Source organism: Salarias fasciatus, chromosome 5 (assembly GCF_902148845.1).
Source record: "Salarias fasciatus chromosome 5, fSalaFa1.1, whole genome shotgun sequence".
Lineage (NCBI taxonomy): Eukaryota > Metazoa > Chordata > Actinopteri > Blenniiformes > Blenniidae > Salarias > Salarias fasciatus.
Genome location: NC_043749.1, coordinates 10,209,838 through 10,354,016, shown reverse-complemented (window position 1 = coordinate 10,354,016; position 144,179 = coordinate 10,209,838). Strand labels below are relative to the sequence as shown.

The 144,179-nt window shown below is 42.2% G+C and overlaps 2 protein-coding genes across 8 annotated transcripts in view; both read right to left on the bottom strand.

Moving 5' to 3' along the window:
- cpne5b (copine Vb) overlaps nucleotides 1–58,357 on the bottom strand; it is a 133,087-nt gene extending 74,730 nt beyond the window's left edge. Inside the window, exons 1-8 of one of the 6 annotated variants that reach the window (XM_030091269.1) lie at nucleotides 58,218–58,357; nucleotides 57,751–58,050; nucleotides 26,514–26,554; nucleotides 26,104–26,150; nucleotides 20,595–20,698; nucleotides 18,673–18,712; nucleotides 17,540–17,554; nucleotides 15,633–15,709 (exon numbers count right to left, since the gene is read on the bottom strand). In XM_030091269.1, coding sequence (XP_029947129.1) covers nucleotides 15,633–15,709; nucleotides 17,540–17,554; nucleotides 18,673–18,712; nucleotides 20,595–20,698; nucleotides 26,104–26,150; nucleotides 26,514–26,554; nucleotides 57,751–58,050; nucleotides 58,218–58,246 — 653 coding nt within the window. In that variant the 5' untranslated portion in view covers nucleotides 58,247–58,357. Of the gene's footprint in view, nucleotides 1–15,632; nucleotides 15,710–17,539; nucleotides 17,555–18,672; nucleotides 18,713–20,594; nucleotides 20,699–26,103; nucleotides 26,151–26,513; nucleotides 26,555–57,750; nucleotides 58,051–58,217 lie in introns of those variants that run through there. The other 5 variants (XM_030091271.1, XM_030091273.1, XM_030091272.1 and 2 more) reach the window with 5 other exon arrangements.
- A 13,674-nt stretch (nucleotides 58,358–72,031) lies between these two features.
- kif21b (kinesin family member 21B) lies at nucleotides 72,032–135,623 on the bottom strand. Of its 2 annotated transcripts, XM_030090814.1 has the most exons (35): nucleotides 135,217–135,623; nucleotides 110,965–111,187; nucleotides 109,014–109,196; nucleotides 107,992–108,141; nucleotides 106,221–106,355; nucleotides 105,673–105,858; nucleotides 105,336–105,451; nucleotides 103,837–104,032; nucleotides 102,703–102,892; nucleotides 101,845–101,908; nucleotides 101,467–101,697; nucleotides 100,295–100,418; nucleotides 100,078–100,213; nucleotides 99,057–99,245; nucleotides 98,781–98,980; nucleotides 98,593–98,700; nucleotides 96,848–97,164; nucleotides 96,580–96,763; nucleotides 95,897–96,100; nucleotides 95,689–95,790; nucleotides 95,020–95,185; nucleotides 93,763–93,823; nucleotides 93,584–93,632; nucleotides 92,823–93,067; nucleotides 91,656–91,724; nucleotides 91,382–91,492; nucleotides 88,275–88,313; nucleotides 84,908–85,044; nucleotides 83,512–83,692; nucleotides 83,077–83,241; nucleotides 82,239–82,356; nucleotides 81,968–82,138; nucleotides 77,137–77,336; nucleotides 76,210–76,346; nucleotides 72,032–75,316 (listed from the first exon to the last, which is right to left on the bottom strand). In XM_030090814.1, exons 1-34 carry the CDS (start codon nucleotides 135,255–135,257, stop codon nucleotides 76,247–76,249), a joined length of 5,091 nt encoding a protein of 1,696 aa, XP_029946674.1. In that variant the 5' UTR covers nucleotides 135,258–135,623; the 3' UTR covers nucleotides 72,032–75,316; nucleotides 76,210–76,246. The 2 variants fall into 2 exon arrangements, with proteins under 2 accessions (XP_029946674.1, XP_029946675.1); XM_030090815.1 differs by lacking the exon at nucleotides 76,210–76,346.
- Nucleotides 135,624–144,179: the final 8,556 nt, after the last annotated feature.

The following is a 144,179-nucleotide window of genomic DNA, read 5'->3' as shown; positions in this document are numbered from 1 at the left end:
AACCAGGCTCATCATTTATAGCAATGGGCACTCATTTTTTTTCCTAAATCCACTTCTGAATAACTGCCTTGAGCTCCATGACATTGTATTTATAGTTGTGCAGAAGCTGACTCTGCAATGTTGGAGCTCAAAGAGACTTCAAGGCCGGGGATTTCGGAGTGTGGGAGGATGAGCACCTCCTCAAAAAGCCAGCAGCACAACGCGCCCTGACAACTCCTCCAAATCTCATGCCAAACATCGTTTGTCTCACCCCAAGCAGTCATTTTTGTTTGAATACTGATATGTTTTTTTTTAATTATAAGATATCATTTTTATCGGCTGTTGGGAACCCTAGGCAATAAAACAGCTAACCCTCCTTGTGATAGTTGGAAATATCATGCTTTCTGACCAAGAAGAGGCATTCCTTTCACCCCTACAATCTCTTGGTGAGGCAAATTCATATTTCAGAATTATTCTTCCTCAAACTTAAACTGAGCTTAATGTGTCTAACTACGCTCCGGCGACATGCGTCTTAATTTATCACATATATATCTTCCTGACCTGGCTGTAAAGAGCCATCTGTAACCACTTTGCCTCCATGAAAGATGTGCTCCAGTCATATTTAATGCACACCTCCCAAAAGACATGAAGCAGCTGTAGTCTTACAGCAGAAATAAAGCACCAGCTTCCCATCAGGCCAGGTCTTAAAAAAAAAAAAAGAGACAGGGAGGAAGACGTTAGGTACTCATGTGGAAAAGAAGCCCTGTAGTAGTAATTACACTCCTAGCCATTACTCTTTCCTGACCACTCAAACCAAGCCCCTCAGGAAATAAGTCTTCTACCTTATATTTACTGTAAGATCTTTGTCTCGGAGGAAACCCACATCTGCAGTGCAGTTATTCCCAGCACGGGCATTACTCATGTGACAGTGAGCCAGACCACCGATGGAGGGTTCCCCAGAGAGGCGGTGAAGCACAGCCGATCCAGAGGAATGAAGTCAAATCCATGCAGGAGGACACAACACAACACAACACAACCTGCATGTGTCTGTGCAAGAGGGAGGGGAAATAAAAGATACATGGCACAGAGAGAGATAGGTGGGGAGGCTGTGTTCAGAGGCTATGAATAGCAGCCTCTCATAGCCTGAGATGAGGAGCATGGATACTAATGGATTTGTCTGCGATGAGCGTGTGCATGCGCATCTGTTCGCCGACACTAGAGAGACTTGATTTATCACTCTGTGTTAGAGAGGAGGAAAAAAAAATCAAGAGAGGGAGTCTATGACAGGTTTATCAGTCCACAAAACCAGACCTCCATTAGGATATTGTGCCAGAGGAGCAAGACACAGACGTGTGTGTGTGTGTGTGTGTGTCTGTCCTTGGACAATTTGGGGGATTAATCCTGAGCTCGGATGCTATCGCTGTAATTATTTGGCATTTCTCTTCTTTGAATGTTTTATTTACTCTGCTAACAGGAAGCCAGAGGAGTGCGAACATGCAGATTTCTGTTGTCCACACTGGAACATAAATGACACCTAAAAGGGAAGCCATTCGTCTCCAGCTCCTTATTGGTGTAGAAATCACCGTCGATGGACACGGCAGCAGACTCTCTGCTGAAAGAGATCGTAGTTTGACTTTTCCTTTATTGTTCTACGAAGCAACAAGCGACGCCTCAGCTTGGTCTACTGCACTTTCCATCAATGTCGCTAATATTGCAGAGCATTGCAGTATTGTAGAAACAGATCAGTAGGGTTTGTGTAGAATCTAAGAAATGTCAGAGCAGCCTGGATAACGGTGTTGAGGAACTGTTTCTGCTCGATGCACTTGACTGAACACAGGTTACGAGGCATGGAAAATAAACTACCAGGCGTTCACTGTGAACTATCCAACAGCTATACACACTAAAGATTAAATTCTCTTAAGCAAAACTAAATGTTCTTTTTTCTTTCAAGTCAAGTCAAAAATATGAGAGCCTTCCTCCAAAACTACCACCCAGAGAAGATTTCAACTGGAGCTCCTAAAGCTACATTTTTATTTTCTTCCGTGGCAGGCATTCATCTACATATGCATATCCCAGATAGGTAATGACGAGGCTCAGCGGAGCACAGCTCACTGGAAGCGTGGGTTAGGAATAGCTGGTAGCCATACCAACAGAGAGCGATGTGGTTTTATGACAGGAGAGGTGAGCGTGGAGCCGCAGAAAAAAAAAAAAAAAAAAGAACTATGTTGAAAAACAGGAAATGTAAAAAGAAAAGTAAGAAGGAAGAGAGTCGGTCAGAGAGACACCTGGCCTGCAGAGAGAATCAAACTGCTCAATTTATTCTGCTGGAGAAGCCAGGACAGATAAGCTGAATGGAAATCCTCCTCCCCAGCAGCCATCGCTCAGCTGCTCCTGAACAATCCACTGAAGTCCCGGCCGGCCGGCAGGGCCGCTCAGCAGCTCACAGGTACAGGAGGAGATTGAGATCAGCCTCTCGCAGGTGCCAGGATGTATTATTGCATCTGTATGAATAATGAAGCATGAAGAGTATTTTGCTGACATGACATCTAAAGAAAAAAAAAAAAAGCTTAAGAGCTCACAGCTTCCACTGCATCAGTGTGAACTAAACCTTGGAGTACAGAGTCTTCAGTGCTCCATGAGGCATAAATCAATTCTTTTTGAGCAGTGAGGAAACTTAATCGAATCCATTTTTTTTTCTGGTGAAAGTGGATCTTAGAAAGTTAAAATTAGCTCTGAGATGTTAAAGGGGCAGAGAGGAGATGGTCAAACCTTGACTGCGATGATGGCAAGTATTAGAGGTGTAAACACATTCAGTGAGGATCAGGCAGAAGCGGCGGCACAGTGCAAAAAATAAAACTCACTTCGTGTGCTGACCTAAAAAAAAGAAGTGTAGATATTGCCAGAACCAAGCTTATTTATCTACCATTTTAATATCAAAGGCTTTACTCTGATGCAGATCTTCTAACGCGTCTGACTAATAATGTGTTTGTGCTCGTGTGAATCTGCATTTCTCCTAATTTTGCTATTTGACAACATGAGATCAAGAGCACCTGCAACATGCAGCGACTCAGCGCTGGAGGAGAGACGCACAGTTTAATGTCCTCCTCTCTCAGCCTCCACGCCCATCGGCTGTGTGTGGCTCATCGGCAGGATTAATGTGTTGCACGGAGCACAACTGTATCAGCAGCTACTGTCTATTTAGAATGTGTTATTGTTCCACTTTGTGGTTCTCACTGTCTGTGTACAGTGAAAATTCCTAAAGTTTGACCAGTGTTTTGAAAACTTCAAATCCACCATAATGCATGCTTTGCTAAGGGCTTGTAGACCTGAATAATCTTCAAGAGTCTAAGCTCAGCCCTGATATCCAGCAACAACTTGAACATCAGCCGATGAAGAATAAAAGAGAACGTCTCCACTGTCTTCGGTGTTATCAGAAGATAAAAGCTACATTTCAACTTTTCAGTGTCATGTTTCAAACTACAGTCTAGCAAAGATTTAATCAAATACACACAAAAAAAAACTTTGACAAGCTGGAACAGAAAGATCGGGACAGAGTTTTAGAGTGTTAGCAGAGTCGGGCCACTTCCCAGCCTGGAGATGTTGGGGGTTCCAGCTCTGTCTTCATTCTGGCAGCAGCCGCTTACGACCCTGATCGACTCAAGTTCTTCACGTAAGAAAACAGAAGCTGATCTTATCAAATGCACACATTAAGGATCGAGTCTGAAAGACATGTGAAATATAAGACACATGACATGACACGTGTGTGTGTGTGTGTTTACACATACAACACATCGACTTAGCGCGATTGCCTTCATAAATATGGAATATTGAAGATATGCTAAATATTATGCAAAATTCTGAGAGGCGTATAACTAACTGATTTATGGACAATGTGAAAAGTGATGTACAACATCTGAAACCATTTGAGTTGTTTATGATCAGACATGACAGAGTGGGGTCAGTGTAGCGAGCGGCGATCTGTGAAACGCTGTTGTCCTTATTTACTTCTGATCTCAACACCGTCCCCAACAACTCCCAGTAGTCCTGCAGCGTTTGACTCTGATTGGCTGTCTGCATGTCTGTATGCATAATACAGAGCCTGAACAAAATATCGGTTCAGTTTTATCGTGAATTTCGAGAATCGAGTTGTTCATGTACGTTTCATCATGAGGGGAAAAATCAGATCTTGTGGCTGCAAATATTCTACAGCAGGATGTCACCTCACCCAGGAGAGCCTGCAGCAAACGGTGGGAGACAGGGAGGTGGTGTTGTCATGCTCAGCTTGCCACTGTGTGCAGCTCCCCGTCCTGCCCCTTGCACACATGCCTCTTTTGACATTCACACATAATTTCCCCCCATTTCCCTTCTCTGCTCCAGGAATCTACACTGACTTTCAGAGAATATCGAAACAATAAAAAGCCACGCTCACTTAAACATACCTCCTCTTTGTTGATCCCTCTCAACATTTTTTTTGCTGTTTTTCGTCTTTTTTTTTTTTTTTTTTTTCATCATAAGTGCTACAGGTCTGAGAAATGTCCGCACATCCAGACTTTCAACGCTGGACCATCAGATCTTTAAATAACTGCTGATCTGGAGAGTAGCGTTTTAATATCTTCATATGTTTACAGTTATCCATCACGTTGATGTAAATACACAACGGTATTACTAGAATACCAGCAACAGGTTGTGTTCTCATGCACACCGTCTCAGTTCAACATGCTGATATTTGCTGAACAGTTTCAAACACAAAGTACAAATGAGGCCCATGTAAATGTGATTAGTTTTTCAAGACATGCGGTCATAAACCAAAGTACGAGACAAATTAAAACTCTGGCCTAATGATTGCAATGGATGGAACGTGAATGATCACCGGAGTGACGGCAATTCATCATACATGTCTTCACCAAATGCCAGAGTAATTCATTAAAGCTCTTTCTGAGATTTTCCTCACTGGCTGGAAGGCCCGGGGTTGATCAGAGACAATAAAATTCAACCTCTCAGGAATACCTGTTCAAATGTTTGGTGCCAGTTTGTGCTATAGATGTTAAAAGAATATACCTGTTAGATGAAATATTTCAAACTTCTGATCATTTACTAAGTTTAAATCAATGTTTGTGCTGGAAACCTAAACAGATTCTAATGAGCTCTGTGAAACATCTGCTTGTCGCCAGATGCATTTGATTTAAAAGTGTAAAGGACAATCTGCTCATCTGCGATCATTTACAGAAAAAACAAATATCCGTTTTCCCTCAGATCTATTTACCTTCATCATCTCTGCTTTTCTATACCGACACCGTCAAAAGCATCTTTTCTATGATTACAAAAGCACCACTTTTGTCTAATCACTGTTTTTCTTACATTTTTCCAGAGAACAATACAGTCTTTATACGATGCTCTTTAAACACTGAAAAAACACTAAACTTTAAACACTAAAAGCGGTCAGAGCCCTTTGGGACCTTTTGACATGTAACCTCCCAACACCAAAACCTCCAGGTCAGCGAGTGAATCTGTTCAGCATTTCAACAGATCGTCTCCCCATAAGTTGCACCTCCAGCATCCGTTGACACTGCAGGGATGGTTTTATCATATAAACCTGTGGCTAATGAGGTCATGGCCTGTGGATAACAAATGATTTGTGCATTACTGCTAAAAACCTCAGATTTAAAAAAAAAAAAAATTGTAAATTGTTCCAAAAACACACACAAAAAAAGATCTTGAACCAGGAAATTAGCTGGTCGTCAAACGATTTGCTTTCATCTTATTTTTTCATTTCTCGAAAGTGAGTAACTGACATAAACTCCAGACATAAACCACAAGACAGAAAACAGCTCATAGAAAGATTTTTTTTTTTTATTTTCACGTGTCTCGAAAACTTTTTGCAGGCTGGTGGTGGTGAACACTGAAGCCTTTTCAGAGAGCAGGACAGAGAGACAGCAGCTTTCCAAGTGCATTCAAATTCGAGCCATATGAAATCCGTGTTAACGGAATCGCAGACGGAATCGCGGAAATGACCAATAAAAACGGAATTGGAATAAAACGCGGAATATTGCGGAATTCGTCCTAATCTGGTCTGAAATTCAGTTTTCGGGAGAAAATGGAACCTTATAGTGCAAAGCAAACATGCCGGGGGGACCGCCCGAGCTGCTGCAACGTGTACGTCACTTCCACAGCGCTGCTGACATCAATGACGTATAGAATTACAATAATAGTAATTCTAGTAATTCTATACGTTGGCTGACATGCTAAAGCTGCGTTCACACCGCCAAATGCTTTCCGCGATTTTGCGTCAAAATTCAATTAAAAACAAATGTGAACGCGCGTTCCAGCCGCGACGAGACGCGACGCAACAACACGATGTCCAAGCGAGCTGTTCCCTCCCCTCTCACACATTCAAAAAAGTTATGAAACTCCACGCTAAGCGCTAAATACAGAGCAGAACAGAACACGGACTTTTATGCCTCAGGGGAAAAGCTTTTTTGTAAATACTGTTAACGTACTGTGGACTGGACTCGCAAAGACACATGCGACTAATTGAAAAGTATTTCTTTGTTGCAGGACTTTAAACATTAAATGGACTGTTATATCCTATCAAATTGTGGACATTTATTCATTTCCACTTACCAGACACCTTTTTTATGGTAAAAATGAGCATAAAAAACAAAATACCAAATTCAGAAATATTAAAACGGAAAAAACGGAATTTGGGAAAAAATAAAACGGATTTCATATACCTCTAATTCAAATGTACACGTGACTAATTTTGCAATCACTTACTTCATTAACACGTTCATAATGCAGTATTCAGGCAAAGAAGCAGCAGAATTATCCTGTGGGATGTTTGAATAACTTAAGTACTTCTGGTGGAAGAGTCAGGTTTTCCTCTCACAGCGAGGAGGTGTTTGCACTAACTGCAGGAAAATGGCTTCAGTCATTTTCAAGACACACACATACAAACACACACCTTCTAAAGGTAATCATGGCCCACAGTGGAAAAAAAAAAAAGTCTTTAAAAAGCTTCAAACAAGATTTTGCCTCGTCGGTACAATGAAAGTGCCGGGGGCTTGCAGCGATACAGAGACATGAACACACGTTAGATCAAACATTTCCCGTCAGCCCTGTTTGTACTTCGGTTTGTTAATTTTTAAAGGCGCTTCTCCAGCTAGCTATGTTGCACTGGCTGACTGTAAGAGCGGGGCAGGAAGGTCAGCAACACTGTGGAGCCACTGAGACACTCTGTAGCTTCTTTGAACGGTTATCTTCATGCAAATCTCAAAATACAAGTTCAGTTAAAAAAAAAAAAAAAAAAGATTCATTTTCATCATGTTTTAAAATTTGATCCCTGGAGTAGTAATTGACAAATTAATTTTACACTGATTGCTCCAAGTGCATCTCCAGTATGTGAAAAGATTAATAATACCAGCAGAGTTTTTCAGTAAAACTTGTCTCAGTTTATGTATGGAGGGGAAATGCTGCATCCATACATTAATGCTTCCATACTGCTGAATATAAATCGGTGACACTGTAATAAAAAAAGCCTATTCTGAATCATATAACACATGGTGCCTTCTCTTTTTATGCAGTTGGGGCCAGTGGCAAGAGAGCGCTGGCGAATCTGAGGCAATCATGAAAGAGCAGAGTGCGTTTGATGTTCAGATGAAACAAATGTCTTGTTTGGCGGAGGGGGCTCTGTGGGCTTTATCCCCCACCTCGCTTTCCCTCTGTCACACATGCAAACAATGAATTAAATAGTTCCATTAACATTTAAGGAAATCTGTCGTCGCCTCTGCATCCTCTCGTAAACACACCAGTGGATATTTAGGAAAAGTGCATCTCTCGTAAAGTGAAGCTGCCTTCTATAGAAAGTGTGGTAAGTTTTGTTTAACATATGATTTCATTGGAAAACCAATTGATAGGCATTAATGGCATCTTCCCCAGTAAAAACCGCTTTGACACACTTGACTGTGTTCAATAGAAAACCTTGGAAGAAGCTGGAATAGTTTTTACAGTGAGGCAAAAAAGTATTTATCCAGCCACCGATTGTTCAAGTTCTCTTGTCTAAAATGAGGACAGAGGTCTGAAATCTTCATCACACCGGTAAAAACATTTCAACTGTGAGAGACAGAATGTGAGAAAAAAATACAGGAAATCACATTGTAGGACTTTTAAGGAATTTATTTGCAAATTGTGGTGGAAAATAAGTATTTGGCCAATAACAAAAGTCTCATTCAACACTTTCTAATATAACTGTTATTGGCAATGATGGAGGTCAAAGGTTAACTGTAGGTCTTCACCAGGTTAGCGCAGACTAGCTGGTATTTTGGTCCATTCCTCCAGCAGATCTCTAGAGCAGGGATATTTTGGGGCTGTCATTGGGGAGTTCAACTTAAGAATTAAGATTAAGAGAGGTTGGTTTTATATGTCTTCCATTTGCTCATAATTGCTCCCACAGTTGATTTATTCTCACCAAGCTGCTGAATGTAGATTCACTCTTCCCAGCCTGCAGCAGGTCTACACTTTAGTTCCTGGTGTCTTTGGACAGCTCTTTGGCCTTGGCCATGGTGAAGTTTGGAGTCTGACTGTTTGAGGCTGGGAACAGGTGACTCTTACACCGATAACCAGTTCAAACAGGCGCCGTTAATACAGCTAACGATAGGAAGACAGAAGAGCTTACTAAAGTCACAGGCCTGTGAGAGCCAGAGATCTTGCTTGTTTGTACGTGACCAAATACTTATTTTCCACTATAATTTACAAATTAATTCTTTAAAAATCCTTACAATGTGATTTCCTGAATGTTTTTCTTTTCCACATTCTGTGTTTCACAGTTGAAGTTTACCTATGATGAAAACTATAGACCTCTGTCATCATTTTAAGCAAAACAGTGGCTGACGAAAGACTTTCTTGCCCCACTGTACATCTGCGCTTTTCGTGAATTTGCACGATATGAAGTTGTGACTGCAGTTATGACTGTCTTTAGCTTATATTAGGAAAATTCACTTAAAATGATATAAAACTTTCTTTTTTCTCCCTCAACTCTGAAATCCTTCACAGTCGACTCTTTCCTTCAGTCAAACCCTCAGCATGAAATTAATGGATGCTAATCATGATCGATTTACATGATACCTGCTGGGGGAATGAGATGTTGCCACGGAAACTGACCCCCTCACTGCTGTTATTCACGGGCTGCACAGGGACCACCAAGACAGACTTTAAGTATCAAAGCCACAGAAATACACCAGACTGAATACAACAGTTAGAGTTGCTGAGAGGCTTTAAATCCTTCACATATGGTCAATGCCATGAGGTGAAATGCACACTGACTTCTTTGTGCCCGCTCTTGATCAAATCAATCTAGTTCAGTCAAAAACCAATAAGTTAATCTGTACTTTTATTTTACTATGAAAACATAATCAATCACCCTCGCAGAGAGTTAAAATTACTTCCACATAACAAATGTTGATATTGTATTTCTGCAGGAATCTAACTCTAAAAGGTCATTATATATAAGTCTTATAGCAGCCAATAATAAGGTCATTATATATTCAAATGATTTTTCCAATGCTCCTCTATGTCTGTAATTACAGACAATAGTGTAACAGCCTATTTAATTATTTACCTTTTATAATGGAGACTTGAATATTTTATTCCACTATTGGCAAGTTATTACTTCATACAGGAAGTGGTATTTCCTTATCGTCTTCATTATTTTACTATTATTGTAATACTGGTTGCAACAGGCCTGCAATTGTCATATCTGTTTTAATTATAGTTACCCACTATCTCATATTTTATTTTGTCTTTTACATTTACATGAGCTCTAAAAATATGTGTTATAATTTTGAAATATTTTACTCACATGATTTGTTCCATTTAAAGGTGCTTTACGGAGTTTACACGTTTCATGCGAAACAACGGCCCCTGCAGGCCTTGGGCGTAACTGCAGCTTAGTGAAACGCTCGTGCCTGTGGCTTGTGCCCATGTACGTGCACGGAAGAGGGGAACTCCTTCCTCGCTCTTTTAGTAGCGCTCGAGTAAAATGTAAGTTTCTTTTGCCTGGTGGGGTCTGTGCTGGAGTTGTGGCAGTGCTAGAAGCCGGTCTTTTCTTACTTTCTGGAAGATCCATTCTCAATACTGCTCAGTTGTTGCTCGCTAAGCATCTGGCGGAGTAATGGCGGACAAAACGAAACCTAAGGAAGTCAGGCCAGCAGGAGTGCGCATTACGTCACATCCTCTCAAATTCTCCAAGAAATACAAATTGCCGGACCGACACTGCAAATTTCAAGTGACAATTGAGCGCTGTTAGCGGTACTTGCAATGAATATGTCAGGGTACATTGTACACGTTATTGAATATTTGTAACATATTTATGGTGGAAAATAAGTATTTTTAAAGTTGATAAACTCCTTAAAGGTGCTGTAGGCAGGATTCCGCATCTCCGCCATCTTGCTTAGGTTTACCTAAGCAAGATGGCGATTTGACCCATCTAAGATGGCGATTTGAAACCCAGCACAGCCAATCCTGTCCTGTTTTCTTTGACATCACGCCCTTATGCAAGTTAAGCCCCTCCCACAAGAACGCGCGACGAACGCCCCTCGACCAATCATGGTTAGAGCCTCATGGGCTCTTCTGATTGGTCAAAGATACCTGGAGCTGTCGAGATTCCTTTTCAGCTCAGAACAGAGACAGATGGAAACTACCTCACGGTAGTGCAATTATGCTACACTCCTAAAGGATTATCAATGGAACTCTAACATTTAATCCAAAGAAAACACAGAAAAATTAGCATTGACTAGCAAAATCCTGCCTACAGCACCTTTAACGCACCTTTAAAAAAGAGGAGATGATATTCAGCGTGCAGAAGTGAGGACAATATAAAGAATTTTCTTTGACCAAAGCATTTTTAGACACTTCTTCACAAAATCTTTGCCTCCTGCTGTTTGGAGATGAAAGCATCTGAACTGGGTAAAACTTGTTACACTGCTACTAAACTATTATTACATTAAGGGTTTTTTTTCTTGCATCTGGGTTTCTTCTGGAATGAATTGTGCAGATTGAATTGAAGTGGTTGTTTGATCAGTTGTGCTTTCAGTTCGACTAAAAATCACTTGGGGCTTTGAAGAACAGGTGACGTACGGTGACATTCAGAAACTGGGTCACCTGAACGAAGCTCAGCCGATGCCGCTGCTTTGGGTTTCATTGATCTAAAACATGTCATCTGGTTTGGCTTACTTTATCAAAAGCAAACATAAAAAAATAAAAAAATAAAATAAAAAAAGCTGATAACAGGAAATAGACAGTGTTTTCCTGTGCTTTTATCGTCGTGGGCACATATTCTGGCAGGTCTCCTGAATTAATCAGAGACGTTTCTGCTGGCTGTTTCTGTGTCGCTATTTTTTATGTATCATGTGTTCCAGTGGCCTCAAAGGAAATCTGTAAATAAAACAGTGCAGTGAACAGAGACTGGCACTGATGTTGAGTGTGCTTAATATAATATAATTTGTTTTAATGTAGTCAAATCCTCTTTCTGCTTTACACCAAGAAGAAGAGCTGGATTTTTTTTCCAATTTTGGAAAAATTAGACTTAAAGTCCGACATATACAAATAGATTGACTTGTTTTCACAGATAAAAGTAAACTGGGCTTAACAGAACTTGTCATTTGAAAATCAACTCAGTGTTCGTTGGTGTTAACCAGACAGATAAATAAGAGGCACAAAGTCCAAGCAGCATCTCCTGAAACCACGGTCAGCTTTACACTGAAACCTTTGGGTTGAAGTTATCATAAGAACAGTAATGTAGATAAGCACTGGATGATGGGGGAAAAGGGGAAAAGTCCTGTTTGGGAATCAAGCCAAAAGTTGAAAAAATGAAGATTGTGCTTGAATCCTAATGCAGCATTGTACCTTAGTTTCTTAATACGAATAGGAAATATTGTTTTTTTCTCAACACAGTCTACAAAATTCACTCTATATTTTTACTAAAGCAACAGATAGCACTTATGTTATCTGCAAACGTATCATCTCAGGTTTTCATCTTTTCTAAAATTCAACTAAAAAGCTCCTATGTTTTATTGTCAGCATGGTACCAATTTATTTTGTTGATCATACACAACCGTTTCATGTCAGTGGGGGAGTATTGTAATATTAAATATTGTTCAATATTCAAGAGATTGATGCTGCTGAAGGTGTTTGGACATCCTAAATTATAATGGAATCATTTATATAAAAAAGTAAGGTTGTATTGTGTTTCTGAATAAAAAAGGAAATAATTCTACTGCAGCATAACACGACAGTCGCCCTGTTCAGTGGTTTTGAAAATGGAACTTGGGGTCCTCAGAGCTGCTCTCTCCAAAAGAGCCACCGTCAGATTATTATATCCTAAAGTTACATAAATTACTTCCACTTCAAATGCAAAAAAACCCCCCCAAAAAAACCTTTGAATAATGTAGTGTGAGGAGATTATAAAGCAGCAGGATAGCAGTATTTCCTTTGTGCAGCTGGGAATAGATGCCATGTTTGAACACCATGTGAAAAATACGGACATTAACTGGAGTTAATGCTGCTTTTTGCACTACAGTCTAATGTCTAATTTTTCTGAATGATCAGAGCTGGCTGGATTCAGACGAGCGATCACGGAGCGGTGAGCGTGTTCGCTGCTGCCAGATTTAATGTCCCCCTCTCACTGATCATTTATGTAGGCTCTTCTCTCGCTTTCTCTGCAGCATCAGGAGCCCTTTCTCCATAATGAAGATCACAATTGCTGCCATCTAATTGGACATGCAATAATTTCAGGAAGATTAAAGTCATTACAATTAGCAAGAGAAAAGAGGGAACAAAGAGAAGAAAATACACTGTAATCAATTCATGGCAGGATAAAACAAGATCTATGAAATCAATAAATAAAACATTTATATCCCTGAGTGGATGAGTGTGTGTGTGTGTGTGTGTGTGTGTGTGTGCATTTGAATATGCAGGAAAGGATAGAAGAGAAAAAGACGGGGCTCAAACCAGATTTCATTTCTCATACATTTCATTTCTATCTTTATTGGTGTGTTGTTGACAAAGCTGTGAATTTGTGATGTTGTCACCTCTGTTTAGAAAAATAAAGTTCATTTCACTTTTTGTTTTGTATGCGCAAGAGAAACAGAAAAGAAGAAGCAGAGCACTGATTGACACATGAAACAAGAACAAGTGTTCTATAATGCTCTCCCAGCAGATTAAAGCAGCTCAGACAAATGCTTTGACATTTCCCCGGCGCTGGAATATAAATCACTCTTCATTACCTCACATATGCCGAATCTCAACTGGGGATTGCATTCGCCTCGAGAATACAAAAACAAGTCCTGGTAGGGGAACGCCTTAAATGTTACGGTGACGACATGCTTTAAGTGTAAAACTCGGAACGGTGAGAGACGAGCAGCAGTTATGATGGAGTTCAGAGCAAATCTGCAGGAGAGGAATGAAATCAATAAACGTCTAAATGAATAATGAAATGTCACAACAGAGAGGTTTTTTTTTTTTTGATATGAAAATGACCATTGTTGGAGCCAGTTGTCTCGACAGGCTACAATAAGAGGCGTTGCGTCAGTGTGAAGCCAGCTGACCATTTCCCCCACATACACCACGGAGGGGGGAAATAACACTTTTGTTTTAAACGTTGGTTGCGGAGGTTTTCACCACAGGGAAAGCTTTATTACGAGGCCTTCAAAGAAAGATTAAAGACTGTCATAAGAATACATTTTGGCAAGCGGTTGTGTTATCGCTCCTCTGCAGAGTGTCTCCAATTAAAAATGAATAATTTGGCAAGCGTTCCATTTCCTTTTCAAGCCGTGCCACATAAATTCACAATTCGGGAAGGAATGGCTCGATATTAAAAAGTAATAACATCATTAAGGGCCATGCTCTCGATTTAGAGGCTCAACGCACACTTATTTTTGTACAGCTGGAGTCCCCTTAAGTACATGATATCATTAGCACATAAGAACCGAGACGCACTGCGAGAAATGTTTGTGTAAAGTTTTTCAACTCTGCCATCGCCGTGGCCTTCCTGCCTGAATGTGTGTCGAGATGAAACTCGTTCACCCCCGCTGCATATGAACGCAACAATGAACGGTATTTACTGCTCACTCTGGAGTAGGTTTTGAAATTTACACAAGACCACTGCTTTTTAAGATCCTTAAAAAGCAAAGTGTAGGTTTAGAATTTTGATTACGTAACAAACTGAAGGTTTTCAGACTCGGCCTGGGGATTTCTAAATTGCAGGTTTCCACACAGGTGCCTGCCAGGTGGACACAGCAGGGGTTGAATGTAGATTGTGTCAAAGCTAAGGAACATTTCTGAAGAGATCCTTGATAAAATAACATCTGCTGCTGCACAATCAACTAAACATACACAAATCACAATACTATGCTTCTATTTCCTCCCAAACAGCTCTGCTCCTGTATCGCCTCTCATAATCATGATGTGCATGAACCACATCAGGGCTTTTGAATGCATGCACACCAGGCCACTTGCACAACGTAATGTGATCCAGTAAAGCAGCCGTTGAGTAAAGTGGTCGAGTTGGATTCCACTGTGTTGGTTTCACCATGTATTTAATAGAACATGTACAATAAAATAAATTGCCATCTGACCTCTGGAGGTTAACGTCAAATGAGAGCTTCACAGTATGTCCAAGTTATTATTTCAGCATCCAGATGTTTCCAAGTGATTCTCTTAAAGGGGACACATTCAGAGACTCAACAAAATGTGGCAGATTCGCCACCTGAAGTACTTTATGTGAAATACACAACAGCCCAGAAGACCAGTGATTATGACGATGGCTGATAGATGTATAGAGCCAGATTACAGGATATCCCATTAACACCACATTTTCCTCAGCCTGTGAGAGAGCACAAGCTGAGAAGATGAGCGGTAATTTGTGTAATTTTGCTCTTTGCTTCTCCCATTTCTTTAATGACAATAATTATCGCTGGAAAACATCTGTAGGATCTGTTGTCTCCCCTGATCTTGTCCTCGCCGTCTTTGTCTGATCTATGTCTTTACCTCGCATCTCTTTCTAAATCACACATCCTTCCCATTCCTTGTCCTCCTACCAGCTCGCTTTTCCTCTCAAACTCCGTCTTCCTCTGGAGCAGCATCTTTTTCTCCATTACAGATTTCTCAGATCAGACGACGCCAGGCCGACACGACTTCGTGCCTTTCGCAAATCGCATTTTTAATATAAAGCATCAAAAGTGAATCTGAATGAAGTTCAGCCAGAGAGCTGATCATATGTCACACATTCATTTGTTGTACCTTACAAGTCAATAAAATCGTTGTAGACATGTGGTTTTGTCTTTAAAACATTGCAAGATGCTCATGTGTTATTTCCTGAAAAAGGTGAACTGTGTGTTTCTGCTGCACTAAGTACAGAGATATTAACAAAATGGGCTTTAGAATTTCAGTTTAAAAGTGTATTTTTTCACTACTTGGGTTCTGTTTATCATTTCTAAATCAGAGGTGCAGGTACAAAAGTGTTTAAAAGTATTGACCAAGCATTTGCAACTTAGTAAAGAACAGATTTCCTCTGTTTTAACTCTCTTCTGAGCAGAGTCCGTCACTCCTCGGTCACTTTTCCAGTCAGCCGTCACAGAAAATTGTCTGAAGCTCTTACTCACCCCAGCGGTTTCTCCAGTCGACTGGCTGGTGATCCAACAATCTCCCCGAGAGTACAGAACATCTGACCCAAAAAGTCCTGGAGGGGAGGAGGTGGAGGAGAAAACAACAGAGAAAAAGAAAGAAAGGAAGGAAGGAAGGAGGGAGGGCAGGGTTGTGGAAGTGAAGTAGAAAGGTTATAATCAGACCAGGAGAGTAATGTTCCTCGCATTCTACTACCGCTGGAAACCATGCATGTCAAGAATTGAAGACTTTAGTTTCTTCCAGAGAAGCTTGTTCACTCATGCTCGTTCACATTTACAGGTCAGAGATTAAAACGTGTCCTGCCCATTCACATTTTTAACAAACATTTTACTTTGGTTCAATGTCTTTCAGTAGTTGCAATAAAAAAGCATTTTACCGGAGTGATGTGGATGGAATATACATTATACCTCACTAACTATAATACCTGATGGCTTGTGAAATTAAACCAGCGCTCTTTAACCCTCTGATCTGCTCAGCGGCGTGGCATTAAGCTGGGAGAAATGTAAGAAAACACTGACGCCACAGCGCGAATGGCTGCGGGCGCATGGCGGGTATGATTCAACACCGCGGTTCCCAACTCATCCACACACAGGGTCCAATATTTACATTTAAATCAGATCATGCTAAACACACCAAATGAAATCCACGAGTTCCAGGGTGTGCGAAGACGGACGGCCAAATAATGGGCAACTGTTAAAACTTTAGAAATGGCTGCCAGAGCTTAGAGCATAATGAAATATGCAACAGTTTTGGGTCTATTATAAGATATTATAAATATTTCAGGTACCGTACAGGTTGTTTTTTAGGATAGCATTTACTGTAACAGTTGTGACCCTGTGATCTGTTGGGAACCACTGGTTTCGTGAATATGTGGAGGATAACAGGGAGACAGAAAGACTCACACCAACATAGACCAAGATGTAAAACATGATCTAGAAGGCTGAGAGGGATTCAGCCAGTTTACGTGACCTTTAAATGTGACAACTGTGAATAATCAGATAATTGTAATTGTGAATTGATCTGATGCATTTCCATGCAATTCAAAAATATGATCCTTGAAAAACCCTAGAATCTGTGTATGTAGTAACATAAGACTGAAACTTAATTTCATAATGTCTGGCCTTGGAAGTGTGAATCCCTTCCATTTGATTCACACAAGCCAAGACTTCAAAGAAGAAGAATAAATCAGATAAACAGGTATTGAGAATTGAGAAGAAATCTAGATGTGTGAATTTGATTTCTCAAGTAGTTATATCTGAAAAAGAAAATGGAATAATGTGGTTTACAAGATCACTCATTAATCTGATAACTCTAGAAATCAGATTGGATCTTGTGGACATAATGAGAGTTTCATCATCTATAACTATTTCCTCATCTAGGTGAAGTCTCACATTGCTAACCAGCACTGATCAGAATCATGAAACTCAGTTTTTTTGCCTGAAAAAGTGCAAAAAAACACAAACTTTTTTCTGCTCACAGTAAAAGATGAGGGACAGTCCAAACCTAGAGTCCTCAAATTTGGAATTTGGCCTTGGCAGAGAGGGAGTACTAAATAATTCATTGCCGTGCTGTAGTGTGTGTCTCCACTCCGCCGTGCTCACTGACAACACTCACTGCAGCCCATAAGAGGCCAGAAATCCTCATCATCCTGATTGCGTTAAAAATATAATGGCTGAAAATTTCCGTCCTCTTTGTGGAGCGCTTTTGAGATCACAACAGTTCCGAGTGGCACAGATGGTTCAACTTGGCTCTCAACTGCGTTTCTTTTTTTTTTTTCTTTCTTTTTTCTGATCAGTGACACCGTCTCTCCCCCCGTGAGAGAAGGATCATTAATGTGAGACGGCACCCATGCAGTGTCAGAAGTGAGAGAGATGCCGGGACCTACGTTGAATTCTGCGGGCTTCCAGAAAAGTTGGGCGGCAGCAGCAAACGACGACAACAACGACAACAGAACCGACAACAACAGAGCACATCATATACCAAGACACGAGACTGTAGCAAGTACTGAGGACTCCTGAGCACTGTTAAACATGGCGAGAAGTGAGCAGAAGGAAAGCAGCGTGCCGCGTCAGAACGAAAACCCAGAGCAAAACCTCAGGACCAGTCTACCAGTGATGGAGCAAAGGAAAACCCCTGTGATCCAAATACATCAAATAATCATACAAACTGATTATTTTGGCAGATTTTGCCCAATGCTTCTGTTGCAATAGTTTCCATGGTTATAAACATGAACAAATTATTTTACAATTTAATAGAAACTCAACATGTGATGCATCTCTTATTATTAGAATACTATGGAAATGTTTGTTTTTGTGTGAAAGTTTAACTTAAAGTGAAATATTCTGAACATTTTTTTCTTTAATCTTGACGAGTCAAAAAAGTCAAACACAATACAGTAAAATATGTCAAAATTTGAGTAATTTTTTTATTTAAATTGCAAAAAGTTTCAGAAAATTTTATAATTTTTGTAAAAGGTGTCTTTTCAATGATATTCCAATTTTAGGCGAAAACTTTTTCGATATGGAAACTATTAGTTCAAAGCATTTATTCATCAAAATTTATGTATCACTACAACAAATGAATAAAACTAAAGAAGCGTTTTCAAAACTAGATCCTACACAAGAGACACTGTTTTCAAAGCACAGCTCGAGCACACAACCTGTCTAACAACAACAATACAGAGTAGAAAGACTGACTTCTGTATTTGGATCCGTCTGATCAGGCAGGTCAAAAGGGGTTAGCTTTATTCCATCATGAAAAAGAAACATGCAACAAGCAACACAGAATATAATCACAAAGAAACTGGAAATACAGATATTTCCAACATTAAACCACTGATAAAAAAAAGAGGTTGGAGTGGTTCAAGTTCTGTTGAACATCATGACTCAATCAGTATGTGGATTTGCTGGTTTCTTTCTTTCTTTTTTCAAAGCAATACAAGTCGATTTTTGCAGTCATTCTCCCAAAACTTCCCTCTTTTTATCTGTGGTTCAAGGTTAAAAATATATTTGCACTCACGTGTTTGGACAGGTCTGGGCTCTTGGAGTCGACATCGTACCTGAAAGGAAATAAAATGAAAAGCAAAAACGTCATTTCTTTTTTTCTTTCTTCAGAACTATGGAGGAAAATCTTTTTATAAATGGACACGGATTGATTGATAGGCTCTTAAGAGGAAAAGCAGCCTGAATGTGCTCTAAGCACACTGTATTTACTTGTATTTGTTGTTGTTGTTTTTTTATTTTTTTCTGGAGTGTCAGACTTTCTACATCTTAGCAGGAGAAAGAGCAACGTGATAATTGGAGAAAAAGGACACATTAAAAGTCGCACAGAGAGGAGTAGCAGACAAAAAGCTGAGAGGATTATATTTTGATGTGCTAAATTGAAAACTGCAGTGCGTAATGAGGTGGGTGGACATCAGAGGGAGAGAGACTGAGGTAATCGTATGTGTAAATTCAAAATGAGGCCAGATAAAAGAGCCCAGATCTTCATATCTTTTCAGATGTTATTATTTGTGGCGCAGAGTAACTGGGGAGCAGCGTTTTCTCCTCTTCCTCTCAGTAAAGGGAGGAGGACCAAAACTGATTTGCATGTGAATGTAAGGCAATGAAAGTGATGCGGCAATAGATCCGTTTCGCCTGCAGATTAATCAGGCAGATTTTCCAGCTAATATTCACAGTGAAGCGAAACGCCATCGTTCGCGCATGTACAGTGTTTGTTTTTCTTCAAATTAGTGAAAAAGAAATATCACAGCTCCAGCGCATGAACCCACAGCTCCAGAGGATATAGAAGCAGGTTACACTGAGGGTCACTGCACTCAAAGAGATTTCATGACTTGTTTGCTTTTGGGGTTTTGAATTTAAATGAACTACATTCTCTAAACGAGCTGAGAAAACTACAGTACAAGCTGAAACGATATTTTTTGTGCAATTATTCCTACAAGCTGTCCGACATCACATTCGGTGGACTGCTAAAAGAGGTATTTATTTGTTTAGGGTATTCAGCTCGTCTTCATGCTATATATATTGTGGAATGATCTGAAGTCCAACACTGCAGAGAGATACAAATTAAACAAGCTGTGTGTGAAAATACATTTTTAGACTTCCATAATTACCAAAACAGTCACGTGTGTGTCCAGCTCAGACCAATGTCTGCTGTTTTTCCTGAACAAATTTAAAGTGTAACATTAAAAAGTAAGAAATCTACACACCGAATCAACAGATTTTTTTCCACTTTGTTGCTATCCAGAAGCTGAACTGTCACACTGAGCCTCCTGTGGGCTGCACTTTTCAGGCAGCAGTAGAAAAGAGTGAGTTAAATTGGCTCTTGTGCGCATTGGTTGAATAATGTGACGAGAAAACAAGCCAACCTAATCGGCTGTGCCATAGTATAAAGAGTAGGCATGAGAACGGAAGCAGTTGGCAGTATTTCAGTTAGTAAAAAAAAAATTGCTTTCACAAATCAAAATCACAGACCACGTGTTTCCCGCAAAGCGAGGAAACCGATGTTCAAGCATGTTGTTGAAAGTTAAGTTTTCCTGCTTCAGTCTCGATTCATTTCTAGATCTGAAGACAAAGCTAGCTGCTGACTCTCTTACCTCTCAACCTTTGGCACAGACAGACAGAGCACATGCCAAATTCCTTTGGAAAAGGCATAAGCTTACAACTCTGGGCATGTTACTGACAGGTTATTTATCTTTAAACTATCTGTTCATTGCTGTTCATAAACCCGTTGAAACACCGTTTGGCAGACGGTGAAAATCCGGAGCTCTTCAGACTGGGTGTAGGTGTCTGACATGCTCAGGTGAAACAGAAAGCAGCTGCTTTCTTGTGCTCTTGCTGACTGTAGCAGTGAGGTGAGGGCTCTCCGTCATGACCAAGCAGAGAAAGAGAAAAAAAAAATGACTTCAGAAGGCCGACGAGAATTGACAATAAAACACTCACAAGTCAAAACGAAGGTTCTGCTTCTCTTCAAAAAAGTAGTCCAAGATGTACTTTCTAACAAAGTCGGGGTTTAGAGTGTTGTCGATCACCTCCGTTCTGCCAAACTGGAGAGAGAGAGAGAGAGATAGAGAGAGAGAGAGAGAGAGAGAGAGAGAGGTCGGTACTGGAGAATAATGAGAGGACGCAACAGAGTGCAGGTCAAAAAGCAAAAACAGTTTGCTAAATCGTTTGCTTGCAGTCCAATTCTTTAAAAGGCATTATTACCACTTTCCGATACACAAATTCACAAAGGGCCCTGATAAATGAAGCTGCTTTCTCTAACTGCGGCTACGGAGAGCAACCTGGAGGTGTTCTCCTGGTTCCTTGATCCCCACCCCTCTTCTCCTGCACTAATTACAGCTCCATCATCAACCCCACAGAGAGACGCAGCTCAAGTAAGAAATGTGTGGACAGAGTGGAAAGCGAAAAAAAAAAAAGCAGTAAGGAATTAAAAGAGCTGATGGTTGCAGAACAGGCTGGAAAAAAGGGGGTTAAAACAGGAGTGGGGGGGCTTTGGACAGCGTAAAGAGGGGAAGAGTGGGAAGAGAGGAGGAGGAGGAAAGCAGTGATTAAGGGTTCTTAATTAGCGGCATTCTTGCTCCCAAAGTCTCAAGTGCAGAGAAATATGCTAGAAACCCTGGCAGACCCCCAAAAAACACCACATGCAGATAATGTACAAAAGCCCAACGAGGAGTTTCACATATGAGATAAAGCACATACATAAATCATTTAACCCCCTCTTGGGTTTACACTTAATCAAATACTCCATCACAGCGAAGAATTAACATTCTGTTGTGTGAGAAAAAAAAGTCTTTGTTATCTTATAAAGTACTTTTTGGTGCTTGAACTTTTAATGTTTCCTTTGAATCAATACGTTTGATAACTTCCTCCACCAACACATCCAGGTCCATGGTATCACATGTCATTTTGTGGCGGTCGGGGCTCAACGCTCCACGGTGAATTCAGGCAAACAAGCAGGGAAAATATTCTATTTTAGCAGATGTGGTATTTCTATACTCCTGTTTGTGTGTGGTGTCATGCTGCCATGTTGTTCTGCTCAGTTTATTTATGCTGAACATGCAATTTAGCATGTTTTAAACAGAATTTCAATGAATCAGGTCCTTAGTGATCAGTGCTGCTTCACATGTAAAACAATAGATACACGGTTTAAGAAAATGCGTCACGTCTCACGCAATGAAAATGAAACTCATGCTCTAAACTCTAAACTCACACTGCACACAGTGTCTTATATGACTTGCACACTTAGATCCAGTATGAAACATTTAAAATAGGAATATCCTGTATTATCCTAAAAAAAAAAAAAGGTACTGTTGGTGAAGGAAACGTTTGAAAAATGGAGAAGCCAGAGTAAATTTCTGCAGCTTGTCTACTCTTATATTTTTATGCTAAAGGTCTCTATTTCTATAAAATCAAAATGTTGTTATTCGACTTCCTGTCCCTGCCTTTGTTTCATGACAAATTGCACCCTGACTGTAGTTTAACGTTGTTATAGATGCAGCTGAAAAACACTGCGTGTAATCAGTGCATTTGTCTTTGTCATCTCTCTTCTCATTCATTTAGAACAAAGACAAAGAACAGACCCTGGATCTGTGGAACGGGCCAAATCCAAATGATCTCTGTAATTATTAATTAAGTCGTTGCTCATTTTAATTCCCCGTGAAGTTCATATTATTTCATGAAGACTTCACATTTTGCTCAAAAGGGAGAGTCAATAATGTAAAGATTTTCTTGGAAAATTGCCAAAATCGACACTAGTTTCGAAGTGAAGGAAGTCAAAGCAGTTTTTCCATAATGTGGCAGGCGGTATGTAGGCTGATGTGTGGGTAAAGCCATGACCTTTCAATCAATAAAACAAATACAGTGCAATACGGGCAATTAGGTCAATGCAACAAATGTGAAGTTACACACTGCAGTATTGTCAAATCATTGTTTGAACTCTCTTCAAGTTGAGTATCTAAATTTAACGCAGCAGGAAAGTAGAACAGCTGCTTTAAAGGACGGTGATATTTAATCTGTACGCTGGCCGGACCGCGCGAGAGAGACCTGGAGGTGTTGATGAGGCTGTGAGCACATGTTAGCAAAGAGGGCGGCGATGGCAAAGATGAGGTCCATAATGTAATTTCCCCACTGAGTGGAGGAGACAATGCCACGCCGCAGAGTTCATTAGATACTGCTGGGCTGCTGCAGCAAGCTAATGAGAGTCTGCTGTGGAGCTGCTGACCTGCACCCTCAACATAGACACACACACACACACACACACACACACACACACACACACACACGTGCGCACGAACATGCACACAGCTGCTCACATGGATGTACATATGGCAACCCCAGCAAGGGGAGAAACCTGTTGACATGTTTGGAGTTTGAGTTTAAAATAAAGGCTCGATGAGAGCGGTAACAGGACGGGACCACCGTCTTCGGTTCTTCTGCTCCACACCTCAGAGATTTCATTAACCTCCCCCCTGGAGCACGCACAGAGCACATCTGGGAACTCCTGTCATCTGAATGTGTTGTAGTTCTGTGGCCAACATGGGTTTTTACCCTCCTTGTGGCGCGTTCAGTCGACAATAACATGGGACTCATATAATGAGCCCGACGGCGTCTTGAGTGTTAACAGAGAGAGCTAAGCGGCAGCCGTGTGAATTAGTAGTGTGAGACTATGTTTGGTTTGTTTTGGTCTCCAGTAAAAAGGCACTGGGGTCTGTTTGATAAATCCCCAAAGAACGTAAAAACACAAAGTGCTTCGCAACTACTAAGAAATGACAGAAAGTAAAGAGGCTTTTTTTTTTTTGCCTTTTTCCCCACTAACCAGCTCAACAACCAGCTGAGGACCAGACTATCCTCGTACATTTGAGAAATGTGAGCCTTCAAATGGAGATTTACTGAAGCATTGAGCAAAGCAATGCGCACTCAGAAAATAAATTAGTAAAGGCTCGCCGTCATTGACACACATTTAAAATGTCATAATTCATGAAGAGCGAGGTGAAAAACATATCAGACAGGGCGAGATTCTCCTTGAAGCCACTGTAAATAAAAACTATCAGCATTTACAGGCAAAAAAAAAAAAAAAAAGAGATTTCAGAGCTTTGCATCATTTCTGTCTGTAGCTTGGTGGGTTTTTCTTCTTTCTTCATCTAAGCACGCTCATTATATATTAAGATAACTGACACTGAAGATAAGAGGACTCTGATTTCAGGTTTCACTCGTTTATGTTTTGTGTCTTTTTGGCTTGTAAAAACACTTTCACTGCATAAGAACCACACATTTTGGTTACTCGTCTGAAGATTGGGTCCTTTTCAGGCTCTGCTGTCAATATTCCACTGACATAACATGAGACTCTACAGGATACTTGGTGTTGGTGAACAGTGTGTTTGTGGCAACAGAAAGGCTTTACATTGTGCTCAGCAAAATCTCCTGTGACCCTTTTAAATTTGGCGCTGGATAGTTGTCCCTCCACTTTTGTCAGCAGGATTACGGAAAAACTTCCAGGCTGATATTTATGAAGCATGTTGAGAGGGCGTAGCACTGACCAGGGAGGCCAGCTACATTTGGAAGAATTCAAGAGCATCAAATGCAGTGACGCTTTTCAACAAGAATTAACTGCAAAATACATAGGAAGACTGTGCAGGAAACACCCAGGGAGCTGGAAATTCCCATTAAAAAGGCCCCCTGTGTGAACGGTTCGACTTGTCACGAAATGCCGGTGAGTCGGCCGCTCAGTCTGAGGTGTTCAGTGTTAACACAGTGTTCACACGCCTTCAAAACGCGGCCGTACAGGTGATGCTTCATTTCTGCGAGCACGAATCTCATTTAATTTTGTCTGTGAACAGGACAGAGTGAAGTATAATCTAACTTGAAAATAAGCTGAAGTGACAAGCTCATTATATCGATTATGCTTTGTGTTCTAAATTAGACCAACATGTTGTCTTACAGTCAAACTGGGAATACAGTATGGTTTTTGTGAGATGTCTTGCAGAAAGCTTTAACGGCATATGCTTATGCATTAAGCAAATACCCATATGTGATACACACACACACTTGGGGAACAGTGAAGCCAGCTACATTTGAGTAAAAGCCCACACAGCCATCTGCTGCAAGAGGAAAAACATAGAAATGGATGAGGGTCGTCTGACTGCATTAATACATGCACAGTATATAAATATATATGATAGCCATGTAGCTTTACTCTGTTCAGATAACCACAATAGTTGAGATAACTGTATTTTTCCAAAAATTAACACTAAAAAGATGTGTGTGTTTTGATAAGTGGGTGATTTACCCGACGCTCCGGGCTGGTATTAGCGTCAGCGAGGAAATGCAGAAGTGTGTATTTATTAATAATAAAAAAAAGTTAAAGTACACGCATTTCAATATGGTTTGCATAGAATGTCATTCATGGTTTAACACAACGCAACAACATAAAGGACAATTTATTTGCATGCAATTTAGCAACATTTATGCAGGATCCAAGAGTGGTAAGTAAACATTTTATTTGGATTTTCGTCTAAGTAGCAATGACATGAGAACAGACACTTGCCATGATTAAACTAAAAAGTCTTTACTGAACTGGAGAATTAGGTGCATGTAAGTGTTGCTTGTTGTGTTCTAATATGTTTTGAAGAATGGAGGCCCGTCAAGGCATCCGATTATGAGCAACATCAGTTTTATCTGAAACATTTGTATCAGTTCACAGATGTATTAACTACAAGACAGATTTAGAATATTACAATTTATTGTCCTTGAAAATAATTATATTGTCTATCACTTTGAAGTCTGCAAAAACAAAACAAAACAGCAATTTGACTATTTTTTTTTTATGATCAATGTGGTACCAATTAAAACTAAAATAATTTATTGCAAGAAGAATTATAACAACAAAGAAATTATTTAACAAACACATTTCCACATTTTTTAGGAACAGGAAATGATTTCTTTTCTTTGCAGTGTAACCACATCTAGCATTAGCAGAGTGAGTGTGTCGGCTGGAGTTGAGCTGGTTGGTCTGGTTAAAGGACTGCGAAGCGCTGATCCCAGATACTGGCTGGACTGAAGAAAAGCATGACATGAAGAGAGAACTGACGCCGACGCTTCACCGACTGCTTGAAGCAAACAGGGTACAGTAAGAGCTGAATTAATGTTTCCCCCCGTGTGCTTTTCACTTCCCAAAATGTCAGCGTATTGATCATTACAACTGTGAGGGGATTTCTTTGTTTTGTGGAATCTCCAATTAGTGAATATTTCCCCGACATTTTCAGTCAGCTGCGCGGCTTTAATGAATTGTTAAGCCAAACGCACACTCGCAGAGAAAAACAAAGAATTGAAATGTCTTAACTGGAGCGCCACAGGCCTCTATCATACATACACAAACACACCGAGACCACAGCAGGAGTTTAATTGGACAAAAGTCCTCTCCTGTTTTTTTTATGTGCTCATGCAGGCTTACCTCTCTCCACTGTTTGGTTTCAACACCTTGTGTATAGAGCACGCACACTGTGGAAGAGCAGCAGATGGAGACGTTAAAAGACAAAATGTCTTGAAGGGAGCAGAAAATGAGAGTTTGGAAGAGGGAAAAGAAGAAAGACAGAAAAAGAGAGAATCAGAAAAATACAGGCATATTCCAAATGGGAAATCAATGTGAGGGTTTTAGCTCCAGCGCAGTGAACAAACACCCATGGCACTCTAAGTAAAACAAATATTTCCCAAATCGCTGGGCACCATATCCACAGGATTGAACAAAAACACACACTGAAGATCAGAGAGAAAGAGACAACTATAGCTGGAGAGAAGCGGTATTTCAAAAAAAAAAAAAGAAGTGAAGTGTAAAGATAACAGACACAACGGCTTCATACTCACATGGGTCTGACTTTGAGAAAGTGTCTTTATCCAACAGATTTCTGGAAAATGAGAGAGAAAAGAAAAACAGTTGTTACTTGCTGGAAATCTACTGTCTGAGGTGATGAACTCAAATGGGTTTGTCCACATCAGTCCATTTACTGCTGTGCAGACAGTGATACTTCCGTGTTTCAGACTCAAAATGTTGATTAGTTATTACCCAAAGCTGCTACAGTCTTGACTTTCCTCTCAGTGTTGTCCTCTCTGTACTTCTGATTCTGCAGGGATCTAGTTGAAGCTACATTAACTTTTTAAACTCTCTGGGAACAACTTTTTCCCTGTTTCCACTTCTCCACCCTCACCTGATTGCAGATCTTACACTTCTTTCACGATCGAGTTACTTTCCCTGAATCTCAAAGCCTTTTTTCTTTAAAATTTCTAACCAGCTTGCATCCTGTGAAAGCTTGTCCCTGACACCTTGCATAAAAGTTCAGCAAAATCGGAAAAGACAAATAATGGCACAAAGCAGTGCTGCTTTAGATTGCATGTGTCCGACATTACCCTGCAGAAAGGAGAAGAATGGGCAGGCTCAACGTGGAGCTGTCATCTCTAAATCTCTTCTATAACAGGGGAGTCATGGCCACAGCTCTGTGCTTGGTTTCTCCATGTTATTCCTCTTTCTCCTTCTTGTCTCTCCGCCTTGTGTGCTCCTCTCTGATTACTCCTCCAGTGTTTCCACCTGCGCGTCAGCAGCTCTTCCTCCCATTGTCTGTATTTCAGCTCTCAGGCTGTCAGCACCTTGTTGGTTCGTCTACGTTCCTTCTGTGGAGTTCTGCTTTGTTCTTCGGAGTCGCGCTCATTCTGAGTTTAAAGTACCTACAGCTAAGCTAATTTCTGAACATGAGGTTAGCACTGAAGTGATTAGTACAGTTAATATGACATGCATACCTTTAGTTAATGGATCTAAAATGTGGTGAAGAGCAGATCTGAGGATCTTTTTGTGTAGAATTTGCATGTTCTCCCTGTGTATGCATGGGTGATGTCTTGGTATACTTTAGTTTTCTTCACAAAAGGAAGAAAAGCATGTCTGATCGGCTGATTTGATGCAAATAAATTTTTGGTTTGTGTGATTGCCTCTTTGCGTTTGTTCTGTGCTGCCCACAGTCAGGTTTAGCCCTCAGTGGGCCAGGTGGTAAAATGATACGAAGATACAAGTAAAGACCTGTGTTCATTGTCAGAGCTCATTCAGAAGACGTCTCAGAATGGCTTGAAGTGATAGTGTGAATCGAGTTCTGTACGTGAGGCAAAAGAGCACTTAAGCATAAAACCGCAGCCATGAGTGGCGAGGCTGCTGGCTGTTTTCCACAAGCAGGCGTGATTGCATGTGAAGTCTGTAACATGCACAGACAAACACTGCCATTTATACATTCAGAGACTATGAAATCAACTCACAAGCAGTTAGAACGGCACAGAAAATTATTGGCTTGGGGATGTTGTACAATGGCAGCCTGATTACTAGAGTGACCACGTGTTCACTCATCTCATTTGCTCATGGCTAAACACTGACGACACCTGGAAGGCTGCAATCTTCTACCTCAAACCTGCACACTTATAGGTGAAATGCAAATCTTTGTATGATAGGGATTTTATTTCCTCATGATTTCACTGTTGAGTTATTCTGCTGTGTAAATTTATTTGATAATGAACAGCAAAATAAAAAAAAGGGTGATTAATGAATAACAATTGTTTATACCTCTGTCACTTTGATTCAGCAGTAATTAGTCCCATTAATTCCTCACTTTATTTATTAGACGCTGCTAATTATGACACAAATTCACAGAAGTTGTAATTTCAGCATTTGTGCCGTTGCAGGTTATTTTAAGGAATCCTCTGAGCTGGAGGTCTGATTAATGCTTGCAGCACTGATTAATGGCAAAGATGTCAGACACAAAATTATAGGCTTGACTCTGGGAGGAGAAAGCACAATAAGGCCACTGATAAGGGTCTCTTTAATGCTATGTGTGCCTTCTTGCGTTGCTGTTCCACTCCACTGACTGCTCTCCTGCCCTTTGAAGCACTTTCTCAGTGCAGTTCGGATAATCCATGCAATGTTTCAAAGTCAAATTATCAAAGTTAAATGTGTCTTGTTCGCAGATGATACTCTATTTTATTCTCTGGAGAATCTATAGCAGGAAGATATGATCACTACAGAAATGAACAGATGAAAAATGTGGTTTGACAGAAACAACTTCACTAAATTTGGTTAAAAATACAGATCATGCTGTTTTTAGAATTGAATAGAATAGAATTAATCCAAGAGGGAAATACTTTGACAGCATTGCTCCATCCAGAAAATGAAGACCTAATGATCAATAACAAATGGAAAGAGTTTATGCGAACAGGTTTCTCTGGGTGATCCCTCACCACAAAATATGCTGGACCACAGAGACCGAGAGCAAAAACCGGCAAAGGCCACTGCAGTTTTGAGCAAATCAAGACACATACTGGATTCAGAATCATAAGACTCTTTGTGCTGCTCGTTATTCTTCCTGGATCTGTCGTGCTGTGTGGAAGTCTGGGGAAATAACTACAAAGGACCTCACAGCCAGTATGTACATTGCAGAAATGAGCAATATGGACAATGAACAATGCGGGCCGTGAAGGACCCACAGACAGTGTTCCTAAAGTCAAACTCCTTAAATGCATGCATTCAGTACAATATAAGGAATGACGGATTATGCACAAAACCAGAAATAACCAGTTGCCCTGAAACCAAATGTTCATGGAAAGAGAAGGTGGCTTTAATGTGAGAGGAGACACAAACTTTAAAAACCCAGAGTTCAAACCATAATGAGAAAATGTCTGTGGGGAGGATTTGTGAAACAATCTGGAACTGAAGCTGAAAAGCAAACATAACTCATTATAAAGAAACGTACAGCAATAGTTCTAAAATACATGGAAGAGGAAGAGAAATGATCATGGATTTATATTATCGCAGTGACGTAGAGGAGCAAGACACAGATGGGTGTGTGCATGTGTGTGTGTGTGTGTACATGTACATACTTGTAATGAATTGTACGGTGATTTATCGTTCATAGATCAATTTAATTATAGTGGTGCAGAGAAGAATAGATTTCTTCGTCCACATTTTTCAGACATGGCTGCTTGTTTGTATTTTCTTTTTTGTTGCATACTTGATTTTAATTTTCTTTTCAAAAAGGTTCAATCATATAACTCATAATCAAACAGCAACAATCAAGTTTTACAGATTCAAGTAATTATTAAAAAGACTGACTCACCATCAGCCATGTTAAAAATGTCAATGAATTGTTTCCACAAATTTCTATGAATGATGAATTGTTTCCAAAAATTTCTGTAGTCAATTTCATATAACATGAGGAGAAACACAGACATCTGTCCGCAATCCTCTATAAACAGCAAACAGTACTAATCACAGTAATTATGATGAAAGCTCAAAAGGGACTCAAGTGATGGATACACAGAGTTGCTAAGTGTACGTAACGAGAAGCTCAGCTGGGTGGACGAATGAATCAAACTCGAAAACGTTGACCCAAGAACTCCTATTTGAGTCCTGGGTGACAAAGTCAGCACCAACATATCAAACCAAGATGTTTTCCCAAAAACTACATTTCCCATAAAAAAAAAAGGAAGGTTTTGCTTGAAGCTTCATCCATTCATTAATTTTGTGAACTGCTTCATCCAGCTGAGGGTTGCAGGGTTCTGGGTGAAGGTAGAGTAAACTCTCCGCCGGTTATCAGAACACGGGCCAAACTCAGGGAGGCACAAACACTCACACCAACGCTCTGTGAGTCACCAATTACCTTCAGATCCATGGTTTAGGTCTGTGGGAAGAAGCTGGTGTACTCAGAAAAAAAAACATGCACAGGGAAAGCATGCAAACACCAAACAGAAAGGCTCAGCAGCCTTGACTCAGACCACAAGATTTATTTTTTCCTTTTTACTTCCCTGAATCCAAAACTCAAAAAAATCTTTTTCGGCCATTGTGGCCAACATTCCTCAAACCAAACGATAAAAACAGAGAAGTTAAATGTTGTATCTCTGCTTTCTTTGTTGGAATTAAAGGGGCTGTAGGCAGGATTTTGCTAGTCAATGCTAATTTTTCTGTGTTTTCTTTGGATTAAATGTTAGAGTATCCATTGATAATCCTTTAGGAGTGTAGCATAATTGCACTACGGCGAGGGCGCAGCTTTTCCATCTGTCTCTGTTCTGAGCTGAAAAGGAATCTCGACAGCTCCAGGTATCTTTGACCAATCAGAAGAGCCCCTGAGGCTCTAACCGTGATTGGTCGAAGGGCGTTCGTCACACGTTCTTGTGGGAGGGGCTTAACTTGCGTAAGGGCGTGATGTCAGAGAAAACAGGACAGGATTGGCTGTGCTGGGTTTCAAATCACCATATTAGATGGGTCAAATCGCCATCTTGCTTAGGTAAACCTAAGCAAGATGGCGGAGATGTCGAATCCTGCCTACAGCACCTTTAACCAAACCTCAATCAACTATGCTAATGTCTTCAATACTTGCTGCCTAAGCTCTAATCAGATGAACACTGCCGTGGACCCAGGCTGCTACACTTCACCAACATCTGATGCCTACACTTCAACCTGCAATTATTTTACCGGTATTTATGTCAGTTGTCAAATCTCTTTTCATTACCTGCCATTCACCATTTTGTAAGGCCCTACAATTTTTACAATGAGGAAAACAATATTTACTTTTAAAAGAGGAATCATGCGGAACTGGCAGATGTGTTGGATTTTAACCCAGCAATTTATTTTTTCATACTTAATGATTGTTCAGATTTGGAAGTCTGTATTTACAGAGTGTTTAAAACATGAATCATTATTTTCATAAAAAAATCAATACTAAGAACTGTTAAACTAATATCATACCAGGCAGCTGAGTATGCCATATATTGCCTTATCAATATTTTTCTCACGCCTAGTCAAAAAAAGAATATTGTAAGGGTAATGAAACAAAATTCAGGGAAGGTGAGTTTGTTCAAGTGTGGTATTTTTCTTGTTTTTTTTGTTTGTTTGTTTTTTTGCCTGAAATGTTATATAAATGTCCTTTGGTGTCAAATACACTCACAACAGACATAGCCAGGAAGGAACTTAGCCACAATGGAGCTCATAAGGAGTTAAAAGTTATCATAAATAAGAGGAATCTGACAATTTAAAAATAAGATTTAAAATCAAATCTTAAACTCACAGGAAGCAGGCGGATCAAGGTGCGATGCCTTCATCTCTTCGTCTGCACATTGGGAGCCTGCAGGCAGCATTTTGGATGAGCTGTGGCCTTTTGTATATTGTGTTTACTGATACTGGAGTAAAGGGAATTGCAGTAATCTAATCTGGACGATATGAAACCAAGAAAGGCTTTTCCAAATCGGCAGAGCCAAGAGCTGATGAAATCTTTCATAACAGCTTCAGCTGTGCAAGACCTTGGTGACCAGATGATTGAGAGAAAGCTCAGCTTTAAGAATCATACCAAGTTTGCGGAGGTCCATACAGATGTTTCTGGGTGCAGGGACAGGAAGGTTTAAATATGATGCTTTCGGATTTGGAGTTGTTAATCTGCCAAAGATTGTTGGTAATACCCTTTGAGCCGGCTCCCAGCGGGACATACAGCGGTGTATCATCTGCATAATAATGAATTTTAAAACCTCACAACAGATTTCAAATGGCTCTGAAAGCTGTAGAGACAGAAAGCCACAAGCATCTTGTTTTCGCAGTTTGTTTATTGAGTCTTAAAGTTTTTTGATACATTAAATTCCTCTCAAAGACTCCTGAGCTCAGAGACAAACAAGTTGAAGAATTCAATAAGTATTTGACTCCTGGAAGTCTTTTCTCAGGTAAGTGAACAAAGATCATTTTAAGACATCCATGTGGGATTTTGTTTTCATGGTATTCCTTCTATTTCTCACCTGCAATCCAGGAAGAACTGTATCAAGCCATCAGTGTCTGTTTTCACTCTTACAGCTGTGTCTTGTCGTGCCTGCTGATGGCTTAAAGAGACCTTCGCTGTGGGTTGCTTCACAGCAGTCCCATCTGCTGACTGATGGATGGACTGAAAGCAAGTTGCAGCTTTTCACACACTTTCCCGTGTTTTTTTTTTTTTCCCCCCATTCTGCCTCTCTTCATATCCTCCAGCTTGATTTTAATGCATTTTTTAAAATTCTTCTTTCTCTCTCTGACATCGTATCTGCCCATGTTTGGAGTGTCCGTGTCACACCTCCATCAGGCGCTCTTGACCTTTTCATAATGCCTGCCAGAGGCAAGTGTGTACCCGGCGCGATTACCCTTCTTGTTTTCTTTTGCTTGCCTGGTCACTCCACTGACACGAGAGCCCAAACACCAAGTGCTGAAGCCTGCTGGCACTGTTTTGATTCTAGTTTCTGTTTCCGTCCTCTTTCATTTTCTCCTGCAGTATCTGCTGCCATAAACCTTCAGCTGTGCTCTTTCATCAGCCTCAATCTGTTTTGATCTTTCGTCTGTTCCCGTGTTTCCTCTCCACTCGTTTATAGCTTTCGAGAGTCGACCTTGGAGGCAGTTATTGACACACACATACACACACAAAAAGAAACCAGGTTTTGTAAAGAAAGTCTCTGTCTATACGTCTAAATAACAAGAAAAGGATTTGTTACTACTAATAGGCAAAAAAAAAAAGTCAGACCTCAGACTGTATTCATAATCTCAGTATTTTCATCTTATTTAGGCGTACATCTACAGCAGGCAATATGCAAAACAACCTGTTTTATTCAAATCATTATGTTTGTATGCAAAAATATCTCAGGACTCCATTGTTTCCAATAATTGGATGCTTTGTTCAGTTTAATGTATTCATTTCTTTTTCAAATTTGTATTTAGTTCCATTTGGAGCCTCTCCTTCCACCAGCCCACCAACAGCCCTCTAAGGTTCATTATCACACAATGTGAGCATCGCTTGCTTTTTATTCGTGCTCCACTGTTGTTTGAATGACCACAATTAAATTATTCTGAAAGTAATGCCAATTCTAAATATGAGTGCAACTATAAACTGTGGGACTAAATAAAAAAGTTTTTAGGGGATGTTTTAAAACTGGCCTCCCTGTTACGACACCACCAGCTGAAAGTGTGTGTTCTGTTTGGCACGCCTCACTCCTCTCCCCAGGTTTATCCACTGGGCCCAGACACCACTCGGATCATGGCCACGAGGCCACACCAACTTGTTTGTGTGCTTTAACTGATCGTGTTATTGATTTGGTAGTCTGAAGCTTGATGTGAAACTGAAAGCCTGAACTGTATAAAGTCGCGTGGAGGAAAGGAAGATTTGAACTAATTGCAGTCAAACTACACTAAAGTGTTTGCATGTGTTCATGTGTGTATTTTTATATAATTTCAGCTTTTAGGTATCTGAAAGTGCATGATGCCCACGTGTCCGCTGATGATATCTGTCTAGCTTGCAGACTACTTGGTGGAAGAATGAAAACCAATAAAACTGAAAATCCAAAGACCCAAGTCATGGTCACGTTTCTTTTCATTAACATCTCAATAGGACAATTGTGAGGACAATGTCACTGATGATCCAGATTGTCAATTTTCCTACAAGGAGGAGGATTCAGAGGATGAGTGTACTGTTGTCTCTCCGTAAGATCATCTAAAGACGGTGTTACAAAGTGATCAACATCGCCACACCAAAGCCGAGGCAGACTGAGGCAGGCACGTATTTCAAGAGAAATGTAAGCTACGAGATCAGACACATGGGAATTCTGGTATTATCTGGAGCGCACTGGTTGAAGAGAGACACAACTGCAAGTCGATGAAATGAAGAGAATGGACGGCCAATCTTTCCAGGAACAATGTCTTTGGAGACATTTCAAAAGATTGCTCATGATATTCGATTTGACAACCGAGACTCCAGAGCAGGTCGACAGGAAAGAAGCAAACTAGCTGCGGTCAGAGATGTATGGGATAAATGGGTCAAAATTCTACCTTTGTTTTATAATCCTGGTCCTCGTGTTACTGTAGATGAGCACCGTGTTCCGTCCAGGGGATGATGGGATTTCTGACAGTACATGTTCAACAAGCCTGCCAAGTATGGAATCGAGCTATGCGTGGAATATGCAAGTGGACACTGGAAAGCTACATGAAGAACAACAATCAGTGGGTCCAGGTGTAAAGAAACAGACAAGACGCCAGGTCTGTCCCTCCCAGGAGGACAGTAAAACAAGTGCATTGTATGTGAAATACAAGAATTCCATCTGCAGAAAGCCCACAGTTACATTCTGTTCATCACGGGGAGAACACTGAAAATATTTAACACAGAAAACCTGAGAAAATGGGGAAAGCTACATTAAAAAAAAAATGACCAAACTTTACTTTTTAAATATAGCGTCTTTTCTTAGGTTTCTTTTTTCTTTTTTTTTTTTTTTTTTTTACAATCTATGGGTTTAACATGTTTTTTTAATGTTCGGAGTAGATTTACACATACAAAATGACATAATGTTCTTAGGACGGTTAGGCATAGACGTTTTCTACTCTGGAGTGTAATATAAATGTTCTGGAAAATGTTAAAATGTTAATAACCAAACATTTCCCGACGTAATATAAAATAATAGAATTTGTACTGCCTTATGGGCATTGTAGAAAAAGGGAAGGTCTTCAGCCTAATATGCAAAACTCACAGCATATGGCTTATAAGCTTTTAATTGTTCAACCTGTCACACTGATGAACCTATACTTATAAAACCTACGTCATACGAACTGAAAAGTTGGATGAACTGACTGTCCAGACTTCTTCCAAGTGTTAAAACTTTGATACTTAAAAAGAAATGTAAGCTGAGACTATGCTCTGATGAGAATTATTCACTTTTTGGCTTTTATGTGTCAGTGAATTCCAGAGCTGTCATATAATGTGACAAATTAGAAAGTTTCACCAAAAATCAGTGAGCATAGAGAACTCATTCTCTCCTTTCTTTTGTGGAGAGATGATATGCAGAGGCGGCAGAGGCGCTTGTAATTATTCTAACCTCATCTGTAAATGATACTTTTGTCTTAATGAGGACAGTGTGGGAGTCTACCTGACCTTTCTTTTCTGCAGCTTTTATTTTTGAAGCTGTGCGTCACACCTTGAATTGCTGAAGCTTATTGTGACACAACTCAGATGAAGCTCAGCGTGTAAAGGTTTAAGTTCACAAGCTTTAAAAATAAATACACAAAGAAAATAAAGTTCTTGCTTTATCAATATACAAGAATGAATCTGATGTCAGCCACTGAAAATTCTTCATTCAGCCAAACATGTTTGCTCCTTGACTCTCGCTCAGTCCATGTTTTTTCTCCGTGGTCCAAACCGAATCAGCCCATATGTCGTTCACTGCTGCATCCTCTCTATCACTGTTATTTCCACGTCCTGTTTATCTGTCAGCCGTGTGTTATCCTTCTAATGGTGTCTCCATTATCTCGTCTATGTTAAATATAGCCTTGTCGCCACTATGTTTTTTTTTCCCCTACATTCAGGCAGCAGCATTTATTTTTAGCCATGGCCAGCACTCAGCGTAAATCAATCTATCCTACTCTCATACTTGGCAATTAGGTGGCACTGGGCACAGGCTCAAATTTAAAAAAAAAAAACTGTCGGTTGGTGGAACATTGTGTGAATGTTTGAGGAAAAGCGCTGTGAATGAATGAAGCAAATTCTTTGCTGATTGACTAATGCAGCTCTGTTACATTTTCTAAAATACTTTTTAGGTTCAAAGTTGTCGTCATTCACATTATGTGTATAACAGTGAACTTCATCCAGAACTGATTTATTTCATTTTAATGTACACAAGGAGTTTCAGCATTAAAGTCTCTGCAGTACATACAGTACCGAGGATACAGTATATCTGTTATCTATTAGTGCTCACATCTGCAAGAGAGTCAGCTCTTTGGCATTTCCTTTTGAAAGATGAGTCAATAGAGAAGGAATCATTAAAATGTCAGAAATTGTCAAATAAATCATGGATGCTGATTATCTATTCATGTAGTTCCAGTATTTTGTGCATAACACAGTGAATCCTAAACCCCTCCTTTGTAGAACAAACCTATTTATTGCAAGGCCGTCAGTTATATTGTATATCTGATATATATAAAAGATACTTGAACTTAATATAAAGTACCATAAAATCAATGATAATCCTGAACATTTGTCATACAGTAAAGCTCAAATCAATGAAAAATTACTAAAATTGAGTGCATCAATAGGTAATGCGTTTTTTTTTTTTAATTGCCCTTTATTCAGTGGTGGAAAAGTCATGTTAATGAAACCCACTAGTCCAAAAAGAATGAGGCGAAATAAGGCAATCTAAATTAAAGCACTGGATCTTCTCACAGAGGTGAGCGTGCAAACCAATTCACTCTATTTTTCTTTGGTGGAGTTTAAATTGTTTGTGTCTTCATTGTGTACAAATGTCTGACTGCAGTGTCTTTGTTCATAAGGCTGCCAGCTACTGAGACACACTCACTCATTAACAAACATACACTCACCAATTTCATCTTCACACCAGCCGTGTCACTTATGGTACAAGAAAAGCATTTGTTCATTTATCAGCTGTACGTGCCGAGATGCAGCCATAAGCACACAATCAAAAAAACCCAATCACATAAGGAACAAAAGCAGAATGAGCATAATGCGTTCACTCAAACTTCAAACACAAACACTGAGCCAGGACGTATTTAAAAGTAGGTCTGCTGGAACAAAACCTCATCAAAGCACTTTTTTTTTTTTTTTTTTTTTAACCACAAGAACTGCAACCCCCAAAAGCATATTCCTTCCTACCCATCGGCCTCAAGAAAACAGCAGCCCTGCCCTGACTCTGAAAGTAAATATCACAAAAGTTGTGTTCGGATGAGGTACTCGCCTCTAACAATGCCGACAAAGCTCCAGGGCTTTACTGCAGGAGCGGACGGGGAGTTCTCAAGCCGGCCCAGAGAAGTCCAGCTGATGCTAACCATCTTAAAAGAAGCAGAGACGTTGAGACTGTGGTCTTAAAGGGTATCTGTCTGCAGGCTTTCAGATGGTGGTAATTGCTGAAAAATAAAGCGCTCTCACACTAATGAAATCTTATGATCCTCTTCCATAAGTAAACATTCTCGGTGTTTTGAGGTCACTGCAATTTTGCAGAGCAAAGCAAAAGAAAAAACAAAACAAAAAAAACAGAAAGAAGGAAATGGAAAATGTTAAGCAGAAATTGCTCCAGGATTTCAGCAGCATGACGAAAACAGTGTCTCTATTTCAGTTAGTGGCGTTTCGTTGAGTTACTGTATCTTTAAATACGGTTAAGAGCGAGAGTGAAATTTTCACACCGGCATCAACAACCACTGCAAGGATATAAAATATTTAAAATGTGTCACCAGATTTGCATTAGGTGTTACATAATGAATTTCAAAGGAATTGGCAATACTGAAGGGGTTTCAAACTAACTTCCTGAAACAGAACTTCCTTATGTAAATGAGGCTATGAAAAGATGTGAGACGCAGGCAGGCAGTGGGGGCAGGATTTGGGTATGTGTCTCTGTGCACAAGGGAATTTGTGAAATCAAGAGAGCAGGAATGTAGGGGGAAAAAAATCAAATATAAGAAGAACAGATGGAGGAGAAGGAAAATGTGTGTCAGAGTTTGAGGGAGAGAGAGAGAGAGACGAAAAGACAGAGGCTGAAGGAGGGAAATGAAGCCCTCAGAGATGATATCAGAAATAGACAGACTATAACGGAGTTCCTCTCGCACACCGAGAAGAAACACACGCCTGTTTTAGAGACACACAGACGCTGCAGATTTTATTTACAGAGATCTGACACAAACCATAATAATTAGACGGCTCCTCTTCCTCTAACCTGCGGGAGGCTCCTCAGCTCTCAGAGCAGGCTGAGAAGATGATGATAAACATCCAGAGAGGAGTGGATCTTTCTGAAGAGGTGTTTCGACACATGCAAATTGCGCTGATGAGATTCTTGACTTAGAGCACAAGTCAGGGTAAATAAACTGCCGCTGGTTAATAAGTATAAGTCAGTGAGCTTCAAATACACAACTGTTGAAGGATTTTGAACATGTGTTAATTCACACAATTGTCGTACATTATTGGGCAGGTTAACCAGGATTGTGAGAGAACACGAATATATGGATACAATTCGTTGCCGCTGAGCCACGGTTTGGCGCAGAGACTGAATGCAAGTCTCCCAGAAGCCAATGTGCCTGTGGCCAGCATATCTCAGCTCCTGCGTTGAGCACATTTGAATATTGTTTCCAGCACAGTATTCCCTGGAAATTTGCATCCAAGAAAAGACAGTGAAACGCAAGAGTGTATGGAGGTTGAAAGGTTGACACCGAGGGTGTATTTTTACTGGTGCATGGAGGACAGTTTGTGGGAGTCGAGTGAGTCTATATTGAATACATAGAGCCCAGGCTCCGTGCTTGACCTTTCACTTGTGCACAGTGCAACACAGCTCAAGATGAGAGGGAAGGTGTGTTTGTGCATCAGTGTTTCTATCAGAAAGAAGGAATCAGAACTCGATATCCATCTCTGAACGGCAGTGGATTATCCATGCGTGTGTTGTAAACAGGACTATTGAAATTCTCTCGCATCCAAATAACTCTCCAAAGTGATTCAAAATCTGAGAGAAACTGGCATGAGAAATCATGTCACTCCAATATTAGCTTCTATACACCAGATTCCTGTTAAATCGAGAATAGAATTTAAAATCCTTCTTTTAACTTATAAATTTCTAAGTAACAAGGCTTCATTATACCTTGCAGAGCTGTTAGTTCTATATTGGCCCAGCAGAACACTTGGTTTTCAGAGTCCTGGCTCGTCGGAGGTTCCTCGGTTTTCTCTCTCTCTCTTTCTCTCGCTCTCCTATCTTGCAGGATCTCTGACAGTGGAAATCGAAGTTTGTGTTCTGAGGCCCCTGCCCCCATCAAGTCTGCAGTAAGTGGCTTAGCTTGCCTTCTTATGACAACCTGTTTGCTTGTTGCTCTCTGTTTATTCTTTTCTGTCTTTCTAGCCTCTAACCCCAATCATAACAACAGAAAGTTGCCACCTCTGAGTCTGACTCTGCAGGTTTCTTCCTGTTACAAAGGATTCTTTTTCCCCCTTCCCACTGTCGGCTGCACTTGATCAGGTGGATTTTTTAAGCGTTTGTCGTCTGTAAAAGTGCGTTGAGATAACTGTTTTGTCATTGGGACTATATGAATAAAACTGAACTTAAATGTGACAGAACCAAAAGAGTTTCATTAATAATTCAAGGTTTTCATTAATTTACATCTGTTGTAGGACATAAATTAACTATGCTATATTATGTTAGGTCAGGTTGAATTCAGTACATTTCTCTCGTCGCTCATCATGCAGGGTTTGTTTGTTTCTGCCTGTTGAGAAGACGGAAAGCTTCCCTCCCAGATGTTGGCTGAACCTCATCACGGCTGTGAACGCTTGCCGTGGCCTCTGAAAGGCTTGTCCTGCTCTCCAGGTGTAGCACCGGCAGGCTGGGCTACACCTCCAGAGCCGTCACACTGGCAGAGACGCTCAAAAATGAAATCGTCTGATTCCCTGAGCATAAGCTATCTTCAGATCTCATCCAAGCGTAGAGTTAGGGCACTACTGTCTGCTCTTCCTTTCATCGTATGCAGGTTTTTTGTTTGTTTGTTTTTAGGAGGGGTGTTACATGAAATACACAATAAAATCATATTTCTTTACATTATAAAGGCTTGTAGAAGTGTCTTTTTCATCAAATAAGCAACATATGCATGCAAACTACTTGATTTCTTTGCTATTTCACAAGCACATCAAGTACCTCTCTATATTTTTTCATTTTCTGCTACTATGAACTCTACATTATTGACACAAGAATTGTACTTCATATTACCGCTACTCCAAGAAATGTTACAACTGTGAGCACTTCCTGTATGCATTTCTTCATCAAAACATCTTTTCTGTTTTCAGACAAAAGCGCTGATGGCAGTGAATTCAGGAATTGTTCATCAAGTAAGTGCCATGAAGAGGTTCAGGAGAAAAGAAGCAAGCATTTGCAGGTTTGACTCAGTAAAACTCATTTGCTGGAGCGCTTTCAAGCTCCAAGATCACACGAAAGAAAATTCCACCTCAAGTGTTTGTAGTTCTCTATATTTAACCATCCTCGGTTTGTCAATGATTCTGGTTAAGGACGAGCAGGGAAGCTTCAACAGAATCCTTTTTTTCCGTTATGAAAAGCCTAATGTTTTCAAAACACGCCTGTAGCATTGACAGTCTGTCACTACAGGTAGAAGGGATCCAGTTGGGGCTGGTTCAGGACGCGCCGGGCCATTTTCTATTGAAGCTGCTATCTGCTAATGCAGCCAGGAGACACACACTAATCTTCTTTCCTTTCTCACTATTTCACTATTACCGTCACTGACATTTGTCTCTCTCCTGTAGTTTGTGCAGATTCATCTGCAGTGAGTGGATCTCTGCCTGACCCCATACCAGAACCAGGGTTTGAATCCCTCCCCTCCGACCTGATTCTCTTGTTCTGTCCTCTAAACCCCAATCAGAACTGAAGAAAGCCGCCAGCTCAGCCTGGTTCTGCAGGTTTCATCCCACTAACAGGGAGCTTTTCCTTTCCACAGACACTTACGCTTGTTCATGTGTAATTTTCGTAGTTTTTTTTTTTTTTTTTTTTTTTTTTGGTTAAAGTACCTTGAAATGACTGTGTTGTATTTGGTGCCACACAACTAAAATCGAACTGAATTGGATTCAATTCAATTAGATTCAATTGAAATGAATGTGCATTTTCCTCAAGGACATTTAAGCAAAGATTGAGTGTAATATGAAGGCCATTCTCATACCTCACTGATGAAAAGCCATTGCTGGGGATATGAAATGAAAGGGATGGGAGGATGGCAGCAGTGGCTGCCAGGGTTAGGGGGAAGTGAAAACAGGGCAGTATGGGCAGAGGAGCAGAAAAGCAGTGTAAGTGAGCAGATGGGGACAAGAGAAAATAGGCAATACGGAGGAAGCAATATAGGAAAAGTGCGGAGGTGGAAGAAGAGGTAATCTGTTTATAAGTGAGGGCGAGCAGCGCCTGGGTAAAGCATATGGAGCGCAGTGTTATTACAGCTAGACGACGTATCAGAACACCTTTCACTGGTAATTCATCTCCGTCTTTCAAATTAACGCTGGCTTGCAATTTGTCTTTCTTAAAGCGTTGTGATCTAATTATTTTCCTGATCGCACAAACAATACATTCTTTATGTGCCGCGATACGAGGCGGTTGTACAAAACATCCACATTCAGCAAAGTTTATAATTGGGCAAGCCTTGTCTACGAATAAAGTTTTCTCATCCATCTTGCATGTATAACGAAACCACACGCAGGAGCAATTCATAAATAAAACCCTTCATAGCTTCAATCATCTGAGTCCAAACTGTATTGCTGGCATTGCTTAAGTGTCAGATCGATGGCAGAATCAGGCAAGATCGTTTTTCCCACCAGCTGTTGAATTATTCAAGCCAAGACTTCCCCTGGGGAGATTCCTGCTCTGCCTGCCAGACAGACACAGTGAGTTTGCAGCCTGGCAGGGAAGCTGGAGATCATCACAAAATTCCCAACAGCGTGGACTGCACAGCGGCCCGGAGTCAACAGAGGTCAGGTATTGGGTGGCGGCGCATTTCGTGCGGTTGAGACCCTGAGAAAAATGCTACTCAGGGATGTGACAAAGTTTTTCTTTTCTAAAATGTCGGTTCAGACAGATTGATTCACATTGTGCTCTTCCAGACAGTCGCATAAAAGCAGAGGTCAGCCTGTGATTTGTAGGTAAACAAAAAAAAAGCCTGTTCTGCCCTTGTGCGGCTGAAAAACTGCCAAGTGCAAGCTCGTCTTTCTGACTCCTCAACCTCATGCAAAATGAATGCCGCGAGAATTTTTGAGATGTAAAGCAAAAATGCAAATGAAAGTCAAGCCATCCTGTTAAAACTAATATCGTGGGAGGAAAAGTTCAAAAGCTACTTGAGAATGGGTGGCTGTACAACACGTTTCAGCAAAATGGGTCAGTGAAGAGTGAGGATCTCGTTGTCAGATGATCACCTCTGTTTGCCCCCAAGACGTGCTCCTTTAGCTAATGACACACCCAAGATTCCAGCAACGCTGTTACTGACATCACCCTCTGAAACAAGCAGCATGCAGCTCCTGAATGATGTTAAACTGTAGTCCCTGATGTCCTGCCTGTGCACAGACACTGCAGTCAAATCAGAACGGTAACGTGATCTAAAATGTGATTCTAAACGTGATTCTACAACAGGGAAATACGACTGATGATGCCATTGCAAAGGAAGGCGGCCACTGAAACAAGTATGTCAATTGGGAATTATGATTATATATAATTTTTTTGCCAATCAGTGTTCATCTACTTAGGATGCAGCAGGAAGCACTTATAATGTAAACCCCAGAAAGAAGCAGCTTGGAGATGTGCTTTTCCGACAGCAGCAGCCGTTGCGCGCAAGACATCATCCCCCCCATTAGAGTCACCTGAGATCCCAAGGGGGGCTAGGAAGTTGAGCGCAGAGCCCCCAAGCAGTAGAACTGCATTGTGAGCTGTAGAAGCAAGTGACAAACGAGAGGCGTGTGAGACGAGGATGAAGTAAAATTCCATCAGGAAATTTGAACACTGAGCTGCAAAATAAAATTGGACAACTCTGACTTTTTATGTCGACGTCCCAACCGGGGCCGTGAAGCCCAGCAACAGGGGGAGAAATAGTCAGAAGGCATTCCATTAATGAACCTGTGTTTGGCAGGGCATTAGCACAGTCATTAGGATTCATTCTCTGAGCCAAACCTCATAGAGGAATGCCTGCATACATATCCACTCGCTATGTTTCAGTCCATGGTACATCAATAATGATCTTTAAGAGCGCTGTTTTAATTCAGCCTGGGCACCGTGGATGTTTTTATCACTTTTCAAAATGACCCGTCCAATAGCCGTCACAGTGCCGAGCAAGTTACTGAAATGCATTAAAGTGAAGAATGTTGGAGCTACTCAGAAAAACAAATGACTGGAGAACTTGTGCGTGACTTCTGATCGTCTCTCTTAATTACGATGTTAGAATAGTATTGAGGTAGCAGTATTACTGTTGTGAGCTGTCAGCGCTGTGCGAGCCAGACTGATCCAGCTCAGCTGAAGTTATATCAGTGTGAGGAAGAGCAGGCGGTGCTTCATTATCTTCTATTTGACTTATTCTGTCATTGATCAACTGTGGTATTTTCATCAAGCTTAGTGTCACAGGAAGACAGCAATTTTCAGCAATCATGCAGAACTCAGCATGACATCCACGCCCCCGCCCAAAAAAAAAAAAAAGATTAATAAATTTATGTCAGCGAAAAGAAACATTGACAAAACCTTTATCTCCCAAAATAGTATTTTCATCACTTTTTATGGACTACATTTAGCACTTTTCACCCTGCATTAACAGGGGCCCCAAAGTGCTATACACTGTATGATCACATTCACCCATTCGCACACACATTCACACACCAGTGGAGGCGGCTGCCATGCAAGGCGCTCAATCCATCCACCAGGGGCAATCCAGGGTTCAGTGTCTTGCCCAAGGACACTTCCACATGCAGACAGGTGAATCAGGAATCAGACTAACAACCGCCCGATTGTGAGACGACCGCTCTCCCCACTGAAACACAGCCGCCTAAATAATATTCATCTGGAGCTGCAAAATAAGATTAACCAATGGAAATAACACTACTTAGAGCAGGAGACATTCTGTTGCACTTTTATCAGCTGTTTGTTTTGTTTATACATTCAGTGAATTTATCACTGTTTGGACTCTTTAGGTTTTACCCACCATAGTTAATAAAGCTGTTTTTATAGTTTTAGCCATTTTGCTTCTTTCTGTTGATAATCAATTGTTCCTTAAGTCTGTCTGTTTGTTTTAAAGCTATTTGAATAATTTCAGCAATTTTATCTGTTTTTAAGTCATTATGTGTATTTTTGCTGCTTTGGCGATTTCAACTCTTATTTTTACACTCGTTTTAGCTTTTTTTTTTATCGACTTAATATGTTTTGCTTTTTCCCCCAATATTAGTCATACATTTTTTCATATACTTTCATCAGCCATAAAATACTGCCTTTTTGAAAATAGCTTCTATTGAGCAAATGAAATAAATACAGAAAGACATATCTTCATTTCACTGATCCCAATATCACAAAGCAAAAGATCTCAGTCTCATGATGGTAGGAGAAGAACACAAAGTTCATAAAGTCTAGTAGCTGTAGCTTCTGGGAAAAATATAAAACACTTAAAACAGTAATTGTTTAGAGTTAAGAGAATATCTGCAGTCATGTCAATGAAACACTCAGTTTTAGTTAAAGTGGAAGCTATATATAGCTCTGATTGCAGCTACCCATTATAAATGACAGTGTCTCTGCTCCATCGTTGAAGTCGTCACAACACTGTGTCACGGGACGAAGACAGACTGACAAACGCTCACTCACACACACACTGACAGTTTTTTTTTAACGCAGCCATTATCTGTTTTCCCTGGGGCTATTGGTAGCTCCACAATCAGAACCAGTCATCTCAACCACACTCTCTTCACACATTTCACTCCAGATTTCCAGAACCACACATGACCGCGTTGCCCATCATCCCGTCCTGCACCGACACGGAGCTGGAATAGTTCTGCAGGCGGAGGACCGGCAAACAATTCCTCTTCTGCTCTGACGACTAACTCAATCATGCCTCATTCACCACCAGAGCCTGACGGGCTGACGGCTGATAAAACTGGATTCACCGAGGATGACAGTAGACGTTTTTCATTATTTCTCGGTCTCACAAAGAAACGATAACATTTTGATGTGGATAGCCAAGAAATCAACTTTCAAACGTCCACAAGTGGGTTTTCTTTTGCTCTACAGCTCTACAAGTCATTTTGAAGATTGATCGCAAAAGGAACAATCAAGATTTTCATTCTTATCCTTTCAAAATGGATGGAAATAGTTAATATAACTAAAATAGCAAAAACAATGAAAAGTAAAAAACCTAACAAAGTACGGATTTGGTGAAAACAGCTCAGACCTATGAAAGAGCTCAAATTGAATCTTATTCAGTTCAAACAGAACAAAAATAACACCTGAATTGAACAATATGCTTTAATTTTCAGGTTGATGCTCACTGTCTTCAGACATTCAAAGGTATAAAGGCAACATGGATAAATCATCTGTGGATTTTTCGGACAAATATTCTCAGGGACATAAATTAATGACTGTATTTTTGCATCAAATCCCAGAGAGAAGCACCACTGACACTACTACATCTGAGCTGAGCTCTTAAACAGAAGTACACTGTGTATTATCTCCAGCTTTGAGCACCACACATTGAAATTACCCTAATTCAGTCAGGAAGCCTAAAACAACACTGTTACTAAATGTGGACGATGTGAGTCATGATGTGCTGCAGCAAGTCATCGGATTATGTTGGAATCAGTCATATCAGTTATCCCATTGAGTGTCCTAGCCTGCAGTGCACCCCCCCCCCCAAAAAAAAAAAAAAGAAAAAAAGTTCTAAGCATTTCCACCTATAAGCAACAAAAGCTGCAAGCATCCAGTCACCTGCAGCGGTGACCATCAGCATGCCATTCAAATCAAATCAGTCAATTAAAATGCATTACCTGTCATGATTCGGTACAGGTAAGGATGAAAAATCTCCAATTTCCTAATTGCCAGGTGATGGCAGCTGTCCACAGCCGTGACTCAGCCTCTTCAATAGCTCTGACTGAGAGCTATTAAGTTCCCATTACTCCATCACATATGTCGGGGACAGATGCTTCCAGCACAGCACAATGGCTGCAATTCACACAGGTGGAGGACTGTTCACGCCGCTGACTTGTTTATCAGACTTTGCTTTGAGTTTCGGTGAGTTCCATTTTTGAGGTTTTATCTTTAGCTTTGGAGTAAATGAAATCCTTGGCAGGTGCGTCTCTGAGACACCTTCTGAAACTCTCCAGACACTTCGACACGTCAGTCATCAGCTCAGTACTTCAGTGGATTACAAAGAGACCATTGCAAATCAGTGAATCAGTGGGATTAATGACGTGTGTATATATCTTATTTTCAGCAGTTATTGCTCATCTTCTGGCTTTCTGAAGTTAACGGTAAGTGTATGCATCATCTTACAGTCCAGGCATCTTGTTGTGATAGCTCTTGAACCGCTCGAACAATGTGAACGCCCTTATCTTCTCAAGGAAAAGATTTTTTTTCCTCACGAACACGTCGGCTTGTTGCGAGTGCGATCATGTTTGTGTACCTGCGGAGATTTATGCTCCTTCCTTTGTTAGCCGTGTCAATAACTCCTGCAACAAACAAAACCAATTATGCCATTGAATAATGAGCCTCAGGAGATACCAAAATAAATCCCTCAGTCCAGAGTTACTTTTCTTAAATGGTAATAAGGGATCTGAGACACGCAAGCTGTACACCCTGGTCAGATGTTAATAAAGCCCTCTCCAATTAGAGAGATTATTCACATGACTCCTGATTTCCTGCCTGCAGATTAAACAAATACACACGCTCTTCTTTCCACTTGAGGGAGGACTAAAGTCTCATTTTCCCGGTAGAGTCAGTACATATCTAAATATCCAAATGTCTGGTTTGAATGTGTTTGTCTTATAAAACTAGATTAAATTAGTGGTTTTCTTTTGTTACTGTGCTGTGGTCAAAAACACTGCTGGTTCCCTCAAGCTTTTTGAAAATATCCTTCCTATCATTTGGAGGTTTTTGATAAAATACTGTTTTTGAAATCATTTTTAACATTGTTGTTCTCTCTCCTCACAAAAGAGCTGAATCTGCTATTGAATCACCCGGGTTAGAAACAGGCTGCAGTCAAAACATTACATGAAAAATATCAGTCTGACTTTCATCAAGCAGTTCGCAGAAGGTTCCAGGTATTGTTGAGACGCTAAACACTGATTTTACACCAATTTTACAGGTATTGCACTGGCTTTATGGCCTGGTGCCTTCCTATCTTACAGATTTACCTTCATCAGAGAAAGTTTGACTGGTTATTCATATTCACGTTGCAGCCATATAAACTAATGATCAATGGAAAACAGATGAAAGGGTTGTCTGTCAGAGAGTCAGTTGAGCCCATAACTCTGGTTTTAGAGACTATGGAGGATTTTTGGAAGTTTTCTCACCCAAGATTTTTAGTCTTAGCAGAAAAAAAAAACTAATTGGCTGCCAGTTCAGACAGTCAGAGGGCAGGAAGAGTTGCATTTCATGCCTCTAAGCTCCTAGTCGAGGTCACAACCCTATTTACTCCACGAAATGCGAGATTCATGTCAAGCCTTCCAACATATTTCTGGGTCACGGTCTTCTGACCACGAGTGACCATGTTTAGATTTCAGCGGCTGCTAATTTCTTCAGTCCTTCGCCGATAAATTTGACTTTGTCTCGTCCGCGACTTTTCGCCGCTGCTGGCAGCGGAGCGGCGAGCCCCGTCTGCCGGAGAGCACAGATCAAAGCCTCGTTTCAGCCTCTCAGCCACTAAAGCCAGCATGACAGTGAACCATCATTAACACTGGCACAGAGTGTTACCCTCCTTCCTCCGGACTTATCATCGCTCATGTTCAGCGGCTGTCGTCCGCGCTCCGGGCCTCGCTCGCGTTTGAGGAGATTCTTTCGCCGAGGCGTGCGAGCAGCGGGACGCAGGCCCGATGCAAGCATGCAAGGATGAGGAAATATGACGGCTCCAGCGACGAGACAGTTAATTCTCAGCAGCGGAGCTGCCAGAGCTGATTATAGGCATCGCTCTGTGAAGACGCTGACAACTGAACAGTGCTGCTGTCAGGGCTGGAGGGGATTATTGAGTGTCGGGTGACGAGAGAAAGATCAAAATCAGCATCGTTATAATATCACTGCGGTGAGAGAATAAAAACAAAACACTTTTTTTTTTTAAACTGAGTTAATTGACAATGCTTTTTTATTAAAATAAGTCTTTTGCATGTGCACGTTTTATCTCGTCAACGTGCCCACTGTCCATTTTATTGACCCGGTGAAAGCATTAGTCACACTCTGTCCATCAGCGGACAGGAGGGCGAGGGGAAAGGGGGATTTCAAAAGGGCACAAAAAAGTGTATTGAACTAGAGGAAACACTTTCGCTGCACCCATTCACGGTGTTGGTAAATATGTAAAAGGAAATAATTGATTGGTTCTGTCAGCTGATAAAAACAGTGCCTCACGCTTTACCAGCATGTAAAATACAATATGTTTGTTTTTTTTTGTTTTTTTTCCTTTGGCTCGATGCAGTGTTGCGGACACAAATGAAAAAGGCAAAACAACATTTCTGTGGCAGAACAACCGCCGCTCTACTTTCCTTGGAAAGGTTTTGAGCTCCCGTCACCAGATTTGTTGCAATGTTCCCCGGGTTCCCTGCAATAATTAAATGTATAAACTATGGTCAGGTGGTTCCTGTGGCTTTACTGAACCATTTGGCAGCGTGAACAGCCCACGGTTATAAAGAGAGGCAGAGCTCTGCTTCCTGTGGCTGCACAAAGCTTCAGGAAGTGAATATTTCCTGATTGATTTGTGAATGTTTCCATTGAACAAGCATTCATCCGATGGCATTTCAATCTTGTTTTAATTTAGAAAAGTGACTATTGCATGTAATTTGTCTAATTTCTGAACTTTTCATGTTGTCCAGGCTCTGCTGTTGCTTTACTTCAGGTTCTATTTCAGATCTCATTTCTATGCACCGTCTCTCCCCTCGTCTCTCGTGTTTTTTATTGCTCCGTCCTTGTGTCCTACTCTATGCTGCCTTACTTCTCCTGATTAATCTTGATGGTTGTCTGCTGTGCCTCATTTTCTCCTCGCTCCACGTGCGTGTGTACGTGCGTGCGTACGTGCGGCTCGTCAGTTCGTCTGTGGACCTCTGTCTGTGTTTCACAGTTCATCAGTCCTGATTCACATGGTCTGTGATCTTCTCCTATATTCTTGCTTCTCTTGTTCCACCCTGAACTTTTGGCTCTCCTTTGTGGAATTCTTCATATTTTGGTTTTGTTTTGGGGCATTTTGTATCTGGAATCTGCACACCATTAAAGATTGCTTTTAGCTGCTGGCTTCTCATCTTTATATCTTGGTATTTCTTTCCTCCTTTTTGCTTCTTTTATTAGTTTCAGAGTTTTCCTCTACAAACCAGTTGATTCCTAATCCTTCACCTGAAAGGCAATAGTGGAATGAGTTTAGGGACCAAAGGTAAGAATCTGCTGTGTGATTAGTTCACTTTGATATCTTGAGCTGAGTTGCAGGAGATTGTCCTCAGCTTGGGAAAGCAATGCAGTCAATGTAAATAGGTTTTAAACCCCTAAAAGGAAGGCCTTTTAAATAACCTAAAGCACATTAGCGTCAGTATTTGGCTTCAATTTAAACCCAGCTTTAAATACTAGTTGTTTCATGAAGGACATCCAGCTTACAGGCCCAGTATAGACTGAAGTTACAATGATTTGCTGTGGAAAACACTATAAAAGGGAAAAAGAAGGAGCTGAATAGACACCATATTACTTTAAATTTATGCTGTACTTGAAATATTTTTTTATTGCTCTACCTCATGGTCTGACAGCAATTTCTGACAGAAAACCAAAGAATTTAAATCACATTTCCCCTCTTCAAAGTCAAAAGACTCAAAAGTAGTAAATTCATCACAGAGAACAAAGAGGCTCTGGTCTGCCAGCGCCTCAGTTCATTTGCTTGTTTCTGTTGAAATGTGACTTTTGTTCATCCCAGGTGCATGAAATGTATGACAGATATTGTTAAAAAGAAATTTCAGGATGGACTCTGTGTGTGTGTGTGTGTGTGTGTGTGTGTGTGTGTGTGTGTGTGTGTGTGTGTGTGTGTGTGTGTGTGTGTGTGTGTGTGCGCGCGTGTGCGTGTGCGTGCTTGTTAGCGTGTGCGTGAGAGTGTGTGAGTGTGTTGGAATGTGAGTGTGTGTGTGTGCGTTTGGTTTAGGGATGAGTGGTTGTGTGTGTGTGCGTGTGTGCATGTGTGTGTGTCAGTATGAGTCTTGGGTTGGGGCGGGGGGGAGTGAGGCGGGAGAGGACAGGGGGTGGGAGGGGTGGGCCGGGCGGTGGACGGGGGGGGTGGGTTCCGGGTGGGGGTCGTGGGGTGGGGGTGGGGGGGGTGATGCCCTGGATCTCGGGGTGCGTGGCCGGAGCACTGGGGGGTGTACTGGCCTGGGGTGGGTAGCCGCCCGTGTGGGCTGGTTCTCCCGGGTGGGTCATGGCCCTCCGCCTGGGTGGGGGGTTGGCTCCTGGGCTCTTGGGCCTTGGGCTCTCGGCCCTGCCCGCCCCGGGCGTCCGTCTCTTTCTGTCCCTGCTCTCTGAGCATTTCCGTCCCGGTCCTGTCCGGCAGCCATGCCGGATGCCAGCTTTAAATAAAGGCAGCAGCAGGAGGAGACTCAGTCTCGTCCTGCTGCTAATATTAAAATCTGTTCGGATAGTAAAAGGCTACAATCATACAATATTGCACGCCCCAGCTGCCGAACAGGACAAGGGGAAAAAAAAAAAAAAGAAATTTCAGGACATGTTGAAATCAAGCACAACATCGTTGATATTGCTCAATTATAAATGAAGGTATTGTTGTTGAAGAAATGCCAAAATAGTCCTGGAAAAAACAGTCAATGTATTTGTTTTGTAAATCCACATTTAATCTACTTTTTAACAGCAGGGGGCCTTTTTGATTTACTGGTTTGAAGCTTAAAGTATGTTTAAAGCTTATTGAAATGACGCTGTTGCTTTGCAAACAAATGTAGAAGTAAATATCTCTGTTATGACTCTAAAGCTAAATCTCAAAATGCAATGATTAACAGACAGGTTCCACTTTGTTAATGTTAATGATGACTCTTCAGTCCGATCAAAGTTAAATATGGAGTCCCACAGGGTTCTGTTTTAGGACCTATACTCTTCACATTATACATGCTTCCTGTAGGGAACATCATCAGGAAACACTCCATTAACTTCCACTGTTATGCAGATGATACACAGATCTACCTATCCCTGAAACCAGATGACACCGATCGACTTGTCAAATTAGAAGTTTGTCTTAATGACATAAAAACCTGGATGAGTCATAATTTTCTCCTCCTAAATTCAGATAAAACAGAATTTATTTTATTTGGCCCAAAACACCTGAGAGAAAAATTATCTAATCAAGTACTGACCCTAACTCCCAGTAACACTGTGAGAAACCTGGGAGTGATCTTTGACCAAGACTTATCCTTTAACTCCCACATTAAACAGGTCTGCAGGACCTCCTTCTTTCACCTGTGCGTTTACTTAACCCCGGGCTCCTACCATGTGGAACCGGCTCCCAGTTCTGCTCCTTCTCTCGTTTCAATGTAATTTCACTGTACTACTGTAATTTCATTGTATTACTTCATGTCATTGATGATTGTTCCTCTTGTAACCTATGTACCCTGTGTTTATATATGAATTGTATGTAGATACAAGAAACTGTCCGTCCTATCTCCTTCTCCTTCTGTCCCCTCACCCCAACCGGAACAGCAAAAAGCCGCCAGCTCTGAGTCTGGTTCTGCAAAGGTTTCTTCCTGTTAAAAGGGAGTTTTTCCTTTCCATAGTCACTCATGCTTGCTCACGTGGATCTGTTGGGTTTCTCTGTAAAAGTGTCTAGAAACGATCATGTTGTAATTGGCACTTCATAAATAAAGCTGAATAGAATTGAATTGAAAATGCAATGTCTGATAATGAATTTAAATTGTTAGATGCTGGACGCTCATTTAAAAAATAGATTACATGATGTCTATCAAGCATAATTCAAATTAAATAGATGAAAAAAAAAACTGCAAAAGTACCAAAAATGAAAAACATTTACATTGATTGTATTTCTTTTCATTCCAGCTCTGCCATAAAGCTTTTTACTGAAACAGCAGAGGCAGGAAAAATGCAGTCACTTGTATTCACCTTGATTTTTACAGTTCAGGGCTTTTAATTGATATTATTAAATTATTGTGACATTCACAGTAAAATCAAGAATTAAAATGGTCCGCTGTTTAATTGGATACAGGCACTGAATTACCTTCAGCAACGCATGCTTCTGTGTGTTATTCTGAGCAGCTTGTGTTCGCTATAATAATTTCCCTGTCATTTTTGTTGCTGCTTGGTTCCGAAAGTAGCTGTAATTGATACTTTAGTGATAACAGTGTTATTGGGCGGCTGTGAAAATCTCTGACAGCATGAAAAGGGTCATCACTCATCGAGATAAACTGCTATTTGGCTGTTGGTGCTGAAAACAGCTCAGTATCAAGCAGGTGAATGTTGGAAAACACCAGAGAGCCATTTAAAGCAGACAGAGCCAAAATAAACAGACTGATAGACGATAACGCTGCATACAACTTCTCAATATGCAAATGTGCAACAGCTTGCTTACAGTTGCATCATACCAACTTGATATGTTGACGATACATCAGTGTTAAGCCCACAACCTAAAATTTACTGCCCCCTCAGGTGCTGTTTGCGATACCTTCATTTTATTAGAAATTATTCGTAAGGGTCATTATTCATCCTGCCTCTTATTTCTTGCTTTTGCCCAGATTTCGGTGAACTGTTGCATCACATTTATGACGACCTTTCAGCTGCAGCTCTTGTGCCATTAGTGATATGAAGAAAATCACCTGCTGGGAGCAGAAATGTGACACCTCCCTCACTGTCTTACTGACGTTCCTTCCCTTGCTTTGCTGTCAGCGTGCGCTGATGAACATACCCGTCTAGATATGTTTCCCATCTCGGTCTGCCTTTGTTTATCTGCTTTGCTTCCGCACCATCCACATTTTTCCCTCCCTACCTCTCTCTCACTCTCTCTCACTCCACACCTAATTTTCCCTAACAAGCTGAAGTCGGTTAGGCTGTGTGACACCAGGCAGTGTGCCCAGTCGAGCCGGGAAATGACTGCGTATGCGATGCGTTTGAGACACGGAGAGGAGAACAGAATGGGGTTTATCTCACTTCTGCTGGCGGTGTAGAGTCATCTGCAAAATAATTACGTTGTAATTTGAAAAGCTTGAGCTCATGTATTATACATCGCATTCTACATATGGCTAATAAGCTTCAGCGAAGCTTTTGGTTACAGTGTGTGTATTCGCACCGAGGGTGTTCAAACCGAGGGAGATGTGATGTGAAAGTGCAAGAAAAATCTGAGTGATGATAAGCAGTGGTGCTGGATCTCCCTCGGGCATTTCCACACAGTGTTAGAAGCTTTCATATTTGTCCCACATCCATAAAGGAAGCGAGCACATTCTAAAAACTTGGGCCGCTCATTAACACGAATCTCTTTGCAAATGCGGACCATCCAGGCATTTAACGGGATTTAATCACAGCAGCACATGCGCTGGCCGCACGCAGGTAGCAAGCTGTGAGATCCCACATCCTCTCAAAGTACAAGAAGAGACTCGTGTCAACCACAAGCTACCAATTAAAGTACCATCCAACAGCAACAAGATCTATCTTCACCTTATCACAGACCTTAGATTAGGTGTCACTCTCAAGAAAAGGGCAATCCATTAATGGTTTAATTGGGTCTCTGCTCTGTGAGCTTTGGACTAGCGCTCGTTGACAGTCACGCCTCACTCCGGACAACAGCATCACTTTCTCGCTGTGAAAATGTTTCAGACACTTTGTGCATTTAGGCTCTTATCTGTGATGCAACATCCACGATCACACTTCCCTCTGTGGACTGACAATAACCCCAAACCTGGAACAATGGCGATAAAAAGCTCAGCGGATGTGTTCTCAGCAGGGTCCTGATCTCAGTCTCCTGAGTCAGTGTGGAGTTACAATAATGAGACAAAGAAGAGTGTGACAAAAAAAAACCCACACAAAAGGAGTAGGAAGCGCTCTAAGATGACGAGAGCAACCTTCCTCCTCCTTTTATAGGTTTCCACTGCTTCTGTAGGATGTCATCTGCAAAGTGGAAACTATCGTCCTCGTTCCACAACACTGGCTTCAAACAAGTCCACACAGAACTGTGTGATTCTCAAACCCAGATCATGGCCTGCTATTAATAACTCCTCTCGTGATTAATTGTCTTCCCACAGTCAGAAAAAATAGACCCACAACTGTTGATCTGGATTGCATGGTGGAGCCTTGTCACAGTTAACACTTCTCATCTTTCACTGTTTCATCATCTGAGTCACGAACCCAAATGTGTCTTTTATTTTCTAAAAAATGAATACCAAACACCCAGACATGTTTATTATAGTTTAACTGCTCCAGCAGCACTGAGAGAATTCTCACTGCGTCCTCTAACCTCTGAGTGAAATACATTTTTTAATGTTCCTAAAGTTTTATCAACTCATAATAAAAAGGAAAGGTCGAATCAGTTAAAATGACACATGCATACATGTGTCTCTGGTTGCACTGAAGTTAAATAATGGTTTTTAAACTCATATAACTGGTTGATAAGTCACACAAGCTGCAGATCGGCGAGCTCATTACAGTGTGACACTCATCATTTAGATCTCCTTCCATTAACAGGTCACACAGTCTCTCTCCAGCCGACTGATAAAGGGTTATGGACCGTATAACACTGATAAGCACCTTTTTATATCACTGAACGGGCTGAACAGTTAGATGGTCGAGCATAAACAGGAGACGGTGACTTGCATGTAAATGGCAACAGAGGAGATAAACAGCGAGGACGACTGCTGGGCTCTGTATTTCTGGGAGGTTCTCCTCGGCCATCCTGCCCAAATGCCAATTTCAAATTATTTGTTATCGGAAAGCCCTGACTGACAAGTCCCCTGGAAATGTAAACACCGTGTTAAGAGAAACCACGGGTCGGGATTTTGCTCAAATAGCTTTCTTCTTGAATGTCAAGCTGTCCACACTGGTTTTCTGTGTCTGACACATCCTGAAGGCCCTGTTTTCTCCACAAAACAAATGCGCTGGAAATAACACATTGAGCATTGTGAGAAATATGAGCAGGCGACAGACGTAACCCAGGAATGGTATATTGCATGTTGTTGTCAGGCAGCCAAAGCACTTTGTTGCAGGTTAGAAAAATCTTCAAAAGAATTTAAAAGACAAAAAAACACTTCTTGCAATTCGCAGCTGAAAGGAAGGCAAATCGCTCATGTGGAGATTCTACATATGAATCCACTGTTGGTGAAACACTTTTGGCCACTTCCTGGCACTGGATCTTTCAGTCTTCTCCTCTCCAAAAATGAAGGACAAGCAGCTCCGATCGCCCCCACCCCTCCTGGCCCACCCACCCAACTCTGTTTGTCACGGGTCCTGATAATTATATGTTGTCAAAGGCAGGGGGTGTGGATTGTAATAAGGGGTATTAGCCCCCAGGGAACAGCTATCATCATGGTTGGGTTGTAAAGAGCGCAAGTGCATGACGACAAAAAGAGAATTGCAAAGAAGATCCGAAAGGGAAGCTCTTATCTTGAATAGGAATCTGACTCACGCAACATCTGCACAAAGGATTTGGAGGATTTGTGCGACTGTGAGCTGTTAACAGAAGTGCTTGAATGTGACACCCAAATTCAGCTGCTGATTTCCTCTGCTTTAGCAGCAGAGTACCTCACTGCCACTGATTACCTACAACATGTGTATATACACACACACTTTAGTCATCAAATGCTGTTTTGAAACACATAAAACTGCAGCATTTCTGCCTTTCTTTTTCTCGCACACAAACAAGGCGGCAATGAAGCGGGAGAAGAAAGGAAAAAAAAAAAACATCAGCCCTCCCCTCTTGGCTAATGATTTCTTTTCCCCAAACTCCTCTTCTTTCTGGAAGGAGGAATCTGCACCAGCACTTTGTCTTTTTTTTTCTCTCTCTCTCTCCCTCCTCCAACACATTTCAGCAGAGACTGCACACGTCCACATTATCAGAGAAATCATTTGCATAAATGCAGGGGGCTGTCAGAATGGGACTCATCATTTACCTGAATGGTGCTTAATTGCGCATCAGTAATGCTGTCGCCTCATGTTTAGAGGCGAAAAACCACATAATCTAGAAACACACAGGGCTTTGGTCGCTACACACGCAACCACCCTCTCTCCATATGAACTGGCTCTCTATTGGACAACACTGTTATTCATTCAGTAACTTTCGTGCAAAGATCTGTGTGTGTGTTTTTTTTTCCACTCTGAGCTGGAAGATGTAGCAGAGAGCTTCTGTGAACGTCAGAAAGCCCATCAATAATGCACGCACAGCTTGTTATAGCTCAAACTCACTCTGCTTCGATGGCTCACCAACCTAAAACCCTGCATCAAAGAGCAGAAATGTGTGTGTGTGTGTGTGTGTGTGTGTGTGTGTGTGTGTGTGTGTGTGTGTGTGTGTGAGAGAGAGAGAGAGAGAGAGAGAGAGAGAGAGAGAACGCATGCCAGCACAGTCTAAGAGGTGAAAGGCATTGAAAGCCTTGACTTTAAAGCATCTCCTAATGGGAAGAGGAGTGACTGTCTACTCTCAGGGAGTCATTTGGTGAAGGTGGAATTTTCTTTCTTGAGACGCTCTCTGCAGAGGAAACACTGTTTGTAGTGAAACCATCAAAAAAAGGGGAGTGAGCTCAAGGCCAGGGGTGCTGTTTTATTGTGTTGTTGGAATTTGAGCCACACACATGCAAACATGATGGAAACCTCTGAATCCTTCACATGCAGTAGTTCAAGGAGAGGAGCGGATGAGGCGTTCAGTGGGGTGTGAAGCACACCGGGGTATCGAAACAGTACAGCGGTGAAAGTGTCTCATCAGCACCGCATGTCACAATTAAATTCGAATAGTTTTTCCTCCATAAAAGTTCCCGCCCTCGTTTTTCTTTATGAGATCCAGCAGCCTGTCTTTCATAATGTGTTTCTCGGAGGCGTGCAAAAGTCTAAAAAAGACTAAAGTTGAAGCCGATCCACTAGAATCACCAAGAACAGCTCGGAGAAAACGCTGGTCCTGCTGAAGATGAAGCAACTTTCCTGCCACTTCTGAACGGAACCACCTGGCACGTGCCCGCCTTCCCATCTGCAGCCGAATGCGCATTTTGACCGGGATACTGGATAAGTTGTCGCCATTCATGCAAAAAAAAACGTGCATTTACGACTAAATCCGAGCGAAAGGGTGGGGCACATTCATAACTTTTCCAGCAGCAGCCTGAACAGTGAACTTGGCGGACAGTCGGCGCTGCGCTGCGCTGCGCGCGCTCCGCGCTCCGCGGACGCATCGACTCACCTGCAGGAGACGGTGATCTCTACCTTGGTGGCGGGGATGTTGCCGGTGATCGGGTCGAAGTCGTACACCGACGACATGTCCTCCAGCTTGTCCATAACGTCTCCCTCCATCATCTCCATCGCGGGGGACCGGGGCGGCTCGGGCGTGATCCGGGAGGCGCACAGCCTGGACCCGACGGAGCGCGTCGTGTTTGCGGGGACTCCTGAGACCAGATCAGAGACCAGCCGGCCTCCGGTCCGACCGGGGGAGGCTGCCACTTCACAAATGTTGAAGCTGGAGAGGATGGAGGGGGATGGAGCACTGAGTGAGTGAACACCCGCGAAAAAAAAAAGAAAAAAAAGGAAAAAAAGACAAAAAAAAAAAAAAGCAAAGACGCACTTGGTTAACTCTCCATGTAGCGAGAATATTTAATTTACATGCTGCAAAAAAGAAAAAAAAATGAGGAGGGGGGGGTTATCTCAGTTTACTGCTGCGCCCTCACCAACCTGCTGCACATCACATGGAGAGGTGGACTTCTCTCTGCTTTTGTCTTCAGTCACTGCTCACTACAGAGCTTGTGAAGAGAACAGACTAGATACACTTAAACCCACCCATCCTCCTCCCACACGGATTTACTCTCCAGCGCTGACAACCCTGCGCACAGCCCTGTGCTGCTGCTGTCACCCTGCAACATCCTGCGCGCTGCTCTTCAAGTGTGTGTCCTGCTGTTTCAATACACACTGAGGACTGATTGAAGCGTCAAGAAAAAACAAAGACAATGTATTATTATTATTATTATTATTATTATTATTATTATTAACAATCTTACTGGATTTATCGAAAATTTTGCCAATATCACACATATTTCTCACTTTCCATCCTAACAATGCGTCCAAGTGGATTAAAGAATCCCTGAGGATCTGCAGATTTGATAAAGCTTGTCGGGTATATGCTTTTATTACCACTATTGCCATGATGAAGTAAAGGGAACAGCTATATTAACTGCACTTCAGGCCATTGTGACACTTGTCCCTGAGACAAGTGCACCAAGTTTATAAGATGTTCTGCTGAAGTGTAAACATACCAACATGTTGTGGAGCCTCAGCAGTGCTCACTGAACTGATCTCTTCTCAGTCTTTCTGCTTAGAATTCCAAACTGATCTCAGTGGAGGAGTGCTCTTTTATCCTGCTTAATGCAACAAAGATGGAACAGAAAGCAACAAAACTTCTGAAATGAAAGAATAAAGATGACCTCTTCTTTGTGCAATTAAGGGACGAATAGTCTGAGGATTGTCTCAGGATGGAAGCAGGATGGAAAGAGGCAAATGGAAGTGCTGTGACATAAGTAGAAAGAAGAAAGTATTGTGTAACTCTAACATTTGTTTGGGATCCACGACTGCAGAGCATCAGAGTTGGGTGAAAAAAGTTCAGCACCACGGCATCTGGACAGCTCCCAGAGCAAGCCAACTGGGAGGAAAAACAGCAGATTAACTCTGAAAGCTCTGCAGCCTTTAATACTTTCTGAGCGATGGCTTTACATTCAGCCAAAGGTGTTGAACGCAAATGAACTTCAAGTCAGAGTTTAAAAAGCATCACAACAGCAGCAGTGCTTTCTGTGAGGAAGGGGGCGTGTGGATGGCATTTTCAGAATTGCAAAACCAATTAGAATGTGTTTATACTGGCTGATACAAAAATCAATATTAATTACAGGAAGGGAATTACATAAAGATTTAATGTTTGCCATCCGTCATTTCCCCACAGTGTTCAGGTAAAACTTGCCCTGCAATCCACAGTGTGATAAATATGCTAAACAGGTGCACTGGCCTGCCAAAGACGGAAAGAAAGAAAGTGATTGGTTTGTCATTTTGGTTTTGGGGGTAACAATAATTCCATTTCGTGTGTGTGTGTGTGTGTGTGTGTGTGTGTGTGTGTGTGTGTGTGTGTGTGTGTGTGTGTGTGTGTGTGTGTGTGTGTGAGTATTTGCCTCCATTCTTGTATCTCACTTGTGCTGACACTCTGTCTCTTCTCATGAATAAGCGAAGGACTGACACATATATGAAACGCACATTAACACTGGTGGTGGTCATGAATAAACAAATAACCAGCTGTCACCCATAGATTAGTGGTTACATCAGTACGAAAAACACTGTACCAACTTGGAAAACTGCAGTTGTCATTTTTTTTCATGCCACCGTGAAAGCAGAAGCCCCTCACTTCCTCATGTCATTGTGCCTCTTCTGTCTGCTTGCTCACTCTCATGCGCACAAATCACACGGCACAGAGACACATGCTGCCATGAGCCATTTTTCCTGCTTTCACAAATGGGCGAAGAAGCACACGGCTCTTCTCAGCAAGGAGCACCTAGCGTCTGGATCCTGGAAATCAATTTACACCGGCACAGGATGCTTCTGCCCACGCAGCTCTCCAGTTCAGGATCAGGATCAGGAAAACACACACACACACACACACATATACACACACACACCTTTTGTGAACCAATGTGCACAAATTACTTTCCTAAAAGCTACTAACAGCCTCAAAACAGGAATAAAGATGTGTGTAAACACACACCCCACCCATGCCAGGATGATTCATGTATTCCAGAGATCGGCTGGCTGGTGTGGGTGGAGTGTCTTGTTGCAGATGTTCCTTGGAGTGGGTTGGCAGGATCTGGGCCAGAGGACAACACAATGCAGGAAAGGGAAGAAGAGGGCTTTAACATGTATGTGTTCCCTTGAGCAGCAGCCTAACCTACAGTGTCAGAAATCCAAGCGTTCAGTGTACCATGATTTCCTCATGACTGTATTTTCCAACAAACCTGCGCTGCAATGATAAATTCACCTCCAGCTACTTCTTTTTTCCATCACACCTCTGATTTTACCTCTAATTACATCGTACAGTCAGTGGACTCATTAAAACCATCGATTTCTCATGGTGACTGATAAACAGCATGTTTATACATTTAATAATTGTATAGCTTTTAGAAATAGCACATTTTTCTGTTGTATCAGCCGCACATAAAGAATACAGAAAATAATTCAGTACTGAAATCGACAGCTTGCAAGACAAATATAAACCTCATCGACACTACACAATGGCTGTTTTGAACGTGACACGACAAACTGGCACCAATTTTTTTTGGTAAGACGAAGTAAAATTTTGGGTTATTCATCAACATGATGATGCACATTGGAGCAATTTTACAAGAGCAATATATACATGTCACATTTATTTTTGGACATTTCGAGATGACTGTTTATGTAGTGATCAATGAGAAAAGTGAAAACGATGGATGTCTTTTTAACATGGTATTGCAGTCCAACCCCAGCGGGCGGGGAGGTGGTCACTGCTTTGTGACATTAATAATACCATAGGCGGTTCAAACGTCCCTTCCCTTCCTTTTCCGTGCTTTTCTCTCGGCTTCCTGCAGCTTTCTGAGCACTAATTACTGTGTTTATTCTTACATGCGTCACGCTGTCCAGAAATATCGCCTTTCTGGAAGCAATTATGCAAAAACAAACAAATGCCCTGTCAAGCAAATGAAGTTCTCTTCCAACACAAAAGGTTTGTGCATTTAATATTTCTCTAGCCTAGAAAATAAGGACATTTGTTTACGATTCCAAACTGAATTTACTGGTGCTTTATAGAAGTGTCCTTTAAAAACATGAACGCTTCACTGCATGTACTGTTACAAAAACACGTGCATACTTGAATCAAACTATTTTCATGACAACTGGTCACACACTTAATGACTAACAAAACTTTAATGAGTAAGTTTGAATGAAAACAAGCCAACTAACTAAGACAGGATCAATAATTAATGTTAATTAAAACATGCAACAAGGTAGAGAAAGATTAATTTATTTTGGTGAAATTAAAAAACCTTCAAACATATAAATACCATTCCATTTTCAGATCGCCTCAGTCAGTCTGCAAAGTAAAGATTTTTTTTTTAAACTTCAAAGTGGTCGAATTGGCTGCAGCATCTCACGTTATTTCAAATTGATTTTGTCCTGGAATCTTTTTTTCACTCGCCTGCCTTCTACTAGTAATAACGCTCTAATTTAACATGGCATTTCTCCTTATTTCTCGCTGTCTGAGATCCTGGGAACTGGCTCTCTGCTGCTGCTGCAACACTCAAAGCGTATTTTAAAACTATTACAGCAACAGCAATTTGACGCAGCTTAAGTCAACACCAATGCCCTCTGATTTATGATTGCTCTGGGTTTAAACTGGCTGTTCAGGCTTTGTGTTTCTCTCTGCAAGAAGCTACTGTGTGCCTCACTAGTCCCCTGTGGACAAGCCGGCCTATTTGATAAAAGTTCAAAAGGGCCACATGTTCCCTCCCACTGCGTGATCCCGCTCGGTTGCCAGTAGTATAATCCAGAATCAAACCCCTCCCAAGGTGGCAAACACCACAAAGAGACCTTTTATGAGTGATTGCACTGAGATTGACTAACAAACACACGGGCGCGCGGACACACAGCCGCATATGCAGTATTCATGGAGAGCCACCGTGCAGCCTTGGCGGGTGATTGGCTGGCTAACGGCCCGGCACTCCCCCCGGGTCGCAGCAGTGGGGATTCAAAAAGAGTCAGTGCGGCATTAGAGCCATGAGCAAAAGAAGGAGAAGAAGAACTGCACTTTTACTGAGCAGCTCTCCCATACAGACACGGGCCCTGAAATGAATTCAAAACTGGAACACACATTCTGCCACTTACAAAAAAAGTTTTAATGGTGCACCAGTTTTTCTTGCTGTGGGGAAAGTTCACGACGGCGTCCTTCTGGGAAGGTGCTGTTCCCTTCCTTCCGTTTTTTTTTTTTCACCAGTAAAGTATGTGTTAGGCAGCGATAGCTATTCACTAATAAATACAGTATATGCTGTGACGGAGTTTGAAAGCTTGAAAATACCAGAAGGCCAAAAAGCAAGGAGTTCCCACAAGTCAAAGTTTCCTCTGCAGACCTTAAAACACCCACAGAGCTCTGCTGAAAGTCACAGAGGATTGCATAATTACTTTCCCACTTAATTTAAACAATTTTTAAGGTCTTTGGTGATCTTGGTTGTATAAATGCAAAAAATAAGTGTTTCACAATCAAAATGACTGAGAGCAGTAGTTTGATATTTTTGTAAACTTGTGTTTAATTTGCTGCATAGAACAACCATTAACCCGACAGCCGACCTCAGTAAGATGTAAACCTTTGAGGATCTGACCACTCAACCAACAGCCAACCAATAGGATGCAGAACTCATTAAAGAAACCTGCCCTGTATCATGAAACGTGACTGATTCGACTGATTTCCTTGAGCATACGGCCAAACTGCAGAAACATGAGTCAAATTTACCTCCAAACGCCTGTCTCTCTGTGCTTTTACTGTGATGGAAAGCAACATCAAAGACTGATGGATGAGTGTTTATACATAAATCTTATAGAAACAATATCAGTTTATTATTTAAGCTATCTCATCTTCAAAAGTTTTTTTTTTTTTAAAAAACAAATGATACAAACAAATCTTTAGAAAAATCTTTCCTCCTTAAATCACCCGTTTGACTTGCGATGGAAATGACTTCTCTTGATTAGAAGCCCGGCGGCTAGATAATGTTTGACAGGACTATTGTAATGACGGATCAAAGGTCTAAGTCTGTTTTTCTGTTTTTCCTCAGATCCACTTCAGAGGGATCTCTGTCTGGGATAGAGTGAAAATCCAATCTTGGTGAGTGCGTCTTTGTCAGTAATTCTTCAGACAATGATTTAAGTGGATTCGACAAATGCCTTCCAACGTGTGTTGATTCTAAAGGTAATCCAGTGAGGGAGGGAGATCCACCAGCATGGCAGAACTGGCTTTCTATCCAGCCGTGGCCCTGATTTACTTCTTCGGAGTGATGAAAGCCTCTCGGGACGATCGAGTGGAGCTGGACGACCGGGCGTCGATGAACGTCTTCTGTCTGTTCGTGCTGGCACAGCCACTGTGCCTGATCATTGGAGGATATACCGGTATGTGCACGTATCTGCTCACAGCTCTGGTTTCCTACAACTTCCTGCCATGGAGAGGAAGAAACCAGCTTCCAGAAGAAAAAGACTCAAAGAAGAAGAAGAAGAAGAAGTGAGAGCAAGAAGCTTTGAACTGCATGAAGATAACAAGAGAGCAGCTTCCAGCTGATTGAAGACACAGTTATCCATCCATCCAGTCAGCTGTGCAGCCATTCAACCTGCATGATACATGAATGCACTAAATAATGCTGTAGAGATTGTTGTCTGTCGTCCAAGGACATCTTTTCTGACAGAAACTGTGTGTCCTGATGAAGCACAGAATGTTTTTTTTTCCTTTTTCAAACAAACATCGCAGCTTTATCCAACAATTGCAATGAACTACATCTTTAAAAAAAAAAAAAAAAATATATATATATATATATATATATATGTGTGTGTGTGTGTGTGTGTGTGTGTGTGTGTGTGTATTTGTGTGTGTGTGTGTGTGTGTGTGTGTGTGTGTGTGTGTGTGTGCGTGCGTCCGTGTGATCCAGACATTTTAAAGCAACAGATACAGAAGATAATACAGTGATTACTTCAAGATATCTCCACCAGGGTAAACTGTAGATGTGATTTTCAACAAAATTGGGGATCAAGATTTTTTTTTTTCAAAAGAATTTGTGAACTGAATTTCATATGTTGAACCAAATGTAGTTGAACAAATAAAAATAGTGACATGCTCTTTCATGGCTTTGGATCACTGACTGTGCAACACTCGCCATTCAGGAAGGCCGTCATTCTGTCTTTCCTCTTGACTAATTAGTTTCACTAATGAAAAAAATGATGGAGGACCGATCAGTGTGGCATCCAGGAACACATGTCCATCAGAAATTAAACATAAATGCTACAAGAGTGTGAAAAGAAAGCAGTCAACAAAAGGAAGGACAGGGGAAATACCAAAGGATGGGACCACAAAAAACCGTATTACTTACCAGTGTTGGACAAGATACTTTAAAAAAGTAATTAGTTATTTAAAAGTAACGAATTACTAGTCAAAGAAAGTGTTGGTGGGGCGTGGTTGAGCTGAGATGTAGGGGAGCGAGAGGGAAGGTGGCTCATGGAACGGTGCTGGAGAGAGAGGAGAGCACCTGTGTCTCATTATCACTGATTGTCTCTCCCAGCAGCTGGCCGGGGTTAAAGAGGAGCCGCTCCAGGAAGGAGGCGGCTGAAGACTGGCTGGAGCTTTTTGGCTGTCTGGAGAGACGCCCGGAAAGGCGGTCCAGGTCTGGAGTTGTGTCTTGGTGCGACTGGGAGGTGACCTGAAGAGAGCCCTCCAGGGTTGTTTATGTTCTGACAAACGAACCCAAATGAGAGGAGTAAACCTCAACAGGCTCATCTGTGCTGGAAAGCACTGAATGATTCTCTTCAGTGAAAAAATAGTGAAGACGGTGAATATTTTTGGAATCTGTGAAATGACGTGACATTTTAACTTTTTATGCGAACTGGATCCGGGCGGGCGTGGAGTTCCTTGGTGAGTGATAGAGAAGAGCTGATTGTGCTTCTTGTCCTTGACATTTCTCTGAAGGAAGGGATGAGTCACTGACTTTATAGCTGAGAGTTGTCGAACATCACCAGGCCCCACTGATCCCCGCATGACCGTATTCAATATTTGTGTTAATAGAAAATCCAAAAAAATGAACTAGTGGAATACTCAGTTCACATGTGTGAAGGATTCTGTTTCCCTCTGATGTGGTTAAGATTGGCAGCTGTGAGTAAGTGTGTGTGTGTGTGTGTGTGTGTGTGTGTGTGTGTGTGTGTGTGTGTGTGTGTTTATGCGTAGGACTCAAAGGGAGAGTGCATAATGGGATTAGACCGTGTTATTTGTTTGATCGTCCTCAGGCTTTGTACAGCGGTTGTACAAATACTTGCTGTGTTTCTGTGAAACTTCAAACATCGAGTTTACATTTCTGAGCTTTATAATCCTCTCCGAGTGCGTGTCATTCCATCCCAAGCATCTCGCATTGTTTCCTCCTCCTGTAAGTTTGCATTTATGCCCATAAACAAAGTGACAAGTGTTGATTATTCCATCTCAAGTTCTCTCAAGGTCACGGCACTCCAGGAGAGGCTCTATAACTTCTGTTCTCTGCACATTTGATCCTTTATTCAAGTCATGCAAGGAAGACATTTCGCGTTTACCTCCCTCATTGTCACATTAGTGCTGCAACCCACTGCATTTCCATTATTTAAGAATAATAAAGCTCTGCTGTTGCTCGTTTATCGCCTTTCTCCACAGGACTGCTCTTATTCCGTGGCCAGTCCTCTCAGAAGCCCATCTTTCCCTCCAGTGAAACCTAATATATCAGTTTTTTGTTGTTTTTTTTTTTAAACCACATTCAGCTGCTTCTCTGCCTCATTATCACAGACAGGAGCTGTATTTACCAGTCAAGGAAAACACCTTAAACACTTCCCCCTCACATCATTAATGGAGGACTTCTGTCACTTTTTATGGCCACTACATCGCTACAACTGCAGCAGCTCTCAGGAAATGACTGAAGTCAGTTGAAAAAAACATTCAGGTCTGAATGGCTCCTGGTTAATCAGCTGAGGAAAGACTGTTCAGGAATGCGAAATACATTCTTATTGTTCCACAAAGCAGCAGTTTTCTGAGCGGCAACACAGAAGTCTGAATTCATTCGTACAGAATAATCGGGTTGTGTTTCCTCGTCTTCTCCGAGCGTCTGGTAATCCCACTGCACTGAAATACGCCATAATGTTAAATTAATTGAATTTAGTTCAATTAACTTCAGTTCGCTGAATGTGTAGGACCGCTGACAACATTTCAGGTTTTAATTGAAATGACACACACCCCTTAAATTGTTTCTGGTGCAACAGAAACAGACTGTTCACCAGCGTCAACAGGAAAAATTAAACTTAACGTATGAGACACGTTTATCCTGCTTCAGCTTCTCATGGGCTTTACAAGATCAGTTCCATCTCTTATGCAATCATTCACACACTTTCACACCAGGAGCAATGACTGCCATGGGAACATACTGATGATAAGTGGAATCAACCCAAAAATTTCAGGTTAAGCCAAATCCAGCACAATTTTATCTCGTATGGCTTTGATAATACGTGGTATAAAGTCCAAAGTTTCCCTTTGTTTAGATCAAAGAGGTGTGATTATAACCTAAGCAAATGTCCAAGCTCATGTTGACAGATTACATTTATTTTTAGCTTTCAATATGCTTGTTTTTATGAATTTATTTGTATTATACTTGCAGATCTCTCACTGTGGGTCTCAGGGTTACGGTGGCCGACGACTGAATTAAAAAAGTAAGGATTAAGTTGGATAAAATTTGAAATATCGTTAAAAAAAAAAAAGTTGCTTTCTTTCTGCTGTGTAAAAACTTTAGTGTTGTCTTCAGAATGGAAGACACAGCTGGATTAATTCAGTCGTACTTGGAACAACCTTTTACCTCCGCGTGACTGAAAAGAAAGTAGAATTTATGCTCTTTTTCAGCTCCTGGTTGAGTCTCCACTGACTCATGTGGAAGATATTTGTCTCTTCGCAGCAGCTGAGTGTTCAATATTTTCACATTTATTCTTTTCTTTCATTTTTTCATATCTTTGTGAAACGTGCAGCTGCTGTGATAACTGAATTTCTGCATGTGGGATGAATAAAGTGTTACCATATCTCATCTGATAATGCTTTGAATTAGCTGAAGCACACCGAGATGAGGCCACACAGTGGTGCAGTGGTTAGCGCTCCATGTTATACATGCATGTACGCTTGTTTTATGCTCAGTGTGTTCTCCTGGTGTGTGTGTGGGTTTCCTCCCACGGTGCAAACACATGCATGTCAGGTTAAAGGCTAAAAAATCTCCCCCGGGTGTCAGTGAGAGTGTGTTTGTCCTGCGATGGACTTGGAGACCTGTGTGGTGAACTCTGACCTCACGTTAGCCGAGATCAACTCCATTCATCCATGTGGTTCAAGAACTGCCTTTTCTAAACAGGATATTTTTCTCTTTTTATTTTAGGGAAAATAAATATTTTAAAAAGTGTCAGCTAAATTAGTAGTTTAGGATCGTCTGCTTCACATCATGCAATTATGCTAACTGCTCCAATTTCTGCTCCAAATGAATACGCTGACACAAACTAGAGAACAGCATTCCTTGTAGGTGTAATAGAAATGACTTCAAATCACAAAAAAAACAAATATGTAAGTTAAGACGGTTGCATACAATTCATATAAAAAAGATCACATATTTCCAATTAAAATCATTCAATTAGAACAATAAGAGCAGCGTTTTATTCCCCATGTTTTATTCTCATCAGCAATTAAAATACATAACATGAAAAACGTGGGAAAATTCAGCAATCACCTCATTATTTCATTTCAGACTCGGTACGTGGGAGTCATCCTTTCACCATTTTGAAAAAGCCTGCTCTCCAGCTTTCTATGATGCTCAGCTCAACTTTCAAATTTGATTTGATATAAACTACAACAACAATAATACAAGTCAGAGTATCAGATGAAAATGCCGGCACAAAACTATCAATCCAGCATGCAGCGGGGAGAGGAGATCTCCATCTGTGGGAATCAATTAACCTCCAATTGTGCTCCATTAGTGCCATTTCTACTCGTACTCATACTTTTTAAATATAGTGATTAAGGAGGAGTTGGATTCACTCCCAGTGAGCGTGATGAATACAGGCTGTTTACTGCAGTCTCAGGACTGTTCTGTTGGATCACATTGATTTCTACAGTTGGGGGATGGATGCCATCGGACACAGACTAATGGAACAACGAGAGCAAACAGACTTACTGGAATGCTGCAGCGTAATGAAACAGACGGCGGCATTCAGATGGAATTTTAGGAGTACATACAGCCGCAATGTGTCCGGGTTTCTGCAGGGATGTTTTTTTTTTTCCTTGTGGCCGTCAACTTCAGATGTTTTTTCTTCTCCTCCCTCCTCCGCCTCCTCTGTGGCATTAATGGTCGTCATACATCACAGTACTTGTGTCTGCCACCGTGGCTGGGACAGCCGCAGCCCGACACAAGTTAATGATCAGAGTTTGCAAAGGAAATGAAGATGTATGAGTTTGGGGTCTGGATCTCTCGCCCCGAAGAGGAATAAAACTGTATCTGGATGAAAAACAGCCCCAGTCCGTCCCCGGAGTCATTTCGCTACAACCTGTTTGTCTATCCTTTCCAAATGTTCGATAAACTTCTTGTCTGTCTGCCAAGGAAAAAGGATCTGTTTGCTTCTTACCGGCCCCGGTGTTTATGTCACGCCATCAGGACCTACGTGTTGTTTTTCGCTTGAAACTTCTGCTTTAAAAGGTTTCATCAGTCTGTTCGCAAAAATAACTCCTCCTCTCAGGTCATGCTCTGAAACTTAAACTTTAACCTTTAGCAATTATTTTGACATTAAAAAAAGGTTAATCACAGATTAATGATTGAGCAAACTGTAGAAAACAAATATGGCACAGACAGAAGCAGCATTCCATGTGTGAAAAATAAACCAGAGCTTTACATTTCACATAAAAATGTCTCCATATATAAAAAAGTCAATATATCAGACGATTATTGAGATGTAAGTAGGATGCAGAGATATTTGTTTTTAATGAATCACACCAGAACTAACTGGACAAAAAAGGCTGTTGCTTTCAGATTTTTTTATTGTCTCAAGGGAAATTGAATCCTTTAAATATGTATTTACATTATTTACAGTTGGAACATATCTTACATGGCTTGGTTACATGCATGTTGTCACACATAGAAAAAAAAAACTGTACATCCATTTACACTTGTCCAAGAGGGAGTAGTCTCTGCAATAAAAGGCACAAATGACCTTTGACCCTGCATTTATGTCCCACGAGTACATGTTTCACAGACACTGTGGAACTCTACGACGCACACCTAATGAAAAACTAACTTGAGCAGCTGCAGAGAGAGAGAGACGCGTGTTGGTGTGTGACGGACTCCACACTCCTCTAGATTACACGGCTGACCGCCGTCCCACCCCGAGGCCGGTGTTTTCAGCCGCGGTGAAAAAAGTGAGCTGAGGCGTCGGCCCGCTTTAAACAGACTTTCACAATCTGTAGGACAATCTACAAATCTCAGCGATCGTCAATGTCCTACATACACATTCTGTTTTTGTGAGACGGTAAGGCCTGTCGGCTGAAGCAGCAGGCGAGAGACGAGACACCAACTGCTTCACGATTATCTTCTAATAGTCGCAAGATAGCCAGGCGGGCAAGGAAGTGCAAAAGCTGGTAATCACACAATCATCTCGGAGCGGTATCTCGGTCCTCAGTCACTCCTGTGGTCCAGTGTTTACAGTGGTTCGCTTTGAAAAGTGGTTCAAGTCTCATTCGACATTAATTGACCATTTGCTAAAACCGTCCTACCAACAAAAAAAAAAAAAACAAAACAAAAAAACAACAACCATCCAGTCAGAGCTCAGCACATCGAACCCACGTACCGTGACCTTTGGCAGGGTCGTGATACGACAAACGTTTTTCTGGTATGAACGGCTGCACGAATGTGCATTAATGTTGAAAAACAGCCGTTAAATCTTTTGCATTTATCTCCTTGATCACCGTTTTCAAAATACTTATATTTCTCCTTGCATAAACATCAGTCATCAATACAATCGAGGTATTTCTTCTAAAACATCCTGATGTCCACTGATGATGATTATTATTATCATTATTGACTGTGCTGTGAACACTAAAATGTTGCTTCTCATGATCAGTACTTCACAGAGTTTAGAAAGTTGAGCCTAAAGTAAAAGACGTTCTTACTACAAGCTGAATCAAACTAAAATATTATTTAAAGTAAAAAGTATCATTATATCCACATTGTTTGGCGAATGTACCTGTTCGGATCTGGTGCATCCACTGCAATGGGACCCAGAAGGAGAAAGCATTAAAGTCAAAACTTCATCTTGGATTAGTTTAAGAGATTAAGAATGCGACAAATGCAACAAAACACACATTTGTTATCATAATATCTGGACTGCTCTCTTCCTGGGTTGCTCTCATGTGATCTACAAGTTAAATTTGGCACAAATTTTCTTTTAAACCTAACAGACTTCCTAAGACATTTGGGAGTTTTCTTTAAGGATTCAGCCCGGCAAACTGCTGTTAAAGAACATCTGAGTGGCCACTGTGCTGAATCTATCAATACACCTCACATCTGAGCAGCTTTAAGCAACTTCACCACATTGCTTCTCCTTTAAGTAACATTTAAGAGAAGAATCGACACCACCTAAAGGTAGCAGAGGTTAGCAAATGGTCAATCTATTATTTCCCATGGGAGTAGCTGTACGCATTCCCGGGTGTGTTTGTGTTGGACATGTTTTCTTTCTCATACTGAGTGAGGGACGTTTCCTCAGCTGACTGACGATTTGATCCTAACGGAGGGTGTTCGAGCATTCATAAGGAAATTCAAGTAGTTGGCAACAGATCCAAACCAGGAATTGAGTCCCTGTTTTAGAGCACAATACTCCAAAATGGTCAAACAACACACAGCATGCTCAATCATATATTTGATGGCAGAAAATATTCCTTTCTTTTTTTTTTTTCAAGCAGGGTATTTCACCTCATGTTAATTTTTTTTTTTAAAAAAGAAATGCTTCGAGGTTAGGGCATGTCAGCCAGTATCTCTGGTCACATTTTTCACAAAGTAATATGATCTGTGTTTTAGGAGAAAACTACCTGTTTGTGGTCAATAACATTAATAAAAAATCCTGAAAACCAGAACACAACCAGGGAAATAAGGATGGAGATGGACTCTCCAAAGAGTATAAAAACTATTTTTCATGATGCTCAGTCAAACCGATCGGTCTCAATCACAGTTTCCGTACATATAAAGCAAGCTCTTACCTATTAATTTACATCATACATCGGCCGGCACATCAACGTCATTACTGTTCTAATCCTATCCTAGAGCTAAGGAAACATGTCCTTTTCAGGGGAATTTCACTGGTTAAAGCCTGGTCAGAGGCCGATAAACCATTTCTTTGTAAACTAAATCTACAACGTGGCTTAATACAGGTCTGGAAAACAGCTTGTGGGGTTTTTCACAGCAGTATTCGTTTTCCAAAGTGCATGTGAGTCCCTAACTTGCAGAGATTAAACTGAGGCCATCTGCAGATCAAAAGCAGTCAGCTGACCTCGGCTGCATCTCCTCTACTAGTTAAACAGCTATGACACAGTATTTACACGTCGTCGAGTAATGAAGTGGTGCTGAGTGAGGCTGAAGTACGAGCCCGGGAGCTCGGGGCAGCTTGAGGTGGGGCTGATTCAAGGCCAGATGATAATTTACGGCTTCTGCGTGCTAGAAAAACACTTCCAGGTAGGCAGAGTTTGTCAAGTACATTCAACATTTTAGTTTAGGTTTTTTTTTTTTTTTTGCATAATTTCTTCACTGCTTCAGATTCTGTGCATCAATTCTTTTGAGATTTTAACAGCAAATCTCAAGTAGTAAACGTTTCCACTGGCCGTGCAACCAATGAATACTGGCGCACTGAACTGCATTATTTCAAGATGTCCAAGCAACCGATCAGCACCACTAACATCATGCAAACTGTTCGCAAATGTACAAGCGGGGGCACGACAGAGAGCAGTGCCTAAAGCTACAGTACTATAAGATCCTCTCTAACAATATGTAGGAGTCTGGAAGTGAGAAGAAGCCAAGATAAAGCCCGTCTTAGCATTATTACCACATGAAACACATTGCTGGGCTGGTGCGCAGGGTCAGCTTCGCTAATTGGCACAGATAAATACACAGCGTACAGTGAAGGGGCCCAACGGGCGCCACGTTAAAGTATAGAAACCATCATGTTATGGAGGTTAATTTCCCTACAGACCACAATTTGTACCGACCCACTCCAGGTTGATAGGCAAACCACTATACAAACACCACATTTTATACACATTTTTGAACAAGCAAGGGTTTAAATTCAGTGCACATCTTCTTGAAATTGCAAGACTTTCAGCTTTGGCCAGATTGAAAAGATGCTATCTAAAAAGGTGTACTTTCTGTACACAGAAGCACAGTACATAGATAAGAAGTAAAGGGAGTTGAATGCTAAAGCAAAACATGGAAATGATAGTACCATTTTTCTCCAAGTTAGGAAGAGAAGAAAAAAAAAAAATCACAAGGCATTTGGTCAATTCAAAAAGCTACCTAATATCACAGGGTCAAGTTACGACTTTAATTATGACTGAATTATTCTTCAACCTTTTACCTGAGTATCTTATCGTAGCAAAATTACACCCAAGAACATCCCCGTCCCAACAGAACATCAGAACCTCTGTAATTGCTTTTGGAGAGTGTGAGCAGCTTAAAAAGTTGCCCTGGATTCACGAAACAGCAGCAGAAAAGACTCATTCATGAGAGCAGAGGTTATAGAAAGCATGCCGAAGGTATACTCGTCATTCTAAACCTGCATGAATGCTGCTTTATGATCCACCGCTCAAAATTCAACTACATACTCTGGGTCTCTTATAAGTTAAAAGTGCAGTAAATTATTAAATCCTCCAACAGAATGAGCCATATTGCAAAGCTGAAATACCCAACATTAATTCAAACAGATATGAATTCGGGTTTTAATTGAGCTGTAAGACATCAGAGTGATAAGAAACGCGTTTGGAGTGGTACAGAAAAAAGTTCATAAAGCGATGCGAATGAAAGCTATTCTCAGTATTTAAAGGTGTCAGGCAACAGCGACGAAAAAAAAAAAAAAGAAGATAATTGAATTGACTTTTAAGACTTAACTGATGCCTGTAGGCGTGTGTAAATATATGTGCATACGTCAGTGGAATGCTGCGGCGCTGGATTTATTTCATTAAAGAGACACTAAATTATCACAGCGAGGGATGCCAAGAACTATCAGGCAAGATGGATAACCGAAACAGCCGCTGAAATCTCGCTCGTGTCCACAGTATGTGCAATATGTGTGTGTGTGTGTGTGTGTGTGTGTGTTGCCCACACATGTAATCTGCCGCAGAAACAGATTTGAACATCAGTGCACCAATCCAGGAAGTTTCTTCCTGCCTGCAAAAGTAGCAGCGAAAAAGTGGGTGGAAGAAAAATTGAGATTTTAATAAGAAATCCCTCTCAGTTATGACCTACTTTCACCCAAGTAATTTTGCCTGAAAAGCAGCGAGTAAAGATGTGAGACCTCTAATTAAATTGGCTTCTTGGTGAAACTCGGCAGCCGGGAGAGCGGCGGCGGTCTCCTCCGTGGTCAGTCTGACACCATCGCAAACCTTAAAGATCAGAGCGAGGCTGAAAACAGGCGGAGGGAAAAAAAACCAGTAGAGCTCCTATTACCATTTGCATGACAGATAAGTGGCGGGTATGAGCCACACGCTGCGAAGTTAGGTCGAGATAATGATGTGGCACTTTGGCCTCCGTGCACAAATGTGCGAGGAGTGTGTACTGTTTGTGTGTCGTGTGCATCTGCAGGGGTGTTTCTTAGTTTCGCCGCAGTTGGCACTTTACAGAGCTGATAATACCATCCAGTCAGGTCCGTCGGGAGCCGCGGCTACCCAAGTTGTGCTACTGAATGTGTGCTTTCCTGTTTGCGAGGTCAGCAGCCAGACGGTCTGATAGCTGGCGGGCCACGGAGGACACATCCACGCAGAGATGAGGAGCCGGGCGTTAAATAAAGACTTGGAAACGTCGAGCACCAGGTGTTTGTACACAGAGACCCGTAAAAATGTTCCCGCCCACCTCGTGCTGAATTCCAAAACAACTGAGGTAGGGGAGGTAATAAATTAACAACAGTCATTAAAGAAAATAACAACGTGACTTCTGGAACGCACTAAAGTTTCAGTGATGGATTGAGAGAGATGAACGGAACAGGAGCAGATCCCGAGTGACGAGCAAAACGCCGCGTGGTGGCGTTTTGTGCGGTTTAGCGTTGACGTCCATCCAAGGATCAGCAGCGGTCCGGAATGAACACATGGGGTGATTGTCTACTGTGCTCAGCCACAAGTCTACCGAAGCTGTCAGCCAGTTCACGTTCAGCCGGGATTTCAATTCAAATCACGTCTTGATTTCCACGTATAGATACATGATTACACGTCTGTGAGCAGGTTCGCCTCTCACTGTCTGAAACGTTGGCGAGAAAACAGAAGGACACTTTTTCATTTGATGCCAGGATGCAGCAGTCTTCATGTCAAGAGAGAAATGGTTTTTTTTCACCTGACTGATTCACGACCAGGCAAACGCAGTTTATCTTTTCCGAGTAGCACCACAGCTGAATGGCACTTTCAAATTGGCAGTAAAAAAAAAAAAAAAAAAAAAAAAAAATCTGAAAGGCAAATTGTTTTTTTTCTTTTTCCTCTTCTTCCTCAACATAGTTCGCCGCATCTTTATCATGTTGCACTGTGACTGGGAGTGGGGAAAAAAAAAAAACACCTTGATTGCCTTGGAAACTGGATTTTGGTGTCACATCTCAGTGACAGAAGTGAGCAGGTCGCAGCTCGGCGGCTGAAGTGGCAGCAGAGACGGCTGACAAACGAAACCACAGTTCTCCTCGGTTCTCACCTCTTCCTATACACCTTTGACAGCCAGATCTTCACTTTCATGTCGCTGGAGAGGAAGAGAGAGAAGACGGTGATGAGCCAACGGGAAGCAATGAGAACACGACAGAGGAAGGAACAGCAACCAGACAGCCGAAACAGCTTTTCCTATATCAGAACTGATATGACGACGTGCCTTCAGAATGCAGAGTCACGCACAGACACACACACACACACACACACACACACACATACACTTGCATGTATAACAGCTCAATAAGTGAAACCAATCATCCTTCCTGAAGCAGCAACTTTTCTTACATTTGAAGTTTCACATTTGCACAGTGAGTCCGCCTTGCATGACTGAAACACAGTAAAAGTGCTGGACTCAACCGTATCGTCATATTTTCCTTTGCCAGCTGCTCTCTGGCTGCTTTTAGGGAATGCTAGCTGACAGCTGAGTAGATCAATAAATGTCCATGTGGAAAACAGCCAACAGCCCATTGGAGGGAAATGGAAGTTGCTGCATCTGGATGTGACAAATCCAGCAACAGGTTAATACATTATCCTAGAAATCTTATTTTCTTATTTATCTAAGTTTGCATGCATGGCTGACTACCAGCCAAATACTACAGCCACGTCTCAATCTGCAGGTAGAGTCACAAACAAATATTGAGGCACAGAAAAGTCTCATTTAGTGAGGGCTTAGCTGTTAGCTACGTGCGGCCTGCAACTGTCTTAGTTAACTCAGTGGTTTGCAAAAAAAAAATGCCGTTACAAGTATGAACAATTTAAAAAGAAAAAGGATGAAAAATCAAACAAAACTGAGACGAAAGCAACAAGAAAGGTAGAAAGAAAAATGAAAAGAAGCAGAAAAACAGAAAAGCAAAGAAAAAAAGTGGTTTGTGCCAAAGAAAAGCATGGAGGGGAGGGGGGAAGGAAGGAAAGTAGTGAAGCGAGTACCAGAGGAGGGGAAGGTTGGTGAGCAGAGAGGAGGCGGTCATGGGAGGCTGGTGGCTCGGCCCTTGATGGCCAGGACCCGTCGAGGAAGACACGGGGTCAAACCTGGCACATAGTTCCACAACTTCACCCTGCAGTCACTGGGGTCCACAGGAGGGGGGGAGGGGGGGCAGGAGCAGGAAGAGGAAGAAGAAATCACACAGGAGGAAACACACAGGACACCAACAGACGAGATGACGGAAAGAGAGGAAAGCAGGCAGAGGATGAGAGAGAGCAGAGATGTGATGAAGAAGAGGAGAAGTTAGGTGACGCCAGTGAAAGCCAGAGAGAGGAGTTAAGACGTCAGACCACAGAATGTCCCATTCACGCACACAGACACACACACACAGAGATAAGTAGAGAGTCATTACATTCATCTGATGCTGTTGAGAATTCAGTAATACACTTATTTGAGGGGAGAAAAACAGGATGCAGGAACCTTCAATGAGCCACTCTGAGCTAATACCTTCAGCACAATGTTCCAAATGAAGCCATAGCATGAGAACAGGATGTGACCCGCACACTCGAATATTTTCATGGTAGAAAAACAGTCTCACACACACACACACACACACACACACACACACACCACACGGTGTTCAGTACTCTGTGCTGAAAAGACGCAGCACATCAACATCTCTTCTGCTGCGTTTCACCGTGTTGGAGTATGCTTTCAGCATAATTGATTTTTGATTAAAGTAAGGTAGATTTTGGCTCTTTTAGCTTAACTTTATACACTACCTTGTGTGCCACTCCACAGATAGATCAGAATAAACAGTTTACCCAGTAGTCAGCAAAATGCACTAAAACTTTCTCAACAGAACTACGCATGCAGAACTTTAAAGTTACAGTTTGAGAGGAATGGTGGGGGGTTTAATGGTGTAGTTTTACCTCGACGCAGTGAAGATCTGTCTGGAGTTGGTACATATGGCATTAATGGGGCTGTCGTGGCCCCGGATCTCTCCGATGGGAGAGAAGTTGTCGACGTTCCACACCTTCAGCATGCCGCCGCGACAGGCGCTCAGCAGCATGGGTCGTCCCGGTACGTACGCCAGAGCGCACACCCAGTCCTTGTGTGCATTTGGGATTTGCTGCGGAGTGACGACACATCGGAGCAATGATTAGAGAGAAAGCCACGTCTCTGTACTGTGACTGTTCCACAGAAGAAGCCGCTGTGCGTCTGCAGGGCGGCCGTGGACGTCAGTCGCCTGGGTTACTGCGTCCAGCAGAAAAACAAACCTCCTCAGAAATTCATCCTTAATGGATAGAAATGAAGCTCGAAACCCAGACACACTTCTTTATTGGGAATTGCACGGCACTGTTGCTAGGCAACATATAGGGAAAATTATGGTGGGGATTCATAAAGAAACCAGATTTAGTATCAGTAACACAGTTATTCTCAGCTGTTGTGTATTCAGTATTCTATCATCTTTGAGACAGCTTCCTTCAGTTGAGAAAATAAAGAGTTTTTTTTTAGACTCTGAAAAAGCTCGTGCAGAATAACTGTTTCCGTGCCTGAAGCTCTCAGTGCAAATCAAGTGTTTGTAAAGGCTAAATGAGGAGTCTTTCATGCAATGCAATTGAAGAGTTTGCATACAAATTAGTTTTAGTGGTAAAATTCTGATTAATATTTAAGTGATTTCTAGATTTGACTAAGTTTTCTGGCAGAGGGACTTCAGTTTTATACACTGAAATATCTGTTTCTGCAGAGGCGAGATATGTTAAAATAACACAATCCCTACAGATTTGATGCGTTTCTGATTCACACAGCTTTTATTGTAATTATCTCTTTGGATCATTTTGCAAACAAAATCTTCAGATGTGAGAGATTTTATGTTCCAACGGAGCTCAAGTTATTTTCTGATGAAGGGAATTCATTGAACAGTTTAAAATGATTCAAACATTTCCAGTGCCATTTTTAGAATGGCTTCAACTCCCATAAAAAAAAAATTTGGTACGGATATCAAGCTGCTCTGAGGAAATCTTAACATGCATTTAAAAGCAGCATGACTCAGGGGCAACATAGAATTTACTGCTGGTATAAACTGCTACCAACAGACAAAACTCACTTTGCTTTAATTGCTGCATGACAGAAGGTAGAAACAAGTTCAGGACTCATGCTGCTCACCAAAAGTCTAATCCACTGAAACAGCGTGTCCTCCTGCCGTCAGAATTGGAGGAAGCTAGAAGGCATCTGCACCGTTCTCCAACATGGTTTCTGTCACTAGTGAAGATTTTAGCTGCTGATACACCTTTATCTTTGCATGAATTATACTTTTACCCTTTTTCTTAGTCGTCAAAATGATAAAACATTGCAAATCGCCACTCGTGTGTGAGTGATGGACTAATCTATGAGACTGAAAGAGTAAAGAAAGTTTGCAAAACTTGAAAACCTATAATTAAGGTACATTCACTGGATGCTCTAAAAATTATCTACATTACACGGAACCATATGTCATTCCATATTCAATATTGTTCATATAACTTGAGGGACTTCAGTGCTATAAGAAAAAAACAGGAACATGAGACGTTTGTAAGCAGGGATTAATGTCCCAAGTCTGCTTAAAAAGCAGATGAGGAGTAAAAGCACTGGTGTCTGCAGCATTTTGTCATTTATGGGTGGATTATTTAGGCTGGAAGAAATTGAAAAACGAGCGTGCGGTAGGTACCGTATACAGGGAATAGCCAATAATTGCAGAAACACAAAGAAACATGTCGCATACATCACATTCACCTCACCATCTGCAGCAACTTCACACCTCTGGGTAAAACACTGTTAATGCTCTGAGAGCAGCAAGACGGCGCAACGATGGCTGCATAAGCATGTCAATAAACCGGTAAAAATGCCGACACACTGGAAACTGTTTCTGGAAGGTATATTAAGATATTTATCAAGCTAGTGAGAATCACTAAACTTCACTGTACAGTAATTATAAACAAATTGCTTTACACATCCCTGAAGGAGGAGACTATGGAGCATTCATTTTAACGGCGGGTCAGAACAGAACAGCTCGCTGCAGCACTCCTGAAGGAGGCCGAGTTTCAGTCTACTGTAATACCTCCTATTATACCCCAAGCCACAATTTGATCCCATTACATAATTAGGCAGAGACTACTGAGTTAGAGAGGCTGTAAAATGGATTGTGCTGGCTGCTTCACAAATGAGGTTAAGGTCATATGCCACCGACCGCAGCACTGACTGAGCTGATTTAATTCAGCAGTTCAAGGAAAATAATAAAGTCTCGTCTTCTCGTGTTTCCACCACTCAGACGAGCGAAAAGGCTGAAAAGAACACATGCAAAACAACTTGCAGAAAGTGCTGTTTAATATGGATATTACTCTGTATGCAAATGTGTTAACCAAATCCGCCCACAAAGTGTATTTTTCTGCATTATTAACATAGGCAGACCACAGAGGACATGCAAGAGGAGCAACACGAGTCAACACATGCAAAAAAAAAAAAAAAAAAGCACACGATTTCTCTCTCCTCTCTGCTACCTGTGGCTGTGGTGGGTGTGTGTGTCAGTGTGTGTAGGGGGTACTGTACTCTATGTTGACACAAGTGCTTTCCTGCCACATTACACATGACGACACTGTGGACTCCCTCCACGAGCGAGCGCTCTGGGTAAAAGGAGGCATGGAGGGAGTGCTCCAGCGGCAGGGAGCTGTCCGCCAGCCGAACGCTCAGCTGGCAGCGCAGCCTTCCACTGTCACCAGAAACCCGGTGTGGGCTACCAGGAGAAACACCGGCTCCACCGGCCTGGTCACTGAAAACTAGAGGACAGGACTGTGGCTTCGCCATGACGGAGAGTGAAAAGCAAAGAAGCTGCAGCACAACGTGATTTTTAAAGCACTTGAAGCTTTGGTCGAGTGTGAGTGATCTTTTCTGTGAAGTTTAGACAAAGTTAAAGGTATATAAGAGGATTTTTTTCCCAGGGACAGTCTAGCAGATACAAAGATTTGACACAAACCAAGTTTAACCGCTGAATTATATAAAAGAAACTGTAATAATTTCTTATTATTTCATATGTCACACAGCTTTTATAATAGCTGTGGATGACAGAAGAGAAAATATTGCTTTTCAGTGTTTGTGCTTCATGAAGTGTTTTATCTTACTTCACTGGGTTTAACTGTAGTTACTGACAGTAATGAGCGTACTTCAAGTTGTATCTGAGTTGTATTTGGGTCACCGGGGCTGCTCCAGCAGATCTTTTCACACAGGCAGTTTGTTTCAGGGCTATTGCACCTTTATTCTGCCTGTCTGTCTGAAAGCCACGGAGGCGAAATGGCGGATTGATTTATTCTGCTCTCTGTGCCGGCTTCAGTGGCATTAACAAAGGCTCAAAACAGGTGAAACAGGGTTTGTGTGACGGCTGACCCTTCACCAAAGGACCACACAGACTAATGAGCTGTGTGTTGCTCCTTTCTGTAGCGTCTTTTCTGAGTCGCTGCCTTAAAGTCACACAGCAAGTGACAGTGAATCAGAGAAAACAAGAGGCGGGGGTGGGGGTGGGGGTGGGGTTCATTAAGACTTCTCAGCTGTAAACAGAATTTATTCTAGCATCATAATAAGAGCATTAAAGGCCTCAATGTAGCAATATTAAAACAGGGTGTAATGACCCTGTAATAACCAATAATGGGACAACTTGCTAATATTGTAATAGGCTAATTCTGCCATTGTTATAGCATTTTACAAATAGACTAATAAGTATTGAGGAGTGGCGTTCTTTGAGATATATATATATATATTTTTTTTTTTTTGGGTGGTGGTTTGTGTGAAGTTTGCTTATCAAAAACAGGTGCATTGGACAGCATGGTTATATTCATTTAGGATACATATTATGCAGCTCTCTCAATTGTAATTGCAAAAAATATATATATTTCCATTATGTACAAGCTTTACATCACTGGCTTCATTATATCCACAATGGCCAAAATGTTTGACTTACTGGCAATTATTCCTTTATTGACAGTTACTCCATTATTGGTTGCTACGGACTGTTTAACAGCATTCTGTTTTGTGTGTGCGTGTGTGTGTTGTTTTTTATTAGTTAAAATATAACAAAGTAAAAGAAATACGTGTTGCTTTGAAATAGCTTTTCTCCCCCAGTAAATATAAAAATCAAAATTAACAAATACATTCTAATTAGCATATATTTCACTCCTTTGAGGAAAAAAAAAGCAAATATCAAAATTACAGTTGATAAGTTTCCTGTTAATCAAGAAAAAAAAAACACAACTTGCACTCATCACTAACAGGAAGGATCGTGAACTGATTGCTCGTGTGTGGCGTTAGCACTTAGGCAGCGCTGCATCCATAACGCGGACTGCTCCCTCAGAGGATGAGGTCAAAAGATCATGAATTGATAATGTCAGAGAACTGCGCATGTTTGTACCTACGGGCTTATGGCCGCAGATGTCAGAAGCAGCGCTGATGCATAATCGAAGAAGCATGTCTTAAAAATCGAAGCCTGAACTCAACGTCCACATTATGATTAAATCATCCTGCCTGCTCTCCTCACTGTGCTGCTTCCTTCGTACAGCACAGAAAACAAAACATTCGTCTTTAGGAAGTGTTGGTTTGTTTTTAGACAATGTTTTGTGGTGGTGCATAAACATATGGAAGAACAATTTCGGAAAATAGATTTTTAAGAGTGATCTTATTAAATCCATCCTGTCGACCACCTCGCTCTGCAGCGGCAACATGTTCACGCCAACGAACCTGTATGAGCTCCTGCTGCCCCAGTTCCCACTTCTTGATGCCGTTGTCCCTGGAGCCGCTGAACAGCACGTCTCCGTGGACGGCCAGGCACTCGATGCCGTCGTAGTGCGGAGGCTCAAAATTATGAGCGGGACCTACGTTACCCAGAGTTCCCTCTGCTACGTCAAACACCTGCGGAGGGGGACACGGAATAAGTGAAACTGAAGCTTTTTTTTTTTTTTTTTTTTTTAAATACATGAGCGCCTTCTTTCTGGCGTGAGCCTGGCGTTACCTTGACGTAATGGTCTTTGGAGCCAGTGATCACCTGGTCTTTGCCGAGCAGAGACTGTCCCACCGTCAGACACATGACTGAGCCGATGTGGCCCGTCAGCTTCCCCATCGCCTGCATCCTGCACATGAAAACACACCCGAGAGAGAGAGAGAGAGAGAGAGAGAGAGAGAGAGAGAGAGAGAGAGAGAGAGAGAGAGGCGCCCGGCGACGGAGGTGAGGCAAAGGTCTGTGAAACTCATTACTCGCAGGAATCTGATTTTCAAGGTGGATGTGTCACTGAATGAAATCACTTTCCATCTCAGGAGTGAAGTAAAACTGCTGAAACGCAGCGACGCCACAGGCGGTGATGACACCGAAGAAATGTTTAATACATTCATTTTTCATTTCTTCAGGGCTCTTATGCATCATTAAATGGTTCTGAGCCCTTCAGCGTAAACTGTCTGGTCCAATCCGTTAATCATTTTCTTCAAGAAGCAAAAAAAAAAAAAAAAAAAAAAAAAAAAAAAAAAAAAACTAAAGAGACAGCATTTCCCGGGGATGCCAGAAATAGGATCCTTGTAGAAGACATGCTCATCTACATGCTCTGGGTTTCTGCACATTCTCGTGAAAGGGCTTTAAATCTCTGCTGTCAGAAGTTCATGAGCTCTCTGGATGATTAACACCTGTAAATTGGACGCTACTCATTGAGTCAGCACATCAACACGAAGACTGAATATAAAAAACAAAACAAAACAAAAAAACAAGATGGATAAACTGAAAACAACAGGGAATATTCAAACAAATGAATGACTGGCTGAATATGTTCAGTAAAAACTGGATACTAATAAATGAAGTGTACCTGTTGAGGTCCCACATGCGAACAATGTTTCCAGCAGCAGCGTAGAGCACAGACCCTGAAGGGTTGAGGGCGATCTGGTTGATCTGACACTCGCCCTGAGCGAAGGTGATTGTGCGGGTGGTGGTGCCAGCGCACGCATCGCCCGAGACCACCTGTCCTGAAGAGCTGTTTGGGCAGAGACAAATCGGTGTGGGAGCGAGAGAGTGAGCGAGGAGGAGGAAAAGGAGGGCGAGAGAGGAAATACCGCGAGGGGAGCATCTCTGCTGCGCCCTTTAGATGCATTTCAAATCGCATTTTCCTCATTTAATTTGTCGTTTTTCTGTGCCTTGAAGTGCATCAGTGCGCGGAAAAAATAACATTTCTAATAAAGGTTAAATCACATCTCACTTTAGCTGCATTTCACAGAGATTAGCAACTCCTGGCGGAGACACTCACGTGAGCGTGCGGATGCACTTGGCAGAGTCGCGGATGTCCCACACCTTGATGTAGGAGGTGGAGACGGAGAAGACCAGACCGGAGGACGGGCAGTATTTGACTGACACAACATTGTTGGGGTGGCCTTTGAGGGTGGCGATCTCCTGCCCAGTCACCAGGTTCCACATCTTACAGGTTCGATCTGAAGGAGGGAGGCGGAGGAGGACAAACGCTGTCAAGACGCAAGAAGCATTGGTTTGACATATCACACATCCAACACACAGAGGCAGACCGCCACACAGGCTCAAGCCATTTGGAGTCAACAACTTAACTTCCTGTGTTTGGAAAGTGGGAGGAAACCGACGCGCCCGGAGAAAACCTAGAAACTCCACTCAGGAAAGTCCTCCAGCTTGAAACAAGAAAAATCTCACTCTAAGGGGAGAGTGTTAACCACGACACCATCATGCAGCCTCACAAGTGTTTCCCCGGGTTTGAGGGAGCGTCTGTGAGCAGTTTGTGTTTCCTCTCTCTGTGTGGGTTTTCTCTGGGTAGTATTGTTTGCTCCATTGGTTTAAAATCAGAAGAGTGTTTTAAATGTTGACTTGAAAAGTGTGTGTTTATTTCTCAGACCTATCCAGGGTGTATTGCCTTCTCAGTCAGCTGGGATCGACCCCTGCCCCTCATGACCCGATGCGTCTTATTATTGTTTTGTTTTCAGGTACTCACAGATACCATAACCCTATGTAAAAAAAAAAAAAAAAAAGAATTGGCTCTTGTTGCACTTTGTTTACAATGACAGGAGCGAGATGAGGAATATATTGTGTGTGTGTGGGTGTGTGTGTGTTCAGTATAGCTTCAGGGAAAGTGTAGCTTAGCTCTGTGTAAGTACTGAGCCAGAAGGCTCTGAGCAAAAGCTGCAAAGCTCACCGAGTTACAGGTCATCTAAACCTGAATTGTAAAGACAAATTTTGTTTATTTTTATACGTTTAAGTCTGAAGGTATACAACATTGTGTAGTGCATGAGGGAAAGTAGCGCATCTTCATCTTACCGTGTACTGGATTTAAAGAAAACAGGATCATGTTAGAGAATCTCACCAGCTCTGAGAAAAATATTTTAATCTCTTGATCTCATATCCTATATCAGGCTGACAGAACGTGGAGTGTGTATTTCTCCTCAGAGCTTTAACTCATACACAGTACACAATTATCAGGATTCTCAAAATTACCAGGGGAAAAAATGAGCAAAACATGCAGCAATACTGCAGAATCGGCAGATTTTCAAAGTTAATATCAACTTTAAAAAGCGGCACTGCTCATATTTTCAGGTTTTACAGCCATGAAATCTGAAGAAATGCAGTCAGCCTCGTTATCAGAGGGTCAAATGAGGAGCTGATATTACTGTCAGTGAAGCGTTTACCTTTTGATCCAGTGAACAGCAGCTCGTCTGTAGCATCCACACACAGCACCGGCTTTGAGTGGCCTTCAGCCACAGACACACACTGCAGGGGCGCCGTGCGACCCCCCTTCACACCCCCGATGGGATTGATCACGCCCCTGTAGTTCACAAACGTGCGTACAGTGTCACAGTCTATTTGATACAAAACGGCAAATATGATGTCCTTTAAAGTGTCTTTCGTCTACAGACGGTGAGAGACGAGCTGAACGGCAGCATGCACATAAATATACAAATCCATTTTCGATATGCAGACAGTACAAACACACAGAAATCTTTGTGTATACACAGTAGATCCAGATGAATCACTCGAATGAGCAAAAGTCTAGTGTTTGCATCCCTTTCAATGAGAGGACAAACTGCTTATCAGAGCTATACTACTGCTTCTTGAAATTCAATGTTTGATAATTAAAAAGTCAAACGGCCAAAATATGACAGTTAACAAACTGGTCCACATAATATCAGTACAACCAGAGCGCTCATATTGCTCCTGGAGTAAGCCCACCTGTCTCATCCCCTGCATCCTCACACCCCTCCCCCCCAGCCCAATTAAGATACAACAGGGAAAGCTACTTTCCTACTGAACCCGCCTTTCTATCCCCACTCTCTCTCTCACACACACACTCTCTCTCTCACACACACACACAACCTCTTTAATATGACATGCTCTCCATCTCACTAGCTGGGCCTCTCCCCCTCTCACCCCCTCGCCATCCCAATCTGTGTCCCACTGACAGGCCAGAGTCCCAGAGTGGCTCCACAGCAGTCAGCAGAGTGAGACCAAGCAAGGAGAGGCTGAGAAAAAGAGGGAGGGCTATGTGGGGAAAATTGGTCCCTGGTGGGCTTCACAAGCGGTGGTTAGTGTGTTTGTGGGGGTGCAACGTGTGCCAGAGTGAGATATGGAGTAAAACGCCACGAAGGAAGCTGGAATGTGTAAGGAGAGCGAAGAAAATTAGATTGCGCGCAACTCGGGACAGATTTGTTTCGACACACAGTGAGCAAAATAAAGAACTGCAACATGCTCATCTCCACACACACACACACACACACACACACACACAAATTCAAAAGCCACAACTCTGTGCGGCTTCTTCACAGCACATAAAAAGTGTCCAGAAATAAAATCAAACGGCAACAAAAAGGTACATGCAACTCAGCAGTTTCACAAAAACAAAAAAAAAGAAGAACCGACTTTGCAAAAGAATAAGCTCAAACTGATCGTTTCATCCACAGCCTGATATTCCCCCACAAAAAAAATCTTCATCCAACATCCTGAGACATCATCATCATCATCATCATCATCACATGCAGCATCCATCCTCCACCACACAGGTGGAAGCCGACTCTCAGCACCTCCACGGACAACCATCTTTTAGGGGCAGAGATGGTGTCTGTATGTTTGTGGATGAGCAGATAACACGGTTACACCATCAGCTTCTGCTGCAAAGCTGGAAAACCAGTGTGGAGCAGGCACTGCATCCATTTTGAAAACTGGGTCTCTGCTTCATTTAAAAAGCGAAAGAAAGAAAAAAAACACGGCCATCCCAGCATTCTTTTTTAATATATTTTAAATCGGATGCAGACGAAGTTGACAAGGTTTCCATAAATAGAAACAAGTTTGGGATGCACTTACAGTTAAACGATAGAAATTAATGAATGCTGTCTGATTAAAGCCTTAATCTCTGTTGCCTTTGATTAAAATTAGATGAGTTTGCTTCATTGATGAGCTGATCTTAAAAAAAAAAATGCATTGCTTCAAGCAATAAAAACATACTTTCCTTTCCATGTTTCCATTCACCTGAAGAAAGTGCTTCACCAGGCAGTCTAATTTACCTGGAAGACATTTATAATGTAACAATTCCTTTTTTAAATACTTTTTAGGGTTTATCTTCATGCTTTGGGGGATTTTTTGTTCATGAGGAAGGGCATACAGCGCCCACTATTATTCTGCTTAATGTATCTTCTGCAGAAGTGTGATGTTCCAAATGGCAAAAATTGTTCCAGTTCCATCAGCGCCTGTGGAAGATCTCATAGTGTGCCGTGTTATGCACTGTGTAAGAGCCGCTAATGGACGATGCAGGGCTAAGACCCGGGAGAGCAGCACTAATGAAAACACGGAGGGAGATCAGCGTGTGCTCTCCGCTGTATACAGAAAAACAGAATGAAGGGCCTCGGCGAGAGGTGTGTGTGTGTGTGATACAGAATCCAGAATGATTGATCAAAATGAAGATAATAGAACTCTGTGTCACAATTTCCAAGCCATAAACCTTAATGAAGGAAATAAGGGGACATATTGTGTGAAAGTTTTTTTGTTAATTAGCTTGTTAATCATAGCCGCCCTTCGCTGAGCATAAAAAACTGGAGACAAGCGCAATGCAATCATGACACTGACTGATACACTATGCTGGGATCGGTGTTATTCTAAACTACAAAGTGTGAAAATAGCAGCTTTAAAGGAGCATTGAGTAAAATTGATGACGGAAACCAGAAAGCAGACTGACTAGGATTAATGAAGTACGAGAAGAACCGGACTCGTTCCTCAGACAGGTGAATTATTTACACTGTTTTCTCTCAAATATTTGTTAATCTTTATAAAAGGGTGAGTAAAAACTATAGCTCTGTATGTATTTTCAGCAATGTACCAAAAAAATATCTCAAGACCAAACAATCACTGAAGCTTTTGATCAAATTGTGAGTATTTCGTACAAAAATACCTTGAAAACTTTGAAGTTGGCAGTTTGGCTGAATAGCAAAATTGTGGTATAACATTTTTTTTTTCCTAATCCTCCAGGGTCATAATTATCTGAGCCCTTTATAAAACTACTTTTTTTGGGAGTTTTTTTTACACTGTTCTTGCTCAGATTAAGAGTTAATAACGGCTGCAGTCTGACAGACAGGGAATCTATTTCTACTCGTTTTGCTGAGCTAAGCTGAGCAGCTCCAGCCTCGGATAGGCTGACACAAAAAAAAAAGTGTGTTAATCAAACTACCTGCCACATAAAAATACGACAGTGTTCACAGAAACAATACTGAAACGGTGAAGCAAACCCTGATGACCAAAAAGGCCTTTAAATAATTTGTATTTGCACCATATTGTATCTAAAATCGTGATACTGTTCATGAAAAAGCCCAGGGGTGGGAGGGGTCAGGAAAAACATGAGTGGTTAAAGCATGCAGCACTGCGACCCCACCCTCAGAGGAGTGAGGGGCGTGAGGTGGAGTGCAGGGGGCCAGACGAGGCACTGAACACACGTGGAAACAAGATGAACACCCGGTGAGTCGGCAGGCAAGTGGGGGAAAACACAGAGAGCGACAGACACGGTTCCTCTACCTGAGCACCTCGGAGAGCGAGGAGTCGCTGTCATCCGACCTGGAGGCAGAAGAGGAGCAAGGAGAGGGAGGGGCGGGGTGGGAAGAGGAAAGGGTTAAACACGCCGAGAAAAGACAGGAGGGTTACTAGCAAAGGGTTAAAAGGGAGGAATGACCAGTGGGAGGGTTTAAGACCTAAAGCAGTGAGCAAACAGGCAGGAAAGATCAGTCAACAAAACAGCCTGTCCAGAGATTATCAAGCAACGAGGACGAAAACTTTTTATTTTTTTTTTTTTTAGATAACCACTAAACAAGCTGTGTTCTTTGACCAGCAAAGTCTGCAGATGTTTCATTGTCTCTTCACCCACACTCAGCAATTAATGGACTGTTTTCCTCTACGGTTAGGCAAACGCGGAAAATCTGAGGTTTAAAGGAATAGTCACGAAGATGCAAAGATAAAAAAATATTCATTTTATGGCTAAGAGTTGAGATGAGAAAAGTGATCTCAAGTCAGCTGAAAACAAAAGGCTTTGTTCAAAAGCAACACAACACATCTAAACTAGCTCAGTTAAACCCATCAAAACAAGTCAGTGCAGTTGCTCCTTAAAATTTTTAACAAACAAAACAGATGCTAGCTAACAAAACAGAGGTGCTGATAGGAAGATTTTGTTCATATTCGATAGGGTTATTGAGACATTTTCATCTGCTTGTCGTTGTTATGCTGAGTTCTATTAACACCCAGAGGCTGAGGCGCCATGTTCAGTGTAAAAAACACCAGAATCTCGTAAATCACTCACAGGTGCTTTAACCGAAACGTCGGGGAAAAAAAGCAGAAACTGAAAGCTACTAAGAGGAAAAAGGGACGTAAATATGGAAGAAGAACTGAAGCTAGAAGCGTCAGAGAGACGAGGGCGTCGGTATCTGCTCTTCACAGCGATATTCAGCATGTTAGTACGGAAGAGGCGTCAGGAATGATGAACAGGGTGGACAGGAGGGAAAATCCAGCAAGACTGGAAGGAGGAAAAGTTCAGGCCACGCTCAAATCTCCACAAAAGGCTACAAGGGGAGGATGGGTATGTGTGTAGCACTGCAATAAAAGTCTTATTATATTGTAAATATTTTAGAGCCTATGGTTTGTCACAAGGGTCGGAGCTTTTCACCCCGAGCATGAAATCATAAAACAAATGGTCTTCAAGGTGTGTGGAGGGAACAGCAGTCTTACTGACGGCCACGGTGTCCATTAGCATAGTTTTATCTGACTTTGAACACAACCTTCCTTAGAAATTCATTGTTTTTTGGGAAGATGTAAATGTAAAGTGAATTAAAAAAAAGTGGATTTGGAATTCAAAACATCTTGACACCAGAGGTGACAAGAAAGCTTTTAAATTGTCCTTCTGATTCTCATTTGTCTTTCAAATTGAAGTCAAAGGTTTGATTTCGGTCTCGAAGGGTTTCGAATCCACCCGTCATCCCGCAGAAACAGAAAACGATCGAACGCTTTAATAAACATCACTCCTTTTTCACGGTTTCATGTGCATTTACAACTCATATTTGCTTTTGTACTTGTTGTTGTGAATTTGATGATAAGTTGTGTGTCAAAGTGAGGCAAGTGTCAGCAAAGTGAGGGTAATGGAACTTAATTAAAAAAAAAACAAATGGTTCAACCGTAATAAAAAAATAAACTGTGGGTTCAAAGGAAACAGGAGTGTACACAACTGAACTGATGTTAATGAACCTCCGACAATGCAGCGACGCAAATAATGAATACATCTACTGTAGGTTTTCTACTGCGAGAACAATGTAAAAGGCCCTCAACATAATTATCCTCCCGCTCCGAGTTCATTCAAAATGGCTGCAGATGACAACAGTTGCAGAGACACACGACAAGAGCGATCTCATTTACCTTCCCAGCTCCTGGTAATGAGGACCCAAAGGCTGCGACGCACACAACGCGGCAAATAATTTAAAAATACAGTCCACACAAACCCTCCCCCCCCCTCCCCAAAACACATTTCACTTAGACAATTGAGTAAAGCAGAGAAGTGCTCCGGACTAATAAAGATGACAAAACAAACAAGTTTTCAGCAGAGACCGACGCTGAGTGAAATCGACTGCTGGCATTTCACAGCGGAAGTTGGAATTGATTGCCGGCAGGAGCGGCTCATCCAGGCCGGCTGCCTCCTCGAGCTGACATTTACATGCGTCTCGTGTCCACATTATCCCCCAATCTGATGTGGCAAGATTACACAATTACACACAGAGAGGTGTTTCTAATCTTTTTTTTTCTTCCTTCTTTCTTTCTTTTTTGCATTTATCCACGCAAACAAGAACAAAACCCTAAATCATACTTGGACCATTTCAGCTCCACGGAACCACCTTCATAAATTACCCTCAATCTAAAGTAAATTCTGTCTGACAGGGTGTCGGAAAAAACCTGAAGATTATCAGAGAAGATTTATTACAGGGCTGTTTGTATTAAATTATGTGAGATTGTGCAGACTGATTTCCCTTTATTTCAGACAGGAGGTATCGTTGTCATGTGCAGCACGTTGCACTAAAACCCATCACGCCGTCCTGTTTGTGTCCCAAACAGACCCGTATGTCACGTTACAGCAGAAGGTGGCACCACATGAGCGCATTTCCATTAGTTTCCTGGTAATGTGTTGTTATGGATTAGAATCCCGCAGCAAAAATTCACCTCGTCTTCAGCAAGTTTGTGGTCCCAATGACCACATCTTCATTTTCTCATTAACAGCTGGAGTCTGTGCCTGTTCTCCCGGGATCCACCATTAAAACCAGAGGAAAAGTCTTTTTTGTCAAAGAATGGGATTCATCTGGAGTAAAAGGCTCCTTTAAAGTATTGACAAAAGTACCTTTGTTCTTAAAAGAAGCAATTCTCTATCAACAAGACCAGAGAAGACAATGAACCACGGAAGAAGGAACAAAAAAAACAAAAAGGGTTCACAGAGTGATTCAACTGAAAGGATGAGGAACCAAAGGAAACAAGCTGTGTGTGTGTGTGTGTGTGTGTGTGTGTGTGTGTGTGTGTGTGTGTGTGTGTGTGTGTGTGTGTGTGTGTGTGTGTGTGTGTGTGTCCGTCCGTCCGTCCGTCCGTCTGTCTGTACTCACTTATCCAGAGCAGAGCCTTGTGTTTGGTTGCTGGTGAGCCTTGAGAAGACGTTGCGGTCATTCCTGGTTCGCAGAGGAGGGGAGGAGGGGGGGGTGTAGCCGTCGGTGGGTCTAGTGAGAAGCAGAGCAGCAGCAGAGGTGAGAGACATGAGGGGGGGGCGGTCAAGAAGAAAAATGTGTAAATGACAAAAAGCGTGACAGAATCAATGGATGCAATCGAAAAAAGCTGAATCATCTTCATGTAAAATGCCTTCAGTTTGAGGATCAGGTGTACCTGTATGCTCGGTCGTATGATTTCCTCCTTGTTATGGGGGAAGTGTCATAACCTCGAGACTGCCTGGGACTGACACACACACACACACACACACAGACACACACAAGCAAACTAAGCAGACTGTTAAGGGACAGCACAGGTACCAAGCCCAAAAGAATATCAGACATCTGTATGAGCCGAATCTACAAGGCGGTTTAAGCAATTCCACCAACTACTAATGCACATCTTCTATTTGACTATTTTACACAGAATTACTCTTCAATTATCAAAACACACACATCACTGTATGGTGGGGAAGTAAAGCACCTCTGGATTTGAGCTACCGGCCTTTCAAAGCTTTTTTCTTTACAAACCTGTCTTTTATTACAAAGTCTACAAAAAGCATTCTACTATTATGTTACCCTCCTGATCATCTCTAATGTTTTGCTTTTGAGCTCCACCCTGAGGGGGCTAACAATGATAAAAGAAACAAAAGGAAAGTCTCTGAGGAAAGCAGAGCATTTCGATTAGTACATAGAGACTCGTTTGACTCCAGTGCCAGGAATACTGGCTTACCTGCGCGATCAATATGTGGAGTGAAAATAAAGAACCAATAACAACAGTAATGTTGAAAGAGCAGTCCAGCTGAAATAAAAAAAATAAATAAATAAATCCCACTCTGTTCCAACAGTTCTAGCTGTTCTTTATCTTCATAAATGTGACAGAAAATATTTTCAGTATGTAGAGCAGAACTGCTTATGAAAGTTTATGGGCTGTTTTAGCTTCTCTGTGGGTCGTCAGCATTTCTCTGCTCTGGAAAACGTCTTTTGCATGAGAAACAGGCAAAAATGTTTCATTTAGTTGTGAGGGTTGTACTCGCTGAAGCAGCTTTACACCCTGACGCTTTGTGGCGGCTGCACCAAAACTACCCTAAATTGGCTGTTTGACAGCGATCAAAAACACCAACAGGAGTGTAAATGCAGTGAATCACCTTGAAGTTGGAGGTAAATGAAATGTGACCACGGTAGGTTATGAATCACTGAATGGGCGAACTCATGACTAAAATACCAGAGCGAAGCCTCCCACCCATCACTCCCCCACTGAGCTCGCACTTAAGACAATCTCTGGCCCTGATTTCATCTCTGCGATCACTCCTTTTTCTTTTTTTAAAATAGTTTCATGACTTACAAGGTGTGTCCCCTGACAGGCAGGCTGATGGTGCGGGACGCGCGGTCCCTGTGGTAGGGCTCTCGGAGGGCCAGGCTGAGCGCCAGACTCCCTGGAACGAGGCTCAGGCCGTCCTCCTGGATGTCGGTGAGCGAGGCCAGAGACTTGGTGATGTGCTGCTGCTTGCTACCCGACGAAGGGTCCAGGATGGGACCCAGGTACTCCGCCGACACCGCCTTCATCTGAGCAGACAGGCGAGGCTCCACCTGCATAAGGGAACAGCGGCCATTTGTGTCACTTAAGTCCAGAGAAGAAGAGGGTGAAATGAGGAAAAAGGGAGTGCCGCTGGGGAGAGGAAACTGAGGCATGAAATAAAGATAAAGACTGCATCTCATTAAGGCACATGAGGATATTACAGCACAGCCTGGAATCATTATTCAGCAGGGAAATGTGTCGAGAGAATATGAAAGCAGTAAAACAAACAATGCGGTGGATCGTTTCTCAACAACAGTCATTCTGGAGGGTCAAACAGAGGCTGGTTAGAGAAAAAAGGCAGGAAATAATAAAGAATAGAGCACATAGGAAGGACAAGAAAATAAGAGATTGGTATCAAGGCTGCTAAGCATTTCTACCCATGTTTAAGTGTTTGCTTATACTGCCATCTTGTGGCTGCACAAGAAAATGTCAAGCACAAAAGAAGGGCGGCACACATGATGGCAAAAAATTCTGACCAACAATCGAAACAGTTCAAACATGCATCATGTTGAATGAAGCAGCTTTACCTTGATCTTGAAGTCATCTTGGCTGTTGGACTCTTTCATCTGAGACACACTGCGGAGGACAAACAGTCAGATGCAGAAATTGCTGGATTAATTCCACCCATAACTGCACAATGTCGTAAAATCTCAAGGAAGGCAAAGCCATAGTTAAAGGTTGATGCTTTGTGGGAAGACAGACTCACCTGCTGTCAGAGGCTTGGCTGAACTCTGAGGGCTCCTCGTCGGTACTGGCATATCCGTTCTCTAAACACACACAAAACACACAATGTCTTGTCACAACCACAATTTCAAAAACACGTATGTATACACACAGTTTCCGTTCAAAACACCTCAATTTTTACAGATTTTTATTCACAATTATTCAGTTTAGTGTTTTATTGCACAATGAAAGCATGGAGCAGACAAGCAATCTGAATTTAAAAAATAAATCATGGGGAAAAAAAATCTCTTCTTGCTGGAGCTCTAACTCTTCTTGATGCAACTCATCCTGTCAAATCTGCAGCTCCAAGGATCACAGCTGAAACTGAGACTCACTCATTACGATCACTATTTATTTAGCTGTGCTTGAAGCTGGTGTCCTGTGAGAAACTTGTGTTTGGATTCTGTCTGCTTTGAGTCTGCCTCTCTGAGCTCTTTTGATGGTGAAGGAAACTTTACTCACGGACACAGTGATATCTCTCTGTAAGAAAAACCTACACTTTTTTTTAATGGTGGTCTGTCTCTCTCTCATTGTTAATTGCCTTTTCCTCGCCATGTTCAGCACAACGCACTATAATACTGCTCTACTGATGCCCACATGGGTATGGTACCAACACTTCTTTTATCCAGAGGGAGCTGTAAGAATTGATCAACCTCCATTGCTTCGGGATAGCTTGAAGTTTACTAAATTCTAATTCCCAGTAAATGTCTTTTTGCAGTATTCTGGATTATACACGATGCACACTATTGTCCACCTTACCTTTTCTTAAACCTCTGGCCATTCATCACTTATTTTTGTACCATTTTAACCTATTCATTGGCCTTGAATGACTTTAACTACAATAAATGGGGGGAAAATTGGAGCGATCAAAACTTTTGACCCGTGGTGTTTATACTTCCGGAATATTGTCATTTTGCATTAAAAAATTATCTGAAACAATCATATTAGTCAAAGAAATAATGCAATTAGTAAATCTAGATGCAATTCAGTTGCAGTAAACTTCAAATTTAGTTAACTTAGCTAAAAGTGGGCGCAGTTAAAGACATTTCTAACCGTTTTAACACGTTTTTCATCTAAACGAAGTCTAACATTTGTACTGACAGAAACTGAAAGAGGAGTAGCCTGTACACAAATCGGAAACTGACAGTCCAGGAATGTGTGTGTGTGTGTTTCCTTCCCTTATTGACATTTCTATCCCTTCTCTTTTTTCTCCACCAACAGATTAAAAGCCATTTCTCACCCTGCTGGACGTTGTGGATGAGGGCCTGGAGCTCGGGGATATACTCGGCCTTTTCTCGCAGGGCGTCCAGGATGATGTGATTGTGAGATGAGCCGATCACATCCGTCTGCCTCAGCTGGCCCTCCAGCAGCCTGATTTGAGCCTCCTTCTGAGCCACCTGTAAACTCTGCACATGGAAACAACGGACAAAAAAACAAAGCAAACGACTGTAACGACAAACTTTATTTCAACAATCAAGCAAGAGAAATCCAAAGACGAAATGTTTAGGAGATTTTATTGTTTTCTTCATTTCTTATGTCATGTTAACCCTGACTGGATTCTGGATTTTTCCGCAAAAAGGGCATAACTTGCCTTTTATTTATTTATTTATTCATTCATTATGAATTATTTATTTATTTATTTTTAATAAATCTATAGCTATAAAGTCAAAATCAGTCCCGGTGGCTTGAATATGATTTCAGTCCAGAGAAAAACAAACAACGCCAATAACGACTTTCAGCACTAGATGGCACTGTAAGCATAAGCTCAAGCATTCACAGACAGACTATTCTATGAAAAGGTCCATCCTTTCCTTTGCTGCAATTTAAAATACAATCTGGCATGTGAACAGACATGTTCGCTCATCTTTCTTTATGCTTCTTTTCACTGACTGTGTGCACAACAACTCACTTTGTCAATAGAAGCCTTCAGGAAGTGATCCAGCAGGTGGCGTGCTTCAGCCAGAGAGCAGGAACTGATCACCACTGAGGTGTCCACTGAGTCCAGCTCATCCTGCAGGAAAACACAAAACTAAGAGTCACTGGATGCCTCTCATCTCTTCTCTTTACTGGACAGAATTTATCCGCCGTCCTCTCTTTGCAAACGTGTGTCTCCAAACCTTGGTCTCCTCTATCTGCACTATCATGGCCTGGCAGTCGGAGAGGCTGTCGTTGATGTAGTCTATATTGGCATTCAGCACCTCGATGTCCTCGTTGATTTCCAGGAGGAGGCGGTCCTCGGCCTCGGGTCCCTCCCCATCCGCCATCAGCACCTCCCTCTTGTGTGAGAGTGCTTCCTGCTGGGCCGTCAGCTCCTCTCGCTTCTGACTCATCAACGGCACAAAAGCAAACACAGCGAAAACAGTCCGTGTTAGACTCACCAAAAAGTCTGCAAAATAGAGTTCACCTATATTCACTTTGAATGCCAAGAAAGTGGGCAAAGGCTTAACATATTGTGACTAATCAGCTCAAAATACAGACAGAAAAACTTAACAGAAAAGCAGAAAAATATGAGGGAAGTCTTTACACAATCCAACAAAGCTGACATTTCCCCCATATTTCCCAATTATCTACATGTCTGCATCTAAGAGGAAAAGAGGAAGAAAAAGCTTCACACGTGGTTTCACTTGTTCGCCACAAGGATAACCAAATATGTACAGCATTCATTTTGAAGTATCTCATTTATCACAACAACAAAAAAACTGTCTGTTCATTGTGATGACAGAAAAACCTGACACTGCCAGCAGCAGCAGCTTAAAAGCTAAACACACCCAGTTCCACCTGGACGCTCTGCCAGTGTTACCTTGATGAGGCGGTCCATGTCTGCTTCCACATTAGAGATGGTCATTCTCTGCATGACGATGTCCATGATGCGGCGCTCCAGCGCCTGCCACTTCTGACGGGCCGACTTGGAGAAGCTGCCGGTTCTGCTGGCAGCTCCCAGGTTATTCAGGAGGGCGGGTTTACGCTGCAGCTTCTTCCTACTGCTGGAAGGAGAAACGGGAGGTTCAGGACAACGAATCGAAGACACTGATGGAGCACGCTTTGTTCAGTTCATGAGTTCATCTCACCCAATAACCCGGGTTCCGTCCATGCTCCCCTCGCTCTCTCCCAGGTAACCAAACGCACTGTTTTTGTTGTTCCACTGCCGCACCAGTCCGCTGACGGTCCTGGCTATCTCGGGTTCGGAGCTGCTCGCCGTGGTGCTGGCTGACAGCTCGGCCCCGGAGTCTGTGACCGGGGGGGTCTGGTTCCAGCGGGCCACGCGTCCGGCCACGCGGTCCGACATTGGCTTGGTGAGGCGCCGCAGGGCGGTCACTTCCTGGGTCTTCCTGCGCAGCACCAGCTCCTGCTGCCGCTTCTGGGACTCCAACGCTCGGATCTGATACTGATGGGGAGAGCAACGGGACAACGGAAGCTTTAAACATGTTCATTCAGAGTTCATTCATCTTATTGTTAATGGACGTCAAATAAATTGGGACTGTCCAAGCAGGACTTTAGGATTCAAGAATAGAGTATTTATAACAGGATTATGAACGACTCCCACAGAGCGATGGTGTAAATGCTTTCAAGCGTATTATCGAGCCCTCTCCTTCAGGGAAAACTAATTAATCGGTTGGTTAATGCATGCTGAGTGTGTTCATCCCCAAACTATAAAAGTAATACCACAAGTCTACGCAATATGCATATGATGTCTAAATCAGGTTTGGGTCGGTGTAACATCCTGAAAACTAAGAGTGCATTTTACAAGCTTTTAACCACTTATCAGAACAACTAAATGCTTCAAATACAAAACTTAACTTCAACGACAAGGACAACTACAACAGGTAGAAAATGTTTTACGCATTTTTGTTAAAATTTGGATTCGATTTCCAATTGAAAATAGGACAATGTGAATGCTTTTAAGCTTAGATGCTCTTTTGAGAGACTGTATTATGGATTTGCATCATCTGAAATAAATACCAAGAATAAAAAGCAAGAACCTTGAAAAATGTCATTTTGCATAATAAATCCAAATACTTTATTGTTCTGAATAAAAGATAAGGTGAGGTTGTATTACATTTGGGGTTGAAGGAAAATAGAGATATATGCTTTTCTTCGCTTTAATGTCAGTAAACATAATCTGATAGTTTATATTCCACAAAGAAGTAAAAGTATCCCGAACATCCTGATAACACAACCCTGTACCTGAAAATGGAGTAATAAAGCAATCATCTAGAGAGAAATGTCTCAAAAGTAGGTGAAATTACTCAGCTCCAGGAGGATTTCTGATCCTTTATGATTTTTAATGGGTTAGTGATTAATGCAACTCAGACTTATAATTGTCACGCTGCTAAAAAAAAACAATACAGAGTCACTGAGCGCAAAGTAAGAGATTCTGAAAAACACAAAGCCAGAGGAGATCGTAAGGTTAAAGTAGTTTACACACACTGAGAAGAGAGAAAATGACTGACCAAGAAACAGAAAGACGGAATGAAGCAGAGCTGTTATTCAGCTGAAAGTATCCAAAGAGCTCAACGTCCCCGATACGGAGTTTAAAGCCAGTCTTCAGGGAGAACATCTGTGCTCCAGCCTGAACTCAGACTACACTGACAAGCTGCTGTCTTTTTGGCAATATGTCATCGGACTGCGGAAAACACACCCAGAACCCTGAATGAGAAGGAAATGCACACTAAACTCGAGAGTCGGTCTCTGTCATGCTGCACGTCTCACTGATAGAACTAAACTTCCTCCACATGTTGTCCTGAAGTCTGTCCTGAATTACTATGACATGTAAAAAATATTCACACAACTTCAATCCGATGCGTTGTCTCACCTCTTGTCGCCGTTGCTCCTTCTTGAGCTGGGCAATCTCCCGGTTCCTCTTGGCCTCCACCATCCTCCTCCTCTGCTGCTCCTCCTTCATCTGCTTCATCAGTGCCACCTGTAAACAGCAGAGGATGTGATTAAAACCACGTCCCGGTCCTCGCTCTCCCCTCCTGGCTCTGGCTGCCGTCTCCTCACCTTGGCTTTCTTCATCTCGTTGACCTCAGACTGGAGCTTCTTCAGCTCCCGCTCGTACCGCCCCTGGTTTTTAAGGAGACGGGCGTGCTCCTTCTGAGCCGCCTGCAGCTTGAGCAGGTCGCGGTTCATCTCCTTCAGACGTTTCTCGTATTCTTGCTTGATCTTGTTGGCCTTCTCCTCCGTGTAGTTCTCCATGGACACTGCACAAGCACGCAACAACGTCAAACGCCTTTTCACTTGAGAGACGCTTTTCACCCCTAGAATAAATTCACGCACTGAGGTTTTGCAGCACACGGTCTCTCTCCAGCTGCGTGTCTCGGATCTTGTTTTGCAGCAGGATGAGCTTCTCTTCGTACTGCAGCTTCAGCATCATCAGCCTCCGCTGGCTGTTCTCCAGCTCGTCTATCAGCTTCTGCTTGATCTCAATCTCGCAGGTCAGGTCTGCCAGGTCCGCCTGGAAGTTGGCTGCGATTTGGGGAGTTGTAAGAAAAACGTTAAATATGATTTCACTTTTTCTTAATCTCATCTCAACAAACAAGAGTGAAATGTAAGAACACTCTCAGACCGAGATGCTGAAAGTACATTTTTCTAACTTAACATTCTGCAAAATGAGTCAACAGAAGAGAAATTTGAAATTGATTATATGGGAGGTAAGAAACACTGGTCACAGTGAGATAAAACGAGTAATCAAAGGTCAAATAGGAAATTAAAACAACTTTAGAGTGGCCACGTTAAAACAAACTGCCTGGATCTTCCTTGGAAATCTTGCAGACAGTTTGTAAAGCTTGTCAAAAGATATTTCAGAAATGAGCACAGAACTTCAAATTGATAAACAGACTCCATAATGTTTAGAGCAGGACTCTGCGGAGTTACAATATTACTTTCAGCACACCTAATCTATCTTCATGCTCTCAGATGGTGCTTAATGACATTTCTGTATGACTGGGATTATTGTGCTCAGCAGCAAAGTACATCTGAAATCAATCAGATGTTTTGTTGTTGGTATCGTATAATGGAGCAGCATCGCTTTCAGAGGCGGCACATTTGTGCAGAGTGCCAGTGCGTGGTGACGTGTAATGAAAACAAATGCATTTAATGCAACACTAATGTCACAGGGTTGTTTTGGGAAATGTTAATTTAAGTCTGAGGATTCAAACCAGCTCCCAAACACGAGAAATATTTTCATTTTTCTACATTTTGTGAACCTATGGCATTCAGAGGGGATAAAAATAAAAAAAAAAAAAAAAAGAAAAAAAAAACAAAGAGACAGTTTTTCATGTAGCTGTGAGAAACTCGCCTTTCTCATCCGAATCAGAGTCTGAATCCACAAGGCTTTCATCACTGTCAAACTCGTCCTCCTCCCTGCCTTCCTCCTCATCCTCCCCCTCATCGTCTTCACAGCCGCTCTCCTCCTGTAGCGGAGACATGATGTCCTAGAGCGGAAGCACAAATCAGACATCAGACTTTGTTTTGACTGTTAAACTGGTTAAAGATGTGGGTTTTGTGTATTTTACCTCGGTGTAATTGTCATCGGAGTCGATCTCGCCGTTCTGACCATTTTCACCACTCTGCCCGTTCTCGCCGTTCTCGTACGTGTGCAGCTTCACTCGTTTCTTCAGACCTTTCTCCAACTCAGGGCTGCAAGGAGGGAAAAGAGTGATTGTCAGGTCGGGGATGGCATTCAAACCCACAGCGTCACATTGTCACCCTCTTAAATTATTTATTTCTTTATTTGGTTTTTCACAAAACTGAAAAAAATTCATGCAGCAAACAGAGAACTATAGTTTAGACGGAATAAAATCACCTAAGTCGCAATCTAAACATAGACTGATACAAGATGGATGTAAAACAACACAATTTCCTTAATATTTGAAGTTATTCTACAGAATTATGTTTTTCCATGTAGTATGGGAAGCGCTGGATATGCTAGCTATTGCACCGGTAATATTTATGTGAGCACTAAACCAGCAGGAGTATTCCAAGATGCTTTTGCCCATTGAACTGCTGAAACACGGCCCTCTTTACATAAATATTATGGCACTCACTCCAAACATCTACCATTAAGGCCATGAAAGTGATGCCAAGTGGTGCGTTTATGGCAAATATCAGCCCTCAGAAGTCATTAGCGAAAGTCTTCTCCTGACTCTTGTAGCTCTTAGGTTTTTATGACAGGTTTGGCTCCACGCTTCCCTCCCTCCCTCTTTTACGGTGCTCATCAACCATCACGTCTCTAAATCTCCTCCTGCCTTCATCTCGGTGCCATTAGACCTCAATTAGCCTATTAGGCTGTGCGCTCTTCCCTTTCACAACCCAGTGGCCGAATGACTTCAACCACTCCGAGTCCAAGTCAGCACTGGCAGCATCCCAATTCTATTTGGGAGGAAGCTTTTCCGAAGCTGTAATTGACTTGTGATGTGGCTCTTAAAGAGAGGAGTAATGAGGAGTGGAGAGGATTATGGGTGGGACCTATAAGGCACTCATGATGCTCCCTCAGCTATTACAAGATGCACAGGTTCATAGAGGCAGCGATTACAAATTGAATTTACATCCAGTAGGAACGTGTGAGACAGTAAGACATGACATTTTCTTGGAAAAGAGCAAACTTCACACTTCCTACGTATCGAGTGCTCATTTAGAGCATTTTATGAGCATTAGGACGTTATAAATCACTGTAATCTTTACACACCTCATCCTCCTTTGCCTCCTCTCCTTCTTCTTTAGCCTCTCGATGTCCAGCTTCGCCCTGCGTAACACGTCCGTCATCTCGGCCTCCATGGACATCGGGGCCGGGGAGGAGCCGGGGGGATGGCCGGGGGCGGGGCTGAGCGAGGAGGCAGGGAACGGCGAGCGGGCCGAAAGACGGGCTACCTGTCGTCGCAGAGACTCGTTCATGGACTCACTTTCAAGGAGTTTGGTTCTGACAGATACAGGGAAGAAAAAGGGCAAAGAAAAAAAAAAAGCAATTAAATTACTGATACAAAGTCTGTTCAAAATGTTTGTATAATGTGGATTATATCGAGTCATGCATCAGGTGAAAACACGAGAGGCAGTGTGGCGGTAGTACCTGAGTTCTTCAACCTCTCGGATATATTTCTGGACTAGAGCGCCAATTTCCTCATTGCCTTCACCTGAATGGCAAAAGCAAAAGTTCTTGATATTTCTGAACAAACTAAAGACTTCATTAAAGCGATACTTCAACATTTTGGCAAATTGGCCCATCTAGGGCAATTCGGTAGTCATTTAGAACAGCATACTTACTTTTTTTGTGAGGGCGAGCTGTTGTTTATTCAGCGGTGAGTCTGAGGAGAGCTTCACGGCGGACATAATGGAAGTGGATGGTACAGTAGCTTCCCTCGTCAAACTCATCAATCCAACACAATCCAACAACCCCAAAACACACTTTGGTGGACACGTTATAATCCCCACATTCACTACGCTGTGAAATATTAATGCAAAATTACGAGATTGAGCGTTTTTTTGCGAAGATTGCTAAGACGGAACTACTTACTAAACATGGCGTCTGGGCGTAGTGATCTCAAAAGAAAAAGTAGTTCCCAATATTTGCTTCAATGTCGTAACGCTACAATATTATTTGTTGGTGTTTCACAGCGTAGTGAATGTGCGGATTATAACGTGTCCACCAAAGTGTGTTTGGGGTTGTTGGATTGTGTATTTGATGAGTTTGACGAGGGGAAGCAACTGTACCGTCCACTTCCATTATGTCCGCCGTGAAGCTCTCCTCAGACGCACCGCTGAATAAACAACAGCTCGCCCTCACAAAAAAAGTAAGTATGCTGCTCTAAATGACTACCGAATTGCCCTAGATGGGCCAATTTGCCAAAATGTTGAAGTATCGCTTTAAGTTATTTTTTTTTCCACTGTAGTTGCAGATTGAATTTAATTTGGCATCTCTGTGACGTACTTGACTTGGTGAGCAGGGTGCTGACTTCATTGGCCAGAAGATGCGTAACTCGCGTGTTGAGGTGGTCGATGGTCTCCTGCATGGCCTTCACCCTGAGGCGCAGCGTGTCGTTCTCCCTCTGCAGCATGGCGTTTTCCTGGTACAGGTCACTGTAGCCCTCCGACCCGTCTTCGCACGCCACACGCTTCCCCTGCACAAAGCAAATCACCAAGAGGCTAAATGACATGCAGCGATATGATTTAGGGAAACTAAGTCTGAACTTTTTAACTTATTCTACACTAAACACTAGTTGTCAACAAAACACAATGACTTGGTGTGTTTTCGGGGAGTCTTCAAGCAACTATTGTTGCATTTTGAATGGGCAACAGTGAAAAAATCCTGTTGTGTCAGTCTGAAACAGAGAGCCTCTATGTAATCCGGCCAGCGCTCACAGGCATCACCTCTATTCGTCCAACACAACATTACTTCCAGACTCCAGTCACATCACATCTCTTATTTACCACATTGAGGTCAGCTTGCAGTCCCCGCTCAGAGCCGCTGCTCACTGTGGTAACCCCCTGAATCCCACAAAAGACTGACAACACTCCTAAACCATCGCTTGTGCGTTACAGGCCCAGGGATTAAAGTTAATGGAAAAAGAAGATAAAATAAATATCATACTTTAAACACACAGTCTATACAACTGTTGATATAAGATGTAAAAAGGTTGACTTTTCGGGCATTTATCTTGCTCATAATCAGGCCGTGTTTGCACTGTAGAAACGACATAAGTGGAGGAGTGTCCTCAAGAAAAGACTTTAATTTGATAACATCTTCAGCTGCTGCTGTGAGCGCAGCCTCTGCCTTCATTACCCCGTCTTCGCTCCCATCAGCGTTTTCTACTATTCTCAGCCTCATCCATCTCGTCGCCCCGCTCAGCCCTCGGTTAGACCCTCGTTTCATCAGTTAAACTGACAGCCATGTGTTATCACGCGTTTCCAAACTGCCTCTTTTCATTCCTTCCGCCTCCTATCCACCAACTACTTTATTCTCCTTGAGGCTCATCCTTCCCTTATTTTTTTCTGTATTACCGTCTCCCACACTGCTTTTTTTTTTTTTACTTCCTGCCTCCCATTGCTCTCTTTAATCTCTCACCGCCTTGTACTCCATCAGCTCCATCTGCAGTCGTGCTATCTCGGCACGCAGCGCGCTAATCTGCTGGCTGGTCTTGTCCTGGTTCACCACCACCTTGTTCTTGATGTTTCGAGCACGGTTGGCGTACTTCAGCGTGTTCAGAGTCTCCATGAAGTCGCGGTCTGAGGGGCTTACGCAAGCGATCATCACTGTGCGACTGGAGAGGACGGAACAGTAGAAGGAAGACATCAATGCAAAGTAAGAAACATGGACAGGTTGTGTTTTGTGCAACTACAATATTTCATTTGTTCATTTGTAGGCGCATCTCAAAAAAAAAAAAGCACGTGCAATACAAGAGTCAATTCAACATATCTTATTGCACACGAACTGACATGCTAAGATCCTTTTCTTGTTTGACTGTTTATAATATGAATAGAATGAAAATATGAAAAAATATGAAAAGTCATAAATATAAAAAAATGCAGTATTTTGCCATTCTTTTTTTTTTTCATATATCACAGACCGTAACATCCATCTTCAATCACATATTTTCGTTTTTCTCAGAGCAAAAACAAGGACCATTCAACACAGTTGTCAGCTCTCTGATAATATTAATACGCTAGATACCATGGCTTCTACTCACAATTTCCTTATTAATGCTGAAATAATAATTTTGTCTGCCAGAGTTTAAAAAAATGTAACCAAGAATACAAATATTAATAGCAAATATAGGTTTTATAATCTAGGTTCTTAAACTGAGTCAAACTTTCATCTGACTTTTGTTTCAAGTGTACAAATAAGTATTTATGCAGTAGATAGTAATTACTTTTAGCCAAGTCTGTAGGAAGCAGCTGTTAAACATCAATAATTTGCACAAAGACTTTTAAATCCTACTTTATCTAACTGACTATTATAGATCATCATAAATGACAAAGACCACCAAACTACCACCATAGAGAAAGAGCACAGTTTGGGCAATAATCTTGATTAATTCTCCAACGATCTGACATATTGATACCGCTAATGTCTTCATAATGACCCAACAGGCTCATCGTGAAGAGGAAACTTCTTCATCTTCTCTTCAATGATCAGAAATAGTCACCACACAGACGAGCAGTAGTTATTACTCAGAGATTTGATCGATCAATCCAAATGTTGCAAAAGCTTCACTAACCTCTAGTTATCTGGCCAGGTTTACCTGTCAAGAAACTTCTTGTTTTTATTTGATATTTGCAAGAGCTGCATGGGGTCCCTGGGTCTGGGTGCCCTTTCGTGTTGACTTTGCATGTTTTCCTTTGTGTAGGCAAGTTTGCTCCAGGTACTCTGGTTTGCTTCCTAAAACATGCCTTTGAGGTTAACCTGTGACTGCAAATTGCCACTAAGAAAGTGAGTTTTGGGTAACCGTCTGTCTCTCTGTGTTTGCCTTCATCCAGGCTGTATTCAGCTCCCTGCATCCCTAAGCTGGATAAAGTTAAGAGAAAACAGAAATTGAATGCACGAGGAATATATCTAAAGTGTACCTGTTCCCTCCCAGTGAGTCCTGCAGCAGTCGGGTCAGTTTGGAGTCTCTGTATGGGACATGTCCTCCCTTTTTGGTCTGATCTCCTAAAGCACTGATCACGTTTCCCAGAGCCAGCTACCACAGGGAGGACAAGACCAGGAAGAGCCAATCATTTGCACAGCTTACATATTCACACTCAAACCACCATCATATGCACATAAAGTGAGAGATATTTGGCTTTGGGGTGAGATTTCCTGATAAACCCAGAATGAAACCTTGAATAAGACCTGCTCCTTGCCGCTGTGAGTTATTCTTAAAACCTAAAAGGCCAGTGTGTTGGTTTCTGAGCCACTCACCAGTCCACAGTTAATGGAGATCCCCTCCCGGGCCCGCTCTCCTGTGGCTCCGGTGCGTTTCAGCCTCTCGGAGCCGGCCAGGTCCACAAAGTGGAACTTGGCCATCAGCGTCTCGTACTCCGGCTGCGCGATGGGGCTGGAGGTCACTCCATTCAGCTCCTCCTCGTTCTCTCCTCCTCCGTTCTGCTGCAGGGGGGGACAAACAGAAACAAACAGGGAAATAGGATTAAAACAAAGTAGTTGATAAGTTACAGCTTCTTACATAACAATGAAAACAACTGCATCCCTTTACTTGTCGATGCCTGAACTATGAACGTCTGCTTTTTTTATCTGCTTCATTACATCTGTATTACATCTCAAGTCACATTCCTTTTTCCGCATGCACACACGCTCTCAGTTTGAGCCTCCTACCAGTAACAGCTGGCACATTGGATTTGATGACGTTGAATCTGCAGCGATACCCGCCTCTCTCAGGATGCTCAGGCTGTTTTCATTGAATTTACCTTTCTGCCGGTCTTTCATGAACTCCTCTTTCGACTTGCACTCACCATCTGCGGCTGCTGACAGACTCTCATCTGACAGAGGTGGATGGTGAAAATAGCGTGCGAGCGGGAGCTCTGGGCGTTCATCTGCGTGCTTGCTGTGGTGCGGGACAGAGCGCCCAGCTTCAGACACTGCAGCAGCTGTAACACACACACACACACACACACACACACACACACACACACACACACACACACACACACACACACACACACACACACACACACACACACACACACACACACACACACACACACACACACACACACACACACACACACACACACACACACACACACACACACACACACACACACACACACACACACACACACACACACACACACACACACACAAAACGTAGATGAACTTCAGTTCAGTACACATAAATAAGTAAACAAATACAGAGAATTGTTGTTATCCTGCTTTTTCCCTGAATCCTATCGGCATAACTTGATCAAACAAAGAATCTTCTCATTCGTTTCCTTTACCCTCCTATAAAGCAGACAACCACAAGACTTTTATTTAATTCAATTTTAACATCCCATATCTCCTCCCGAGTCCCCTCATCTGGCCTTTTTATCTCGGTCTGCATTCTTTCATCCATCTCCATATTTCAATCTCCTTCCTCACCGCTTTTTCTTTTCATAAAGAAACAGTTTCTGTCTCCTCTTCGTCTCCGTCTCCAAGCCGTCTCTCTTTAAGGGAATTCAAATCGCAGATAAACTCTCCACGTCTTGCTTCCTTTAATGTGCTCTCGCTCATATTTCAGCGTCACGCTCCGGCTGAGGTGTACAGTACGTTTTAAAACATGGTGGACGATCTTCTTCACGCAGTATTTACTGTAGCCTTTCTCCTAAATCACCACCTGCCCTCTCCCTTAACCTCTTTAACAGACACTCCTCTCGCCCTCTCGACCTCTCCACCGCCTCCCTCCGTACTGTCGGTGCTGCTCTGTTTCTCTTCGTGTCGACTACTGCCTGCCGTTAAATATCGCATATAAAATAAAAAAGTAGCCGGGCAGTTTTATCTACTCTGGCTTGAGCACGACATCTCCGAGCCAAGTTTCCCTTGTTATCCTCCACCGATTTGTTGTTTTTTCAGGAGTGACTTCCAGCCGGTTCTTGGCAGCTCTCATGCTTTGCCTCATGCAGTCAGGCCTCATTCATGGCTTCGGAGCTATATTAAATGCTCTAACTTTTATTTTTCATGGCAATTTTCAGTCATGAAGAACTTTTCAAGCATCTACTGATTTGATGTTTCTTGGTTTGTAAAAGCTGCTAAATAAAATTTCGTGAATTGTGATGTTGATCAAATGTGATGCAAAAATGCTCATTAAAACAAACAACCTTTTAAGAGATATATGAACCTTAGCTTTCATTGGCGTTTATGCACTAAATTCAGCTTTAATTTCTTGCACAGCAAAGGAGTGCAGTCCTACATAACCACATTAAAACAAGAATTTAAACCAAACATCCGATTATGAAATAGCATCAGTCACAAATTATTCAATTGATCACAATCCAACAACATGAGCTCCAGAAATAGTAATTAAACACAGAAATTGAAAAATCCCTCTGTGCTTCAGTTAGGCATGAAAACATTTGTTTTTAAAGACCCAGCATCAAGCTGAGAACTGTTTATTTGTTAAAATGTTTGTTTTTATTTGATAATGCGCAAAAAGAAATGTCTGCCGTCAAAAATTCTATCTTTATATATTCAAAAAATATAAATGACGCAAATAAGTCACAGCCACGCCACCCTGTCCACGCCCACCTCTTCCTCTGAGTGCACGAGCCTGGAGGTGACTCCGGTGGTGTAGATGCTGCCGTTGGCGTCCTCGTGGATCCTGATGTTTGACTTCCTGCTGCGGCTCTCTGGATCCCTGGCTCCGTCGAACAGGTCCAGGATCTCCTCGTTGTACAGCTACAACACGCACAGCGATGAAAGCATGATTGTTTTACAAACTCCTGTATGCTATAGTCTGATAACTGTTAAAACTTGGAAGTAGATCAAATGGTTTCTCGAGGGTCAGTCGGTCACTTTTCGGCTCATCTTTCTTCACATCAGCACTTCTTATTTGCGCACAGCTCTGCAGCCACAGAGGTCAAATGTGGGATCTCTCAGAGACCACTGAGGGTCACAGAGGTCAGCTGAAAGCTCAGCTGTTCCCACCTACTGCACACCACTCACCCTCGCACTTCCATCTGTTTACCATCAACAAAGATAACCTTTTGACCCCTGTGTCGACAGAAAGCAAACCAATAACACAGAGCGGGGCAAAGAAAAGCTCGACGGAAGAAAAACCTGTGATACATCATTTCATATTAGCATTTCTATTACAACGTGATTATTAAAGTAATCTAATCATGCATTCACCCACGCATATAACAGCACAACCCCCCCCCCCAAATGCAACTCAAACATTTGCCTGCCAGAAACCCCTGGAGGAAATGATTACTTGTCATATTATCTAATTTCTCCTACACAGCCATCTCTGCCTCTCTCTCATCTCTTGCTCTTATCCATCTCCTGTCCCTCAGTGATGAGGAGTAATGTCAGAGGTAATGGCCAACATTAATCAGGCCCAACAAAGCAAACTCAGACATTCCTGCTCATCTGTCTTCAGGTTGTCGCCTCCCGTTTGTGGAAACCCGGGCTGATCCTCTCATTTCCCTACTTTGTCCCGTCTGCTTAGAGTTTCTCAGCTGTCATCCATCCCGGCCAACAAACACACACACGTAATATATATAAACAGCATTCTATAATTGAGAGATAATCTGCTGAGTGTGACTGACCTCCAGGAACTGGGCGCTGACTTTAAACTCGGGGGGCTGGGTGCCGGCCTCCTGGGCTCGCTCCCTCCGGCTCTGGATCCCCTCGAACAGCTGGTGAACGGCCCGGGGAATGATGCCCTGCTCCAGCGGGGTCAGGCTCACGTCAAAACCCGTACCCATGGTGTAGGTCTTACCCGAGCCCGTCTGAAACACATCAACAGCTGTGAGGTCCAATTCACACACACAGATCATTCAACACAACTTCTGTAAGGGAGACGATTTTTACACGAGCGTAGCTCTCAGTGTGGTGTGTGTGGCACCGTGCAAACTAGGTTTTCACACAGTGTTTGTGTGTGTGTGTGTGTGTGTGTATTTTTTAAGTCTTACTTTCATCAGCTGAATCAATTACCAAATAGTCAAATAGGCAAATATTCTTTTCACTTTGTTAAACTCACTTACAGGATGAAACAGGAAACTGGTCGTTTTCATGAAGCTTTAATGACCATGACCCAAAAACAACACACACATACATACCAATATTTTCTACAAATAGGATGTAATGTACTATCACAATAAATGTCCCTGTGCATTTCTTTTAACTACTTAACGCTAAATTGTAATTAGAGAAATATGTCCAGATCCTTTCATCTGCTTTTCTTTTCAAATCCACTCGAGTCATTTTCATATGGAAATAAACTAAAATTCATTATTTTATAGAAAAGTGTACATACATGATTTAATACAATATTTCATGAGTGCACCGTACATATTTTGTGTCTCAAAATAGAACATTACTGTTATTAAAAACTACGTTGTGCACAATAAATGTCCCTCTTAATTACTGTAATATGATTTCCTTTGGCCTGTAAAATCTGCACTGTTTTTAAACTGGCCGACTCCCATGATGCATCACTTGTAGCAAAAAAAAAAAAAAACTTAAAATGGACACGAGGTCAGTTTGTCTCTTTTTTTATATCACATAATGAAAAATTAATCAAATTGGGTTGTTTTATTCTTTCATGTCAGTTGGACAGCATTCATGCGAACTTTAATTATTATGACCATCTTTTACATTATTAAATGCAATTTGAAATGGCGGATGAAACAACTTTCTTCATGCTGGTTAGAGGCTTTAAATTCTAAATCTGATATGTCTTTATCAATTCTCTGCAACTGTTGTTGCATTAATGCATTTCCATTAAAGTTTCATCTTCACCTTAATGTCTCCATCACAGTTAGAAAGAATTTCATTAAAAAAAAAAAATATGGTTAAACAAATAATACATTTAGTTTTCATCTATTTCTTTTGATCTTTTGTTTCAAAAATTTGAAGGAAAAAGCCTGCTGGGAAAAGGCCTGACCTCTGGATTTTCTGTGGAAGTTTTGAAATTGAGAAACACAGTTCACCACAGAGGTCTTGTTTGCATTCGCAGATGCAGGTGGCTGAAGAAAATTGCAATCTGCTGAATAAAATCGTGGAAACAAACACAGTCAACCTCTAAAAATTCTGCACTGTCCTGAATATTAATGTCTGAGTAAAACAGACAGTGTTTCCCCTCAGAGTTTTAATTACCAAGTTTAATTTGGAACTGCACAATCAGAGCAAATCCTCTGGAAAGGTCAGAAAATGGGAAAATATTTGCTCGTGTTTTTCTAAGATAAACTCCGAGGTGTGGAAATACCCAGCGGGATTATCTTGTCTGTACGTTAAACTTGTGATTATGTTCACCAGCTTCCAAAATTGTAACTTTTTCCTTATTTCCACAGCTTTCACACTGCAGCTACTATGTTCACATGTGCCAGTGCATGTAAATCAAAGTGCAATTATTTAGCATCGGCAAACAAAACAGGAAGTTTAAAGGTGATAGTTGGCCTAAAATCTACTGATATCTTTGTTTTTCAAAAGTGATTTAAACAAAAACAAACAAAAAAAACTGATGAAATATTCAAGCACTGGTGAACGCTGTCATACCTGACCGTAAGCGAACACGGTGGCATTGTACCCCTCGAAGCAGCCTTCGATGAGCTTGTACACGCAGGCCTGGTAGATACGGTGCTGCTCTGAGTCAACATCAAACACAAAGTCGTAGGTGAAAGCTTTGTCCTTCCCCAGGAGGACCTGTGGCTCTCCGGGCGTGACCAGCGTGCACACGTGGCAGCCCTCGATCTTCTCCTTGGCCATTTGAGGACGGATCCTACAAGAAAGATGGGAAAAAAAGAAAAGAAGATTCAAAGTGAAGTTGATAAAATGATTTCAGAATCGTAAATTTAAAAACGTGAGATCATCACAGCACATTAGAGGAGCCGCTGAGTGTGATCAAGCCTGAAGTGCTTCCGATTGTTCTAATGCACGATCATCTCATCCTGTAAATAACCAAGGTTGAGAATAAGTGAGCACATTACGAAGAGTTCATCACATCAGATCAGAACTATGTGACCACAAAATTATTTTATCTTTTATTATTCGAGGTATTTAATCACAGCAGCATCTTTAGTGATGGATGTTTATGACCTGAGTCCGCAAGCATCAACACTTATCGACAGGAAAACATTTTGTCTCGTTCTCTCATCTAAAACATTCATGAAATTTAATGCACTCTCAGGAAAACGACGAGTCCACTTCAAAGAGAAGAGTTTCATGCATTCTTCTTCATTGACAAAGTTGCAATACAAATCCAATGAGCTTATTCCACAGATCATTCTATTTAAAATTGTGGAGACACAAAAGGACTGACTGTTTCAGCCACATGTACTCACCACCTTAAACCTGCTGTTTTGAATAGATATGGTGAGGAGGAAGTCACAGTGATGAAACTCTCGCATCAGTGCGCTGTTCTGTCACTCTTACATTTTATTGGGACATACTGTCATTTCTATTTTCACACATTTCTCCACAGCATGAGCTTTAATCTAGTGTCTCAATGAGCTATATGTCACACAGAAGCTGCTCTTCCGTGTTATTATCTTTGTTCAGGCAGACTTCTGCCATCAAGCCAACCTCGGCATTAAAACCTCCAACATAGAATTATCAGGAGAATCACATGTTTTATATAATGCAGAGGTGGTAAATCCTGGTTCTTAAGGGCTTGACTCCCGCGTGCTTTCAATGTCTCCTCGTTCAACACACAATTTCACCGAGCGTCTTTCTGTAGAGTTTCATGGAGACGTATTCATCAGATTCAGGTGAGTTGGAGTCGACATGAGGGGCTGTGGACTTTCTAAACAAGGATTTAACATCTTCAATATATCCGTACAGTATATATGTCTTAAGCCCGTTGCATTATTTTTTCTTCTCAGTTTGTATTTCTGCATCATTGACAGTTTGAGGTATGAATAGTTGCTCACTTTCTAACACATGACACACTCTGGACAGGTCACCAGTTCTTAGGTAAAATCTAACTAAATACTGGGTAAAGTGACAGGAAGGTGTTTTGAAATCGCTTTCCCAGCTGTGGTGGAGAAAGCTCCTGCTCGTCCACACCCTGACCCCACCACAGTGGGCCCTGGACCGACGCGCTGCCGCGCGGCGGATTCCTCCGTTGTATCAGTGACAGTTTGTTCTGACAATTTGCACAAAGCAGACACACAACAGCATGCTTGTGTTTGCTAACATAAAAGGTTCGCCAACGTGCGGGAAATAGGTAACGAGGCATAAAATGGACAGCTCTGAGAAAACCAGAGCCGGTGGTGATGATGATGGAGGCCAGACAGGCTCATAAGTCATTAATATTACAACGGCTGCTAATCCTCCTGCTCAGGACTGAGGGTTTCTGTTGGGCTTTGCGTCCTGACAGGTAGTTCATTGCAGTTAATTGCTTTCACCTGTCATCCCAGTTGTAAAATAAATCCCCGATTAGATGAGCGGAAACAGCAACCACTTCAGAATATCTTTGAACTCACTGACAGAATGAGGGCCGGCTATTTAAGTTTAGATTTTACATGTTTGCCAGCAGAGCGCCAGAAAGCCCTTGCAGTCGGGACAGCAGAATAATTAAGATGAAACCGTTAGAGAAGTGACACTTCGCTACGTGTTTGTGCTGCAGCGGGGGAACTTCACAGAGAAATGTCGCTTCCACACAACACAATGTACGTGAGACTGAACGATCGGCCATGCACACATTCAGCGTGCTCATCTTGGGATTCCAGAAGTACAATTTGGACACAGTGGGAATTTAATCACTCTAAGCTGCAGGGGAAAAAAAAAAAAAAAAAAAAAAAAAAAAAAAAAAACATGAGGCAGCAATTTCGGAGCACGACGTCCACCACTGCACACACTGATCCCCTACGGTTCACTCTTCTGGGGATGCAAATCAACTCCCACGCACACAAGACACTGCACCACAGACTCCCAATGGGATGCTGCAACAAAGATGCACACACTTAGTGTGTAAAGTCATTCAAAGTATGAGAAATCCCCAAACCACATCCAGCTGCAGTCGGATAGTGGGCACACCATGAAGACACAAAGAAACTTCAAAAACAAATGATACACACATACACACAGTTTAAAAAAAAAAAAACCCAAACTGTCCTATCTTCAGTTCACACATGGTTTCTCTCAAGTATGCATTAAGTACCACGCCCTCCACTACCGCCGCATTAAATCCACTCCCCGCACGGACTCGTGGCGCTACAGAAACGCACAGAAAGCCAACGACTGCAACGTTTTCTGGCCCTCATTCAGGCCTTGAGGCATCACTGTAGACAGTCATCCAGGAGGGAATTAAAGGTATCACAATGGTCCGATTCAGCTGCGGAACGCTAAAACCAGACAGCCCAGCGACAGTGATTGTGTCTTCAAAAGCAGCTTGCAGATGGAGGTTTGTTTTATTACTGGATTTGACCTTGACACCGAGGTTAATGTTCCTCAAGCCACACGTCTCTTAAGAGAGCCATTTAAGCCAATTATTAACATAAAGTGGATACGGCAGAGGAGGAGCGTCTGCGCGCCGCACAATGGACAGAGCAGGAGGACAGTACGCGTGTGTGAAGTGCAGCTGGATCATAAAATGGGCGTTTTTCTTCCCTCTTTTCTCCGTTTTACACTCAATTCTATAAGTCTTGTGTGAAGAAAAAAAAAAGACAGAGTGAGAAATGAAGGAAGGAAGGAAAGACAGACATAAAGAAGGCTGGATCTTTATTACCATAACAGTTGGCAAAGGCTTACGTATGGCGGGGGCAAAGCGTCAGATTTATTAAGTCACACCTTTAGCGTAGAAAAGGCGCACATGAACACAAATACAACAAAGACGGCGTGTCAGTGATCCACAGGGAGGAGAAAGAGCAGAAGAAATAGCAGCTTTCAATAATCAATCCACACACGCGCGCGCGCACACACACACACACACGCACACACACAGGCTCAGCTGGATGAGCGCTTAAGCCAGCTGCGCCAACAAAAGATCAAATCCATAACATTGATCTGAAGACCAAACACCACTCAATCACTCTCTCTCTCTCTCTCTCTCTCTCACACACACACACACACACACACACACACACAAACCCATAAAAGATGCAGACTCAAAATGCACAATCAAAAAAGGACCCTTAGAAGCCAAATATAGCCCATGATACCACGATTAAATGTCTAAATGAAACAGAGGCACGCGGAGAAACACAGAGGAGCAGATTGTGGGTCCTTGAAGCGGCAAATTAAAGCGTGTATCACTTATCATCATCGCACACTAATAGGAAAATGGTTCAAACACCCTCAGGAGTAAACAAAGTCCCTCACAGATAACGCCTACTCTGACATTGCTATATATATATTTTTTTTTTTTTTTTTTTTACATGAAATCCTCAAACAGAGATGGGTGTGAAGGTGAATGTGACGTCGACACTCACTGCAGCAGTGTTTTGTCAGAGGCACCAAACCCAATTCTGTCATACAAACAAACAAACAAAGAAACCAACGTGGGCAAAGTCAGAAACTCATTACCCACAAGCTCAGAGGGGATTCACTTATTACAATAATTATCTGTCTTCAGAGCGCTAATTAGGACAAGCAGCAAATACCCAAACAAACACACGGTGCATAACAGCCGTATCAAACCTCGATGCCAGCAAAAAGTCACTGAAGCATGACTCCAGAGAGGCTGCAGGCACCTGAGAATCCCGTGCTGGACGTTTCTTTACCTTTTCTGCCCAAAATGCATGTGTGCTTCAGAGAGATAAAATTTCTTTGATTTACATGAGAAATGTGAAATGTAAAGGCATCGCGAAACAAAAAGAACCGGAGCCAGCATGTGATGCATTCAGGACCTCACGGGTATCGAAAAAACCAGAAGGCTGGACGTATGACAACTCTATTCAGGATTCTAACAGATTCAAACGGCGGCTATATGAGAGAATTATTATAATGTTTAATGATAAATGACTTTGCTATTTATGAAGCACATTTTCAAAGCTTCAGTAACATAATAACTACCATTGACATAATTTTAATATAAGACAATAACCGTCTCGTTTTAAAATGGTATGATAGACTGCTGCATGTATCCTCGAATCAATATGACAAATATCCCATCAACAATGACTATGTTTGATATGCAAACGACCCAAAAAATGCAACTCTATTCATGTATCTGTCCATCCATCTTCTATTCTACTTTATCCTTATTACATCACTGGTAGCAGTTCATACATTTTGCAAGGATTTTTTTCTAATGCTCCTTCAATAATGACCCAACTTATGGCACTGTTGATGAAATAGAGTTGTGATAATGTAAAATATATCATTAGACTATGGCATGTTATTATGTTATTAGCTTTATAACATTGAAAATGGCCAAAATTTCAACACTGGCAGGTATGATGTTGGCTCGTATGACATTTTTGGTTGTTAGAGTAGATAACGGTGCATTTGTAAGACGGCCCACTCAACAAACTACAAACCAGAATTATAAAATCAAAAAACTCCCCAGAACTTATTTTAGAGAACAAAGTTCTTGTGACGTTAAATGTGTGACATCAGTAAAAAATGCTAAATTTGATGCCTGTTTACAGGTTTTGGATATTAAACTTCACATATTCACATATTCACTTCACAGCTGTGAACTCAGTTAAAAAAGGCGGAGCAAGTCAAATCATCTTTCAGTACATATTTTAAGACAAAATATTTATATTACATACATATTTAGTTCTGTGTTAAAGTCAGATTTTAGGAACTTCCTAAAGCTGCATAAGGAGAGTGTTAATTCAGTGAAAAAATACTTTATTATATGCACACACATGCACGCATATCCAAGTAAGGTGTGTACTTTGTTTTTTCAGCTGGCACACTTCAGGAGGGTCCAGTCTGCTTGGGATCTCTGCAAACTGCACAGACCACTAATCTGTAATCCCTGCATGTGTGAGCATATGTTTTGTCTTCAGTCCGGTAAAGAATAATGGAATCATGGCCGTGTTCAAATGGTAAATTGCAAATGCTAATACCACATAAAGCCCAATTATCCTGCAATCGTCAGCCGGAACCCAAGTGTTGACCTTCTATCCAATTACAATCTAGAAAATGGCCTGGACCGAATCCCACTTCTGTTACCAAACAAGGAGGGAGTCCCAATAAAATCAGGCTCTGCCAGTAATGCCTGCGTATCTGTGTGTGTGTGTGTGTGTGTGTGTGTGTGTGTGTGTGTGTGTGTGTGTGTGTGTGTGTGTGTGTGTGTGTGTGTGTGTGTGTGAGAGAGAGAGAGAGAGAGAGAGAGAGAGAGAGTATTCATGCTCAGTCAACCTTCATGAACAGGCCAGTGATAGCCAAAGAGCTCATTTCCCTAATGTAAACACTTCAGTAAAGACCCACACACGCACACACGCACACACACACACACAAACACACAGAGTTAATCGTATTCACTTGAGCTGCGAATGTTTCAGGCCGCTGTTGTTTGTCGCCTGGCTGTGTGCCAGCGGAGGAAGCGACTCTCCATTAACACCCTCCATCCCATTAACACACTCCATTGTTTCAAAGGACACTGTCCGCTCATCAGACCTCTCTCTCAGGGACTGTTCGAATAAAACCTTTAGCCCATCTTTGCTTCTCTCCGTTGTGTTTGATGCATTTTAACTTCGTGGTAATTACCCAACAAACTGTCGCTTGGCCCCTGTGTTGTTGTCTGCTCGTGTCTATCGTCACACCTCCGCCTGCTTCGAGCCCTCGCTCGCTGTGTTGCCAATGAAAACAGACTATAGGCACAAAGGCCAGAATGGTAGGGGCAGTGTGGAAGGGCCTGTTCCATTTCCTTTCTCCTCTGATAACAGAAGCTACTAATCTCTAATGTGGACTAGCCCTCGCTCACCCACATCCTATTTACCCAGATCTTTTTCTTTCTATGTAAAAATGCTACTTTTATCGTTGAGAAAAACATCCAACGCTTTCTGTCTGTCACTAATAACTGCTTAAACACAGAGAAAGAGTGGCCTCCCTCATATCACACCACACGATCAGAACTGTTGAGAGGAGACTCCACAGTCAATTTACGATCCAGAAAAAGTGAATGCTGAAGGGTGGAAAATGACGTTTCGCAGAGGACTAAGGTCACTGAACAGATGTTGGTCCAATGTATAGGATAGAAGATACAGACAACCATGTACAAGCTGGAAACTGCATGTAGGGAAGCAGTGGTAAGGAACTTATTCTCAGGTGTGGATGCAGAAAACTGTTTTGAAGGGAGTCTCATGAAATTTGCCACTGACGGGTCTCTTTATAGACATTTAGTCTACTGAGCGTGTGCTATTGTTGGCTCAGCTCGATATTTCTCTTTGTACAGACGTTGCACGTGACTTTTTCCTTCTCTATTGTTAAGATTGATATTAATTTGGACATTTTGCCTTGGTTCTATTCTTCTCTAGCATCCCAGTCTTTATTGAGATATTTAATAAAATCCCACAAAGCTTAAGAACACTACTATTTTAGCACCATAAGGAAACACACAGCATAACTCCATTTCAGTTTTTATTTTGACTAAATACAGACACATCCTCAAAGTGAAACGAGGAACGTAATAAATCTACCTTACACTGGTTACGCTTCAGGGTTGAGCTGTATGTTATTTGATTGACAGCTAAAAAGGATTGCTAGTTCAAATCCCATTAAAGAGTGTTCTTGACCCCTAAATGTTCCCCTGTCACTGCACGGCGGCAGTCCACTGCTCCTGACATGACTGGTTAAGGTTAATCAAGGCTCGGATGGGTGAAATGCAGAGAAATAATTTCCCAAAGGGAATCAATGAAGTGATGAAGACTTGCAGATCTCTTCATCCATCCAAACAACAAACTGAGCAGCACAGAAATGGAATGACTGACGAGGACAGCGACTTCATATTTTCTATTTTCTTCCCCGAGTGAGAGACACACATGCATTGTCCTTAAGGTCACATACATATGAATGTCTGAAGCAGAGGATGCATTCAAGGCGAGCTGCGATAATGTCAGTGCAGACAAAAGACTGATTTACAAAAGCTAAATGCAGTAAACAACATGGACAGCACCAGAGCTTCCAAGCTGATTTCACCTTTCTGTCTGAGAAAAGAAGCAGTTCTTCATCAGAGACGTCATTGAGGCAGAGACAAGTCTGCAAACCCAAAGCTGCCCTCCATACATCTTTCAGAAAGAACTGTGAAAATGAACGTCCGGCTGTCACCGCCTCGCTATCATTAAAACAAACCCTGACCAAACCAGACAATGTAGGAGCCCGGCGAGCTGAATATCCCCCTATTGTCACCCCACTCATTAATAACCACTCAGCAGAAAGACGAATGCAAAACCTGTCATCAAGTCTTCTTCTCTCCTCCGCGTCGTTCACACACCCCATTTCCTTTGTTTGACCAGTGAGGATCACGCTATGGCTGCTTTCCACTGAATAATGAAGCGCCAGTGTATGTAATGCAATGTCTAACAAATCATCACTAATGTAAAACAAGGGTCACTTTAATGTCATCGCTCCTTCTACTCTTTCTATGCTGCTTAATATGGACTCAAACGAGCGACGTGCTCACCGAGTCGATGGTGCAAACCATTACACCACCGTGGCTTTTTCAATTTCTTACCCATCTCCACTCTGCCTTCTGTTTGCTTTACTGCTGTCACACTGCAATTTTTCCACCACCGAATAAAAAGAATTATATGGTTAAAGAATATATCAAACTTTTAATCAAACCACAATATTTTTTTATTGGATCCTCAAACTGGCCTGCAGGGGGATTATGAGGCTCATTGAAGCCAGCTTCCTGTGTTTCTGTAGTTAAACTATGCAGTTTGACAACATCATTAACTGAATTTTAACGTTTTGAATATGATGCAATCCACTACACTTCAAACAACACAATGATATCAAAGGCCTCCAAATTATTTTTTCCACGTAAAAGGTGCTGCCGTGCAGTCCTGAGCCTGTTGGTGCCTGTCGGTGCTTCTCCGGACTGTTTCAGAAAACATAACTGCTGATTTCTCTGCCCTGCCACACCGTCAGCTGCCTGGGTGTTGTCTCCACACACACACACACACACACACACACACACACACACACACACACACACACACACACACACACACACACACACACACACACACACACACACACACAAAACACACTACCAGTTCCCAGTACTCGTAAAGTCCCAACAGCACTTTGCCATGAAATAATGCAGGCGCCTCCATTTATCAGCAAGCCAATCAAATCGATCTCAAAATGAACGTAAATATGAAGCTGCTTTTGAGCTGCTGCCAAACTCGGAGCGATGCACGTTTATGTTTCGCCGCATGTGTTCAGCTGTATGCGTAAATCCACTGGAAGAATTTTACTTTGGCAACGAGTCAGGAAGAGGAAATCATCTATTCTTTTAAAAGCGGCTATTTCTCAGCACATCTCTTCTCGCCACTGTTATCTCTGTCAGGGGGTTGAAGTGCGTACATGTTAGCATGGTATGAATGATAGTGTTACCTTAATGCTCACCCCCCTAAAATCCCCAAGGTTTTATTTTTCCTGCTGCTAAAGCAGGGTTTCTCAAAATGTGGAAGGATGACACCACACACACACAAACACAAACACACAGACCTTAAACCACATTACATGAATGAGTGAATAAGACTAGAGTGTCTTGAGGTGAAGCCTGATCTCTTCCCTGGGTCGCAACCTCCAACCTGAAAACTACGCCGACCTATGGGAGATAAAGCCATGAACTGATGTGGCACTAGAGCTAAAACATTACAGCGCCATCGCCAAGCTTCCTCTTATTTAACTTCTGTTTACCTGAACACATTGAGGAACATGATATGAGGGTGTTTCCAGCACATTGCACTCAACACCTGAAACGACCCCACAATCTCAGCCTTGTCATGTTTTTTTTAAGAGCAAACTGTCCTTCCCTTTCTGAGAGAGATTAACCAGCCCGACACAGATTACATAAACAGCAGCAACGAGTCTCCATCTGGTTCTGTTCTAGTTGCTTGTAGCAAACCTCCGATTAGTGCTTCGTCATTGTCAGAGTTCAGATTAGGATTAACCCGGCCGACACAGCCACAAGTGATTTCTGCATCCACATCACAGAGATGCACAGTAATATAGTCTACCTGTTGTTTTGAGCATGAAATGACACATTAATGTTATTTTACTCTAATGGACAGACTGAAAAGATGGATTTTGAGACTATGACAGAGACATCTCAGTCTGTATACTTCCAGTATAATCCCCAAAGAAACAGAGAAGGAAAGCAGAACCAGCTGAGCTGAGTGTCTGAAGTGTCTCCACTGTTAAACCATGACGAATCCGGCTGTGCTCTTATCACTGACCGTATAAGCAAGTTCAAATCATGTTGTCACAACCCAGGGAAGATAACTGAGGAGACACTCTGAAAGCAGATTGTTCACCATATTCTTCCCTAAAAGTAAGACTCAACAATTTCCTTTTTCTTTTTTATTCAATAAACCTAAAGGCACCTAAAGTGACGAATTACAAATGATAATGAAATGAATATTGAGATAAAGGAGAAAGACACGCTGTGTCTGTGTGACACCAGTCACTTCGAATCATGCTTTGATGTATAAACCAGTGAATTCGGCTGACCTTTGAACTGAAGTGACATTTCTACATATTTCTATTCTTGTAAAGAGTTGTTTGCATTTCAAACTGAAGGTGTTGCGACAGCTTTTGAGGGCAGCCTTTCTCACGCTGTAAACCTGATACAAAACCCCACGAAAAGCTACTGAGGTGGAGCTGAAAAAACACTCTTTGAACCATTTGTCTCCGAGCTGTTCTCGCTCACTGTATCTCCTCTGTACTTATTCAGCTAATCTGAAAGACCTCAACAAGGGATGCAAGGGAGAGAGGGGAAAATGAAACCAAGAACAGAAGAGGGGGGATAAAATGGCAGTTCATGGGGATTGTCGCATGTTTGACATGAAAAGCCCTGAGAACTTAGGAAATTGCTTTGGCCTATTTTGGGTTTCGGAGCTCTGGGCATATCAGTGACTGCAGAGTGAAATGGGAGAAGCCCTGAGGTGCAGCGAAGGATGAAGCAGAGGCGGAACACTGGCTGCGAAGGTCAAAACAAAATGAGTAGAAACAATTAATTAGACAGGAGTTTATTAGTTTGAAGGTCAGCCGGTCAGTAGGTGGCTGATCTATAGACAAAGAGTTTCCAAACAATCAAAATAGTTTAGGCACAATACTGTACTTCAATACCAATTCATTCAAAATATGGTTTGAAAACTGGACCAGGTCTCTACAGGCTCAGACTCTGCAAGCTGAAACGCTCACAGTGGCAATGCCAACATACAGGTTTAATGTTCCTAGTGCTGATCCTCTCAGTACAGTCTGTTAGCATGCTAATATTTGGCAACAAGCACAAATCAAAGCAAATCCAAGGACGATGTGAATGCCACTATTTTTTCCCCAATATTTGGCCTTAAAACTAAAGACTGTCCTGTCAAGTGTTGATAAAAACGAGTCAACAAAAGCTTTTCAACACTACACCCATCCTTTAAATACATGTCAAGACATTTCAATATGAATCAGACAAATAGAAAAAACACTGCTACCTCCACAATTTAGTCAAGACGTAAATTTTTACATCTTACAGAATATTCTTGACCAAGTAAGGCAAAGCAAATTTAATCACAGAGCAGGATTCAAACACAAGGCAATTCATAATGAACTCACAAAGAGATACATTCAAGGTTTACAAAGAGATAAAAAAGTACTTTAAAGCGACACTAAGGAACTTTTCAACCTTAATAAAACATTTCAATATCTTTTGTGATGACACATCGACTTACAACTAGTTGAATGACCCCTCTGTCACGGGCTGAGGGCGTCAGTATTGCTTTCACTTGGACTAAGCAGCTGTGAGGAGGGTGGTAGGAACCCTGCTCACTAAAAAACTCCAATTGTGCGGACTGCTTTACCGCATGCGTCACATCATGATATAACATTGTTTAGCCACCATTAGATTCATTACCTCGTCGCTATCCATCCTTCACACAGCCACTGGAAACAAATGTAGGCGAGTTCAGTCCGACAGCATGCCACCGGGAGCAGCATTTTACGACGTCACGCGCTAGTCCTTATGGGAACTGTAGTATTCCTTCAGGCAAAACACTACCGCTTTTGTCCACTGGTGCCGCCAAAATCAACGAAAAATGAAAGTTCTTTAGTGTTACTTTAAAGAAAGTATTGAAGAATCTTAGTCTTAAGCAATTAAAGGTGCTGTAGGCAGGATTTTGCTAGTCAATGCTAATTTTTCTGTGTTTTCTTTGGATTAAATGTTGGAGTATCCGTTGATAATCCTTTAGGAGTGTAGCATAATTGCACTACCGCAAGGGCGCAGCGTTTCCATTTGTCTCTGTTCTGAGCTGAAAAGGAATCTCGACAGCTCCAGGTATCTTTGACCAATCAGAAGAGTTCATGAGGCTCTAACCGTGATTGGTTGAGGGGCGTTCGTCTCACATTCTTGTGGAAGGGGCTTAACTTGCGTGAGGGCGCGATGTCAGAGAACACAGGACAGGATTGGCTGTGCTGGGTTTCAAATCGCCATCTTAGATGGGTCAAATCGCCATCTTGCTTAGGTAACCCTAAGCAAGATGGCGGAGATGCGGAATCCTGCCTACAGCACCTTTAAGAGTATGAAATGCTTCAAAATGCAAGGCGCTCACACACGCTGTGTCAGGAGGAAGGACACTTGTCACATGAAGCAAAGATGAGGTGAGGAATCAAACCACCAACCTCAGGTTTTGAATGCAATGATCTCAACCAACTGATCCACAGCTGCGACATACAGCGAGCTGTACACACTCCACCCTAATTAATCAGAACAGCTTTGCTGACTGTGATGTGAGTTTCCACCCACTAATTCCAGAGTATGAATCCAACACTAATGACCATCTTAAAGCGTTGATTGAAAAGTCTATTCATTACTGCATTATTACCAGCTTCCTGCGCTCTGAAAGAAGACGTAAGCCCAGTTGCAGCTGAAAGATTCTGAATATTGAGCTACAGTAGGCATTTCTGTCCTGCTGCCCATTTAATCAGTGCTCCCATTGATTTTCTGGATCAGCTGTCTGCACTGATTCCGCGCATAAAACCATCAACTGTCTCTCCCACGAATCGACCTCCTCATCTCCCTGTTTCTCCATCTGTCTGCTGCTCGATCCCTCGCAATCTACTCAGAACACCTCTCCCTTAACGCAGCCGCTATGCCCTTCCACTAATCAGTTAAGTGTCTGGCCATGTGAGTAATAACAACACAACCTCCGCTATAATGGGCGGTGGACGCAGGCCATTGTCTGCAAAATCTGTCTCTCGCTTCAGTCTCCAATCCTCCGCATGGGCTCCACATCTCAGCAGGCTGGCGGGCAAGCAGCCAGCCAGACACACACACACACACACACACACACACACACGCACACACACATGCCCGGGACTTTCTGAGAGAAAACAATGATAAACTGGCACCTGGTTGTGTAAAGTCGGCTCTCAATGCAGAAAGTTGGGATCAATTTGGGCTGAGGAATGCCGTATTGCCTCGACCTTGTTTCTGCTCTCGGAGGGTAGCTGAGGTATGACGGTAAGTGGTTGGCTCAGGTGGGAGAACCAGAGGAGCGGGCACTCATATGGACCACTTGATGAAATGGATTCAGTGATGCACGGTGTAAACGTACGGCTGAGTAAGTGTGGGATGAAGCGCGGGAGAGCGGCGCATAATAAGCCAGCGTCCGTAAGCATGTGTTTGAGGAAGTGGGGCAGTGGTCGCGGGAGGCTGGCGGGGCGTGGACAGCTGGCTCATCCAGGTGGCGCGCAGACAGGAAGTGGCGTGTTACACACCCCCAGATTCCCAGAGAACCTGAAAATACCCACTCAATCCCTCCATCAATGGATGATTTTATCCACTTGTGTTCCTCACTGCATATACAGACGAAACATACATGTGACCCACTTAACCTTATCTATCAGACTGATCTCGCAGACCAGCGACCCTGTGGCCCGAGGCACCCGCTGCCAATTGGTAACAGGCGATAAGAGAGAGCAGGGTTCACATAGTTTGTGCACATTGGTTTGACTGGTTGTAGTAGCACGCTGGAGCAGAAACGAGTGAACTGGTTCATCGATGTTAATGCAGACGCCTTGTTAACCACGCCAGACTTCGGGGATGGAACTGTCCTATATTGTCTGGAAGGAGCGAGGTCGACCCTTCAAGAAATGTCAGTTTACTGAATAGAAATTTCCCAAAATATTGAAAATAAACATAATATCAAGAACGTATTCGAATACATCTTTGTTTTTTTTTTTTTCCTTCAAATAATTTTGTGAAAAATGATTAGCCAGTGCAGAAGTCAAAACTGTCCGGCTACTTTAGAGTCCAAGTCCAAATCTAAGTCCCTACAAACCCAGGTTCTGCTTGTTGAAATATGAATAGTTTTTAGTATGCCCAGAGCAGCAATCAGCTGATTGCATTTCATTTGTGAAAATAATTTTTTGTTATATTCCAACATTAGAATATTGGAAAGTAGTAATAAAGTCTCGTCGCAGATGGGGAAATAAGACTGTATAGCTTTCCGTATAAGTATTGTGTCACTACTGAAAGACTGGCAAGTATGACTTTCATATCTCCTGGAACATCATCATCCACATTATCTATAAATCTCCATGAAACCAACGGATTTTGGTGACCCTCAGGACTTCTGCAGTCTGGCTGACCAAGCAAAATCAAAGAGTCAACAGTGTGTAACAAAGTTGGACCAGCCATTCAAAAACACATTTCAAACAATTTCAATTAAAGGCCAAATATAGAAAGTTGGAGTTACCTTGAAATACATTGTAATTTGTCATGATTTGTAATTGCCAGTTTGACACTTTCAGACAGGGTGCAACACATATAAAAGACATGATATTTGACACTTAAAATGTATCCTGAGGCTGAAATGTTCAAGTTTCTCCGATGAATGTCCTATAATCCCATACACTAAATGCAGTTTTTCCAGCTTCAAAGCATTTGGAGATGCACTGACTTGCTGAGACTTCCCCCATGAGGCCTCGTGTTATATTGTTGTCCAATTGTTCTTATTGTTGTCCCATGACAACTAACCAGCATCTCAAAGGCAAAACTGAGGTCTGAAGCCAAAGAACTGAGATTATGATCTTTGGGATGCGTCATGGCTTCATATATCCTTTTCTTTTTTTCTTTTTTTTCCAGCTGATAGCATCAGGTAAAGTAGGACGGAGCCGAGCGGAAAGCTGGAGAAATCCAGCCTGAAACGTCAGCCGTGAAAGATTTCGGCCTGAACTTGAGCAGCTAAGCCAACACAGGTTGCATTTATTTGCGGATGGACCACGTCTGCCCTTCGGCCTCCTGCACAGACAAAACACTCTTTGTAGTTTAAATGTCTCTGATGTGCAACTCTGTGATGGATTTTATTTTCAACTGAGTTATAACACTAATATTCACAATAACACCAGTGAAACGACAGAGTCACATTTCACTGTAAAAACCAGTTTAAAAAAAAAAAAAAAAAACTTCACAGCTCAGAGTCAATCATCACATTACAAACTGTACAACTGAGAAGAAAACCAACTTCCCCTTGCTGTTAAAGACGAGCAGTCATCATTTAGTCTCGGATGCGTGTTTCTCTCACTGTTAAGGGGGCACATCAGTCCGCATCGTCGGAGCCGATTCTGGGTCAATCTCCACCCCACTTCCTCATCCCACCAACCCCCCAAAACTCATTTCCCTTCCCTCCCCCGTCATCTGGTCTGTCTGCCGCGGCGTGGGGGGAGGTGGAGGCACAAGAAAGAATCAAATTAGCTTCCTTTCCGACAATTTTATGCCAGACAGTGCTGTCAAGGTCAGTGAGGTGCCTTTCCTGCTTAATACTAATTAGATTCAATGATCTGAAAGAGAGAATAAGATGTTTTTTTGATGGATGCTCGACCAAAACCATGACTTTATGGAAGCCCTACCATGGGAATTATCGATAAAATAGATAACATTAGTCAAAATTTTCAACTGACAGACCACAAAGGATGCTACTCGTTGACTCAAAGTGAAACTGAGAGGCCGAGGAGGAGGTTCGCAGCAGGATCAAAGATAAAAAGCAAAGTGGCAACAAGAGGAAGACAGACAAAGAGCTAATCAGAAATCGTTGTGCTGTATTTGCCTATAAGCAGGGTGCAGAAGCTTTACACTTAAAGACATGTGAGCTGCTTGTTCTTCATTCCAGAGCCACATAATCCAAATTAACTTCTAATATATTTATTGGACGTGACCAGAGACACAAGATTTTTCAGACATTGTTCTGCATTCAAGGTGTGCACATCAAAGAAGAGTCATACAACTGCACAAAATGCTAGGAAACACATTCAGGTGATCTTATTTAAGTATTTAAAAGGTCACCAAGCAAACATGTCTGGGTTAACTCTTCCTCTTGAAACAATGGCGTACAACCTCCTGTGCAGAGCTGCAGACTGCTGCCATGACTCTGCTCCTCCGTCTGCCCCCCTGGAGGGTTGGTTAACGTTAACACACACAACATTCGAGCATGAGTGCTCATGTAGCCCGCCGCCATGTCTGGCTGTGTGTGAACATAACCGAGGGGCAGAGACGAGACCTTTCTGTCTGAAACACACATGCGGAATCGGGAATACTGTACAGGAAAACAATGAAGTGTGTTTGTGTCGGAACGCTGAGTCCACTGCTTATAAACTTAAAGAAATCTACTTATCACTCACAGAATGTACCGACAGTCAGAGGTTGTTGAAAAAACAACTGAACAAAATTAGAAATGTTTTCCGTTTGCTTAGCCACATATTTTATGCCCATTTCAGCCATTTTAAATCTTCCCCCTGCTGACACCTCTTTTCAATCACACACAATGGCACAAAACAAACTCAATGACACAAACACCAGCCATGATTAAGCTACTTAGGCACTGGAGGCGATTATGGGCCAGCTGGACACACACGTACGCATGCAAACACATACACGAGCCATCCAGAGTGTAGGTCTACCAGCACACGCAAACACACAACACACAGTCAGGCATGCATTGAGAGACGTATGTATTTTGACACCAAGACCTTCTTGTCAAACTAAATCAAGTGTGGAAACTGTGCAAGGGGCTAAATAAAGCTGCCTGCAGGGAAAATATTGAATATATGAATAAATCGGCAAGAACACAATAAAGGTCTTTCCTGGAACTAGAATTCAGCAGAGAGCTTTCAACGCTTCAGAAGCCAAGGGTGTGTACCTTTGAGTGTCTCTGTCATTCAGAAAACGGGAAAACTAGAACAAAAAAATATAAAAAACTAAATAAATAAAATAAAATGCATATTAAAAAAAACAAAGAGTTTACAATAAAAGAAAACTTAAAAAACATTCAGGGGACAGAGGAGGAGTGATGGGAGGAAAATTCTGGAAGTCCTCACACTTTGTTGCTCATCAATACTGCATTTCCTGTTTGCAGATTAAGAAGCTGAGAAGCAAATAAACTCTTTACAGTCTAGAACCAAATAGCTGAAGGCCTCATCTCTGTGCCTCTTCCACCGGCCATGGGAATACAGCAAACACGTGCAGCTGTGCCCAAATTATTCATACGCACACACGCACACACACACACACACACACACACTGCACGTTTGGCTAACAGCTCATATTTGCACGCTACAGTAGCCCTTTTGACAGCAGACGAGACACTTGCTCCTTTTTGTGTTGCTCCCCGCCCCTCCCAGCACGCTCCTCTGTCTCTTTTCCTTTTTGATTTTTCTTTGTATTTATGATGTTGAATTGCAGGAAGCGCTGCTCTATTCAGAGGAGGGAGAGCACTTTATAAAACAAAGACAACATAAGAAAATGAGCTCGGCTGATCTTTCTTTCTTTACCCCGCTTCCTTTAGCGTCCTCTAAAAATACGGCCTGGACTGCATCCACCTTTACCTCCTAATCCTCGCTGCCCTTTTTTGTGTCTTCATCTTGTGTGTGTGTGTGAGTGTGTGTGTGCATGGTGTGTCTCTGGGTGCAAGCTCAGCAAAGCACACAAAGACCTGCAGTGACATCAGGCTCATTCACAGTGTGTCCTCTGTCTCTGCTCACCCAAGAGGTGCTCTGTTTAAAGGGCTTCTACAACCCCCCCCCCCCCCAACCCCCCCTCCACACACACACACACACACAGTCCCCTGTGATCTCTCAGTGACCACAATAACGTCAACATTCACAAAGTGGCGATGAGGTTTCCCAAAATGTGAGCGCCAAAGAAGGTCTGACAGCAAATGGATTTCATTTTCTACATCGACTCCCAACAAGTGAGGAAACTCTCCGTCTTCTTGAGATGCGTGAATAAACGCTACTGACGAGTTTTTAGAGGGCCAGCTGACATATGATGGCACCCCGATAACGGAGGAAAATGCAAATCTCGTGCTGGACTGAAGCGCCTTTCATTCCTCGCCGAATTCAAATGGATGAATTCAAATAAATACAGACTGTTTGTGTGTGTTTGTGTGTGTTTGTGCATCAGCATGCAACAGTGGGAAAATAGGAGGTAAAAGGAGCTGGGGAGAAAAGAAGAAGACGGTCACATTCCAACATTTTGGTCACAGTTTCACACTATTTTTCTGACAATGGAGACAAGCCTGAGCGAGAGAAAAGAAAGGAGGAAAACCTTTATAGAGAATACATTTGGCAGTAGCAGGTTGTTTTTTTTAAATGAGGAACAGTGAACTGATGAGTAACTGAAGTCAATAAGTTCTATACATTAAAAAAGATCTTATCTTCAAGACAGAGCTGCACGACAACATAAAAAGCAAAATTACATCCATTTTGAAATTCCACAATGCACTGTTTAAACATTTCATGAACTGAAATAAACTTTGAAATAAACAGCCAAAATCAAGGGGAAGCTGAAGCTGCAGGAGTAATCTGGACGTGGCTCTGGTGGGGTTACTTATCAGTTCCGAAATGCATTTCACCCACATTCAATAATGACCCTGAACGCCTCACTCAGGATGAAGCACTTAATCTTCAATGTAGTTCCATGTATCAAAGATGACTTTGGCCTGTTGTTTAATATTTTGCCAGCAGTAGCCGACTTGAACCGCTCTACTTAAAAAGATTTCTTAATTTCAAAATGACAGGAATGTCCATATCAAACAGTTACAAGCCTGAAATTGGAGCAAATTACTTTTTAAAACAGACTTCGGTTGTGGATTTGTCACAAAAAGAGAGAACCATAAAAGCTTCCCTTTTTATCTTACTGAAAACACGGTGCAGCATGATGCGTGTTGGACTTTATTTCCCGTAATACACACTCCGCGTCCTTTGATGTGACATGTACACGCCGAAACAACGTATTGTACAGCCTACATCGAGTCACTCTTCTCACATCCTCATATTTCAGCGTTCATTTTCAAACTGAATCGCGGTTAACGGCTCACAAAGCAGGAAGTGAGCAGGAAACGTAGATGGTCCAGAAGCAGCCTTACAGGAAGTCATTCTGCAACAGCAGCACACCGTGTGGGAGCTGTGAAACACTTCACCGGGACAAATTCATCCACAAACGGCTTGCACAACTCAGCAACCGGGCTGAGGCCGTGACCACAACGTTTTCCATCTATTTAATGCATAAGCCGCCGGATCATGAATTCCAGACCATCTTAACGCTCAGCAACAAGCGCCACCTCTCTGACAGCTCGAACAGACATGAATCAAAACTCTCGATTGTACACCTGACATCCAATGTGTTATTAAGTGGAGTTATGTGATTGTTTGGCAACCAGGCTTAAGAGAGGGAAGCTTGGCAACATCACTAACATCTTTGTTCTACATACATTTTTCACCTCCTCGATCGGCCGCGCTGCGCCCGAAAAGCCCCTGAGCCTGTCGAGCCGGATTATGCAACAGGTTCAGAAAAAAGGGCGAAAAACACCAAGTGTGACTAAGTTCTGATCGGGAATATTGCACACTATTGTTGCACAAACTGTATGAATAATGTCCCCACTCGGTGTCACTTCAGTGCCACATGCCCATTCAGTACATACCTGGAGTGCTTCTTTAGCACTCACTACATTCACACTGAACTGGTGGGGCCGGAGGGTCTGAGGAGAAACCACAACAAAAGAAACACCTCGACATGTGACCAGCACCAGGCGAGTATGACGGGGGTGGGGGGTGGGGGGCAGGAGTGATGCTCAGCTGTGGACGGCCGACTTGGGCGTGTGCCCCGTCACATTTCCTGCTGCTCTTCCCCTGCACGGGTCCAAACCGCCCTTCACAAAACCCGTTTCAGTGGCAACTCCCTTCATCAGAGGGGAGCTGTTTTCACTTTTCACAGCAGGTGAGCGTAGACGCGCGGCGAGTCGGCCGACAGCAGCTTCAAAATGTCGAGACCAAGTGTAACAGCGCTCCCATGGAGAGATTATACTGCAGAACGGCTATGTGACCAGAAGGTACTGCCCCATAACCTTCTGTGCTACAAGCAAACTTTCCCAGCAGATCCAGGCGTTTTAACAGCAGACCCCCCCCTGGAGGGGGGTGAGCAACGCAGACAGTCTGTGTGTGGCAAACTATTAACACACACACACACACACACACACACACACAGGAAACAGGCGAGACTGGTAGCCTACACAGGACATACGTCCAACAACAAAACACCAGCTTTCTTTTTAAACTCCCATTTAAAGCCTTTGTGTATCAGCTGTTGTGACGGGGCTCTTCCACCTCTGCTGCACTCCTGCTTTGCTTTGAAGTCAATGAAGCGCCTTCACTTATTTAAGAAAAAGTTCTGTTTCTGCACAGCTTTACTTGCTAACGGTTGATCACCCAAGAGATAAAAGCGGATCATTTTCTCAGCTGAGCTCCCATCGCCTTTTAGCTACAGACTCCTGCGTCACAACTGTCCACAAAACCAGCCGCTGGCCACCTGTGGGATCTGAAGGAGCACTGAATATTTCATGCTCTCTTTGTTTTTATTTGTGCGTTTCCCTTTTTAGCCTCATTACAGATATGATCCTCAAACCACAGAAGTATGAGAGGGAATGCATTCACCTCTCGTGTGTGTGTGTCGGGGGGTGTTGGAGTTCAAATATGACAGATGACGGCCTTGAGAAAAGAAATCTGTAAAGGTGAGAACCTCAAGCTGCAGTCACAAGGTCAAAAAAATAACAGAATCGAACAAATTTGCCTTTGCGGCTATTTTTAAATTTTCACAGGCTGACTTAGCACTTTGCCAGTGGGCTGGCTGCTCATTTGGTCTGAAAGGAGCAAATGGAAGAGCAACGTGGAGAAAAACACCCAACGGGACACATCGATACGCAAATGGAAATTTACGAACAGCTCATAACTCTCACGTCAGGTCTCACTCGGCATAAAGCTAAGTTATTGACATTTATAGTTGTGCAGACAAACACTCAGGGCCGGTCAATGTGAAAAGCTTTCAGTCTGAGGTGAACGCGGTGCTCGGGGTAAATTATCAAGAGGCGGCACCATCCAGGTGAAAGTGAACATACACATGTAACCATGAAAGGGTGTGTGCGGAGGTAAGAAAAATGCAAAGCCTATTATAGCCTGTTTGCATTAGACAAAGCCTATTTTGTAAATGAATGCTGCTGCAGCAGGATGCAGAGCCAGGCCCGGAGCAATCTAACAACAGCCACTTAGTGCGGACTTGCATTACATGCATCTGCTCACGTTGGACCTCAATGCAATGCAGATTCATCGCTTTAAGTGCATGTGTGTGTGTGTGTGTGTGTGTGTGTGTGCATATCCAGTCCATTCCTCAGGCAGTCAAGTCTGAATGCAGGATTGTAGGTCATGTCACCGGTTACAGGCACATTGTTTAGGGAAGGCGGCGCAGACATTCAGGAAATGGACGCCGGCGACTCGAGACAGCGTCTGCGTGTTGGTCGACCCTCCACTGCAGCCTCACTGCCCTCCTGCATATTCAATCAGCCGCGCACAAAATCAAGGGCTGTACACAATCTGCCCGAGAACAACGCAACGTGGGAGCAATTAAACACAATCTTATCAGCCTCGACTTTCCCTGGGGACCGAAAAAGAAAAAAGAAACTTATGGGTCGTCTGGGGGGGGGGGACTACACGACAGGAAGTCATCTTTCTCCCTGTGTTTATTTGTGTGCTTCCCATTTCCTGTCAAACACTTCTTGTGGCACTCTGAGGGGCAAAAAAATACACTCACATCTCTCATGATGAAAAGAAGTCGCTTACCCACCAAAGTAGTCATTATACAAAAACTGTTTAATTCCATTAAACTTGCATGGATTTAAACTGATTTCAAAGTACTGCAACAAATACGGGACTCTGAATCATTTATGCGTCACTTTCATCGCACAATTCAGAGAGCAGAGTTTGAAGATGTTGTTCCCCACATTTCAGCACCTACTCTAAACAATGAGCTGTCAAGAAGTCACCAGACTCCTCTGAAAGTTTGAGACAAATATCTAGGATGAAAAAGGCAAATACACGACGCCTGAGTTATTTAAGGTCAGGAGGAAAACTGTTGGCATATAAGACATGGATGTTTCTTTTGATCCAAAACTGTTGGGAATATTTCTGTGTGGGCCAACAAAGTGATAAATGAACTGCCAAGATGTGAAGCTCTCCACTCAGAAGCAGTTTTATCCAATGGATACTTTTATTAACAGATGGGCTCATTAAAATATAATAAGTATAGCTTATTCTGCAAGTGCAATGAAATTGTACATTTATTGTTATATCTGACTTGATTGATTTCTTCCAAGTTATTTGGTAATTAATTGAGAAATGTACTCCAAAACATTGTTAGTAAGAAAGCGTGACAAACAAAACCGAGCAAGACAAAAAATGCTGATACAGCAGATCCTCTGTGCCAGTGTTCCCAACAGCTACGTGCACACGTGCAGAGAGAAACTATCTACTACGGCCATGGTGCGCATGCGCAGCAGCAGTATTTCTGCCGTCGACACTGAGACAGAGCCCGAACGTTTCAGAAAAGTTGCGTTTTTTCCCCCATTTACACGACAACAGAGTCAGAGTGTTTGTGAAAAGTTCCACTTTGGGGTTCAGTTATCAGAACGTTGCCTTTCGGTGGTTCAACCACCGCTGATGAGAAAACGGACACTCATGAAAAGCTTTGCGTTTTTGGACTTAAAATGTGATTGTGTAAACAGGGCCCATGACTGTGGATTTCTTCTTCTTCCTCTGATTTGAAAAACCATTACAGTGACGTCAAACACTACTGCGCACATCATTTCTCATCAACATAGGAAAAGCAGCAAAATTCACTTCCTCACACCTGCTCTCGATTGTAGAAAATTAGGATTTTCTCCACATCCGCATATGAAATTTTGAAAACCTCAGCGCAAACACAATCTCAGATGGTGTCTTTCGTCCTCCAAATGCAGCGCGTCTGTGACCTTCTCTCATTCATTTCTGTTCTATCGACGAGCCTTTCGGTTGACCTCCAGACTTCATTCAATAACTTCAGCTGAGCAGCGGCCGCTGGCTATCTATACATCTTCTCTATTCACCTTTTTTTTGTCAGTACCACCTACTCCGCTTCCTGTTTTAGCTGTCACTGTGAACAGGCACAAAGGAGACTCACTCAGCATCTGACAAGCAGCTGAAACCTCCCCTGGGGGAAAAGGAGGGGGGCAGATCAGCCGCAAAGGGTTCGTCTCTAAAAGGCGCCTCCGCAGAGACAACTCCCCCCATTCTCAGCCAGCACTGAGCTCAATTTATCTCAAATCGATGGGCTCAATGTGGAATACTGTTCACCAAGTTCTTACATTTGCATTGGAGACGAGAGCGTACTGATCACTAGTTCAATCTATGTTTCCGTCTTTGCACCAGCACTAACGCTCATGGCAGAGTGTGACCAACTGGAGTCCTTCAAACAGCGAGGCAGAGTCTGCAAGGCTCTTAGTTAAATGGACTGTGAGTCCATCAGACCACCGCCTCAGTTCCACACACTGGAAAATGAGGATGATTACAGAGGCGGCCACGCGCCAGCTCCAGTTATGCCTCCCTGTTTCCAATGCTGCCACCCAGAAGGTGCTCACGTGCACGCTGGCAAGATCTCCTTTGAATCTGCATTAATTTTTACTTATTTATTTTGACATGATCGTGATTGATGAGGCATCAGCTGCTGCTCACTCAAAATGGCTTATGCCGCCTGAGCTTTTTTGGTTGCTTTTCCAACAAAGGCAGTGAATGACACAGCTCTGAAGGAGAGCATCTCTTTGTGCTCGGTTCATTTGCAGAGGCAGCGAAAAGAGCAGAGAAATCATCACGAGACTGTTTGCAGAGCCAAGTGCAGCCGTGCACATGTATCCTGGGAAAAAAAAGGTGGGAATGCAAGTAAATGCCTGTCAGAATAATTACTCAAAAAACTGTTGTGGAGAGTAACGCCCATTCCCCTCCCTGCACCTGGCTGCAGCTGTCCTTGTCACTTCACCTCATGTTCAATCCTGCACGCCAGCCTCCGCCTCGCGCTGTCTGCACAACTTGAGGTAGCATGGCACACACACAAACACACACACAAACACACACATGCTCTGCTTTATCAAAAGACTCCCGAGCACCACCCATGTATTACAAAACAAGGTGCAATACGGCTCTCCGTAGCCCCGCAGCCTGCCGTTTAGCAGCACGCAGACACGGTGATAATGAGCGCCGGACCGGTGCGTTAATCTCCAGGAGGCTCAGACACAATGTGGTGTGTGAAGGTGGGCGCGCTTCCAGCGGGCTTACCTCAGAGCAACCTTCACACAGCAGTCGCCCTGGTTCGCCATGGTCGCCTTCAATGTGGAGGTTGTGTGTTTTCGGGTAGTGGCAGGGCGCCCTGCTCCTGCTCCTGCTGCAGCGGCGGTGGCGGTGGCGGCGGCGGTAGCGGTGCGGGGGTCTCAGGTCAGCGGGAGCAGCCGTCAAGACCTGCCGGCGGTGAGGTGCCTCATCCGGACTCCTCCTGTCTGCTTCGGTCGCTCCTCTGCCGCGGCGGTCATTTCTGTCTGGCTCGCAGTTTCGTCACATCTCGGTCTCTGAGCCGCTTCTGTTTTTCTCTTCTGTCTCAGCCGCTACATCCTGTTTAAAGTGCGTATGAGGGAAGCTTCGGAGCGCTCCTCCGCAGCCACACCGCCTCTCTCTCTCTCTCTGAACGGTCACGCTGGAGCGGCACGGAGCCCCGGACCGGAGGGGGCGGCGCTGCCTTCACGGACCGTCCGAAATATCACGCTCAGCATGTACACGCTCTTGCACCATATGGGACCACTCCCTCGTCGTCGGATGGTCAAACCTAAACCCTTGAGCTGCAACAGTGTCTTTTTTAGCTTTTATTAATTTAATATAATTCGCAAGCCTTCGTTAGACAGTCGTTCAAATACCACACCCTACATTTACATGTACCTACCTTATTGTATTTCAATAGTTTTATGCCATTCACATGGGATTATGAAAAATCAAATCACACATATTTCACAATTTCTAGCTTTGAGACTCTTAGAACTGTATAGACGTGTCATTGAATTCATGTAATTGACTTGATTTACTGAAAACATTGGGCATATTTCCAAAATCTTTCACTAGTTCTAAATGTCCACAGCTTTGCTTAAGCAAAAGCTTTTCACTGTTTTTTGATGGCTTATTGTATTATAATGTGTAAATCAAGTGAACTGACTGACGGAAAGAAAGCAAACAGCAGCTCCTATCTCAAAATTTAGCTTCACAATTTGATGTATTTCTGTGATTGTCATCAATGTAAATTCAAAATAAGCATGACCAAATGAAAAAGTTATCAAATATGGTCACAAGATTTTCTTTCATGGTGGATAATTGTATTAAAAGTCATGTCTTTCATTTTAAAGGGAAAATACAACATCCTACTTGGGTGTGATCTGATATTTGCAGCTACTATAATATATGTCACGTGATTCACAGCTCAGATGTTCCCTGCTCAGTATCTTTCATTTAAGACTATTGTTATGTTTCTGGTGCTGGCTTCTCTCTATGTATGATTTGTGGAGAGAAATAGAAGGTATTTACAGGAAATACATCCACACATGTTAACACTCAATGACAAGAAAATTCTACTTTTGACTTGTGGGAGAAAGCTGAAACGAGAAAACCCAGTCATGCACATTCCGTGTGGGTGACAGTGCTAACCATAACACCTCTGCCACTACACCTCTGTTTCCTTTCAGCCCCTCGCTCAAAAACTCATATAACCATGTGGACTTCCTTAATTACCATATCAACACGTTTTTTTTTTTGTTTTGCTGACCAAATTATAGCCAATGATTGTGAATTGTAATCATATTATGTAGAAATGACTACGTATGTAAGCACACATTACATTGTAACTATGAATGTCAGAAGTTAAAATATTAATCTGTCAAGTAGCTGTTGACGGCAGGAAGCCAGACTCACACTCGGACACAAATGTAGTTATGTTATGAAAAGAAATTCCTCAAAGTTTTTTTTATAAAGTATTTCAGTTGCAAATATATCTAAAATATGCTCTTTATGCAGCACTTGTGTAATTTAACGTAATACATGTGTGGAGTAATAAAACAATACAGAGAGTCCCTGAACGCAGCATAATCGCATTTGATTGTCACGAAGCTGAACCAGTTATTGAATTAGCCCCGCCTTCCGTGACAGTAATAAACCAATCAGCGGTCTTAATATATTGTTTTGGCCTCGCCCAGCGACACACCCACAGCAGACTGTAAAGATTACAAATCCTGTGTGTGTGTGTGTGTGCGTGTGTGTGTGTGTGTGTGTGTCTGTTGCACGCTTTCTGCAGGCAGCCACATCTGAAGTCTGTTAAACCGCCATAAACAGAGGCCGCGTGTTCCCACGGCGAAGAGGAGGGGCCGCCGGTCTGAACACCTTACAGGTCAAAGGTCGAAACCCATTCAGAGGTCATTATGTTCTAGCTGAGAGGTGGAGTTCATTTTCTCTGCACAGAAAGTTGAACTTCTTTAAACTTTAGCCCTTGCAGATGCTGTTCTTCAAAAGGGGAAGTTGAAATCCTCTTTCTCGATGAGTCAGGCGGTCTCTCTGCCAGCTTTTCCTCTTAAGTGTTTCTTCCTTATCGCTATCCATGCCATCCGCTTTTTAAATCCACCTATGAGATATGCTGAATAGTTTGGCCACACTACAGCTAAGTCAGTGGAGTTACAGGGGCACACTGGGGCACACTTTACAAATCCTTATTCTCCCTATTTTCAATGAGTCGTGCTCTCAAGTGATTGCATCGAACATGACCAGGCGTTTGTCAATTTCCACACATTTCCCAACACAGCATCAACATGGCACGATTTCATAAAACCAGGCAGTCCCAGTGGCTTATACGGGTTATTGTATTTGTTAAATGTACTGCAAATTGATGGCACTTTCACCTGTGCTCTGACCATAATATTTCTTTTTTTTTTCCCTTTCTAATCTTTGGAAGCAGAAAATAGCCCAGGCAAAGTCACCACTGTTATGAAACACACTCATGCAAATGGTGGCGGGGACTGTAAACCAATTCTGTCGATGCAAAGAGCTTATGACTCGACTTGACTGCGTGTGTGTGTGTGTGTGTTTGCCGGTGTCCCGAGGTCCAGGTGGCACAGGAAGCGGTGTTGGATTCCACACAAGATTAGCATCCAGTTATGGGGATAAAGCGACAATCCTCCTAGGATCTGCCATCACCAGTCACCACGACTGGGACAAGAGAGCATATATACAAAGGGTGGCACACACAAACACACACTCGCCTTGCTTTGGTGAACTTCTAAGATCGACTCATAAGAAGGGTTACATAATTAGGCTGCATTGTTTTGCTAAGCATATGGCAAAAATAAACCCATTTCATTCCTCTTAAGGCATGTTTACAGTTTTCGAGCACACTCTGGATGATTATTTCCCCTGAATGCCACCTCTTCAGCGCTTTACAGCATCTAAAAGAAGCACATTTCACAACCACGCTGTGTGGGTTCTGAGACCCTGAAGATATTTTAATATTGCAATTGCCAAACTGCAAAATAATCCCTGTATTTAGGGTTTCATACAGTCAAAATAACAGCACCCCAATTGCGTAAGAGGCATTAAAATACCATCATTCCAGCTGCCCTCAGGTTCCGTCAGTCACGGTGAAGTCAGTGATTTATTTCCCAGCTCAGATGTGACACTTTGCTACACACATTATTTTTTTGTTTCTGGGGCTTATGATAATGTCCTGGCACGCAATGATAACAAGGAAATGACTCATAATTTTAATAAGCAGCATTTTTTTTTTTGGAGCACTTTAAATTCTGAGTACATAATTTATTAAATAGGACAGAATTTATTCTCACTCTGATTTAAGTAGTGATGTGAATATACAAAGAAACAGATGAGGTTTGGCAACTTGTGCAAATCAACAATTATTTTTTTTTACAACCTTGAGCTCAAGCAGACTTGACATTTGTTAAAATATTCAACTTGTGTTTGTGTTGCTTTTATACAATTTGACATTTTCACAGTTGTAAGCAGGAGAAGCCCGACAGCACATGATGTTTGAATAAGAATATGTTTCATACTGAGTTCTGGATCTCGAGTCGATCTGTGCAGTCAGATCCATAAATAGCTGGACAGGATTTGGCCGAAAACCAGCATCTGGTGAAATCTTTAAAGTCTTCAGGCTGTTATTGACGGTCAAGGATTTATAACAAAATATGTATCCACCTTTATTTTGTTTATGGTGGCTGGGTCCTGAAGCCCACCACACCTCACTATATGGTCAAAGACAGAATGAACATTAGGAATCAGAGCACAGTGCATGTACAGGGAGGATATACTGAAAGGTCTTTAATCCCAGAATAAGCTGGATGCTGATGTCTGCACTGTTATGTGGCCTCCAGGCCCATTTAATCCTTATGTAATTTTATCAATGTCATTTCAAATTCCATTAAACCAGCATTTATACAAACTGGAGATTATAATAAACCTGATTTCTGCTTTTTCCTGCACAGTGTTGTAGTGGTTTATTTCCAGGCTTTGGGGCCTTTCTGTGTGGAGTTTGCATGTTCTCTCTATACTGTTTGCTTGATTTTATTCCCCACAGTCTAAAGACATGTTTCATTAATTGAAAACTCTAAAATAACTTTTATTTTTTGTGCAGGATTGTCTGTGTGAGCCCTGTGATTATTGGATCATTCAGACTGGTGACATGTTCCAGAGCGTATACCCGCGTACTGACCCCAGCTCTCCTCACCCAAAAAATGGATAAAAGCCTGAACCAAAAAAATGAAAAGAGCTTTCAAAACAAGTATGTAAAAGATTTAAAATGAATAAAGTCTCCTCGACTGTATAATTTCTCCAGTTTGAGTGTCTGTAGTGGAAAAGAAAAAAAGCTGGGAAAAACGATGGAAGATGAAACTGCACCCTAATGTATTCTCCATCCTATTTCTTATACTTTGAAGTGCCTATAATCCCTCACATGCGTTTTCTATATTTGGCTTTGAAGCTCCATAAACTAATCCCCCATTCTTTACCGTAACAAAACAGTTTGAATTGGCCAGGATTACGCAAAAGCACATTTGACGACTCACTGGCTGGCAGAGAAAAGAGGTGCATCCTCAAAACTGAAAAATCAGGCCGTTGAGTTACACAGAGTTGTTCCACATTTAGAGTTTCTTCTCCTTTATTCTCCCCGCAGTCCAAATGCTCGGCGGAGTCCAATAAGTAAGCGTGGCTGCATGTATGATGGCGTCTGTGTGCTACACGTGTGCTTCATGGAAGCTGCTTATGTGTTGCAGATTTATGTGTGTCAGCTGCGCTGGCATGCACAGGAGCAGGCTTTTGCCAATTCCTGGCAGTGTTGGACCCCCGGTGGTGCTTTGTCCCTTCATCCTGCAGGCCTGTTTCGTCTCTGACAGTGAGAAGTCTTTAGTGCAAGCTAAGGACTATAAAAATACACATTCCTGTTGAACTGCTTGATATTGACAGTGTGATGGGAGGAAAGCTGCAAAGAAACAGACAGAATGGCTCAGCCGGAAGGGAACAAAATCCACATTCCAGCTTCCGCAAGCTTATTCGGTGACCACTGAAGCTTCAAAATGGTGTACTAAGGGCACGGAACCAAGAAAATAAATGCTAAAAGTTTATATATGTGTGCATGTGCACTACTTTGAGATTCAAGTCACATCAATTGGATTGAACATTTTATTTAAATTCACTCTAGTTAAGTATTTCACTCTAAAGTAGCTGTAATATGCCTAAATCTATAGAGACGCTGCAGCGGAAACGCTTAAAAGTATTCCCTGGCACGAGCTAAATGGAGGATATTACATTTGTGTGGTATGCACTGTTTTTGGGCCAAAGAATTCAGAAAGAGGAATGCATGATAATACAAGGATGAAGATACACTTGAGCCCGCAGCAGCCTGAAAGCAGGACATCAGTCAAAGAATGGCATAACGGACAGAATGATCAGTAATGAGTCACGGACATGATCCACTGGAAAGTAGACCTACATTCCCCGTCCCCGGGGCGCTCGCTGACCCACACTTGACTGCGCCTTCATCCCGAGCTCCCCGCTGGGCTGTGAGGGGGTTAGTGGCTGGGCCTGGAAGGTGGCGTCGCCTCGGGGACTGACCGGGACTGACTGACATCTATTGACCACATTACTGCTGCATCCACTGGCAAAACCTGTACGTGTGTGTGTGTGTGTGTGTGTGTGTGTGTGTGTGTGTGTGTGTGTGGGGGGGGGGGGGGGGGGGGGGGGGGGGTGCAATTGTTTCACTGGAGTTGTGGGGTCCTCAGAGGGAGCAAAACACTTATCATTGTTTAAAGGTTCAGGTTTAGGACTTGAGGAGATTAGAATTTTGATGCTTAGTGGTGAGGAATAATGTTCAGGTTAAGTGGGGTATGGAATGCAATATTTCAGATGGGCGGTCCTCACAAGTAATGCTGTGCAGATGCTGGTGTGTGTTCCCACATATGTGCACACGGAGAGGTTTTTAACACTTCAGCGTGGACCAGAATTGGGGAAACTGGTCTTTTAATGGCAAAAACTAAGGCCCCAATTTAAAAAAAAAAAATCATTTCTTTTACTATATTAGGTTTTAAGATTCACGATGGTTGAGAGCAGGAGGAATTATAGTCTCGTTACACTTAAAGTTACATCAGCAGAAACTGAATACAAGTCAATAAAATATCTCTCGAAAGTATGAAAATAAAAAAGGCGTGTGCTCCTTGTTTTACTTTCTTTTTGGGGTTTGAAATGTACAATGCGCCTGTGGGGTCTGGCCTACCTTGAAGAGTTGAAAAACATAGGCGGCAGATACTTGTTGGCTCTGACTTGAGATTAAGTGTGAGAGTGTGTAAGAGGGAGAAGGAGAGGTCAACAATCGCTGGTTGTTCTTTGGTCCTCTGCCCCAAGGTTATTACATGTTTTCTGCTTTTACTCACACTTTCACAAAAGACTAATAGAGCTCATCTCTGTCAGCTGACATGAGACAGACCTCCCCATAGCTCAAGGATCAAGATGTCCCATTTCTTTAAAGTCAAAGACGAGTATAAATTGTTCTGTATATAATTGGACATAATGCATGTGTGACTATGGATGTTTACATTTTTGTGAGAATGGTGAAACAGAATTTGTCTTTAAACTGTGTAGAAATTATTTTTTTGAGGGTGGCCACTGTCTCTTCACCCCATCTTGTCTCTCTGGAGGCATCCTAAACCTTGTTTCTATGGAAACAGCTTCTGAAGGAGACTGGCAAAAAGGGACAGGAAGATATGCTGAAATGGCAGAAAAGCCTCTTTGTGCCCAGAGAGGCTCTCAGAGCGAGATGGACTAAAGAGGGCTGAGAAGGTTAATCACATGCACAAAGCCTCCACCCTCAGCAAAAAGACATGGTGACTGAGAGACCAGGAGCATCGGCAGACCCCTGAAGTGGCCCTCCAGCCAAATCACTTCACAGGCTACTCTGACAGAGTTTGTGTCAGAATAATTCTTACATGTCTTACAGGAGAACAGACTGCATTTCACCAGTGTCAGTGGGATCTCTTTCATTAGAATCAGTGTCTTCAATTAGAGAGCTGTCCGTGACTAACATATCAGATCGTGGCGATACATTCACAGAGAAAAGCCAGACATGCGATCCAGTTTAAATCCTGGGTCTAGTCTTTGACAACAACAGAAAGAACACACAAACGCCTGTGCAATCTCAATCCATTTTGCACGGGAAAATTGGATTGCTGCTCCAAATAACTTGATTATAAACAGCTTCTCCCTCACACTGGGGCTCTGCCACTTAATAAATCTTAAGTGCATTGACACACTACTGCCCTCAAACACATGTAGGAATGTACACTGCGGCACATCTAAGCAGTTATAACACCAGATAAACAGTAAAGATACACGCCCTGGGAGTATAGAGAGCTTATAGAGAAAAATTCTGGATTGTGGCTCAGAAATCATGCTGCAAGGCAATATTTTTGGCTCAGGTGTATAAATGTTGGCTGTCAGCATCACACATATGGAGACTTAAGGTCAGTGTTGTCACAGCGCAGCGTGTATGTGAGAATGAAAGCAGAAAAATAGTGTGATTTTTTTCGTGAAGCGTTAGATGAATTTCAAAACTGCATTGCAGCATTCAGAACCCCACAATTGTTCACATCCAACCAGCCATACAGATCTTCACATTCGCACAATTAAACAACAATTTCACCGACAGTAGAACAGGCAAACTTAATGCCAAAAAGCCCGCAAACCTGGCAGGGATTTGTTTGCTGTGGGGTGAGATTACCAACCATGACACCGCGGTGTGGCGTGACACACTGCCTTGTGCGACAGCATGATTTAATGCAGCGCATGGAAAATAACACTTTAGTGTGTTTTCATGACTAGTGAGAAAGTAACATTATCTACACAGAACTCGTGGCTGTGCAGTGAATGAAATACTGTTTCGCATCTTATGGTAATTTCCAGGCTTACAGGTCACTAACTTTTGGAGCAAAACATGTATTTACTGCACAACTTTATGCAAGCCATGACCCAGAGGGATCAACATGCTGCTTACGCATGATTGAATCAGCAATTACTCTTCTGATATTATATTTTTGAATGATTTTGCACTTCAATATATGAACAAACTGAATGTTTCCTCCTTTACTGACACCCACCAGCTGCCATACACACACTTTATTCATCATCAGAGCTGAAGGACTAACACACTGATGTCAGCAGCAGCTGTTCGGTGTTGAAGAGTGCAGCTCTGTAGCTCCACCTAGTGTTTATCTGCAGTACATACAAGCAAGTCTCAACATGCTGAAATTCTGTCCATGTTCAAGAGACAATAAAACAAAGCAAAAAACAAAAAAAAAGACATTTTTTGGGAGGGTTCTCAAGCTCTGTACTGGGATAGACACCTGTATGTTTTACCAGGGAAAAAGGGTTCAAAATCACTTAAAGACGATCAACTTCAGTGTAAATTTTAAGTACAAAGCAGATTTTGTAAACATCAAGGTTTCTTGAAAGCATATAGGAGTATCCTGAATAGAAAATCATTCAATATATTTTTGAAGAAGCGATACAACAGTTAGTTTAGTTGTTGGTCTGAACTCATTTATGTCCAGTGTCATTTTACTCTTCAGCTTCATAATGTTTAAATACTATTTAGACATTTTTTCCTCATTCAACCACCCCATCACAGAGAATCCTAAAAACACATAATGACACACAGG

Coding starts and splice junctions, on each gene's coding strand:
- kif21b (XM_030090814.1), bottom strand. CDS start 135,257: ATGGCGAACCAGGGCGACTGCTGTGTGAAGGTTGCTCTGAG. Junction 95,186..95,688: donor TGAAGGCTTCTATTGACAAA/GTGAGTTGTTGT, acceptor TTCCATGTGCAG/AGTTTACAGGTGGCTCAGAA. Junction 76,347..77,136: donor CAGATCTTCACTGCGTCGAG/GTAAAACTACAC, acceptor TGTGGACCCCAG/TGACTGCAGGGTGAAGTTGT.